Raw genomic sequence first — 144179 nt, 5'->3', positions numbered from 1 at the left:
CTTTCCCCAAAAAATCCTGGAATCTGTAGTTTACCCCTCTCACAGAGCTACAATTCTCAGCACCCTTAACAAACTACAGCTCCCAAGATTCTTTGGAGGAAGTCAAGTGCTTTAAATGTATGGTGTGTATGCACCCTTAGTGTAGGCTCGTGATTATTCTTTGGGATGTATGTTTAAACATAATGCACCCACTGTGGCTAAAGTTTGAAACAGAAGACAACTGCCAAAGGGAGGAGCTTCCTAAACTTGTATTATTTTTACACACACACATGCACGCACACACACATACACACACAGTCCTCCTGAACTGCTTTCCTCCATCACCAGCACTGGGGAAGAAGATACTAACTCTTTCAGTTGCAGTGAAATGTGTCCAAGTTAGATGCACAGCAAAGAAAGAGTTAACTTTCTCTAGAGGGTATTACACACCCTAGGGGGAGCTAGACTGATTTAGTTACTGGAATTAGTCAGTCAGTGTTGTGTGTGCTGGATGAGGCCTAGCACAGAACAAGATCAGATATTTTACTGTTTAAGAATGATTAAATAAAGAAGCTCTATTTTATCATCGGTCTCATCCTGATCAATATAACATGGTGTCAGAAATTAAGAAATCCCCATAGTGTCTCCAGAGTAGCAGAGCTCCTTGGACAACTGAAATCAGTCCCACAGCATGGCCAGATTGGAAGCAGAGGTTTTTCAGATACCGCATTGCTACAAAACTGAAGGAAGAAATTCAGGTATGCTCCTTGATTTATGCCATGGGCCATCAAGCAGAGCAGATATTTAAATCATTTGAGTTTGCTGCTACAGAGGACCAGGATGACTATCTCCTAGTCCTGGGGAAATTTGATGAATATTTTGTGCCAAAGAAAAATCTCATTCATGAGAGGCCATACTTTCACCAGAGACATCAGAAACCAGGGGAATCTGCAGATGCCTACATAAGATGGCTGCATGAGAAAACTGATGAATGTGCTTTTGGAGACACCAGGACTGAAATGCTCAGAGACCGATTGGTAGTGGGAATTTTGGATAAAGACCTGTCCCAGAAGCTGCAGCTGGAATCCAGTCTCACTTTGGAGAGGGCTGTGGAGATGATAAGAAACTCAGACCTTATAAAAGACCAGGTCCAAGACCAGGGTGATTTAAAAGGGCTGCAAGAAATAGCCAAGAAATCCCTGCAGAAATGGATACCCCAAACTCTAAAATACCAGAAACAAATATACACCCAAACATTTAATGCTCAAATAAAAGCCCCTCGATACACAAGATGTGGGAAAGGGCATACTCAAAGAGCAGTTTGTCCTGCAAAGTCTGCAGAATGCCACAAGTGTAAGAAGATAGGTCATTTTGCAGCTGTATGCTGCACTAGTGAAACTGTGGTGAGTGAAACTGTGGAGCAGCAGAAAAGTCAAGAACAATTTTTTCTGGGTCCAGTCACACGGGTGGAAAATTCCACAGATCCTTGGGAAGTATCACTACAAATCAGTGGGCTCTCAATAAAGTTTAAAATAGACACTGGCGCAGATGTCAGCATAATTTCTGAGTCTGTTTACAAGTCTTTTTCTAACCTGCCTAAACTCCAGCAAACAACAGCAGTTTTAGCTGGTTCTGGAGGACAGAATCTAAATTGCACAGGATACTTCATAGCAAGAACCTGCTATACAGACAGTGACTATGACTTTAAGGTTTATGTGATCTGTGAAAAGACTAATAACCTCCTAACCCAAGATGTTGCAACTATGATGGGGTTGGAGCAACATTTAGATGAGCTTTCCTCAGAAATTCCTGATACAGTTGGAACTTTGAAGACACCACCAGTACAGATAAGGCTCAAAGAAGGGGCCGTACCTTATGCTATTCACACTGCCAGAACAATATCAGTTCCACTGCTACCCAAAATAAAGGCAGAACTGGAGAGAATGGTTCGCTGTGGAGTCATAGGAGCTATCACAGAACCTTCTGATTGGTGTGCGCCAATGGTTCCAGTACCAGAAAGGAAGGAACAGTACGGGTATATGTGGATCTAAAACAACTAAATAAAGCTGTAAAATGGGGAAAGTACATTCTTCCTACTATAGATGATATCCTGCCACAGTTAGCTGGTGCCTGCATATTTTCATTGCTTGATGCTGCAAGTGGATTCTAGCAGATCTGCCCAGGTGCCGACACTGCTAAATTGACTACATTCATCACTCAGTTTGGGAGATACTTCTTCAAGAGATTGCCATTTGGAATTTCAAATGCACCTGAGCTGTTTCAGAGAGAAATGTCGGAGCTGTTACAACACCTGGAAGGTGTTTCAGTGTTCATGGACGATGTGTTGGTTTATGGTGCCACAATGGCAGAACATGATGAAAGATTGGCCAAAGTCTTAGCAACAGTAAAGGCTAAGACTCAACAACAGCAAATGCATCTTACACCAGAAAGACCTTACATATCGTGATCACTGCATAAATAAGCATGGTGCAAGTCCAGATCCTAAGAAAGTAGAAGCCATTTCCGCAATTAAACCTCCAGACACCATCACAGGACTGAAAAGATTTTTGGGCATGGTGCATTATTTAGGACGCTTTTTGCCAAATTTGGCAGAGAAACTACACCCATTAAATAAACTTTTGAAAGCAGACAGCCCATGGTGCTGGTGTCCAAGCCAAGAAAAGGCCTTCTCAACAGTGAAAAAACTCTTAACAAAGGCTCCAGTACTCGCTTACGATGAAGTTAACTGGCAGACCGTAGTGAGTGCTGATGCCAGCAGTTATGGCCTGGGAGAAGTACTACTCCAAAATCATGATGGAGAGTTGAAACCAGTGGCCTATTGCTCAAGAATGCTAATAGAAGCTGAGAGCCGATAAGCTAAGATAGAAAAGGAATGTCTAGCTGCTGTTTGGGCTTATGAAAAATTCGCAAAATATCTCTATGGGCTAAAACCATTTGCACTCTGTACAGGCCATAAACCCTTGGTACCACTGATCAACTGCAAAGACCTGGATCGAGTACCAATATGATGTCAGCGACTCCTTTTACACATGATGAGGTACAATCCTCAAGCAGAATACAGACAAGGCAAGACTCTTGTTGTAGCAGACACACTGTCAAGAAATCCACAGGAAACTCCAGACCCTGAAACAACCTAGTTAGTTGAGGAAATCAAAGTCTATGTAAATCTTCTACAAGCTTCTAAACCAATATCTACCACACTCCTTCAACACATTCAAGCAGTTACCAGCACTGACCCAGACCTTTCAAGGGTGCTAAAATTTGTCAGAACTGGTTGGTCATTGTACATATCTGAATTGACAACTAACCTTAAACCTTTCTTTGCAGAAAAGGGAAGTCTTACAGAGTTGGAAGGAACAGTCCTATTTGGTGATAGAATTGTCATTCCTGCTACAATGCGACAGGAAAACTCCATGAAGCTCATCAAGGAATCACTAAGTGCAGAGAATGTGCAAGAATGGCTATTGGATGGCCACAAAAAGGGCAAGACCTCAAGGCAATAATAGCAAACTGTGATATTTTGCCAGACAAATAAACCTTCACAACGGAAGGAACCACTCATTACCACTCCATTGCCAGATGAACCATGGAAGAGAGTGGAAGCAGACATCTGTGAGTTACAAGGACAAAATACTTAGTCGCAACAGACTATTTCTCCAGGTACATAGAGATTGCATACATGCCTGATTCAACAGGCTCTACTGTTATCAGTTGTCTGAAGAGTATCTTTGCCAGATGAGGATGCCCAAATGCGCTAGTAACAGATAATGGATTGCAATTTGCAGGGAAAGAGTTTACTTTGTTCGCAAATAAATATGACTTTTGTCACATTACAGCCAGTCCCCATTACCCACAAGCTAATGGGGAAGCAGAGAGAGCAGTACAAACAGCAAAGTGAATCTGATATCAGGAAGATCCCTTCCTAGCACTGCTAAGCAGTGCTTAGCAACACCTATCAATGCAACGAAGTGCAGTCCTGCACAACTGATAATGGGGAGACAATTAAGAACACCAATTCCAACCTTAGAAGCAAATTTGTATCCTAAGTGGCTTGATTTGGGAAAAGTCTGTGTCACAGACAACATGGCTAAAAGAAACGATAAATATTACTACGACAAACGTTATGGAGTGAAGACACTACCAAAATTACAACCTGGTTCACAAGTAAGACTGAAAGTGAGTGACCAGAAATGATGGTCTGAATGAGCAATGGTCCAGAGCCAAAGTCAAACTCCAAGATCTTATGTTGTAACTACCAACAACAGAAAATTCTGAAGGAACAGGAGACATCTACAGTTGGTTTCCAAAGCACAACCAATTTCACAACAAAGTGAAAATTCAGAGGCAGGAATACCAGAAGAGCAGAAATTATTGCCAGAACAATCTCAAAAGACTGAGAACAAAGAACTGACAAATTCTTGTGAGCAAGCATCACCTGCCAAAGACAGCCTATCTCCTGAGAGTCCAAAGAGAGTGACATCCAGAGGAAGAGTAATTTGAAAATCAGAACATTATAGAGACTAAATGTTATTCTACACAATGTTTGCTGATAGAAAAAAACACAAAATAAGTTAGAACTCAAAGGGAAATGTAGTGAAATGTGTCTTTAAGTTAGATGCACAACAAAGAAAGTTAACTTTCTCTAGAGGGTATTACACACCCTAGGGGGAGCTAGACTGATTAAGTTACTGCAGTTAGTTAGACAGTGTTGTGGTGCTGGGTGAGGCCTAACACAGAACAAGTTCAGATGTTTTACTATTTAAGAATTATTAAATAAAGATGCTCTATTTTATCCTCGGTCTCATCCTGATTAATATAACACCAGTGGTGGTAAAAACAGCTGAGGGAAGGCAGAGTGATTTTCAGTGGGAAAGTGGCACACGGGGAATGTATTAAGAGGCCCTTTCCCCCTGCACTTGACTTCTGCTTCAAATTTCAGCCTCAGTGTTTGCAGTGTGTGTGAGTGTAGACAGATAACTGGGTGGAAATTATTGAATAATACATAAAATATAGCTCTGCCCTGAATCCAGATATGATTTGTAAAAAACCCCTCAAGTTTATAATACTGACACAAAACACACATGCACCAAATATGTAGTTTCCTGGCTAAATTCATGCTGACACAAAGGGGGGGGGCATGTTTTGTTATGTGGTTTTCCTTTTGCTAAATGAAACAAAGACCTCCTTTTTCCTGTGGCTCTGCAGGCAAATGAAAACCTGTAACTGAAGTCAACCACTTAACTTGTTCCATCTCAGATGTGATTGCATGATCAAGGGGTTAATCAAAGGCCTGAAGCAAACTGAAAGGAACGAAAAGGAACTCCTGAATAATTAGGGAGCCCTCCTGAGTCACCATGCTTTTATCTGAGTTGTTGCAAATGTGGTGATAAACAGGGAAGAGGTGGGGTAGGAAGTGCAGTGGGCTTGAACTTCTCTGGACAGTGATCTTTCAGATCTATCCCTGTTGGGAGACGCATCAGCTCAAGAAGTGAAGTGGGGATGCCTTGCAATGGATGCATTCCATTCTGGGCAACCTCCCACAGGCCACATGTCAGTGGTGGGCAGAGTCAGAGGTACAAGTGGGTAGAGCAACAAATGAAAATGTTACCTTTATACATTAGGTTAGTTTTACACATACACACCCATCTCTTTCCTCCTTCCAGACAAGCAAGAGACATTATGAGAGTTCAAGGACACGTTCTAGCCAGGAAAAAACAATCAAGGAGGGTGCCAAATAAGGCCAGTGAGGGGTGTGGTCTTGGAAGAGGAGGTGTGGCTGAGGAGGAGGCATAGCCTGGGGAAAGTCCTGGGGCCAGATGGAGCATTTTGACCCCAAGCCTAAGGTTGCCCATTCCTGCACTGCACAGAAACAGGCTGCCTTTACGAATGTATAAATGTTTGTATGAAAACATTTGAGGCCCAAAATCTCCCAAGTCCCTGTTTTTTATGCCTTAGATGACTTCCTCTTACAGAGCCCAGCCTCTAACTGCCAATTCAGCCTCCCAGAAACTCATAAATCAGCATTATGAAACCCAGCACTTCCATGAGGAAATGGATCAGTGGAAGAGTCTTCTTGGCGGTGGCACCCTGGTTTTCTAATACCTTCTCGTAGGAGGGAAGCTGGCCCCTACATTGTACTCTTTTGTGCACCAGGTTATTTTTAATTGCCCAGGCTTTTAAAATTTACTGCATTGTTTTAGGTGGTTGAATAGTTATTGATTCATTACTTATCAGATTTGATTATATTGATTTGAGTTCTATTGTTCGCTTTAGTATTGCATTGATATTTGTGATTTTTTATCTGCACTGTCTTGGAATCCATGTTTGGATAAAGGTGTGGTTTAGAAAAATTCAAACTAAATCAACAGATAGACAGATAAAAAATAAAAAAACTGGACACATTTGATTTGTACAGTTCGACTATTGTGTTCACAGGTACACAGACTGTACATTCAGTGACTATTACATGTGAATAAATGTATGAGTGTACAGCTTAACTATTTGTGTACACGAGTATACAGATTGTACACCCATTGAATGTAATGTATGTACACCCCTTCTGTCTTTGGACATAACAGAAGTGTAGGGAACAGCCTATTGATGTTACCTAGTGATTTCTAGAGCTCAGCTGCCCCCTCGATATCACTGTGAAGACAATGAAAAATCTTTGCTTCCAGTACTCAGCTAAATGGGTGGAGTAGGGATCATTTTGTTAGCCATATTAAGCACCAGTTATCCCATGCCCTTAGTGTGACCTGTCTGCTAATTTGGTCTACTATAGTAAACTATTTTATGTACACCGCCCAGAGAGCCTTCGGGCTTAGGGCGGTATATAAATTAAATTAAATAAATAAAATAATAAATAATAAACCCAACAAAAGGGAAATTGGGGTAGACATTTCTTCCAAGAGCAAAGAGAAGAACATAGGATGCTGCCTTATGCCGAGTCAAACCTCGGTTCATCTAGCTCAGTATTGTCTACACTGACTGGTAGTGGCTCTCCAGGATTTCAGGGAGCAGGGCTCTCCCAGCCCTACCTGGAGATGTCAAGGATTGAAGCTGGGTCCTTCTACATGCAAAGCAGCATGCTCTGCCACTGAGCTACAGCCCTACTCAAAAGGTCAAAGGCCCAAACAAGGGTTATTCAGAAGTTTCATGATCAGGGTCCCATCCGCACCATGCATTTAAAGCATTCTTATTCCACTTTAAACTGCCGTGACTTCTCCCACAGAATCCTGGGAAGTGTAGTTTGTTGAGGGTGCTGAGAGTTGTTAGGAGACCCCTGGAGATGTGTTTTGCACCCCCGCTTCCAATTTTTTAAGAAAGAATTCCTTAATTTGTGGCATGATAGTCAGTGACAACCTCCATTTAAAGTATGACAGTTTGTTTTAAGAACAGGGGCAATTTAGGAATTGGACCTTCTGAAAAATTCAGTGAATAAGGCATGGCGAATGCACAGTTAAAGCCTCATCTGAAAGAGCCCCCAATATCTGCTACCCTGATTGAGTGTGGATTTTTTATGATCACAATCACCCTATTATCACCTATAATTACTTAAGTAATCCTGGAAAAAAACAGCCTGTATAGTAACATGACCCTAGAGATAATATTTGAACTTTGTATTATGGGCTATAGTATGGACTCTATTCCTTGGGCTTTTCCTTTGCTCTGCTTCTCAGATTCAGATTCAGTTGTGTTCTCTACCCAGCCAGAAGTAAAGAAGCATGTTTGTTTGCCTGTAGTAAGAAATAAGAGTTTGTTTATTCTGCAGTTATTATGATGAGAACAGATTTGAGTGCTTATTGCTAAAAGTTTAAATAGATAACTTAAAGTGATCTGAAAAAAATACCCTAAGTTACCCTTTACTCTTTTAAGGCACTCACTATATTCACAATCATAGTGGCTTCTTCTTCTTCTTCTTCGAGTACTTAATGGCAAAGGATAGAAGCAGCCCCAGTGGAATAGAAATACTTTTGTGCACACTAGTTAGCTGGCTAGCCGGTTAGCCACCTAAACTGTTACTCAGGCCTAATTACTGATTTTCCATTTTTCGTTTCTAACTTTGGATCGATCAGCTGCAGAAACTTTCAATGACTCACGAGCATATGTTTTGAGTAGTTATTATTCATTTGGCATTTTGTGAGCATCTTTGGACACAATTTTTTGGGAAAATGGCATACAAATAAACAGATGATGATGATGATGCATTTAGTGAATTTGTTTTTCTTGCATTTGAAAAAGAAAGGACAGCTAACCTTAATTTGATTAATGTTTATATTACTTTAATTCTAGGAAAAAATCAAAGCTTCAGCTATAAATGTTTTTTAGGTGTTACACATTTTCTCTCTGTCTCTGCAAAGGTGAATTGTGAACCTACCATTCAGGGAGTTTTCTTGCACTTCTATGAAACATTTTTATAAGTTTATGAATGGAAGTCTATAAGGCAGTAACTAGTTTACAAAGCTAAGGACTTGATCTCATTGACTTCAACAAGAAAGTGATGCATATTGTTCTCAGCACCTAAATGCTTGAGTATGATAGCTCTTACTCTGTTTCTAAACTTTTTTTTATAAATATTGGTGTTGTGATACAAGATTAAAACTGTTTTTTTGAGAAAACAAGCTCCATGCTAGTTTTTAACTTCTCAGTTATAGCATAACCTGTTTTGTTTGTTTTCCACCTTTTGGTATCCCCCTTTTCACTGTATCTTGAATGCCCTTTTTTCTGATGAAACAACATGCCAATCATTTAATTCCTAATGTTCATACTAGTTTTTCTGTTAACTTGACCTTTACATACCCTATTGTGTAAGTTAACATTCTCTCTGCATGGAGGAGGAGTGAGGGGGAAGATCACTGCCTTTCCCTTCCCCTGGCCTGGCCCTCACATCCTCTCCACCAGTGACGGGGGTGGAATTGGATGACACTATGTGCCTCCCCACCCAAAATGCCCCACCTAGAAATGTGGTTGCCTCACCTAATAGGGGAAGCTGGGTCCAGGGCTGCTCCACACAGAGGGGTTATCCACATGGAAGCAAAATGTATTAAAATGCTGCTTTTACCTCCGTTTTCTGTTTGCACAGTTCACATAGGTCCTAGGAGGATCAAACCAGCTGCGCACACTGAAGGGAAAGATCAATCACGCAGCTTCCTAAAAACCACGCCCTCTTAAGGTCAAGTTTTCACTTCCTCTGGTTACCTTACCAGCTGAGCATTTTCATTTGGTTCCAGAGTTTCATACCCCCCCTCAAAGTGTGATTATTTGTGTTTTCACTGCTACAATCCAGCTGGAATGCAAATATTTGCTTGAACAGAGTTATGCTTTTGTGCACAGATTGGGAAGAAAAATACAGCAACATTTGCAGCAGGCTTGCAGAACTGGAGCCAGCAGCCAAACAAGAAATGACATGAACAAAGGAGGAGGAGGGAGTGGGTGTGGAGAGGGGAAGCATCAGAGTAAAGCGTCTATAAGCCCCTAGAGATACGAATTGGATATGTATTTACCTTTCCTTTTTGGATTAAAACAGCATGTTTTTACTACAGATTTAAAGGGGGAAACTGCGTTTCAGCTGCTGACTGCCAGTCACATCATGTGAACCATGCAAATTAAAAGGGTCTGTGAGTAGCACCAGACCCATACTAAAACTCTGTGTGAACCAGCCCAGAGCTACAATTCCCAGCACTTTTAACAAACTACAGTTCCCAGATTCTCTGGGGGAAGCCAAGTCCTTGGAAGCGTACTTGGTGTGGATGTGACCAGAGAGAGTGTGAGTGAGAAGAAACCACAAAGCAGAGAGGGAAGAGAGGAGCCCTAGTGCTCGGGGCCCACAACAAATAGAAACCATTTCTCATTTGCTTGACCAGGAAAAGACACAGTGGGGGGTGGACTTTTCAATGCCCCTGCAAGTGGGCCTCCTCTTGAAAGTAGCAGCAGAAGGCCTTTTCTTAGGGCAAAATGTGTGTATCAATGTTCAATGCTATTAATAGCCTTCCAGATCAAGTCTGTCTGCTGTTGCAGCATTCTCTCTCTCTCTCTCTCTCTTTTTTTCTGATGCCAGATACAAACCGCTGTGCAGCATAATTGCCAAATGCTTCCATCGACACATAAATAAGACAAATAAATTTATTTACATTATTCATATTTTCTGTGCTTTGCTGCTCTTTTATTTATGCCTTAAACAACAGTTACAGTAAATATAACAATAAAAAGAGTGCCTGCAGCAGGCCAAAAGATGATCAAAAAGCTCTGATATAGAGCAATTCATGTTTCTTCTTTACAATCACTAACGAATCTTAACTTGAGCAGTGTTACGTTCCCATGTGAGTGATAAGCAATGATTTATTAGGAAGTGTCATGAAATCGGAATGCCATACAGTGAGAAATGAGTGAGTGGAAAACGCGTTCCCAGTTTCCCAGTCTCATTACTCAAAGATGCAGAGTCCCTTTTCCTAGCCTAATTTCACCAGAGATTTTCTTAAAAGGCCCTTGCTTTACAAGGGGGGGGAGGGGGAGAAAAAAACTTGGAGTGAAATCCCTGACCCTGACATAGCCTTGCTATCTGCTGGCTGTACCATTATTTTTGGAGGAGGGCTCATGAGGGGGTAACCCATGCTACTTACATAAATCATGCAATATGTGGCTCAGGTCATTACAGATCTCATCTTAGAAGAGTTGTAAACAATATATATTTATGTATTCATTTAGTATATTTTATATCCTTCCTTTCTTCCATCATGGTGGCATACATAGGAGCGTATCCAACTCAGTTCTTCTCAGAGCAGACCCGCTGAAATTAATGGACCTAAGTGAGTCATGTCCATTAATTTCAAGGGGTCTATGCTGAGTAGGATTAAAACTGGATTCAACCCAGTTGGTCTCCCATTCAGGTGCCAGCCAGACCAAGACTTGCTCAGCTTCAGCAAGGTGGCTACATCATGAGCCCTCAGACTATACCGAGATATTTTAATTTTAAAAAAATTAAAAATGAAAGAAACTAGGAAGCTGCCTTATACTTGGTCAGAGTCTTTGTCCATCTGATCCAAAACTTGTCTACTCTAACTGACCCAGAACGTATCTACCCTAATTGGCTATCCTGGGTCTCCAGCAGAAGTTGTTTCCATCATCAGTTACCTGGTCCTTCTGACTGGAGATGCCAAGGACTCGGAGCTTCTTCATGCAAACCATGTGCTCTGCCACTAAGATATGGCCCCTCCACCATTCATAGAGAACAGGTCTATCAATGACTGTTAGCTGTGATCGTCAAATCGAACCACTCTATGAAGAGGCAGAATACCACTGTCTCTCTCACACACTGCTGCTGATTGTCTGGTTCCCTGATGTGGGATTTCTCTGCCTTTAATAATTACATCAGAGGGTGGTTTTCTTTTGCAGGAGCAGCTTGTTTCATCATAGTGATAGGTGAAACCCCACACTGACATCCTGCCTTCACCTATACAAGTCTTAAAAACTACATATCTCTATTTTGTACTGAATCTGGCCAGGGTTCTAGGGATTGTCCCCAGCTATCCTCAAGCTAAAGGGAAGAGAGTCCCACAGTACTGTATGACGTTGACAGAAATACATCTTTTCCTTTCAATTACCTAATGAATATCTCTGTGCAGTTTTCATGTTGCAAAATGCAGTGATTCCCACGGCAATGCCAGCTTCTCCTTCTCCAGAGAAAGGTTGACATGATGTTTCATTTAGGAAACTTGTCAGCGATGAGCAAAGAAAATCTCACAGCAGCATGAAAAGGAAGTGAAGAATTTTTTTAAAAAAGCTTAGTGGAGACTTATTAATGTTATATACTTTGGGCCTACTTCTAACCATTTCTATAGCCCAGTAAGATAAAGCTTTGGGGAGAGAGATCTGAGTTTACGATTTAATTTATTTCAATATGATTAGCCTTAAAGATACATCTGTATCATAATGCCCTGTGGTGGCAATGATGCCCTTCACGCTGATTGGCTGAGTGTGTTCAATGTCATGGAATGTTCACAGATATTTGGCTGAGGGAATGAAACTGCTAGGGGCGGGGACAAATGTTATGCAGAGAGCAGATTGTCAGGGGTAGTAAAATATTATTATTGGGGGGGGTGCAGGGAAACCCCTTACAGAAGAAATCTGTGAGTAGGGACTAGAAAGCTAAGTAATACCATGCCCCAGGAGACAATGAAGCAAAGAGGTTAAAAGAATGGAATAGAATGGACACTAGTAGTGTGAGAAACTTGAGTATGAGGGAAAGATAAGTGAAAAGGAGGGTGCTTGAGGAACAGAACGACTGTTGAGAAAGGATGAGTCTGGGTGGCTGGATGGGGACTTTACAAGGCCTGATAATGGGAGAAGCTAATATCAGGGATGGGGAGCCTGTGACCCTCCAGATGCTGGATTACATCTCCCAGCATGCCTGCCCATTGGCCATGCTGGCTGGGGCTGATGGAAGTTGCAGTCCAATAGCATCGCAAGGGCCATAGAACCTCCAACCGTGTTATATACTGCTGGCAGTTGGAGAGCAAGTTAAAAGTCCGGGGAGGGCAGGGCAGGGAAAGACTTGCTGAAAGGCAAGTGAGATGGAATAGGGAGAAGACTAAAAAGCGGTGGCCAGAAGAAATGATGAGTGATGGAGGAGTCACGCTGCAGAAGGAAGAAAGGGTCAAGAGATTGTAGGACTGGGGAACAATTTACAGTCTGGGTGTTGCTTGCAGTGCCAGAATCCCTGATGGCTGCCCAAGAGGACGCACGGCTGAAGCCTGCTCTGGGCAGCTGCCTGGTGTAGACTGGAGTGTTAGTGACATCACTGTCACCACTTAACAGGTTAGCCCCCCACCAGCGTACGAGAGGAGAGCCATCAGATGGCATTTTACCAAGGGTCTCTTCAAAGCTGGAGCCTGTCTTACTTTAGAGGCATGGTGGTGACTATGGCCCAGTGAGTCATGTGGGCAGAGGCTTGTTGGGTTCAGACATGGAGAGTGCCCCTGAAACCTTTAAAATTTTGCATGGAATGGGAAAGCTCCCACAACTGTAGCATTGTGATTTGGAAGCCGATAGATGAAAACATGGATTGCGAGGTTAAAATGAATATTTTCACATGTTGATTTGAACTAGCTACCCACGTTTGTGTGTGTGTGTGTGTGTGATGTTACCAAGCTCATAACAAAAAGAAAAATATGTTGTGAGTAATCTAGGAGAGCTGGATGCAAGCTGTTGAGGTTGTTTTCATATGAAAGCAGATTTAATTAGAGTCTCATTCTCTGAATGAAAACCAAAAAACATTGAACTCAGATTGAAGTCCCACCATTCAAAATGATACAGAATGCATTCCCCATCTTCTTCTATAGTCCAGTTGCTACTTATTAGCTAATTTGCATGATATGTTGAGATAGTAGTTCTTAAGTGCCAAGCTCATTACTTAATTGTTACTACTGACAGGTACTGTGATCACCTGATAAGGAAGTTCTGTCCTGCCTGAACCCACTGAAGTCAGACACGAAGCCTTTTCTCTAGTGTGCTTTTCTTTAGTCGATTTAATAGAAAGTTTCAGTTCAGAGCACTTCGTGAATCAGCTTGCAGGTTACCCAGAATTCAGCATCTATTCTGAATTCTCAGTGTAGAGACGGCTGACACAACTATTCTGTGCGACTATACTGCACAAAGACTTTGTCACAGCAACTAGTGATGCCCCACCATGCTTAAGTAAGGATAGGCGGGCACCCTACTTGCGTGAACTGAGTGTCACTGTTGAGAATGCGCGCACACATGAGCACTCCTCCTGAGAGGGGCCATGGGTGTGTGTTGAATTTATCAGTGCAACAGCCTCCATGTACAAGGCCAGGGCAGTTGCTCTGCCTTAGCAAGATCCTCCCCATCAGAGGGAGGGGGGCTGTGCTGTGGCAGTGGGGAAGTGGGTATTGGAAGGGCTGAGCCTCCTCACGGGTAACCAGAGCTATAGGGGCAGAGTGGTCATTGTCCGTGGCATGAGAGCTTTCAGAATCCAGTGCACCTGTAGGCCCATCACTGGAACCGTCCCCACTTTCAAAGTCCTCCTCCTCCTCACTCTTGCCGCTCCACTCCCTCTCTGCGTGGCTCACAACCAGTTCCACAAAAGAGCTGGTCTAGAGTCAATATTTCACCCAACCAAGCTATAATGTGATCGCCGCAATTACCATACAATACACAGCATCATGCAAATAAGTTCTTAGCATTCTCAGTATGTGAAGCAGGAGCTAAGGGTAGGGTTCAGCTGTTCCATGGAAAGTATTTTCAGGATCATTCAACAGGTGGCCTTGAAATGCCAGCATCAGCCTCAGCACCCTTCCCTGGTGGGGCCCACTAATGATGTCTACTGTGTGGCCCCCAGCACTAAGCAGCTGGGTCTAGGAGCTCTCCCCCAGTGTAGACTGCCCCATGGGGTCCCCATCATGCAGGGTGTTTGTGGGTGTGTGTTCATGTGCGTGTGTTTAATGGAAACATTCACTTCCTACAGCCATGTTCAACACTTGGAATTCTTCTCCTGCTTCAGTCACTATGCATCCCTCACCACTGTTCAGAAGTTAGCATTATGTCACCGCAACATACTGCATCACCTGGTGCAAGAGAAGACACACACACACACACTTGCTTACAGCAGAAGCTGGTTCATAGGGTGCTGCGTGGTTCGATGTGGATGCAGTCATCATGTAACCCCACCTTTCTGTGTTGCCTGCCCTGTTCCCAAGTGCGTACAACTCTGAAAAGGGAGGAGGAAAGTCATGTGGAAGACTGAAAATGCAGGTTAGAAGAGGGAGGTTCACATGACACTGCACACACACATACACGCACAAACACTCTCACTCATGCTATTGAAACAATGGGCATGGAGGGGTTGCATCACCCCACAGGCTAATAGAAATGCTTCCTGGCAATCTATACCGGGGCAAGCCTGGCGAAGGTCTCTCCACATGCACTAATGTATGCAGGTTGAGGTCCTCTGTGCAGGGAGGAGACCTGGTAGGGACGGAGTCTCTCCTCCTATGACACATAGGAACACAGGAAGCTGCCTTATACTGAGTCAGACCTTTGGTCCATCTAGTTTGGTATTTTCTACACTGGCAGTGATTCTTCAGGGCTTCAGGCAAGATATCCTCCCAGTCCTATCTGGAGATGGTGGGGATTGAACTTGGGGCCTTCTGCATGCAAGGCAGATGCTCTCCCATTGAGCTACAGCCCTTCCTCATGCACATGAAGAGCCCTTTCCCAGGCTGTCTGAAATATGCAGACCACAAGGCAGCATTTCAGCCAAAGGTAGTGAGAAGTGTAAATTGGGGCAGGTCTGGCCCATTTTACCCCCATATCCCCCCTCACTTCTTGCTTCAACACTTTGGGGTGGAGGGTCATATGAACCTCAACACTTCTGTTTACAGTTGACAAAAAAATGGCAGGATGGTTGAGGTTGTGAAATCCACCTTCCTGCCATTAGCTGGTTTTTAATCCTGCCACGTTAATACTTTAAGTGGTATGAAGTGAAATTGGTTCAACATGGCACATATTTGGGAGGAATTTAGATTTCAGAGGACGCAGCTAGAGGAGGGATGTGTGATCGAGCCTCAGGGAGTCATGAAAGCAGCTTCACATCTGCACCATACATTTAAAGCACATGGTATTCCCCAAAGAATCCTGGGAGAAATAGTTTGTAAAGGGTGGTGGGATCTATAGCTCTGTGAAGAATAAACTACAGTTCCCAGGATTCTTTGTGGAAAGCCATGTGTTTTAAATGTGTGATCTGGAGTTGCATTAGAATCTGAGCCACTTGCCATCCAAGGATGCTGATGTCTGTTCCTTATCCAAGCATGTATCTCTCACAAAAGGGCCCTATTCGTGAAGTAGAAAGGATCAGATTGTGAGCTGCACAGTGCAAATCAGGGGTGTAGTTGTCCAGGGTCTCAGGGGGTCTTAAACCCCTCACTTTTTTGGAAACAGGGTCCCATGCTGATTGGCTCCTAGGGACGTCTGTGTTTGTGAGCAAAGGCATGCACAAGAAGGACTGAGGAGTGTGGAGATGACGACGGAGAGCAAGCGAGTGAGCGGGCATGGCTATGAGGGGGCATAGTATGACTATCATGAAGGGACCCTACACTTCTGAATTTGCCACTTCACTGCTGGTGCAAATCCTTGGTGGCCACGCATTTTAATGCATGAGTCTATTTCCTTACTTACCGTCTAACTTGCTGTTAAACGATAAAATGCCCAGAAATGTTTTCACCTGGTGCTGAAAAGTTGTTAGCTGTAGGAGCCAGATGTATCAAAGCAGAAAGGGTATTTCCTAAATGGGGTGCCACAACAGAAAAGGCCTGTTCTATGGAGATCAGTTGCTTAACTCCAGCAGCTGCTGGAACCCAGACAAGAGCCTCCAGAAAAGTTCTAAGACACAAGCAGGCGCATTGAAGAAGCAGTCCTTGGTCTTAAATCATAAAGAGCAGCCTTCCTCAACCTGGTGTCCTCCAGAAATTTTGGACTCTTGTTCCTATCAGGCCCATCCAGCATGCCACATTGGCTGGGGCTGATGTGAGTTAGAGGGCACCAGGTTGGGGAAGGCTGGTATAGAGGCTTGTTGATATTTGTCTGTCTGCACTTTTGTTTTGTTATCTTCCTGAATCCCTCTGGAACTGTTATACCTGAAGACGTGTCAGCTCCAAAAATGGCATGTTGTTTTATGTATTTAAACGTCATTATCATGTTGTTGTTTGCATTGTTGTTTTTATTTATTTCTGATTGCAGGACAAATGCCTTAACGCCCCTCCGCCAGCGCTCCCACCGTGACTGCCCGCCCTGAGCCCTCCTCCACACATTGCACCACTGCTGACATTGAACTTCCAACAACCTGGACTGAGAAGACTGCCAAAAGAATAGTAAAAATCTCCAGCTATTCTTCTTCATCCTCACTAACAATTTGGTAATGAAGTATTGATTTCCACTCCCCTGCTTATGGACGATATTAGATTTTCATTGATAAACTGCACCAAGGCTGTCTGGTCTCCACTGTCCCCTTTCTGCTGTCACTAAAACGAAGTACCACTGAAGTAGGATAATGACTGAAAACATTGATGTACTTATTTTGTCAATTTGTAACACTCGACAGGAAAGGGGGAAAAAGTATAATTCTTCATCGTTTAACGTCCAAGCGTGTTCCACAAGATGCAGTCACACTGGAAGTTTTGCTTTTCATGGTAATCTCTGTTTCCTATTTATAACCCCTTTGGGATAGTTTGTCTAAAGGAAATGTTTCAACTCAGTGCAGCTATTACGGGTGCACCTGGGTTGCCCAATCCAGTCATGGCACTTGGGATCAATACATCACTGTAAGTAGAAGAATTATTAAGTTAAAACAGATTCCGAGCCAAAAAAACTCGGAACAGCGTTACTCTTCCCAGCAAGTTGTTCCACTAGTTACGGTTAACCATGTTGTTGCCAAAGATTTGTTGAAAATGGATTGTTTTTCAGCTCTGTTACTTCTCTTGTCTTTTCTTTTAAGTTAAACATCGTCATGGTTCTGTATTTCCAGGTGTATGCAATGAAACTTTTTTCCCAAACAACAACAGAAACAAATGTATTTTTGACATGTGTATTGAGAGCTAAAACCTTTTCCAGTTTGTATCAGTGCAAGAACAAACAGCTCACTTATTGTCAAGACTCTTCTAGATGCTTAGTAATGTAAAGACCCCTAGTATCATTGTCTCTTGCTACCTATTTCTTAAATTCCAGCTTATTTTCCAAAGGAGCTTAATTGTCTTGAAAAAGAGGCAGAAGGAAGCATTCTGTTTAAAAACGGTTCTTTTAACTTTTTTTTCCATTAAAACTTTTGAGGTCCCAATTTTAATTTGTGGAATATTCACGTTAATAATGAGATCTAATTAAGACATCCATTAAAAGCCCGTTAAAGTTAATTTAACGTAAAAATTCCAATAGAACTGTATTAGATTTTCTCCATTAAATTAACGTTATGGATTTTTAACGGATGTCTTAATTATATGTTATTATTAACAGGAATACTGTATTACACAGATTAAAATCGGGTTCTAAGTCAACTCACGAAAAGCTTCTAAGACATTTTAATGGTGAACATTTCCCGTCACCCAGTACATTGTTTGTAGGGGTTAAATGCATGCACAACCTTTTTTCTCTCCAGCTAAGCATTTTCTATAGAAAGCCAGTCTTTAAAAGACAATCTGTTGGTGCATTTAAAGAATGGGTTTTCATATCCTTAAAGGAGAAATAAGACTGTATCAAATCATAAATTGCTACTCCAAATATAGAGTGAGGCATACACTAGGCATAGAACTGAAAACATTTCAGCAGAATTCTTAGAGGAATAAATATAGAACAAGGTAAGGATAAAATGAAATGGAATCCTGGACAAACAAACGAAATCTGTTTAGTATTTCCTCCAGTTTCCAAGAACAGAACAATCTGACATCAGAATTGTCTGAGAAATTTTGACACGATCCCTAAACTCAATATGGAAGAAGCCGGGGAGGGGGAGGAAAAAAATCCCCTTCTTATTTACCTCCTAGGGAAAGTGTTGCCCTTATGCCACATATAATAGCAAATTGCTTTTTTTATGGCATGCATAACCTAGATGGGAAAAAATATGGCGCTTGAGGGAAGGAGGGGAAAAGTAAATGAAGTTCCAGGAATGTCATTCTGAAGTAATGAGGCATGGACAGAAAATATACCCCTCACATCATCGGATTGAGATGGCAGTCGAAATAGCTTCATTGAAGTGTCAGCACTCATCCATCAATCAATCATCCACAAGGAAAAATAGCGACAGTACAACGGGGCAGCTTTTATGGGATTTACTCATGGGCATAGGGAATAGCAGCTCAAATGTAGTTCTGACATGAAAAACAAGGTGCTGATATTATTTTTTATGATGGGAGGATCATAAAGTGAATTGAGAACAGTGAGGTCTGTCTTTGCTTAACCTATTCAACTGGAAACAAACGGAGCTCAACTGGAAACGAACAGAGCCTTCGGATGGGTTAAGATTGAAGCATGCATGCACAGCAGCGGGCCACTGGCCATTGACAACAAAATTCTATTAAAGCCAAATCGATGCATTAGCACTGGGCTCCTCTGAAGCTGTTAAATTGTACCAAGCCCAGCCTGGGATTATTAAATGAACTTATGTAACATGTGGCTTTGCAGCACCGTGAGTCTAGGGGGGTGGGGGGAATGGGACTGGGAAGCAGCTCATTTCACTTTGGGGAGACATAGTGCCCATTTTCAATGCAAAAGACCTCTCTCTGACTTTTTAATAGGAGCTAATTTTAGAGCCATAAATAGATTTTGCAAGGACTGTGGGTCTGCTTTTGAATGGCACAGTGAAATTGATCCAGTTTTATTTGTTGCTTAAAATTTTTTGAACAGCTTATGGTGCTGCAGAATGAGGGTTCAATTCAGTGGAAAGATCTTATGAGCAAGCGCCATTGAAACTAATGGGATTTGCACGACAGCACTTGTACAGTACCCTAGCAGAGTGTAATGGCTGAGAGAATGAGCTACAAATGAGGATTCCCTGGATCAGATCTTAACTTTCCCATGAGATAATTAGGCGGCCCTAAGCTGGTCTCTCTTGGCCTCAGTTCCTACATCAACAAAATGGGAATAATGAGGCTGACTTGCTCTACAGATTTGTTGTAAGGATGACAGCAAGGTATTGTATGTTATGTGCTTTCAACACTCTAAAGCACTATATAAATGCTAGACACTATTATTTATTGCTAGTGTTCTCATGTGCACCTCCTGTTCATTTACATAGGCTGCGTGTTGGATTATATCCTAAATATGCATATTGTAGATGTGCGTTAAGGTTTGATTGGATAAATTAAATTCTGTTGAGCATCAGTAGCAATTTTTAACCATTCAGACACCAAATTCTGCCATTAGCAGCATGACCATCGATGCAGAAAACCATTGACCCTGGGGGATTGCTTTTAGTGAGTGTGAACCTGTCCAAGCTAAGACAGATGCAAAATTCTCTGAAATCATGGGGGATCTTTTAAAACTTCTGCAAGCATTGGGTGCAACCTACATTTATAGATTTCAGAAAGAGAAGAGCCCTAGAAGCAGATCTTCTGTAAGGAATTAGGGACCTCAGTTTTGCTAGCGCTGGTAAACCATGGGCAGACATTTTCAAATATTATTTACACCTTTTGTGCTGTATGCCAATACAGTATGATATTCTGTGATTATAACTACTAGATAGAGTCTCTATGTGTGGGGCACCATTTGGCGGCTGAAGAATGTCAACTTTTATTTTTAAATAAACTCTTACCTTTCTAGTCCTGGAGGCTGCAGAAAATGTGGGAGCAGGGTCTACTAATTGCTGAGAAATAATTTAAACCCCATTTGTACATGCCCTTTTTATGAGACTGGTATAGGAACTACTTCAGTGCCACTCCTTCTCACACTTCAGGGGTAAGGGACCATGGTTTAGTGGTTTTGGAACTGGGAAGACCTCAGTTCGAATCCCCGCTAGCCAATAAAGCTTATTGGGATCTGATAATTCTCATGCAACCTACTTATCTCGTAGGATTTTTGTGAGGATATAAAGGAGAGGAACTTGGCATCCGGCCCTGAGCTTAAAAATGGAAATGGACTGCCTTCAAGTCGATCCTGACTTATGGCGACCCTATGAATAGGGTTTTCATGGTAAGCCGTATTCAGAGGGGGTTTACCATTGCCTTCCTCTGAGGCTGAGAGGCAGTGAGTGGCCCAAGGTCACACAGTCAGTTTCATGGCTGTGTGGGGATTCAAACCCTGGTCTCCCAGATCATAGTCCAACACTGACCCAGGGAAGGGGGAGGGAGGGGAAGGGGAGGAGATTGGGTGGGTGAGCACTAGGCAAAAGGGAAGCCCCTTTCCTTTCCAAAAGGAAAACATTGTGAACAGTATCATTGCTTTTCAGCATTTCCCCTACCTTTTTATTCTACAGCAGGCACTTGTAGCCTCCCACCCAAATTTAAACCAAAGCTGTCCCTGGCCACATCCATACCAGGCCTTTATTTCACTTTGGACAGTCATGGCTTCTCTCAAAGAATCCTGGGAAGTGTAGTTAGTGAAGGGTGCTGAGAGTCGTATTCAGTGGGGGTTTACCATTGCCTCCCTCTGAGGCTAGTCCTCCCCAGCTAGCTAGGGCCTGCTCGGCTTGCTACAGCTGCACAGGCCAGCCCCTTCCTTGTCCACAACTGCCATCTGGGGGGCAGCTGGGCTTCTTGGGACTATGCAGCTTGCCCACAGCTGCACAGGTAGCAGAGCATGTAACCCCTGAGCCACTCACTGTGGGGGTGATCTTTAGCTGGCCCTTGACACCCAGGAGACACGAGCAGGGATTTGAACTCACAGACTCTGGACTCCCAGCCAGGCTCTCCTCCCCACTGTGTGATACCATCTTCAAAAGGCAGTAATATATATTATTATTATAATTTAAGAAACCCTAGGCTAAGAGCATAAGAAGAGACTGCTGGATCAGGCCAGTGGCCCATCTAGTCCAGTATCCTGATCTCACAGTGGCCAACCAGTTGCCCATGGGAAACCTGCAAAGAGCACTCTGTCCTCCTACAGTTTCCAGCAATGGGTATAACTGGCAACTAGCTGTACAGGATGAGGAGATGCTGTGATTGCTCCCTGTGCCTGCATTCTCCAAGTGGTTGCTGTTGCTGTTGCTGTTATCATTATCATTAATGTTCCCCTTAATGACAAGAATAAAAAGCTGAATACACAAGCATTAAAATATAAACATCCATAATGAAAATACATAATACAAATCCTATTAAAACATGAAAATATAAACATCCAAAATTAAAATGTGCAACTCAGGTCGAGATATCAATGGAATGCCTGTTCAAGCAGCTGCATCATCAAGAGTCAGCAGAATGCCAGTACAGATGGAGCCTGTTATATTTCAGCAGGGAGTGCATTCGGTAGCCTTCGTGCCACCAGTGAAAAACCCCACCTCCACGTCAATGTGAGCCAATAATCATTAGGCCATGACAAGACTAACGGGGTTCCATTTGTTGATCTTAATGCCCTTACCAAGCAGGTTTTGGAGGATTGATACTGCCTTGGGAAGGAGCTGCAGTGTGGATGCTCCCTCATGGCCCTGGGCTGCTGAATTTACCCAGGGCCACCTCAGCAATTCCCAAGCTGCCAGCATAATGTATGAAGAAGTTCTAAGCGCCAAACTAGGTGTGTGGTTTTTGTATTTTATTAAATTGATATCCGACCCTTCCCCCAAAGGATCCCGGGGTGGCAAACACATCTGGGATATAAACAAAATTAAAAACATGTAAAACATGTAAAAACTGTGGAAAAAAACTAAACATAATGAAACACAATGAAACATGTAACCAATCATGTGTCTGAATAGGCCCCCTGAAACAGAAACATTTAGGTGCCTAAAACTACAATGATGTCAATAGGCTGGGATTTCCAAAGTATAGGTACTACCACCTTAAAAGCAGGACTCCTTACAAACACAGAACGGACATTGCGTGGTACTTGTGAAACTGCAAGTTCTCCAGATAAAAGTGATTGAGTTGGCATGTATGGGGTAAAGCGATCACTTAAGTAAAAGTGATCCCAAGGTATTAAGGGCTTTATATATCAACAGTAACACCACGAATTCAGCCGGGTGGCAAATTGGCAGCCAATGCAGATATGATGTTTGTCATGTAGTTCGCCCTTGCACAGCTGATACTTCTTATAAGAATAGTAGCCAGAAAAGGAGAGGGGGACAATTAGGCCTGATCAGGACCATGCTGTGGGGAAGGGGGCTTTATCCCTGTGCCCTGCCCAGTTGGAATTGGTGCCTTCCACACCCACCATTTGCAATGGGAAGAAAGCTCCCATGGCTGCCCATGGAAGCATTCGTTCAATTGCAAATAGCAGGCAGGGAGAAAAATTGGGCCCATAGCAGGAGGCCAGGGTTAAAGCCCCCCTCCCTATTCTGTGGTTGTGATCCAGCTCACTGCCTCCCTCACCCGTACCAGCTATTCATATCTTAAAAGCAAATGACACAAGGCCAAACTGGCCCTACAAGTATTTATTGCTAAGGCTTGGATTAAGTCAGGGTTTGAAAATCCCTTTCAGATCTGGCAGTGAGGGCCTCTTGTACATGGGACAGGCCAAAGCACTCACCTGAACAAGTCACCATGCCAATTAATTCCCTCCCCCCGATGGCTTTATAGCCTTGACTGTTTTGATGCAGCCTCAGCAAAAGGACAAAGAACTATGGAGTTCTTTGTCTGTTCCTTAAAACAAAACGCACAGGTAGAATCAAATTCTCAGAGAGAACTCCTTAAAAAGCTGTTTACAAATCACAATGCTGCACTATTAAACCCTGATAATTTTGCTCTCCTTTGGGAACATTTTAGGTACTATATATCCCTCTTTCAGACTTCCTTTGTTTCTTGGTATACAAACCAGGATGGGCCGACAGTTTATCCGTCATATAAATCAGGCAACACAGAAAAATCATTGCATCTTTTCTGTGTTGCCTCAGCTCAATGGTATCATCCTGACTTTTATTCTTATTGGAGATCATCAGAACGTTAATTAAAAAACTGGTGATCAAACAGCCGAATAGTTATGATTTGCATCCCTGCTTATTAACAAGTGCCATATTGATACACTGTATATCCAAGCTGTTTACTCTCTCACACTGCAATAAAGCAGAAGGAATTGTCATCATCACCTACAGCTTGGAAAGATTTACTTGAGAACATGAGCTTTTCTTTTTTCTTTCTTTCTTTTTTACTGCAGTGTACAGAATTAAAAGGTGGGAAAGGGAAGATTTCAGTTATGCCTTTCCTCTTCATTACATGTCTTTTATTGGTGAGATGGGCTCAACCAGACTGCTGCGGACAGGATCCTGTTGTAGTTACATTAGGGCAAGTGGCTCAGTGCGCATCCCAACTATGTCTGGTTCATAGCACTTCAGCCAGATGATCTACATAACCAGTACTTACTAGCCAGTGCAATCTTATGTGCACATCTGCATGGGGGGAAAAGTTCCAGAATAACGTGAGACAAAAACAGCTGTAATATAGTATATCTGCAAATGCCTTCACTGCATAGAATCCAAATATAGATCTTCCCACTATAGGGCCAATCTCTAAAAAAGAAACACACACTAGTTCGCAAGTTTGCAGCAAAAGCCAGATGTGGATAGACCTGGTTGGCTAGTACCAATCAAGACACCTGTTCTCCCAATCACATTTTTGCAACTGTTTAAAGGAAGGATGGCACATTTAAATGGGTAAACATGCATATGACACTTTTTTCTAAAACTGAGGGAGAATGTCCTACCTGAAGCATGAGGTCAAACTTTAAGCTGCCCAGCATTTGATTAGCTAGCAGCCTTTCCCAACCAGTGTGCCTCCAGATGTTGTTGGACCACAACTCCCATCAGCCTCAGCCAGCATCGCCAATGGTCAGGAAAGATGGGAATTGTGGCCCAACAACATCTGGAGGCACACTGGTTGGGAAAGGCTGAGCTAGAGCATAGGCATATTACGCCTGTCTTTGTCCTCTTGCTCTGTGCCAGAGGAAAGCCATGGTTGGCGACATAAATTATTTGACAAAGTAGGCTCAAGTCCATGAAAGCTTATACCATAATAAATGTGTTAGTCTTTTAAGATGCCACAAAACGTTCATTGTTTTTACTGCAAGAGATAAACACGACCACTCTTCTGGAAATCTATAGAAATTAAGTAATTACGAATTTTTCATGTGCTTGAAATATTTCTATCTCCCTTTTCTGTCAGAATGACACACAAAGCATTTCACGATAGTATAAATGCTATATATATAAAAAATTGTGAACTGCCCAATAGACTTGAGTGATTGGTAGTATACAAATGTCAGAAATAAGCAAACCACAGACTATTAGAAGTAGAAAAATTAGAACACCAGCAGATAAAGAAATATCAGCTGTAAAATGATGATGATGGTGATGAGGATGATGTGACGATGGTAACAATAATAGATAAATCAGCTTGCCCATGCTCCAAAAGACCCATTGCCCTGACTGTTAAAAGGCAGGAAACAGGACTCCTTCAGGAGAGTTCTCTAGGTCCAGATTTGCAGGAGGCCTCAACACTGGGGCTCCTCTTACACCAGTGCCCCCCCCAGTGGACTTACCTGGAGGTAATTCACCCCGATTAGATCCAGCTGCCTTTTTAATTATTCTATCATGCCCTTGACACAGCATCACTTTCAGAAGTGGCTGGTGCCCATTGGGACTGATAGGGCAGAAGTCAGGGAGGCCAACAGTAGGTGGAGCCAGAGCCAATGACAGGTGAGTCAACTGGTTCTAGTTGTGTCCCCATCCTCCCCCCTGTTGAGTTTTACAAGGGCCATACTGAGACTGAAGGGGAAGAAGGTGACAGCCAGTGCCACCCCCTGAATCGGTTGTAAGGAGGCAGGCAAGTGGTGGCCGGCTGAGGGCAGACAGAGCACCATGGGGTGGTACCCCATTCATCTCCACTGGTCACTTTGATGCATTGAAGAAAATTAATGTGCCCAGGAAAACAAGAGGGAGGAGGCCTAGGAGCCACCGCTGCAAAAGGTCACATCCTTTGTGCTTAGCCGCTACCCTTTGAAGGGCAGGCCCTTTTAAAATTCTCAGAGGTGGGAGGCTGAATGTTTATTTGAGGCCCACTCTGTCATGACATAGATGCACCTCCCTCTACCCAATCATCAAAGTGCTCCCTGATGTGTCCGTGTGATGTTAGTATGTGCATGTGCATTCCAGTGTCCATGTGTGGGTGGGTGGGATATTGTACATGCCAGCTGTGGGGTGGTCACACCACTTTTTGGCCACATCCACCACTGGCATGCAGCCCCAGGAGGGGCTAAGAAACAAGCAGGTGGTCCAAAGAAAATGAAATAATAATAATAAGATATCTAGTAGTTTGCATGATTCATTCTGCTTTCGCAAATCATAGTGAAAAGCACTAATGCCCCATCCTACCTTCCCTGGGTACATAGAGGAGCATAGACGGCTGTCTTATACAGAGTCAGACCACTGGTCTTGGTCTATCGAGTTCAGTATTGTCTACACTGACTGGCAGTGTTACAAACAAAACGCCCCAGTCCCTTTTAGGGGTCCTGGTGGCTTGAGTTCGCTCCCAATACTCACCCCAATAGAGTTCAGAAACGACGAAACAAGATGGAGAAGGAGTATATATTTATTACTAACACGTGCACGTGGAGAAGCAGCCAGGCTAGTTCTGACTTAAGCTGAGCACAGCCAGCCTTCTTATTAACTTTGATATGTTAATTACATCAGCATCATCAAGCATCATTCTAATACATGCCCCTTACAAGGAATCATGTGCTTTACAAGAAATTAGTACGTGCAGTTTCTATCTTTCTTAATGTTGCTTCCCTATAACATTCCATTGCCCTTTTATGGTGTTATTTTTCACTTCAGCATAGTTGTTTTCCACATTCTTATCAAAACATGGTCTATGAGGCCAGCATCATTTTTATCTCAAAGCAGGCACAGTACCCATTTACTTTCAGTAAACAAGGCCACAGTAAGCAAAATACATTTTTAACTAAGCAAATAAAGTCCAGTGTCACAATTCCCCCCTTAGAAGCTTTTTGATATTTAATATCATATAGCTTCTTCATTCTGAATCACTTGTTGATACATAATTTTGCCATACATTTGCATACTACTTTTAGCTGCTGCATTATCTGCTATACTGCGAATACCATTCATGATTATAGGTAATAAGCAAGGTAAAAGCATACATTCCAATAAAATCAGAATAACCAATACAATCATTGTTTTCATTCCTCCAAACCAATTAAACCAACTTCCCCAACTTCCAAGATCTATTCCTTTCCAAGTTTGTACTGGGACATGGGCAAGCTTTTTGATTTTGTTAGCAATGTCTTTTACTATCTCACCATTATTATTAATTTTTAAACAACATTCTGTTAGGTTGAGAAGTCCGCAGACCCCACCTTCTTTTGCTAATATATAATCTAAGGCTAACCGATTTTGGAGTATTCCCTCTCTCATTTGAGTTGACTGATCAGCAAGCAATGTTAAAGCTTTAGCTGTTTGATTGGTTATTATTTCCAATACCGCCTGAAGTCTAATAAGGCGATTCAAAATATATATTGGGCCACGGTATCCCGCTGAGCCATCATGTGCCCATGAGGCCGGGTCATAAGTTGCGATGATACATTCTGAAGGCCAAGTATCTCCCCAATTATTTCCTTGGCCTTTGGTCAAAGAGGTATCAATTGCCCGTTTCCTCCTCACAGAATGTTCTTCATCAAATACTGGAATTAAGGGATTTAAGCTTCCACCTTTTATTGCATATTGGGGTTGTATAATCCCAAGATAACATGTGCCTGTCCAATTGACTGGTAAAACTGAGTAGGCCATAGATCCACAAATCCAATAATGGCCTTTTAGTGCTGGAAGTGCCTCTTTGTTAAACGTGGACCCAGTAATTTGGTATGGGATGTAATATGATTCATTTCCAAGAGGACTTAAACTAGCCCCTCCCCGAGTTATCGTACGTCTCCATAACCCTGTTTCATTTTTCCATTTGCAGGCACATCCAGATTCTGTATGGTTAGTAATTGCCCAATAATTCTGGAATCCATTCACTATTGTCCCGTTCAGATGATGCCAGGCCCATTCTTTCCTATTGAGAGACTGATTTTTATTGCTTTGAAACCAGGCACATAACTGTCCCTCCTGAGTTAAATTACTCCAATGGGTACGACATGAATATGTGTCATTTGTCCCATTCTTTTCCATCCAAATACATGGTGCCCAGGTACCATTCTTTAATGCCACATGTGTTCCATTACTCCACAGGGCACAAGGAGTGATGGTCTCTCCGGGTCCTGGATATTGTCGAGTAGCATATTGGAGAGTCCAATTACACCTACTATTTCCGAGCCAATGCACTGTCTTGGTAGAGTTCTGTGAAACACAATACTGGCCAGTAGGAACCCAATTTAGATACCACCAGTGACTCGTTCCCCAAGCTCCTGTTCCATTATGTACCTCACTAAGGTTACTTAATAACCACTTGGGGTTGAGAGGTATTGCCATCCATGGCCACTGTGGAAACCCTCTTGGATTGCCACAGACCCAACAATTTGTAAGATTGAACCCTTTGACTACCTCCTGGGCGAGTTCAACAAACACATTTTCCCTTTTCTCCTGGAATGAGCACCTTTGACGACTGCATACTCTCGTTTCTTGCGCGGGAAAAGAAGCTGAGAAGTAGACATATACCATAAATAGAGAAGCAAGACACAAGATAGTACCAAGCATAGGCTTAAAGCCAAAGGAGTTGGTACTTGTGTGGGTTCGACCCATTTTGACATAAAGTATAATCAGAACTTTTGCCACCTGCCCGTAGCTATCCACTCCAGAGTAAATACTGGCCTTTTGAATCGTAAGTCGGCTTGAGTAACGAATTTCCACTTTCTCCTTCTGACGGATTTGTTATTTACCATCCGTCCCACTGTTACTGTTACTACAGAGCGAGTATCCTGGGGGATTTCATACACCTTAACAGTTAACGGCCTTGGTAAGGGAGGTACCGACCCGCCCATACACGTCGTCGGTGTGTAAGGTTGGTTTTAAAATACCCCAGTAAGTAATCCTGTCTAGGGTCTTTGGCAATTAGTGGAACCCGGGGCAATCTAACAGTTACTGTAATGCGCCCCCAAGATTCCCCTCTCCAATCGCCAGGAAACACTTCTGCTGGCAACGTTGGAGGGGAACCTCCCATCTAAGTTTATTGTTTCTTCAATTTAAGCTTCAGGCCCAAACCCAGAACAGTTTGTGATAGCCACTTTTCTTTAGGTGTCTGATCCTTCACCTCTCCAGAAGGGGAGTCCTTGGCTACTCCCTGCTCAGGTTCCTGGATAGTTACAGGCTTGGCTCTTTTTATATGACTAGCATGGACCCATCGCTTGTGGCCTACAAGCTTTACTGCCGATTCCGTAATTAAAATAATCTGCTCCGGCGGTCCCCAGGTGGGCTGCAAAGGCTCTTGCTTCCACTTCCGAACTCGTACCCAATCACCAGGTTGGTATTGATGGATCGCCACATCCAGGGGTAACCTCTGAAACTCACGATTGTGCCTGTGAATAGAGGACAAAACACCCTGCAAGGCAGTAACATACTCCAATAACTGTCTGTTCCCTAATTCCCCATTAATCTCTGTCTGGGGCCCAGGCTCAATGGGAGGTCTGCCAAACAGTGACTCAAAAGGAGTCAATTTTGTTTTTCCCCTTGGAGTGTTTCTCATAATGGTCAAAGCCAATGGCAGTGCTGTCACCCAATTCAACTTGGTTTCTTGGCACAATTTGGTCAACAAAGTCTTAACCGTCCGGTTGGCGCGTTCAACTTGACCGGATGATTGTGGTCTCCAAGGAGTATGAAGGTTCCATTTGAACCCCAAGGCCGCACTTACAGTGCAAATTATCTTACTCACAAAGTGCAGACCTTGGTCTGACTCAAATGTCTCTGGCATGGAGTATCTTGGAAAGATTTCCTTCAACAGTATCTTTCTACTGTAATTGCTGTCGCCGTTCGCGTGGGGAAGGCCTCTATCCATCCTGTCAACTGATCTATTATGACAAGTAAATACTTGTACCTCACACATCTTGGTAATTCTGCAAAGTCTATCTGTAGTCTCTGGAAAGGGTAATAGGCCCATGGTCTTCCTCCCATGGCCGGTGGTGGCTTTGGAGCAGGGTTAGTTGCTGCACATATAGTACATCCATATACCGCTCGCTTTGTTTCTTCATATAATCCTGGTGCAACTACTTGTCTGATCAAGAGATCCCCTAAAGCATTGCCTCCGAGATGAGTCTGTCTATGAGTCTCCATTACAAGGGCTCGAAGCACTGCCCTTGGGACAAAGATTAGTCCTGTAGGTAACTGCCACCAACCACTAGGTAATTTCTGAGCTCCATACTGTACTGCGGCATCTTCCTCTTTCTTAGAATATTGAGGGACCAACTCCTTCCATGGAATCATAATATTCATTAAATTCCTCTCCAATGGTCATCCACTCAGCGCTGCTTCCTTTGCTGCCTCATCTGCTTGATGATTTCCCTTTCGCTGAACTGGATCCATTTCTCTTCCATGGGCCTTCACATGGATAATAGCTACTTTCTTTGGTAGTTGAACACATTCCAGGAATTCCATTATCATTTGTTGATGCTCAATTCTGTGTCCATCACTTTTAATAAAACCTCTTTCCTTCTACAGCATAGCAAAAGCATGTGCAGTTTGGAATACATACTTGGAATCAGTGTATATATTCCCCTCTTGCTGGTCCAGTTCTCGCAGGGCATCTATGGCTGCAGCCAATTCTGCCATCTGAGCTGAATAAGTAGTTGGCAACTTAACACTCTTTATAGCCTTCAGGTCCTCACACACGGCGTAGCCTGCATACCGCTGTCCATCTATCACCTTCGAGCTTCCATCCACATATAAATGTCGCCCTGCTATTGGCTGATCGGTCAAGTCTACTCGGGGTTTCAATGAACATTCCAATGTCTGGATGCAATCATGCACCAACTCTCCTGGTTGAGGCAATAATGTCGCTGGATTCAAAGTATTACAAGCTCTTAGGCGTAAATCTTGCTGCCCCAGCAGCTGTTGCTCATACTGGGTAAGCCGGCTCGGACTGAGAACCTTAGCTGCCTTCTCTCCCAGGATCCTTTTCAAATCATGTGGTCCCAATGCTTCCACAGGGGCTCCCATCATGATTTTCTCTGCTTTCTTCAGAAGGATTCCTGTGGCTGCCAGAATTCGTAGGCAAGCTGGCCATCCTCTTGCCACAGGATCCAATTGGGAGGAATAATAACCTACAGGTAGGTAATCAGGACCCCACTGTTGTGTCAAGACTCCACTAGCAGTTCCCTTGTTTTCTGAAACATACAATCTGTATGGTTTAAGTCCATCTGGCAGGGCCAACGCTGGTGCCTTTTGTAAAGCTCGTTTGATATCTTCAAACACTTGATGACATTCTTTAGTCCATTTCCAATCAGTTTCCTTCTTCAACAATTCATACAAGGGAGTAGCATAACTACTATAATTTGGTATCCATTGCTGACAGAAGCCGGCCAGACCCAAGAATGACCGCAGCTCCCTAACATTTGTTGGTGATGGTAGGCCACAGATCGCCGTCCGTCTTTCAGTTGACAACATGCGTCCTTCTCGTGACAGTTGGTATCCAAGGTATGTCACTTTCTCCTGGTTCCATTGTACCTTATCCTTGGACACTCGATATCCACAGGCATGCAAATGGTTCAGAAGGCTCACGGCGTCTTGTTCATTACTCTTTTCATCTGGGCTACAGATCAAAAGTTCATCCACGTAGACCAGTAATGCCGACGTTGGTTGTTGTTGATACCAAGGTCCCAGATCTTTCTGCAATGCCTTGGTAAATTCAGATGGGGAGCTGATGAACCCTTGGGGCAACACGGACCAGGTCAGCTGACACTGTCGAAGGTCGACCGGATCCTCCCATTGGAATGCAAAATGATCTCTACTATCTTTATGAAGAGGTATTGAGAAAAATGCGTCTTTTAAATCTATGACGGTAAACCGAATCGTCTTGCCAGGAACATGGGCCAACAAAGTATGCGGGTTTGGTACCACTGGAACATTTTCCAGAACTTTTTCATTAATAATTCTTAAATCTTGCACCAACCTATACTGTCCTGGGCAGCCTTCCTTGGGAACTCCAAATATGGGGGTATTATGTGGACTAGTAGTTTGATGTAACCATTGGTATTGGATGAAGTCTGTCACTAATTCCTTTAAGCTTAGGCGTACTTCTGGCTTCAAAGGGAATTGGCGTACTGGAGTCGGGCCTACCCCAGGCTTCAATCTAACCTTCACTGGTTCAGCATTGACCGCACGAGCAGGATTATTCTTTCTGGCCCAAACATCGGGGTGAATTCCTTCCGGAGGTTCCCACTGTTGTTTCTCTTTAACTTCCGGCTCCCCCCTTAAGATCATTTGGAAAGCGCATTCTTGCCGCTTTGGTATCACCACTTCCAAGGTGTTTTCTCTAAAAGTAATTTGGGCCTGGAGCTTTGCTAGAAGATCCCTTCCAAATATTGCAATGGGGCAACCATCCGAAACCAAAAACTGATGTGTAAAATATTGTTGTTTATCTTCTCTTCCTGGAAGGTGTACCTGTATGGGTTGGGACAAAGGGATTCGACGGCGCTGTCCTTCTATTCCCATTACATCTTTAGTTTCTTTGCTGAGGGTCAAGGGTAGACGGGACATTGCTCGTGGGATCATAGAGAAGGCCGCTCCTGTGTCCACTAGTCCTTGGAGTGTCGAATTATTCAGGGTAAGGGACACATATGGTTCTTCCCACGAGCCGCCCTCATATCCCGTCCACCTTCATTCTGACTCCTCGTCCTGCTCTCTAGCGGCCGCAATCCGAACATAGGGTGGATTCGGGTCAGAACCTGAAACTGTCCTGGGTTCCTTATACCAGTCCCGAGAAGCAGGGACCTCTCTTCCATCCCGACGTCCATCTTGACGGGCCCTAAGAACCCTCTCACTTCTACAGTCCTTTGCCCAATGGCCTTTCTTCAAACATTTTGCACACTGGTCCTTCTCTAGTCGCCTCCTTGGTCCTCTTTCTATATTCCTTTGCTTCACTCCAACCGCCGCTGCAATCATATCACATTGTCTTTCAAGCACACTACATTGTTTCTTCATCAGTCTTCCCTCTTCCTTCTTACTTGCTTCATCCCTATTTACGTAGACCTTGAACACAATGTCTATTATTTGTCCAAGTCCCATACCCATCACTCCTTCCACCTTCTGCAATTTCTTTCGAATGTCTGTAGAACTTTGGCCAATAAACAAGGAAATCAGGAGCCTTTGGTTTTCAGCAGCCTCGGGATTCAGGGTAGTAAATCTCTGCATAGCTGTAGTGAGGCGGTTAAGGAAAGCAGAGGGAGTTTCCTCTTTTTCCTGATGAATTTCATATAATTTTCCCACATTCATTGGTTTAGGGATGGCATGCCTAAGTCCATATAAAATCAGCCGTTTATACGTGGTGATTTCAGAGGCCGCTGCTCCTGGGGTTTGGATCCACCTACAAGGTTCTACTGTTGGTAAAACACGTGCTGGGGCCAAACCGGGCGCGTTGCCACCTTGTCTCTGCTCTTCTAATGCGAGAGCAGTGGCTTGGGAAAGTACCAATGACTTTTCCTCCGGACTGAGGAGGGTATTCATTAATGTCTGTATATCTGTCCAAGTGGGGTGGTGGCTGGCAAAAATAGTCTCCCACAATTGGCAGTGCTTATCTTGGTCTTCTCTCAAACCTGGCATCTGATTTTTCCAATTAAACAGATCAGATGTAGTAAAAGGCACATGCACATAAGCAATCTGTCCATGGCCATCAAGCATTTGTCGCATCGGTCCCATAAAGGTACCGCCAGCCAAAACATCTTCCGATTCGGGGTTGCCTCTATCTGTGCCTTTTAAAGTGGAGGTTAACTGTGTGCCACTTCGTAGGGTCATTCCCTCATTCTCTTTCCTAACTTCCTCAATTATGCGAAGGCGTGGTTGTATTGTTTGAGGCAAGGCTCCTAAATCCTGGCTTTGTAGTACAGAATGGGTATAACGGTCTAAAATATCATATTCTTGTCTTAGCCGCCCTAAAGATTGACTTAAATCCTGGAACGTTACTGCAGTTCCGGACGGAGTTCCAAAACTAGTAGACTGAGTTTGCGGGGCAGTCGACTGTTGATATGTTGCGGGCTGGGTTTGAGGTGGCGGAGTCTGAACTGGTGGCAGAGTCTGAACTGGTGGCGGTTGAACCGCCTGTAGTGGCACTGGTAATGCTGGTGCTGGTAGGGGAATCGCCAGAGCCTGAGGCGGCGGTAAAGGAATCACGGGTGGGGCCGTAGGTGAAACTAAACATTCCTCTTCTTCTGCCTGGAGGACTGGGGGCTTAGTTTTCAACTTCTTCCCCTCATTAATTTTACATTGAGCCAGCGCCATTGTCAGCGCACATTCTAGTGGTGGGTCTAGGCAGATGGCTCTCCAACCCCGTGCATACCACCACGAGGTTGCCTTATCTGGCAGCAACTCGTAAAGGGTGGCTTCCAGCTGTCGAGCCTTAGTGAGGTTAAATGTCCCACCCGGTGGCCAACCAATGCCCAGCTCCACCCACTCTTCATCACAAAACATTGACAATTGTTCTTCGTTTGGGACTGGCCCTCCGGAAGAAATAACACTTGTTTTAAATCTAAGAAAATTTTGCAAAACACATTCAAGGGGGGTCATTTTCCAATCGCCCTTTTTCTTTTGACTCTTTGCGGGCTTCATCGCAACCTTCTTCCCCTCTGCCCCCTCCTGTTTCGATGCACCCTTCTCCATCCTTCCCGTGTCCAGTCCCCTCTGCCCTCTGCAGATGACGTACGACACTCGGGTAGCCTACCTGCCTTCTACCAGGGGAGATGTCTGAGATGAAACGACGGACAGATGACGTACAACACTCGCTTCCCTGTTTTTGTGGCCCAGCCTCTCGCGAGGTATGGGAAACGCACTACTGCAGGTCCTCACTCACTTCAGGGTAGTCCACCTGGGGATACGCCCTGTCTCATACACACACTTTCACACGTCACTCTCTTCACATTTAAGCCCACTGGGCTCCTTACCACTGTCGACCAGAGACGGTGGAACGTTCAATCCCCCGCTCCACTCCAACCTTGTTTCGATTTTAAAAGGGAGTCATTGTGGCGCCACCTCAGCGCCTCGGATCGCTCTCACAGGCTCAGGCGGGCTCAATGCGGCCCGGAGCGCTCTTTCCCAACCTCCTGTGGACCACACCCGAGACACACAGAGGAACGTGAAAAATGAGTCCCGGCGGAGTCGCCAGTTTGTTACAAACAAAACACCCCAGTCCCTTTTAGGGGTCCTGGTGGCTTGAGTTCACTCCCAATACTCACCCCAATAGAGTTCAGAAACGACGAAACAAGATGGAGAAGGAGTATATATTTATTACTAACACGTGCATGTGGAGAAGCAGCCAGGCTAGTTCTGACTTAAGCTGAGCACAGCCAGCCTTCTTATTAACTTTGATATGTTAATTACATCAGCATCATCAAGCATCATTCTAATACATGCCCCTTACAAGAAATCATGTGCTTTTAACCGCTGGAGGAAGGTGATTTTATAATCTATTAAGAGATAGGTTTGTTATATATTATAGATTTATAGCTGAACTATGACAAATCGGAAGTCAATATTTTTATATATATGTATTTTTTTTGTATTGTATTAGTTATTGATTTGTGTTGTTTTCTTTTTGTATTATTTTGGTTTTGAAAATTAGAATAAAAAAATTAATTGAAAGAAAAAAACAAGAAATCATGTGCTTTACAAGAAATTAGTACGTGCAGTTTCTTAATGTTGCTTCCCTATAACATTTCATTGCCCTTTTATGGTGTTATTTTTCACTTCAGCACAGTTGTTTTCCACATTCTTATCAAAACATGGTCTATGAGGCCAGCATCATTTTTATCTCAAAGCAGGCACAGTACCCATTTACTTTCAGTAAACAAGGCCACAGTAAGCAAAATACATTTTTAACTAAGCAAATAAAGTCCAGTGTCACAGCAGCAGCTATTCAGAGATTCAGGCAGGAACCTCTCACCGTCCTACCTGGAGATGCCTGGGATTGAACCTGGGACCTTCTGCATGCAAAGCAGATGTTCTACCACTGAACTACAGCCCTTCCCCTACCTCCCTTTGTTCCTTTTTATCTGGAACAGGCTTCTTTTTTTATAGAACCTAAAAAAAATATTTTCCTTATTTTACCACAGGGCCGGCGCCAGAGGGCAGCCAGATTGGGCCCTTGCTGAGGGTCCTGAGGCCCAGAGGGGGCCCTGAAGGGCCCCTCTTTAGGGTGGGAGGGTGGTGCTCCCATTCTGTGATCTGTGGCAGCATCAGATCCTGCAACCCGACCCTACCACGGATCATGGAGAGGGAGCTCCCAGGCACTCCCCCAATACAGACAGCACAGACTTTATAAAGCCCGCACACACGCCCCACCTACCTCTCTCATCACCCAAAATGCCTGCCATCACCCAAACCTGACTGCCCCCACTGCCTTCTTGGTAAATGACATGCATGCATGCTACGGGCACACCTCATTCACATGATACAAGAGGTAGGTGGGGTGTGTGGGCAAGTTTATTAGCCCTGCACCATCTGTATCGGGAGGCTACAGTGTTGGGCTACAGTGCTGTGGGCCCAGGACAGGCTGGTGCCCAAGAGTCCAGTCATGCCTGGTACCTGCCCTGTTTAGGGCTGAGCTTTCTTAACATTTAATTCGCACTCATTTCCCTTCTATTTGTCTAAGTAAGCAGTTCCTAAAAAAGTAACTCTTAACATTGATACAACAACACATCCTGCTTCTTCAGAAACCGATGCACTCATCAGGAAACAACATAGTTCTACTTTTAACAGCCCTGTAATGCCACCAAGAATCTCTTAGTCACCCTTTCACCAACATCACCATTCCAACCTGTTGGAAGCTCATCTCTGCTTGCCATACCTAGAAGTCCAGCTTTTCAGCCAGCGTTTGCTGCCGTGCTTGAGAATGGCAGCAAGATAAAAGTTGCCACCAGTTCATACTTGTGTCAGCTCAATTTGATTCGGTTTGCATTTAAATCAAATTCACACTTTCCAAAACAATGAGAATTGAAACACAGCTATCCTTCAAAATTTGCAGTTATCCAAATTTTGTGATCCAGTTCTCCAGCCAATGCTTACAAAAATGCATATATTAGGGTGAAATGTGCATAAAATGAATATATTAGTGAAAATAACATACAAAAATGCATTACAGTAGGAGAAATTGCTTGCAGAAATGTGTACATTAGTCTAAATTCCATACAAAATGTGTTTATTTGGAGAAATTCACACTAAAATGCTGAAGAATTTTCATGAGGATTTTTTTTAAAGCAAATTGTTGCTGAAATGTGTAGGACTCAATATACAACTGGAAAAAATGAGAAACTGAAAGAACTGAAATGTATAGATCCTTCCATCCCTACTATGGGTTTTCATTTGCTTCTTTCTAGATAGGAGCACTGGTTTCTGAAGAAGCAGGGTGTGATTAAATTAATTTTAAGAGTTTCCTTTTTAGGAATCGTCAGGTAAGTACAAGAGAGTATATCTGCTTTCATTGTAAAATATTGTTAGGAATGTAGATATTCTGTATCAACATCCAGCTTCCCTTCAACAGCTTTAAAGAGATTCCAAATCCCACTCCATACCCTCAGGATGTTAAAATCTGTATCCAGGACCTGTTCCAACACTAACTGCTAGTTCAGAATATACGATGCCGTCCTTATGTGACAATGTATTTGTTATTTTAAAAGTGTGTTCAAGATTAACTCATTTTGTTTCTTTTGAAATCTAAAAGGACATTAAAAGACATTCTGAAAATCAATAAGTTACATATTAATGCCTCCCCAAAAGCATTTTCAGAGGAACACTGTAAGTCAAAGATATTTCCAGCAGTATAAATGAAAGAGAGCTATCTTTTTTCTTTATTACTTAACAATAAATAAAGCACCATATGTACTAAGATATTACTTAACAATAAATAAAGCACCATATGCACTAGGATATAAATACACTAAGCGAAATTAGACTTTAACAGCAAATGTTAATTTCACCTTCCCACACAAATGATAAAAAAATCCAACAACAAGAAAAACGTATATATAAGTAAAGTCATTTTAAAAACTGCTGTAAAACTTATTTCCCTTTAGAGCATAAGAATAAAAAGACATGTGATTCATTGATGTAAGGATATTTGCATATTCTGACACATGATGTTGACACTTTGCATTTTAGCATACAAATGATCCTTTTACCTTTTTGAATTCCAACTTCTATTGCCATTAAATAATTTTTGTCTGACCTCTTCGTTCCCCAGACTTCTCAAAGTTTCAGTAGATAACAAGACTGGAGGAGAAAACTTAAAAGCTGTAATTGTCTGACAACAGGAGAACTGACATTAATAAAAATGATAAGCAACAAACATTATTTATGGATTTAAAAAGCAAAATTTTTCCAAGCTTACAATAAATCAGAAAAAACAATAAATTTATAAAAACAGAGTGAAATCTAGTAAGCCAATTGCAGGTGAGGGCCTTCTGCAGATACCATCTTATCAGGAAGTCCGTTCTGGACAACACAGGAAGCGGACCTTTAGTGTAGTGCCACCTACCCTTTGGAATTCCCTCACCTTAAATATTAGACAGGCGCCATCTCTGTTATCTTTTTGGTGCCTACTGACAACCTTCCTCTTTCAACAAGCTGTTTAAGTAGAGACCTTATTGCAGTCTGCATCTGTGCTGGAATTGCTTTTTAATATGTTTTTAAGTTGTTTTTTAAAGATGTTTTTAAGATGTTTTGTTTTCATATGTTTTTAAAGATGTTATGTTTTAATACGTTTTAAAGTTTTTTGTTTTTAAGATGTTTTAAAGTGCTTTTAGTGTTTTTGTTTGCCACCCTGGGCTCCTTCTGGAAGGGCGGGCGGGCGGGCGGGCTAGATAGATAGATAGATAGATAGATAGATAGATAGATAGATAGATAGATAGATAGATAGATAGATAGATAGATTACAGTCACAACCAGGAGCATCCAAAGAATCTTGGGAACTGTAGTTTGTTAAAGGCTCCTTCTGGGAGGAAGGGTGGGATATAAATTTAAAAAATGAATAAAGGTGCAATGAGTTGTTAGGAGACCCCCTCAGAGAACTACAATTCCCAACATGCTTAACAAACTACAGTTCCCAGGACTTTTTGGGGGGAAGTCATGACTTACCCGGCAGAGGAGATACCATGATCATGAAGGTGGTTTTCCCAGGGTGAGGCTCATCCATTGCACTCTGGGTGTGCTGACCCATGTGATTTCCCCAAATGCGGGAAACTCAACTGCAATCAGCCAGCCAATCAGCATGAAAGCAGAGTGTGGCCACTAAGAAGAGTCTTTTAACACATTTTCTTGTCCTTTCCTACTTATTGGAGTAAATCAGAATGAAAGGAAGTGAGAAGACTCATCATAGTAGCTAACATACTCCCCTTTCACACTGATTGGCTCCTAGGGACGTAAAGGAGTGCTTTAAATGTATGGTGTGGATGTGACCTAGAGACTCAAGGTGTAAGGTTCTAAACTGCAAAACAGGATTCATTGTTGTTGTTACTACTACTACTACTACTACTACTACTACTAGTACTACTCATTAAGTTAAGGAGTAGGACTAGAATGGAGGAACCAGAACTCAATTGGTATAGCGCATGCTTTGAATGCAGAAGGTCCCAAATTCAATTAGGAGCATGTCCACTTAAAGAATCACGTGCTGGATGACAGGAACGATTCTTGCATTAGAGATACGGGGGATAGCTGCTGCCAATTTACAAGGCAAGGCTAGATGGTCAGAAAAAAAACACCTCATACATTCAGATGTGGCCACCACTATAATAAAGACTGAAAGCAACTACATTAGAGTATGCACCATTATCAAGGTTGTAAAGCAGGACAATGGACCTATGGAACTGGTTAATTCTGGTTACTATATCAAGGCTCTGGTATCTGAGACTCACTGGGAATGCTGTCGAATTGCTTGCCCATTGTCCTCAGTACTGGTAAACCCAATGTATGCATTCTTATTGACACTGCTTATTGATGCATCAGAAAGTCTTGGAGTCATGCTGTTAGAGTTGCATTCAGCATACCCAAAAGACCTGTTAGAAGTGAAAACCCAATTTTAAGCACACACACAAAAATCATTTTGATTCTAGTGGATTATTTGGAGCCTGTGCTTTAACCTTGACAATTAAAAATATTTTTTTAATAGTGCAACCCTATACACACTTACTTGGGAGTAAGTCCCATTGAACTCAATAGTATGTACTTCTGAATAAATATATATAGGACTGCACTGTTAGAAATGTTTAAATCCCTGAGAACATGATGCTGTTGGGGCAGGACACCAGAATTTTGAAAATGAAATTATCAAATGCTTTGAGGCTGTTTTTTTAAAAAAGAAATTGATTTTGATCCTTTTTTCTTGCATCCCAGAGAACAAAGACAGACTAGCAAAATTACTAAAGCATGTGAGAGCTGTGCACCGTTGTTTCTGGTTCCTGTAGTGCAAGGGTGGGGAACCAATGGTCTGCCAGGCATAGTTTGACTACAACTCCCATCATCCTTAATCATTGGTGATGCTGGCTGAGGCTGATGGGAGCTGAAGTCCAACCACATCGGGAGGATCACAGGCTCCCTACTCCGTATTACTGTAGATGTCAACTGTGGTGGCCAGTGAAATGGTTTGTTTGCAAGTACACCCTAAAGTTGAGGGACCATTGAGGGCATGGAGAGGAATTTGTAGGGGTATTCACACATTCCATTCAATGAGTGTACAATCTGTGTACCTGTGCACACAAATAGTTTAGCTGTACATTCATGCAGTAATTCACATGCACTATCCAATGAATGTTCAGCCTGTGTGCCTGTGTACATAATAGCTGATCTGTACAAATGAACAAGTGTACAGTCTTTCAAACAAACACTTACACATGTGTAGATTCAGGTTGTACCTGTGTCCAATGTAATGTGTGTGCAATATTACAGGCATCCATTTGATAATAGTGGCAGTGACAGGAGGTAACAGAGGTCGCTTCCAAATGATCTGTTTATTGAATGCTTATCCTGATTTATTTATACAAAGTTTGTGGATAGTTTAAACAACGTTGGCTGTTTAATGTTCATTCATTCTGATTTGTTTGCAGGGAGGTTATGCAGTGTCACATCAAGCATTTGTTATCCCACACTTTCTAGTGCATTTCCCCATCACTTTCCTTATTGCAAAGAAGTCCTGTTTTTTGGAGGGAGGCGAATGGGTTTGTTGCCCAACAGCACCAAATCCATTTTTATTGTGCAAACTGAATTTTACTCTTATGGCACTGAATCCCACCTGCAAAACAGTTGACAGTCTGGAAGTGCCCTCAGTCAGTATTGCACAAGCACAACCAGCCCGTGCTCATGTCCACAGCCCATGCTGAGAAGTGCCATCCAATCAGTTCCTGCATGCAGGCATGGTGCTTACCACTCCCTCCCTCCCCTGCCTCTTCCCAATGTTGGCTGGTTGGGACTATTTCCCCCTTTCCCACTGATCACCCTCTGCAGTGGCAAGGTAAATTCTACAGCACACCACCTCACTGCCAGCACTAGATCTCAATGTAGCCTGCACCCCGTTGCTTGCATGGAGTTGTTGAGATGAAAGCAGAAGCCAGTGCGATCAGGAGGCCCATGTGCTGGCTGGTGCCTCTGTGGGGATGTGAACTAGGACAACTGTCTCGAATGCTGTCACTCCATAATACTGCATAGTGGATGTACTTTATCTCAACATATTCTCCCCCCCACCATTTCACACTTTTTCTCAATGCAGCACGCTGTCTCTCTCTTTAAATGTGGCCAGTCTGTCAATCAAACCATTGATATTCTGAGATGTTTTGAGGGGTCTTTTTTACATAAGAAGTTATACTATCTCCAGGACAGATGTGATGATATGGAAGTATCATGCTTTTCACACCATGCTCCTGTCCAGTCTGCTCTCGCTAAAGTACTTTCTCTTGGCAAAGTTGCATTTCAACCGGTCTTAACTGCAGAATAATAAACTTAAGTCACTGGCTCATCTTGAGTTAGGAAATGCCAACCAGCATTTTAAAGGCTACTCTGCCTTGAGGAACAGATGAATTGCTACTCCTTGGTTCTGCTTCTTCTTGAGTCCTTAATTGTGCAAACTATTTCTTGTTAAGGGAAAAAATGCTTCTAGAAAATCCCAATACAAAAAAAATCCCCATCCTTTATAAGATCCTTTCTTCTGTCATGGAGGGCCATGTTCTTTCAAGAGTGAGCTTGAATGACATGCCAGAAGTGGGAGGGAGGCAAAATCATAAGTGAGAAGAACCACCCCTTCTCTGTCCCCTCCCCCCTTTACTTCTTCCCCACCTACCCACCCACCTGCCGTGGAAGGGACAGATTACTCTTGCCAGAGACCTGAATTGATCTCTTGAAGAGAGCTTTTGAAATTAGGCCAAAGTCCAGCCCACCCACCCACTTTTATAACACATTGACTTAATTAACTAGAGGTGGGAAGCAAATTCAAGAGCAGAGTCTTAGCCGAGAAACTGCCACTTTGTTATGTCTCGGCTGTAAAAGGCCGATGCAGAAATGTTTTCACTAGCTAAATTATCCATTTTATAGGCTGGGAGTGACATACACATTGATAGACTCCTACAGTATCTACAGATGAATCCATGTAAAATGGTAGAGGAAGTATAAATGCTTTGACACACAGCAAAGATGCCCAGCTGTTGGTCCACGGGCTGAATTCAACCCACAAAGATCTTTTTAGTTTTCTGCTGGGGACACAGACAAATTTTAACTGAGGTGTGATTTTTTAAAAACATTTTTTTAACAATTTTACTTGTAAGGAACAGATCCGCCCCTTCTCTACAACTGAGAGGTTCCACATTTCTCTTTGGGTCTACTGCCATGGGACAGAGGTAGTCAGCATGGCACACTCCAGATGTTGTTGGTTCCAACTCCCATGCTCCCTGACCATTGGCTATGCTGACTGGGACTGATGAGAATTGTAGCCCAACAACATCTGGAGGGCACCACATTGGCTACCTTTGCCCTAGTCTGAGCTTGAACACATGTACACCATAACTCTCTGGCTTTTACCATGAGGGGCCACCAACTGTATTGTTATAGAGCCATTAAAAGGGGCCCAGTTAAGGAGAGGGGGAATTTGATTAATTTCACATTAAGGAGAATTAAGAAAGTAATTTGCGTTTTCTAAAACAATATGCGAACCAAAACACAGTCATCCTTCAAAATCTGCACTTCTCTGATTTTGCAACGCAATTCTCCAACCAAACAATGTTTACAAACATGCACATATTAGGGCAAAGTGTGCATAAAAATGCATATATTTGTGAAAATAACAAACAAAAATGCACTATATTAGGGGAAATATAAATATTAGGGGAAATATGCTTTGCAAAAATGTGTATATTAGACAAAATTGCCTACAAAAATGTATATATTAGGAGAAAATTTCACTAAAATGCTGATGACTTTTTCTGAAGACTTTTTTAAAAATTGCAAACTGATGTGGAAATGTAGAGAAGTGAACTTAAGACCGGAAAAATGAGAAACTGAGAGAAACTGAAATTGACAGATGCACCCATTCCGAGGTCAGCTGTGAGGCAGAATGCCCTTCCAGCATCTGGAGAACCGCAAGGCGTCTGAGAACACAGAAGGTGGCCATCCTTATTCAACGGTAAACAAAGCTCCTTGTTCCCTTTTAGGTTTTAAGGATTTGGATTGATACTGCAATATAGACATAAAACAGTGACAAGCTGGACCATTTTCATTCTACCCAGAGTTCTCAACCCTCACATAAGAACCTCTGGTACAATATTGTATTTTTATTAAGCACATAGGTACCGCACATGCATTGTTAAACAATCTTTTCTTCTTCCCTCACTCTTCTTCATTGCCTTGAATATTTCACAGTATGAATAATAATAATTTAAAAATCCTTCCCTGTTCTAAAATAACAGTTTTGCTGGAGAAAGCCCAGGAAAAATAGTCAGTTCTTCCTTAGCATGGGACAAAATGCCTGCAGCAGTCTCAGCCAGCATGTTCCTAGAAACATCTTCAGGATGCTTTTCTGTGACTTCTTGTGCAGTGGTTGTAGATTGCCTACGAAGAGCGAGTTCTCAGAAGCATACTCCGCTTTGATCAAGTGTACAGCCTCAGACTCTCTCTCTCTCTCTCTCTCTCACACACACACACACACAAACACACCAGACCTCTTTTTAAAAAACATAATTGTACAAATGACCCATCCAAGTCTTCTCCCCACCCCCTATCCCCTGGTTGACAAATTACAGCAACTGTATCTGTAAGGTTTAAGTGCATCTGCACTACTGTTAAAAACTGCATGCTGTATAGATTATACTGCCTGTGTATTTGGGGCAAAGGGTTCAGGGTGCATTGGGGGGGCAAAGTGGGGGCAAATGATTAGGAACAAGGAAAAGCATACTGCTTTCCTGTGTGCATTGCAGCTTGGTGGGACAGGAAACTTAAGCCTTTGATGCATTTTTATAGTGTACATATTTGTATATAATTAACTACAATGCATTGCCCTGTTAATGAACACAGAATTCCCCCCCTTATAGTTGCTTGTTTCCATTTCCTACAAAACAAAAACAAAACAAAGGGAAAAAAACCCACCCAACAAACCCTGGGCCATTATGCTTGCTGTTTCCGTTCTCACTGTTGCCAATGTTGTTTTCTTTCTTCATCATCTCTTAATTCTGCTATGAGGAATAGAAATGGAGTTTACAGAGGAACGATGGAGAAAACAAGTCTGTATTTGCATGAGACCTGCCCAGTTCTGGGGACTGGGGAAAATAATGATTTTTTAAAAAATGACATTCAAGGTTTGCTTTGAAGGCATGTTAAACCCCCATGAGAAAACATGTACATGTACAATGACCCTCTTTGTATTTAATCTAGGAGTGTCTGAATTTATTTATTTATTTCCTTTGAAGAAAAAACGAGGGGGGGGTCTTCTCTGAAGACAATTCATAATTGTCAAAATTTGAAACATTAGCTTAATTTTGTTTTCATGACCTCACAGTCCTCCCCCTTATATATTTTGTTGCTGTTCTAATAGGCCCCAAGGCCGTAGCTGACATTGTAGTACTGTTCCTCCACATTAAGGATGTTTTTAAAATTACTAAGATTATTGAGCCAACAGGCTGCTTTAATCAAAACCATGTTTCACTTGGTTTTGATGATTATGAATGGTCCTTACAGTTAAAATAAAAAATAAAAAGAAATTAAAAAGAAAATGAAACCATAGGGCTCTCACATTTAGGAATACAGCACCACCTAGTGCTCCAAAATAAATTCATTGTGGATTTGAATCTTCCAAATATATGATGCTTTTTCCGTTCAGAATCAAGGGGATCCTAAATCAACCTATTCATCTGTTGTAGGTAGCAATCTTACACACCGTTGCACCAGGGTAAGCTTGACGAGGATTCATGGTACCCAACTGAGTATGCAAAAAGAAGTTCAACAACGGTTAGAAAATACGTCACCAACTTTATTTTTGGATTGATTGCTAGACATATTCCTTAAATATATATATATATATATTGCTTCAATTGCCTCTCTTCCCCTCCCAAAATTTTTTTTATTTGCAATGCCAATCAGTCAAACCCAAACTTGTATAGGCTACCTATTTGCAGGAAAACCTTTTTATTATTATTAAAAACAAAGCTGTAGTTATTAATGGAAGAAAAGCATTTCGGTATATGATTTTAGCAGACTGGTATATAGAGAGAATAATATGCAATAACTTTGCAACCTCAAATATATAGGAGGTGGATAAAGTTCTGTAGCCGTATCACTGAAAACAATATTTTTCGCACACTGGGGTTCCCTTCCCCACGCATTTTGAAAATAAAATTGTTCAAGTTTTATCGTAGCAATTAAAGTCCAAAGTAATCTGCAGATCACACATCTTTACCCGTTGTGTTCAGAAGGAGGAGCAGCAATTCTCATACTATGCATATAATCCTGACTGCCTCATTTCCATTAGAAAAGGTTTCTATACATATATTATTTACATTAAAAAAATAGAAACATGGCAATTCTTTGCTCTGTTGCGGGAGGGGGGAGAACTCACATCTCTTTCTTGCTGCAGTTATTGGAAAGCAACCATTCCCATCTGAAATGTTATCATAATTTGCATCAGGAAACCCAACTGCAGACATTAAGGGCTTGGGTGTGTTCAATTATGATTTTGCTGGAGGCTGTCCCTCATTTTAATGCCTTCCTCATTGAACTACCTTTCTGAAATCTAGCTGATATGGTTTGCCATAGACATGCTTCACAACATCATTAGCTTTGCAAATAGCTTCATTTCAGTCAAGGCAGATGCCCGTTTTGGCCAATTGTAAAATGGAAATTTGAAGAGGGAATAATAATTAAAAAAACCACACAGATGCACTTAAAAACATGAAAAGAATTATTTATATGATAAAAATATATTTAGATTTTCAAAGCACAAGACTGAACAGAAGTGCTCTTTTTATGCTTTCTGAAGATGTTAAAAAGTCTTTCTACATCAGGCTTAATAAATCTGTAATGACATTTGATGGATTGATTTCTCCCTCTGTGTGTGTGTGTGTGTGTGTGTGTGTGTGTGTGTGTGTGTGTTTTCCATTAGAGACAGGGGGCGGGAGTGGGAGAAAAAGGGAGAGAATCATCTGACCTCAAGAGGAAATAAGTCTTGAGACTGTAGCTATTTCTACAAGAGACGAACAGGGCAATTCAACTCAGGGGAAGCAGGAGGAAGGGATGCTGGCAGAGGAGGAGCAGGCGGAAGCTCCACAACATGGACTCCTGCTGGGAGGAAGGGCGGAATATAAATCAAATAAATAAATAATAAACATCCATTTGCTGTTCAGGGGGCACCGGCCTGGCAGAACGCTGGCTCAGCCAGGAGCTGCATACTCATGGGGGGGGGAGCCAGCTCTCATGAATACCCCTACTGGCGAATAAGTGCTCCCCTTTGACTTCCATTATAATTATTTTCGTAGACCAACCTTTTTCTCAGTGTGACTTTGGCCCAGATTGAGACCCACATGAGGATTCCGAACAGGAGTTGGATGTTGCATAAGTCCCCCCCTTGGCCTCTCCACTGACACCCCCCCAAAATGCCCCTTTATTGGGCCTTATGCTGGCTTCCACCAGCACCCCTTCTGCCGGGCTGGGCTTCCTCAGAGGACCTGCAGCTGAGCCGGCAGGGTCCTGGTTCCATTGTGGCAGAGCCATAGCTAGTGGCTTCTGCCGGTGAGGCCCAGTGGAGCCTGAGTGTGCACCTAAGTGTGCAGGTAAATGAAAGATACACGCGCCCACATTTAACTTCTAGAAAACCAGGGAAGGGAGCTGAATTTTGAAGAATGACAACTCTTGCAACTTAAGAAGGTATCACAGAAAAAGGAGGAAATAGCAAAAAAAAAAAAATCCTGAATAAAGCAAATATACTACTATGCTTTGCCCAACTTCCCTGGGCAGTGAGCAGCTCCAAGGGTGTAGGGCCTGCTCAAGTTGAGTTTTCTTGGGAAGAAGAACACTGGAGGTTTGCGGAGTTTGGTAACATTTGAGTTTATTTACAGTTATATAGGTTGAGCATAGATGGAGAGGCACAGCTTAAACACTCCAACCAACAGCCAAAATCCCATCCCAACATCAGATCTTCAGAGAGAAAGAGAGGGACAGCCGGCACCCCCAAAATGCTGTTAATTACAGAGCCCAACATTCAGCTTTCTCTTCCTGTTTGTGTGTGTGTCTCAGTCTGTTTTACTCCCTAACTCAGACTGCAGGGTTTTATGGTTCTAGTTTTTCACACGCACAAACCTAAATTACATTATCCTTAGCTGGAATAGGGGGAAGAAAGCATGCTTCTTTTTTTCAGGACCCTCCAGGTATTTCCTAGTCCATTAGAGAGCATTCACTGGTCATTTAGCCAGTAATCTCCCTAGCAAAAGATGTGCCTGGCAATTTTGCCAATGACTGTTAAGGTACACTAGATATCATTCTGGCCCCATTAACCCTCTCCTATCCAGATCTTTCCCCAATCTTTCAACAACAGGAATTGAAATTTATCAGGAACACGTCCCAGAAAATCAGGATTACTGTCCTAAGTAAATAGTGTGGCAATGTGCCCTACTTTACAGAGGACAGTTTCCTATTAGAAGGGCTATAACAAGACAATTCTCTATCTGAAGGACACCTCTATTTGAAGCGCTGTCCAGACCAAGTCCAGTTTAAAGATGAAGAACCCCAAGACAGGAGAGAAGAGGCCGTGAAGTTGCCCATCAACAGTTAGCACCTGGACAGTGGATTTAGCAGGCACACATCTGGTTTCAGTCTTCCCCACTATGGTGAGGAGGACTGTGTTTCTGTTTAAATTATAGCAATTATTTCTAAATTTACATATAAAGTAGCATATACAAATTTTATGCAGATCAGTGTCCTCTTCTTTGGAGATGGCCAAAAGTGGCCAGCCAAATGGGAAACAGGGACAGCTGGTGCACATTAAAAAGTCACATAGAACTTCATCTGATGGATTTCTCCCCCCTCCCCATTACCTTCAGCATGCACAATAGTCACCAACATTTAAAAAATAATGAAATAAAACTGTGTTAAAAGGCACTAGTTAGAGCCATTTGTAAAAGTGACCCTGTGTTTGACTAAAACCATTCCCAGCTCTTCCTTCTTTATCTTTAGAGCTGATCCCCCCCCCAAAAAAACCACTCAAGATAATTCCCTGCTGTGCTCCTCACTCTTTGTTTCTACATTTCTTTCCTTTCTCTCATTTAGATTCTCTGACCACTGCGGACTTTGGTTATTTATGATGCAATCTATGTAAGGCACTGGATTACTGTCACACAAATTCAAGGAGGCAAATTCAAGGCCATAAACCAGCTATGATTGAGACATCAAGTACTCTCTTCTCCCCTGCTCTGCCCCAGATGGATGGCCCTGTTTAACACTTAGTTTCCCTAAGCACTCCCTCGCTTCCTTTAATGTTCTCAGGGAATTGGGTGATGCTTCACATCCCAGAGTTCTGAAGCAGAATCCAATACTCTGAAAGGAATAAGTTGCCACCACCACTTCTCCTCACCACAGATGAACTGGAGCAATTGAGGGGACAGAGATTTCCAAAGCCCTCTGTTCAATAAACAGTAATGATAATGATTGACGGTGATGATGATCTTCTTCTTCCATTATATACCTCACCTTTCTTCCCTTAGGGAACCAAGGGATGCCACAGCATCATTGGGATTTTTTAATTATTTATATACCAATTTTTTATTTAAGTAATTTATAAAAGTATTTCTATACCACCATATCATAAAATGTCTGGTCGGTGTAGAACAATAAAACATAAAATACCATTAAAGCAATGCAAACAAACATTAAAGTGACCGGCTAATCTTGACAAAGAATTACACAGCTGCAAAGGCCTGTCAGCATAAAAAGGCCTTCAAGTCAAAAGCAAGGATGTCTGCCGAGTCTCTGCTGGAAGAGCATTCCACAGCATGGGACTGGAGACACTAAATGCCTGACTTCTAGTTGAGGCCAGTTGGACCTCTGTAACACAGGGGATAATTAACAGCGCTCCTTTAAATGATCTCAGTGACTGAGCTGGGATATAAGTGCTTAGGTGGTCCTTAAGATATATGTCCTTTGGCTCTAAATGCCTCAACAAAAGATATAGTAACACTATAATAAAGCAATCAAAGCAACTATATAAGGCAGCAAAATCATCATCATGTTTCCCAAGCTAAAGTTTTGAAGATCCCTGAATCCCATTCACCAACCCTGAATCCCATACACTTAGGGACTGGAAACCTGAACACGCAATGAAAGATACTATATAAGTATATCTCCAACTCGAAGAATTAAGGGATGCTCACATCTTCACCCTATTCTAGCTATTCAGAGCAAAAAAGGAATTAAGTGTAAAAAACAAAACCAGAATGCATCCTGTCTGTTTTTTAAACTGCCCTGCCTCCAAGGAGTACACAGGACTATCAGATAATAACCTGTGATTCATAAAGCTATGTGCATCAACCAGCCACATATGGCAAGGCACCTGGCTGGCCGGTGCATATAGCTTGACAGATCACAGATTGTTATCTGATACGGCTGTGTTTTAGTGTAAAGTTTTGCTGCCTGCCTACGGCTACAAAATCAGGTTAAGGTACCACTTGGTTATCAAGTGCTTGGCTGGCCCAACACATGGCTGGTGGGCTACATTAAATTTGATAGCTTATATTTCCCAGGCTGTAGTCTGTGGACCACCAGTGGTCCATAAGCTTCATGCTGGTGGCTGTGGCATGTCCACATTAAATATGCATATCAATTTTTTAAATCGTATTTTTATTGCTTCTTTTATTTCTTATTTTGTATTTTGTTGTATTACAACAGACTTAGTAGCAGACAAGCAGACTTGTCCTCTGTGAATGTGCTTAATCCTCTTTTGATGTTGGCAAAGAAAGAGTGCCTGAATGTATTTTTCCACAGCAGAGTTACAAGGCCAAGAAGCACAGAGTCCGTGCAGATCTCAAGGACAAGTATCCAAGGCAACCAGCTGGTCTTATCTATAAGACTTAGCAGATCTGGCCAGTCGGTGTGGGGGTCGAGGAGTTTGTACAGAGAGAGAGCTTGTGATATATTCTATTGTCAGTAAAGTGACTCTTAAAACTTATTACTTGTCTGGCTCATTGCTTCAACTGGCATCTAGCCTGTCACTATACTGTTCTGCATCCTGGGCATCTGCTTGCGCCAGATACAACATCCAACAAGTGGTAGCAGAGGATGGTTACCTGGTGCTGATGGTTACCTGGTGCTGAGGATTGCAGAAAAGCGGCAGAGAAAAGCCAGAACTGCAGACCAGCGAGTAAAACAGCAGAGAGACGGAGAAACTGAAAGCTGAGCTGAAAGCTGTGAGAGAGCCGTGGGACTGAAGGACAGAGGTGAGAAGCTCTAATTACAAAGGCGGTGAACTGTGAAAAGTGAAAGTATGTCTATTACGTTATCGGCCGGGATTCCCTTGGAAAGGCTGACAGGGAAAAATTATGGCACTTGGAAACAGAGAATGCAGGCTTTTCTAGTGAAAGAAGACCTGTGGAAAGCTATCGCAGAAGACCCACCCGCCGGGGTGCCTATTCCAGCAGATTGGAGAAGGCTGGATGAGAGGGCAAAGGCGTTAATTGTTCTTGCTATTGATGATTCTCAATTACTGCACGTGTGTGATGCAACAACAGCTAAGGAAACCTGGGAAACTTTAAGAAATATTCATGTGAAAAAGACTGCCAGTTCTAAAATATATCTTGCCAGAAGATTGTATCAGATGCGCTTATCTGGAGATACAACCATGTCAGAGCATTTGTTGGAAATAAACAGACTGTTTACTGAGTTGTCAGAACGTGAAATTGAACATTCTCAAACGCAAAAAGTGTATATCACATTATCTTCACTAGATTCATGTTATGATAGTCTGGTGAGCTCTTTGGAAGCAATGGACGATGCAAATCTCAATATGGATTACATAGAAGGAAAACTTTTACAAGAATTTCAAAGAAGGCAAGAAATGGCAAAGCAAGAAAGGACTGAGTCTAAACACGTGGAAAAGCAGAACAACAAAGAAGCGCAAGAGAGACTGTATGGACAAAAGGCATGTTATTTTTGTGGTTCCAAGCAACATCTTCAAAGGAATTGTGAAGCAAGAAGAAGAGAAAGAGGAAGAAAACCATGTGTACAGGTGATCTATGCTAGTAAGAATAAGCAATGTATTAACAATGAGCAGGGAAATAACTGTAAAGATTTATGGGCAATTGACAGTGGGGCAACAAATAGTATAATCAAAGATAAATCCATGTTTCATACATTTTGTGACGTAGAGGATCATGTAATAATGGCTGATGGATCTAAGAAACAGATCAAAAGTAGGGGAACAGTGAAATTAGCAGGTTTCAATACCATTATGACTGATGTGCTGTTTGTTCCTGATATTGAGTGCAACATTATGGCTGTGTCGAAACTCAATGAAATGGGGTTCAATGTAATGTTCAAAAGGGGTTCAGTGCATGTAATGAGAGGAGGAAAAATATTCATGAAAGGAATAGTGAGGAACTCATTGTTCTTCTTACACGTGAAACAAACAAATCATGTACTCATGTGTGCTAATAAGAAACCCCATAATAATTGTGTTCATTTATGGCACAGAAAACTAGGCCACATAGGATATGAAAATGTGGTGAAAACAACAGAGAACAGTAATGATGTGACATTGAGAAACTGTGAAAAATATGTAGACTGCCACGTGTGTAAACAAACTAGGGCAGTTGTGGCTGCAAAGAACAAAGAAGCCATGCCCAGTACAAATGCACCTTATCAATTAATACACGTGGACTTAGTGGGGCCATTTCAACCTACTCAGGGGGGTGCAAGATATTTCCTGACAATAGTTGATGATTTTTCAAAATTCTGCACTGTTTATTTACTAAAAGCTAAAAGTGAAGCTGCAGAGAAACTGAAAAGATTTATTACAAAAATTGAAGTGCAGTTTGGTGACAAAATACAGAGAATAAGATCAGATCAAGGAAGAGAGTTCTTAGGACACTCTTTTACTGAATACTTGGATAAAAGAGGAATAAAACAGGAGTTAACAGCCCCTTATAGTCCTCATCAGAACGGGTTAGCTGAACGCTGGAACAGGTTGCTTCAGGACTCAATAAGATCAATGCTATGTGACTCCTCTTTAACACAAGGTTTCTGGGGAGAGTGTGTTCTGTATTCAGCTTACATTCAAAACAGAATATTCCATAAGGCCACTGGAATGTCTCCTTATCAGAAATTGTATGACAGAAAACCCAGATTAAAACATTTGATTAGGTTTGGAGCAGAATGCTGGGTACATGTTCTCAAAAATAAAAGGACAGGGAAGCTGCAAAGGAGAGCAGACAAAGGGTACATGCTGGGATTTGAAAACACGTATTACAGAATTTGGATGCCTAAACAAAGGTCTGTGGTGTTAAGCAGAAGCGTGCAAACAATAGAGCAGGATTGGGAAGAGAAAACATATGTGGAGTTGGGAAACACTGAAGTTAGTAATGAACAAGAACAGGCAGATACAGTACCAATAAAACAAGAAGAAACAGACAGCAGTAGTGAATCAAGTTCTAGCTCTGAGAGAGAAACTGAGGAATCGCCTGACACAGACACAGACACTAGGGCAGAAATACAACCACGCAGATCAGAGAGAACAACCAAAGGTATTCCACCTGTTAGATTTAAAATAAATTCCATTAAGCATATAGACTTCAGTAACTGGAAAAAGTGGGATGATGGGAATCATGAAAAATAATTGCTGAAAGAAATATAATGAAAATGATGCTGAGATTGCAATGGAGTAACTGTATTACAAATGATGCTGATGTAAACTGAAGAAAAGAAATGTATCATGTGGAGAAATGTAATTTAAGTGACTGCAAGAAATGTAACTGTAATTGTGATAACAAAAGTTAGAAGAAACATGAAAGATGTAATGTAAATGATAAAGGTTTATGCTATGGAAAAATAGGTGGGGGGTGTTGGCAAAGAAAGAGTGCCTGAATGTATTTTTCCACAGCAGAGTTACAAGGCCAAGAAGCACAGAGTCCGTGCAGATCTCAAGGACAAGTATCCAAGGCAACCAGCTGGCCTTATCTATAAGACTTAGCAGATCTGGCCAGTCGGTGTGGGGGTCGAGGAGTTTGTACAGAGAGAGAGCTTGTGATATATTCTATTGTCAGTAAAGTGACTCTTAAAACTTATTACTTGTCTGGCTCATTGCTTCAACTGGCATCTAGCCTGTCACTATACTGTTCTGCATCCTGGGCATCTGCTTGCGCCAGATACAACATCCGACATTTGATACCACCCAAATTGATGCCCATCATGACATCGTGTGGTAGCTTAAATATGCTGCTGCATGACCAACAATCTCAATCTGTGCTACAGGCAAAGGCAATTATGCTGCACCCTATTGAGCTGGGAAGGCTGACCCTGAGCTGTGCCACTGAACGGGCCTCACCGGTGTCTTCCTCTGGGGTTCACGAGCTCTCTGGATGCTTATTAGCTGAGCCAATTTTGCCAGCATAGCCAGGGAATGCTAGTCCCAGAATTTTATTTTAAAACTTTTACAAGACATATTGGGGTGGATTTGGGGTTGGAATGTCAGCAGCGCTGATTCCCCAGGGGGTGGATCCTGGAACTCATTTGCTGTGCCAGGCTGGGGATAAACAGCCAAAAAAAACCACACACTCCACCCCTCCCCGGTTTACTTTCCACCCAAGCTGATCAGAGCGTCAGGGCTTTATCTGAGGCAATGACTCCAGCCAGGGCTTAGCACTGCACTGTAAACAAATGTATTTATGTTATCATTTTGTGTTCCCTTGATCTGTGAGCCAACCAGAGACCCTTCTTGGCTGAAGAGCCGGGTATAAATGCTTGAGGCAAGAAGGTAAATAAGTAAGTAAGTAATTAGTAAGACACACACCACGTAGGGCAAACAAAGGAAAAGCGACCCTAGAAATATATGCTTTGCTCCATCACATCAGAGAGGCTTCGCGCACAGAAAATGCAGCCCCAGCCAGCATGGTCAATAGTCAGGGAGGATGGGTGTTATAGCCCAACAGCATCTGGAGGCCACCACATTGATTAGCCCTGCGCTATACGATTCAGCAGTTCATATGACTAAGTACCAGAAATCTGAGTCTTGAGTCTCCTGTGCCATCACATAAGAAAGCTGTGTCAGGGTACCTCCAAAGTACTGTTGGGGGTGGGGACTAAGCCAAAGGTACCAAAGTCCATGCCCCACCGAAGGGAGAGAATGACATCTTAAAGGTAGGGTGCCCTATCTGAAGGTTGTCACACTGAGGAGGGCTGGGATCTCTTCTCGATCGTCCCAGAGTGCAGGACATGGAATAACGGGCTCAAGTTGCAGGAAGCCAGATTTCGACTGGACATCAGGAAAAACTTCCTAACTGTTAGAGCCATACAACAATGGAACTATTACTTAGAGAGGTAGTGGACTCTCCAACACTGGAGACATTCAAGAGGCAGCTGGACAGACATCTGTCGGGAATGCTTTGATTTGGATTCCTGCATTGAGCAGGGGGTTGGACTCGATGGCCTTATAGGGCCCTTCCAACTCTACTATTCTATAATTCTATAACCACCTACACCTATATAGGTGTCCTGCTCACAGGCCTGCTACTAAGATCAGTACTGTGTGTTTTTAAACCATTCTCCTTCAATTAATGATAAAAGGAATTGCACCTGAGAATTAGCAACGGGGAGAGAAAATTTCTGTGAAACTCCTGTGGGCGGGATGCAATGTTTTTGTTCTGCTCTCTTCACTTTCAAGATGGCCAAGGATTTTGGGGAGTGTCCTTTCTTTTGCTCTACGAATCATCTCTCTGGTGGTTTGTATTCTGCACTTTTCCAGCTTCCTGACGACCCTATGATGTCCTTAGCGGGGCTTTCCTGTAAGTGCCTGGGCTGTCTGCCATGCTTGTGAAAATGGTTAATTGCTTTTTTTTAAAAAGTGAAATCTTTTAAAGAAATCAGTGCAAAAAAGGGTCAAAGAGGTCAAAATGAGATAAGGAAAAAGGGTTGCGTAAAGTCCAGGTAGGTGTTTTCTGCCAGGCAGCAATTATTCCACATGGGGTTTCCTGGCTTGTCAGCACACCTGTAATGGGCTGTTATCGTTCTATCTGTTCTCCATTTGCATTTTTATGGGGTTTCTAGTTGGTGAGGAGAGTGTGGCTCTGGTGTCTGATGCAGGGGCCTTTAGGTTCCAAAACGTGTGCCTGGTGACCTTTCATTTGCCAATTACTTGGCCCATTGTCATTATCGCAATCCAGCATTCCTAGTGATTTAATCAATGGAGTCCCCCTATGACTTTGTTGGCAGACTTTGCTGCCTGGGTTAGGCATTGATCAAGTAAACAAGATAGGAAATATGGTGAAAGCAGGGGATCTTACGCAGGGCCCCTTGTTGTAGTTGAGGCCAGCTTTGGTTCACTTCTGGACACAAAATGGAGGCTAATAGTGAAAGCCCCGTAACAGGTGAATGCAGTGCTTGGGCCAGAAAAGTTTGGTGCTGGAGTGCTAGATCAGGTCCACTGGTGCACCCATGCAGCACTGACATCCCCACTGCTTCGCCCTTCTCCTTCCTGGTAAGCAGCAGCGACTCCCCTGTCAAGAAGTCGGGTGCATGGCACCTCCCCTCCTCGCCAGCCGCTACTGCAGAGGACAAGTGGGGGCTTCTGATCGCTGAGGCTGGTGGAGCAAAGGGAGGGCAGAGGGCAGGGCAGCTGACAGGTGGAGCTAGGGGTAGGCAGAAAAACAGAAGTCTCCTTTTCAGGGAAAGAAAACTTTTAAGAAATTGGAAGACAGGTTTTGGCAGAGCACTAACACGCACACACGTACGCGCACACACACACAAGTTTTATCCTCTAACACTATGCCGTCAGGCAGATGAAATGTTTTTCGGAAGAGCTGGATGATTAAGAGGAACAAAAGGGGAAAGACTCTTTAAACTCACTTTAGAGCCCTGGAACCCACTTCACGTACACTAAAATATTCAATTTATGGTCCATTTTGAATCTGTTGGTGATTTACTGCCCTAAGTGCAGAGGAGATTTTAATACAAACCAATTTTTCCTGCCTTTTACTAGCTCTCTCCCTTTGTTGCTCTCCACTCTGTGGAGAAGGTGAACAAACAAATATTGCAAGTAAGAATCCAAGGCCCTGTTTTTGTGTTACAGTTTTTCGGTCTCCTGCAGCAAAATGGACATTCCCGCTCTCCTTCTTTCCCGTTAAGTATTTATCTTCTGCAGAGGCCTCAGCATTGATTGTTAGATTGCTAGTCCAGAAGTTTAAAAACCAAATTATCCCAATCTGCATGAATTTCCTAGCATTTTCCTTGGGATCCTTCATATTTTTGAGACTGAACAGTGCATACAATTAAGCCCCAGTTTTGGGGCCTTCAGCAAGATATTATTGGTTGGGGCCCTGTCCAGGCTTGCTATCCCCACCTGTGGTGGCTTCTTCTCATGAGCCAGAGAGAGGGAGAGATCACTAGAGATCTGCAGCAGCTGCTAGGATCAGGAGTCTTTGCATGCTTTCCTGTCCGTTCCCTCTGGGCAGTGAGTATCCCTAACAGCCATTGTCACTGGACAGGCGAGCCAATGGCCACGAGACAGTGGTTGTCACCTTCTTCTGCCCACCTGCCCTCTGCTTCTGTTTGGTGATGGGGAAAGAGGAAGGGATGAAGCTGCTGGCAATGAAGTAATACAAAGCACCAAGGTGGGCAGGGGGTCCAATCCACCAAGGGAAGCTGAATCCTGCACCATTCAGAAAAAGGGCCGGCAGCAACGGCTGCTGCTGCTGCTACTAAGAACACAAGAAGAGCCTACTGGATCAGGCCCATGGCCCATCTAGCCCAGCATCCTGTTCTCACAGTGGCCTGAGCGCAAGCGCACGCTCTACTCTGACGGTTTCCAGCAACTGCTATTCAGAATCATAGTGCCTCCAATGGAGGAGGCAGAGCACAGCCATCATGGCGAGTAGCCATTGACAGCCTTACCCTCCATGAATTTGTTGAATCCTCTTTGAAAGCCATCCAAGTTGGTGGTCATCACTGCCTCCAGTGTAAGTAAATTCCATAGTTTAAGTATGCACTGTACAGGGATGGGATCCACTTGTTAGTCCCAGCTCGGTCACATTCTGTCTAACTGGCAGGCGATTCCACTCCATGTTTGCTTGTTTTCTACTGTCTTATGCTCTTATTCAATTAAATAAAGAATTAAAACTTGTTCCCCCCCCCATTACTCCCTCTGTGCCTATTTCTGGAAGAGAAAACATATTTCACCATTTGTCTTCTGCTCATCCTTACAGAGAAACATGATATAGTTCAAACTCAACCAGATCATTCTTCATCCCAATATAATAGATATTCAATACAGTAATTTTCATTGTAAAATTATTTTAAATGATACAACAACAACAATAATAATGGTATTTCTCAGGCCCGGCACTAGCGGGCAGCCAGGCTTGGTACTGCCCAAGGGTCCCAGTGGCTGGAGCTGGGAGGGTGAAGCTCCTGCTCCACAATCCCCACCAGCACCAGATCATGGGGCATGATAGCAGGACATGACTGGACAGTGATGCGGATTGCGAAATGGGAGTTCCACTCTCCCAGGCCACACTGCCTGCGTGTGCTCAAATATCCCCGGTTGCACCACCTCTTGCATTGCTACATCAACACACTGCATGCACATGCCTACCATCACCCAAGATGGTGGTGGGGGCAATCCCCCCCTATTCCATGTTGGGTGATGGCAGGCATGCTCGCTGATGCAGCGTTTGATCAGGTGTATTTAAGTGCACGCGCCGGGAGGGGGGCAGGGGCCCGCTGCAGTCTGGTGCCGGCCCTGGTATTTGTGTTCATCAAATCCTTCGTGATAAGCTAAAACAATATACTAAAATGTTCAGATGTGGGGGCTACCCGGTTCATGCTGACTTGTAACAGGGCATTCTCAGTGGTGGTTCCCCCCATGTGGAATGCTCTCCTCCAGATGAGGTGCATCTGTTTCTCTCATTGACTTTCAGGAGAAATGTTAAAACATTCTTGTTTACACAGGTATTTGATGGCTGAAAGATACTGATCCTGGCGACTCTGAAATCATTGGCTGACAGAATGTGATTGCTTTTAGAATTTTAATGATATTGTTTTAATGATGTGTTCGCCCCCCTGGATTCCTTTGGGAGCAAGGCAAGATATAAACTGAATAAATAATAATAATTAAAAATACATCAGTCAGTATAGATTACAGCAAAGAGTAATGTAACCGATACAGATTACAGCAAACATCACTGTCGCTCAGATCTTCCATTGTTCCTTTTACTGGTTAATCTATGAATAGATGAAACTACCTTATACCCAATTAGACCACAGTCCAATTTGAGTGAGCTCATGTTTGCACCTGAAATGCACATGAAACAAGGAAGGGAAGGGAAGGACAAAAATATAACTGATGGTTGGACCCATAGCTTGAGAGAAAGAAGCCTTTACTGCGCTCTTTCTGCTGTTAGGCTTCGGTAACTTTGAAGCTGATATCTTAAGAGGAGGGAAAGTACAAAAGGGGCATCTCTCTCTGAAGTCATTTGCCCAACGCTCCATGATATCCCCCCCTTCTCTTCCCTTCTTTATTTTATGTGTATTTCAGGTGCTAACATGGGCTCACACTGTCACCTTGTGGTCACAAGACTCATAACACCTTTGGAAATACTTTCCTAGTGGTTTTAAAAGGAATATCTAATCCATCTAACTCTTCACAGAACAGCAGTTGCCTATATTAACTTGTTTAAAATCACTTTTCTGACTCTCTCTCAACGAGAAAGGAAAGGGAGCTCCCTTATTATTGCCCAAAGATCATACACTTTCCACATGATATATATAAAGGGTAAAAAAATGTAAATGTACTGCCTTCAAGTCGATTCTGACTTATGGAGACCCTACGAATAGGGTTTTCATGAGGCTGAGAGGCAGTGACTGGCCCAAGGTCACCCAGTGAGCTTCATGGCTATGTGGGGATTCGAACCCTGGTCTTGTAGTCCAACACCTTAACCACTACACCACACTGGCTCTATAAAGGGTAGAGGTAAAAGTGGTATTTTGATCTCTTGTTTCATTAGATACATTTCACAGGGCTCTAGTTCCATCTTAAAATAAGCTTGACTATCAGTCATCTAAGGACAGAACTACAGATTATGTGACAAAAACAAGGCTCTGGAACCCCAGGTTTGACTCATTTTATTTAACAAAATGTGTATACCATTTACTCAATACAAACCTCTAAGTCACCAAACTATGGCCTGTGGACCATCAGTGGTCCATGGCGTGCCTGTGGATTTGTGGTTGAAGCTGGGAGCAAATGTTCATATTGATCTTTAATGGTATTTTTATTGCTTCTTTTATTTCTTATATTGTTGTGGTTTTTTTGTATTACAATTTGAATTATATGGAACTAAAATTGCTACAGCAGGCAGAAAAAGACCCTCAGCAATTTTCTAGTGGTCTGTGGGGGGAAAGCTTTGAGAACCACTGTTCTATGTGGTTAACAAAGGAATCTAAAATATTAAAAATACCAATAAAATATTTATTTGTATTTATTTGTCGCTTTTCTTCATAAGAATGAACCCAAAGCAACATACAATAAAAAGATTGAAACCAATATAAAACTAACACAAATAAAAAGAAAAACACACACACAATACATGGATAAGATGATGGAACAACCGAGAGGCTAAAAAAGCCCTCCAAAATATTAAGAGCTGAATGCCTGAGAGAAGAGGAATGTTTTCGCCTAGCGCCTAATGATAGATCTTGATTATGCCCGGCGTGAAAATATGAAATGTAGCAAAAGCACTTAAGGAGACATGTGACAATATTATTAATAAAAGAAATTAAAAAATCACCTTCTAGAGTTGCATAATCAGCTGGTATAGCACAGTGGGGAGAGCCTGGCTGGGAGTCCAGAGTCTGTGAGTTCAAATCCCTGCTCGTGTCTCCTGGGTGTCAAGAGCCAGCTAAAGATCACAGGGAGTGGCTCAGGGGTTACGTGCCGTGCCACCTGTACAGCCATGGGCAAGCTGCATAGTCCCAAGGAGCCCAGTTGCCCCCCACCTGGCAGTTGTGGACAAGGAAGGGGCTGGCTTGTGCAGCTGTGGCAAGCTGAGCAGGCCCTAGCCAGCTGGGGAGGACTAGCCTCAGAGGGAGGCAATGGTAAACCCCCTCTGAATACCTCTTACCATGAAATCTCTTGAAGGCAGTCCATTTTTTCCATCTGTGATGTAAACAATATTAAGCTAGTTGAAGCAATGGTGTTGATGGCTTTCCATGCTCCTGTGTGCTTGATTCTTCCTTTGGCATGCTAATTCAGCCCTCCAGATGTCTTTAACCCTTCTCTCTCCCACAGAACCTTGCTAATAAATCAGATAAAACTATTACGTGGAGCCTGAATCTATAGTCGTGACTCAACAGGGCAAACAACACACACCTGAGACTGGCAGATAGATATACTGTGGTGTAGTGGTGTAGTGGTTTCAACTCATTTGAAATGTGGTGTTGGAGAATTTTGCGGATACCATGGGCTGCAAAAAAGACAAATAATTGGGTTAGGACAAATTAAACCAGAACTCACCAAAGACTTCTGAGGAAGCTTAGCAGTCATGGAATAAGAGGAGAGGTCCTCTTGTGGATAAGGAATTGGTTAAGAAGCAGAAAGCAGAGAGTAGGAATAAATGGACAGTTCTCCCAATGGAGGGCTGTAGAAAGTGGAGTCCCTCAAGGATCAGTATTGGGACCTGTACTTTTCAACTTGTTCATTAATGACACAGAATTAGGAGTGAGCAGTGAAGTGGCCAAGTTTGCTGATGACACTAAATTGTTCAGGGTTGTTAAAATAAAAAGGGATTGCGAAGAGCTCCAAAAAGACCTCTCCAAACTGAGTGAATGGGCGGGAAAATGGCAAATGCAATTCAATATAAACAAGTGTAAAATTATGCATATTGGAGCAAAAATTTTTAATTTCACATATATGCTCATGGGGTCTGAACTGGCAGTGACCGACCAGGAGAGAGACCTCGGGGTTGTAGTGGACAGCATGATGAAAATGTCGACCCAGTGCGTGGCAGCTGTGAAAAAGGCAAATTCCATGCTAGGGATAATTAGGAAAGGTATTGAAAATAAAACAGCCAATATCATAATGCCGTTGTATAAATCTATGGTGCGGCCGCATTTGGAATAATGTGTACAACTCTGGTCGCCTCATCTCAAAAAGGATATTATAGAGTTGGAAAAGGTTCAGAAGAGGGCAACCAGAATGATCAAGGGGATGGAGCAACTCCCTTACGAGGAAAGGTTGCAGCATTTGGGGCTTTTTAGTTTAGAGAAAAGGCAGGTCAGAGGAGACATGATAGAAGTGTATAAAATTATGCATGGCATTGAGAAAGTGGATAGAGAAAAGTTCTTCTCCCTCTCTCATAATACTAGAACTCGTGGACATTCAAAGAAGCAGAATGTTGGAAGATTCAGGACAGACAAAAGGAAGTACTTCTTTACTCAGCGCATACTTAAACTATGGAATTTGCTCCCACAAGACGCAGTAATGGCCACCAGCTTGGATGGCTTTAAAAGAAGATTAGACAAATTAATGGAGGACAGGGCTATCAATGGCTACTAGCCAGGATGGCTGTGCTGTGCCACCCTAGTCAGAGGCAGCATGCTTCTGTAAACCAGTTGCCGGAAGCTTCAGGAGGGGAGAGTGTTCTTGCACTCGGGTCCTGCTTGCGGGCTTCCCTCACGCACCTGGTTGGCCACTGTGCTTTTAACCATCCCATCTGTCTTGAGGTCACAACTAGCGGCTGCCATATTTAACTATCACTAGAAGCTAAAATGATGAAACTGAGATTAGTATACTTTGGACACATCATGAGAAGACATGAATTGCCAGAAAAGACAATGATGATGGGAAAAACAGAAGGGAGCAGAAAAAGAGGAAGACCAAACAAGAGATAGATTGATTCCATAAAGGAAGCCACAGACCTGAACTTACAAGATCTGAACAGGATGGTTTACAACAGATGCTATTGGGGGTCACCAATTCATAGGGTTGCCGTAAGTTCCTCTTCTCCCAGGCATTTTAGCATGTGTTTTATACTGTTTAAATTTTTAAATTGTGTTTTAAATTGTTTTTATAATATCTGTTTTAAATTGTATTTAATGTTTTTAGTTACTGTAAACCACCCAGAGAGCTTCGGCTATGGGGCAGTATACAAATATAATAAAATAAATAAATAAGTTGTAATCGAATTGAAGGCACGTAACACACAGTGGTTAGTTGCAGACTAGGACCAAGGAGACCTGGCTTCAAATCCCCACTCTATCATGAACCTCCCTGGGTGACCTTGGGCCAGTTGCTATCTCTCAGCCTAACCTAGCTCACAGGGTTGCTGTGAGGATGAAACGGAGGAGGAACGCATAGGCTACCTTTGAGCTCTTTTCAGAAAGGTGAAGTGTAAATACAAATGACCAGAAAATTTCTGTTTCTGAAATTCTGGCTTTCTGTTTTGGAGGCAGTTGCCAGAAAAGCACAGGGCAGTCATTCCTTGCCATCGTCAGCTATTGCTTTAAGCTGTCCAACAGGATAGGGAACCTGCAGCTCACCAATGTTCTTGGCCTCCAGTTCCAACCAGCTGCAGCCAACATCTGGGGTGGGAGTGGGCAGTACAGGTTTCATTGTAAAACTGCTATGGCAATATACAGTCAGGCAATCAATGGAAACATTGGACCTGTAGCCTGATTTGGCATGAGATAGTTTCATCTATTCAGTGTGAGTGTTAATCAGTTGGTCAGTGTTCACAGTGGCAACACCTGCTTTTAAAAAAAAGCTGGTATGTACACCTGTAATGTGTGTAAACCTACTTGTATGAAATATCTCTTGGATACTGGGATAACATTAGTCCTCAGGGTTTCTTTTTGGCAGCAATCCAAACAGCTGCAATGAGACTTCTTCACCTGAGAAATAGGCATAACCAGCTCCAGTGGAAGCAGCAGCCACTAAAAAGAATTTGCTTCCCAAATTGCTACTTGCTATAATAGTCCACCTACCTGTTAGGGTGCCTGGCAGGTATAAAAAGTGAGTTTCACGTTTTTGCATGTAAGAGACCTATTCTGGTTTGGTTTCATTTAAAAGCTACTTTTCTGTATAACACTTTTTGGGGGGGTGAGTCTTTTTTTGCTGGTCACACTCGGGGTAATTTCAGTGGAAGGTTCAAATTGCCTGTGTGTGGTACTAATGGATTCATGGCCATGATGTCACGATCCCATCTTTCCCGAGCCCTAGATCAGTTTTTCTTTTTGCAATTATGCTTTTAAAAAATGTGCCAAATGAGCTTTTGAAAATTGTGTAGATGTACAAGCTAGTGCTCAATTTTTATTTTTAAAACAGGTTGCCTACATGACACATGGCAGAGAACAAGAACCAAATCAGCACTGGAATTGCTGCTTATGTCAACATAAAACATAGCAAAAAGTGGAAGGAAATCAGACTCAAAAGGGGGGGAAAATGGAGCCTGCTCATTTTATGTATGCTTGCACCCACTAGTAGCCCCAGGAGACATTTTCATTTTACAAATGTATATAACTGCTTGACCTCTGCATCCATTTTCTTGGGGGAAGAATAAAGATAGTTTATGTTGTAATGCTGTATCTGCCTTGAAGATTAATATTGTAGCGTTGGTGTGCACAGTCAAGATGCAATTCTATAATTTCAAGTTCTAAACACCACTGGGATGTCAGGTACAATAGAAGTGGCCATTTCTCCCATTTGAGAGTTAAAGCAAAATTTAGTGTGTACTTTTAACAAGTAGTTCTGAAGTGAGCCTTTTCAACTGATCTTTGTTTGCCACTCTGGGCACCTTCCAGGAGGAAGGCAGGATAGAAGTTTAGTTAATAATAATCATTTACTTCACTACCGTGTCTGCAACTGCACACCTCCTTGCCACTTTCTTTTCAGTTCCCTCATCCAAATTCCAAGGAACTGAGCACCAATTTGCTGAAGCACAGCAAACTCTTCCCACAACAGTCTTTTAAAAGTAGTATCTTTTAAAGTAGTACTACTTTAAAAGTAGTATTGACCCCAAAGAACAGCTGATTTGCCCTCTACTCCAGGCATGTTCTAAAAACACACCTTAGGAATTTCGTTTCTCTAACCCACTTGCAGGATGGTAGTTTAGTCCTTGAAATTTTGTATGCAACTTGCGTTTAGACAAAAATTACTCAACCCACCTTCAACTCATAGCTACTAAGCAAAATTTTGCCCGTCTACTACAAGTGTGTTCAGAGGATGAAACAAGGACAACAGGAGTATTTGCAAAAACACCAAGTCTATATTTACATTCGCATGTAATAACAGTCCACTAAATTGAAAACACATCATAAATTAAATGACCTGTATGGTGTCTAGTTTGACAACTTAAGGGTTTCACAATTAAAATAAATCAAGATGGAAAGAAATAAATACAACAAATCAACAACTTGTACCAGTATACTCATTGCTATTGACAACAAAAAGAAAACACAGTAGTATCCCATAGTTAATACTGATGGGCAAAACCTACTTTGGAGACCAGGGCTGCAGTCTACAAAGCACTGCTGCTGCAAATCCTCCACTGTATGACACTCTCACTGAAAGTGCTTGATGGACTGCACGCCCCAGGGTTACAGGTTAGGGCCTCTCTTGTGTTACCTTGACAGTGTGGGAGCTGCTTTGTCCTATGCTGCAAAGGTACTATCAGAAACCCCAGGCCACGTGGAAGCAGCCCCCACTGCGACTCCTGCCCCCACCAGTGTCTCTCCTCCTAGAAACCAACCCAACGCTAATATAGGTAGAAGCAAGTGAATGGGCAGGGCTTTTGATACTACCTTTGCAGGGAAGAAAAAAGCTTGTGCTGTAGCAGATCCCATGCCCCCCAAAAATATAAAATGAGGTGTCCCGAGTCAGATTCGGAAGCTGTGGGCTGCACTCTTCTTTGTTCTTTTCCAAGCTGAGGTGACAGCCCATGAGTTTTAGAAAAACTGCACCAACACAAAGAGGGAGGCTCTTCTAAAAACTATAGTTAAACATAGCCCTGGTCTTTTATATTTAAGATCTGTTACTTTTTTTAAAAAAAGGAGACAGACAAGTTATATTACACATTCTATAAGACTCATTGAAGGGCAAGGCAAAAATAGATTAATCATCTTCCACACAAATTTATCTTCAAAAAATAGGCTATAAAAGTGCAAAACTAGGGAAACAAATCTAGATTTTATGTACATATGGCTCAGCTTATGAACAGGAAAAGGGTAAATTGTGTACAATTTCCTGATACACAGCACTTCATTACATTGCCAGTTTTACAGAGACATCAAAATTATATATCCTTTAATACACAGGAAGTAAGAAATTAATTTAAAATGTCTCCAAGTTGCATATGGGGTTGTGGGGAAATCTCCAAGAAAGTCTATGTTCTGTTGTTTTACATCTGATAAGAAACACACATTCAACAGTGCAAAAAATATTTTTTTAAAACCATCTGTGTACTGGAAATGTTTGACATCCAAACTCAAAGAAAAGAGTAAGTTGGTCATTAAAGTCTTCACAAGCTGTTATATCCATCAGCAATATGCACATCACGGCTGGTACCAGACTGCTTTCCTATTCATTATCATCATGTGCAATGGAAAAATTCTTAAGTTCACAAAAACAGTTCCTTCACAAATAAATCAAACCAAGTTGGGGCTGTAATACTCACATAGTATGTAGTCCCATACGTGAAGGAGGGGGACCCTAGGTTAAGCCCCCACCCCTAGATGCTCTTGACTTTGGTGAACATAGCACTTGATACAGAAATGTGCAGGCCGATACCTTCCAAATGGGAATACCGACATCTGCCCCATACTTGTATAGACCTGTGACCACTATCTCCCTATGCAAGATGGCTACAGGTCTTCCACTGAAAGCAATGACATTGCACATGATATTATATCCTGGCCCAAGACAGGAGAAGTGTGGAGAGGAAGTAGAAGAGGACTTCATAGTACCCTGTGGGAATCTTTTCCCATGCATACTGCTACATGAGTGGGTGGATCGTGCCCTTGCTTTGATTGCTGGACAAACAAGGACTGCCATATTTGCAAATATAAAGATGTATACTTATGATGAGTTGCAACAGTGTTCAATAGGAATGTTATTTTCAGCTTCAGGCATTTGTACAAAGTATTTTTAAATCTATACATTTATGGAATCAAAATCCACATATTTAGAAGGAAGAGGAGGAAACTGAAATTCTCTGTGAGCATAATTCCCACTCCAATAATAGCTGGAGGCAGGAAAACATTTAACCAGGAACCTTCTACGTGCATTGTAAAGCAAAGACTTGTGACTGTATGCCAAGAGTTACGAGAAGTATTTCTCCCTATTAACAGAAAATACAGCCGATGAATATAATTCTCTCAGAGGATGTTCAGGAATTTACATCAATTTGAGGAAGTACATGGTTTCTTACAACAGATTATGGTCTATCTTTGTGTTAATATTCTCGAGTTATTCTGTCAGGTATTTACACTGTGCATAAGTTGAAAATAAAAGTACATAGTACATTTGGAATCTTTTTAAAATGTACATAGTTTAAAGCACAAAACAAAATGTGACAGACCTCTACCCTTATACAAAAATCCTCCACGTATTTAAACCAGATGAACAATGCACAGATTTACCTGAGGTGCAAGGTTTACACACAACTTCTAAATTGGATCTCTTGTCAGCAGCACTCAAGTATGCAAAAATATACTTTATGTTGAATATTTGGTCTATGATAATTCTAAGAAAAAATATTATTCAAGATCAGGAACAGATACACGCATTTGCCAGTTCTTTGCAACCAAGTCTTGGGACAACAATGTTTAGGTCCATGTTGTACAAATGGGATCAGGCCTTCCATTACAGAACTGTAGTGTTTCTTTCTATTCATAGAACAATCACAGCTTAGTTTGGTAGCTTTCATCATTCATTATTCTCAAGAGATGAACTGCAAGGGAAATCAAATTTGTATCCTCATACCTGGAACACACAAACAAAAAGGTTCTTTAGCTCAAAACAGATGCATAGAAAAACAGCACAGCTGGACTGGAAACCTTTAAGTGTTATTTGTCTTCTATTGCAAAATGTAAGAAAGACTGTGTTGACTCTTAGGATAAAAATTATGCTATTTGTTGCCAGACAACATTCAAATTCTCCCCAATAACAAAAAAATGATTGCTCAGCAACACAACATCTTTATGTTGCACATTTTCCCAAGTCATGCCTAACAAGTTTTAATGCACTGTATCAGGACCGTGCTCTAGGTAAATAGCCTCAACTACAGTAAACAAGTGATTAATACATGGTCAAACAATGTAAATGAAGGACATACATTTGGAAAACTAAATAAGGAAATATTTCCTGGAGGGAGGGGAATCTTCAAGTACACAGTGACCCATACCAATACCTTAACATTACACACTATTATTATTATTATTATTATTAGTCGCCCATCTGACTGGTTATCCAGCCACTCTGGGCGACGAACACAATAAGATACATTCAACATTAATATATTAAAATATAAAAACCCCAACAGTAAAAGCTTAACCCAACCCAAAGGCTTGCCTGAAAAACCAGGTCTTTAAAGTCCGGCAGAAGCTCATCATCGAAGGGGCATGGCGGAGATCATTTGGGAGAGAATTCCACAGGGTGGGGGCCACTATTGAAAAGGCCCTCCCTCTGGTCCTCACCAGTCTAGCTGTTTTAACTGGTGGGATCGAGAGAAGGTCTTCTGAGGCTGATCTTGTTGAGCGGCATCCCTGACGATGCTGGAGGCGCTCCTTCAGATAGACTGGTCCGAAACCGTATAGGGATTTAAAGGTCAGAACCAACACCTTGAATTGGGCTCGGTAAGCAACCGGTAGCCAGTGCAACTCCTTTAGCACTGGGGTGATGTGATCCTGCTGGCGGCTGCCTTTAATCAGATGAGCCGCTGCATTCTGTACCAGTTGCAACTTCCGGACCGTTTTCAAGGGTAACCCCACGTAGAGCGCATTACAGTAGTCTAGGCGAGAGGTGACCAGGGCATGTACTACTGGTGGGAGCAGATGGTTGGGAAGGTAGGGGCGCAGCCTCCGTATCAGATGGAGTTGATACAGCGCCGCCCGGCTCACAGCTGAAACCTGAGCCTCCATGGACAGCTGGGAATCAAGAATGACTCCAGGCTGCGGACCTGGTCTTTCAGGGGCAAACGTACCCCATTGAGCACCAGGTCTATATCCCCTAACCCTCCCTTGTCTCCCACAAACAGTACTTCGGTTTTGTCTGGATTCAGCTTCAGCTTGTTCCTTCCCATCCAGCCACTCACCGACCTCAGGCACTTGGACAGGGTTTCTACAGCCAACCTCGGTGAAGATTTAAATGAGAGATAGAGCTGCGTGTCATCTGCATATTGATGACACCACAGCCCAAAACTCCTGATGATTGCCCCCAGCGGCTTTATATAGATGTTAAACAGCATCGGAGAGAGGATGGAACCCTGCGGCACCCCACAAGTGAGAGGCCAAGGATCCGACGCCTCCTCCTCCAATGCTACTCTTTGGTACCTACCAGAGAGGAAGGAGCGGAACCACTGCAATACAGTGCCCCCTACGCCTAACCTCTCCAGGTGGTCCAAGAGGATAGCGTGGTCAACGGTATCAAAAGCCGCCGAGAGATCAAGGAGGACAAGGAAGGTGCCTTTGCCCCTATCCCACGCCCTCCTCATATCATCCACCAAGGCGACCAAGGCTGTTTCAGTTCCATGTCCAGGCCTGAAGCCCGACTGATATGGATCCAGATAATCTGCTTCCTCCAAGTGCGCTTGCAATTGCTTTGCCACCACCCGCTCAATCGCCTTGCCTAAGAATGGTAAATTTGAAACTGGGTGGAAGTTGTTCAAATTTCGAGGGTCCAAGGAGGGCTTCTTTAAAACTGGTTTTATTATTGCCTCCTTGAGCGCTGATGGCATTACTCCCTCTTCGAGTGAAGCATTTACCACTAGCTTAATCCCCTCACCCAGTCTCTCTTTGCAGCTCATAACGAGCCACGATGGGCAAGGATCGAGTAAGCAGGTGGTTGGCTTTAAGGTTGAAAGCACCTTGTCCACTTCATCGGATGGAAGAAGCTGGAACCGATCCCACAGCACCGGAGCTTTACTAGTCACCTCTGGCTCACTCACTGTCTTCACAGTGTACGGAATAGCACTCTTAATACAATCGATTTTCTCCGCAAAGTGCTTTGCAAATTTGTCACAGGAGACCTTATCATGTTCCCTCGGTTCAGGAGCAACTGGACCGACCAGTCTCCGGACCACTTGGAACAGTCTCCTGGGACGGCACTCTGCAGATGCAATAGAGGCAGCATAAAAATCTCTTTTTGCTGTCCTTATTGCCACATGATAGGCTGCCGCCTTAGCTCTGACATGTGTTCGATCGTCGTCAGAGCGAGATTTCCGCCACCGGCGTTCTAGTCGTCTCACCTCCCGCCTCAGAATTCGCAACTGTGGGGTAAACCACGGTGAGGTCTGAGCTCTATTCAGGGGGAGAGGACGTTTCAGAGCCACCCGGTCTAATGCCCCAGTGATTGCGGTATTCCAACCCTCTACCAGGGCCTCAGCCGAGTGGCTGTGTGCCTGCTCCAGTAAATCCCCAAGTGTGTTCAGGAATCCATTAGGATCCATCAAACGCCTGGGGCGGACCATCTTAATAGGTCCTCCACCCCCACGGAGGGTTTGTGGCATTGAACAGTCTAACTTCACCAAATAGTGATCTGACCATGACAAGGGGGTGATGGATTTACCCCCAATTTTCAGACCACTTCCCTCCTCTCCCGAGACAAACACAAGGGCGAGTGCATGACCGGCTACATGGGTGGGCCCCACAGAAATGAGGTGCAGCTCCCAGGAAGCCATGGTTTCCAGGAAGTCCCGAGGTGCCCCAGTGAGAGTGGCCTCCGAATGCACACTGAAGTCCCCCAATACCAAAAGGTTTGGGGACTGCACCCGTACATCCGAGACCACCTCTAGCAACTCGGCCAGGAAGTCCGTCGTGCAGCGGGGTGGGCGGTACACGAGCAGAATCCCTAGACTGCCCTTTGGGCCCAACCTCCAGTACATGCAATCTGCCACCTTGGTCTCACAGAGAGGAGGTCTGGTGAAAACCAAGGACTTTCGATAAATAACCGCCACTCCCCCTCCCTGACTACCGACCCTCGGCTGCTGTGCATATGTCAACACACAATTGTCATCAATATTTCAAGAGGTGTGCAAAAGGCAAACTGAGGCAGCAATCCAGGACAAACCTAATCAATATTAAGGCCATCAGGCTAAAGCCATTTAGTCTCACGGATCCCACTGAGAGTACTTGGTAACTCAGACTGATACTTGCACAATAGAGTTAATCTTCTCACGTAGCATCTGTTTCTCCTTAAAGTAGAGAAATCACATAGTTTAGGACTACAGCCTAGTTTCTCAAGCAGATAAACAAAATGAGAATTCCTATGGGTAACTGGCAGCAGGTCTGCACCCACAGAACAGAAGGGATTTAAGCTGAAGGCCCCAGGACAGCCATTTCAGTGATGAAAGATAGGCATCAACAGTGCTGTTAAATAAAGGTTCTGTGCTTAGCATAAAGAAACAAGGTACTTAAACTCATAGAACGTAAACTGCAAAAGGTTAACACAATATATAATTAGTTGCATCTTGCTAACAGGGTGAACAAGAGCTCCTTTTTACTTATATCTCATCCCATTTTTATATTTTTTGACCACTGATATATAATGCACACTTCTCTTCCCAGGATAAGAGGAGCTGGAATTATCAATTGTCGTGAGTTTTCTGTGTGTTCCTCTTGACAATGAGGGAATAAAAAAATCATTTCAAAAGGTTTACCATTCATTGCAGCAGAATCATGTTCTCTTGTCATTCAGTCGATTATGTGCATTGCCAATAAGCCTCTCGTAATTCCTTTTCTGCAGCATGGTGCTAGACAAGTGTTGATATGACACTGGCCTTTTTCCTAATGCAAAAAAACCCAAAAAATTAGGAGACATTACCACTAAGGCCAGAAATAGTTACAAAACTGATTTCAGGAAGTTGGTGGGAGATACAGTACAGCATTTTCCCTCTGCCCTTGCACAAATGCATAACACATGTTTTTTTGCAACTTTTTTTGCAACTACATTTTGATTATTATGACAGGTACCATCACTGTGTCTTAAATGCAAAAAGCTGGAAGAACTACTTCGGACTATGACTCGTAAGTATAATGTACGCATATCCCAAGGAAACAATGACCAAAGGGCTACCTGTACAGTTGCTTTTCCTTCAAAACAGCAGCTCCTCTCTCACACAGCCAACTGCTTTTGAAACCAAGGAAAGTTTCAAAAGCAGTTTGTGGTGTAGCATGAGGCCAGTCATATGAAGGGCAGAGGACGCAGGTAGGTCAAAATCCCCATGGGACTAGCACAAGTTCCTTGCACAAACCAAGTAGCTATTAAATCCCCATTCCAGGCTGCACCCGGTTCTCAACGTTTTCACAGTAAATGGATTTGCAAGTTTTATGTCCAAATTTCTCCATTACAAAGAAAACTGCAAATGAAAAAAAAAAAAGGACTTATGTTGGAGAAGGTAATAATGGGAATTACTTCAAACCAAGGAAGTACATTTATAGAACTGTACTTTCAAATTAGACTGAGTAATCATCTAGGCTAAGCCCTGGTCTGAGGCAGCAACATGCCTTTAAGCAGCTGTTTGCCCAACTTTTAACATACATAATTTCCTGAAATATTCAAAAGCAAGCCACCACATTCCATGCATGTAATAATGAGATCTAAATCACTCTGATACATGGGAATACAGAAGTTACACAAGAGGGATCTGAACACATTGGGGAAACTTCATCAACATTACAGGCCATACTGTGAGATGAGTGTGTGGGTGTGTGTAGGGCTTCCCACACAATCCTGTCCTGTCCTCCTGATTTTTGTATGCTTAATTAGCTGGGGCCATGGAGAGCCAGCATGGTGTAGAGAACCAGCGTGGTGTAGTGGTTAAGGTGTTGGACTAGGACCTGGGAGACCAGGGTTCGAATCCCCACACAGCCATGAAGCTCACTGGGTGACCTTGGGCCAGTCACTGCCTCTCAGCCTCAGAAGAAGGCAATGGTAAACCCCCTCTGAATACTGCTTAACATGAAAACCCTATTCATAGGGTCACCATAAGTCAGGATCGACTTGAAGGCAGTCCATTCATTTTTTCATGGAGAGCAACTAATGTCACATAAGAATTGGCCCCATGGCATATATCCAATGAGCCTATACTACCGCAGAGAGAAAAAGCTACATGAGAAGCTACCATAATACTGCTCTATATAAATTTCACGTGAAGCATTGCTCACACGATTCAGGCAGGCCTGGCATTAGCACCCAGGATGGCTGAGCAAACACTAGAACACTGGAGAAAAGTGCTAGGCCAGGCCGTGCTAGGCCAGGCCACTCTAGTGCCACCATCTTCAATAGCCCCAACGCCTCTACGCCTTGCCCCCAATGTAAAATATCTCTGTGGTGGCAGCTTGTGGCTCACAGACATTTTGGTGAAAATGAAGGCTTTGTAGCCACCCAATGTGACCCAGGGCTTCCCAGCTTTGAGCTGAGGAAAAAGCAGAAGCTCTGCTACTTTCAGCGCTGCTCAAGCCCACACTGCTGCTCATTCCCAGCTGTCCCTGCATCTGCAAAGCTGTTTCAGGGGGCATCAAGACGGCATTTTGGGGAGGGCTCAGAGGACCCCGGTACTGGGTCCTGGCCCTGGATTTAGGTCCAGGCTTGCACACCTCGTGCTGATGCTCTTTTCTCTGAGTGGACATGACACACACAGAGAACACAGGGCCAGCAGGTGTGATCACCAGCTACATGTGAACTTGGAATGCCTGCACAGGGCAGCAGCTTTCCCTAACCTGGCATAAGGCATTCCTATTCTCCTTTCTAGCTTTAAAGAGCTACCAACAAAGTTCAGAAAGAGCCAGTGCGCCGCACACCTAGCCCCCACAGCCTAGTGCTGTGTAACATAGGGCAAGACCTAGGGCTGCCTTCGCCCTCCCCGTACTCTACTACACATTTATTTTATTAATCGTTTTATCCTGCCCTTGCTTCAGAAAGAGAGCCCTGAGCAGCCAACAAAATATACACGCACAGCTTCCACCTTTGGATATGCTAGACATCCAGCAGGCTACACCGAACAGAAACTATGTGGCTTGAAGGCAGCTGCTCTTAGCAACATGCTGTGTGAAAACAAAGTGCTGTGCCAAACCTTCTGGTAACGGAGGCCCTCAGGGAAGTGAAGGAGGTAGTAACTGATCCCTCTTAATTTTTTTAAAAAAATATTACTGACAACTGGTCAGAGGAAAAAAAGAATGATCCATCATACTATCTGGATGGGAAATATCTGGGTTTGCCCTGAAAACCATTTTTAGATTTTCTCTGGGGCAGAAGCCAAAACAGCCCATACAAAATCAATAGACAAATCCACATTTTTGCCAAGGTTGTGATTGGGCAACACCAGATAAGTTTATGCTGTAACTCAGGTCTTGTGCGCTTTTTAAAAAGTGTTTAAATAAATAGCCATGCCAATACAAACACAGTTCACTACACTCATATTGCAGGGAGTGATTTTCAGTCAAAATTCTACCACACAAGCCACCCTCCAGCTTTCAAAGGTCAATCTGTTAACACTGGCTCCTAAGACTCAGTCCCAGCTGAGATTCCATTGACTTGCAATAAGACATGCTGCACATTAATGTTTAAACATTTTAAAAATGAATTTTTGAAGACCCAATTTATAAATAGGAATTCCTGCTTCTACTTTTTTTTTTTTTTGAGGGGGGAAAATACTTCCTGCCCAGTTAGAGCAACAGTAAAAATCCTGCCTTTTCCCCATTTTTTCTGATGGGCAGCTCTCACTTCGGCTTTTTTCAGTGGTGAAAGAGGAGGGGAGGGAGCAGACAGACAGACAGGGTCAGGGAAGGTCTACCAAAACCTAGAAGCTCAAGTTGTCTGGCCCTCTAGTTGTTTCCCTTCTCTACGAAGAACTCCTGATACTAAGTACTGTTGAAACTAAGCAGGTGTGGACCTTATCAATGCCTGGATGGGCGAGAAGATAAAATTCTAAACTTAGCAGCACCTGGGCTGCCTGTAGGGGAAGTCACTGAGCTTTCTAAAAGCCACAGTAAAATAGACCTTTTACACCCAAAGGTGCATCAGATGCTATACTACAACCCCAAAAGTCTGAGCTAGAATGCTAATACTTGGACAAGTGTGATCTGCAACAAACTGCTGTAGTTTATCCTCACCAAGGCATGCTTTCTCCATTATATCATTAGGGGCTCAAACAGTCCAATTCGTTCCATCTCCCCTCATTTTCTGTTTCCAACACACACAGGGGTGTTTTTTTGTCTTTTCCTTGGGCTTTTGGAGGGGGGACGGGCGGGGGGGGACATGTGAATCCCTTGCTGTTCTCTCACCCTCCCTCTCATTTCTCAGTGGCACTGTTGTGGTTCCAATTCCATCAGCACTCAACCACCCAAGTTGGCTATCAAAAGGATGGTAGGGGGAGACAGAATTTGGAAACACTAGTAGTATTTGGGAGCTGAACTTGAGAAAAACTCATGCTTTTGAGTGCGAGATCTGAATATAAGATGCACAGTTATTCTAAGTGGTAGCAAAATTCTAATCTTAAAACAATTTCTTTAATATTCTTTAGTATGTAATGGGGGGATTTAGACCGAGAAACTATTAACTGATACAATTATTTTTTAAAAATTGTACCCATATGTAACTGGAAAATATTTGTCTGCTATCCTATTTCTTCTAGACACATGTAATAAGCCCAGGACAGGGTTAATGAGTCAAAGCAATCACATGCGAGTTCTTAAATACACATCGAGGATCAGATGAATGCCTAGTAAAATTCTAGTTCTGTGACCAGTGTAGTCACTTAAAACATTATAATTTGACTCAGTAAGCAGAGAGCATTAGTTTGCTTTAAATAATTTTCCCCCCTATAATTATTCAGTACTAAGACATTGTGTGTATACCTTCTTTTGAAGAGCTGGGGACTTGACTGCTACTTGATCCACAGGAACTGTAAAATGGCCCAGGACCATATGTTTCGTATGGCTTTAGAGTAGTCACTGGATTTATAGCATCTGTTTCAGAGCTCATGAGCCCTTGTTTGACTGGGAGGAAAGAGGTGGCTGGTTTGGTGTGTGAACATTCCTGAGGCAGCAGACCTGTATATCTGCCTGCAATATGTAATCTGCCTGCATCATTCCCTCTCCGATACAGGGCAGAGTCAGTATGTTCTGGAGCTAAAAGATTAGGCCTCACTCTTTTAGAAGGCAATCCATCAAATTCCAAGTTTATATTCCCTGTAGGTCTGTTACTGAGAAACTCTATTCCTCGATTGCTTGACCAAGCAGATTCATTCAACGGAGTCTCAAGAGAGCCATTGATGTTGTTACTTGCTATGCCTAATTGAGAAGCCAAAACTCTTGCTTTAAGATCCAGCCTTTTCCCTCTCTCCTGTACTGGAGTGCTACTAGGACAGTGGTGTATTTCATGCTGTTGTCTAGAGCTATTCACTTGACCTCCAATCATTTGCAGTTTGCATGATTTCAAGTTACTTGGTGTTGAGCTGCTGGAGTTTAACCCTGAAAGAATGGATGCTTTGCTCCGTAGAGTGGGTGCCTGTTTAACCTTCTCCACATGCAGGGATTTTGACTGGGTAGGCAAGGAAGACTTGATTTTCCCAGGGTTAAGAGGCAGAGGGTGCACATCCTTGCCCAAAAGATAAGGTGGGCATCCAGTACGTCTGACTTTAATAGCTGCCCTATTTCTGATACTATTTTTATTAGCAGTATTGGGGGGTTTATGCATCAACCGCCGGTGCATTGTTAGAACCTCTGGATATAGTGTCCGGTAAGTACAAAAGGGGCAGGTACTGGCTGCTATGGATCCTTGAGAAGAAGCAATTACTGAAGCATCACGAGAAGAGCTGGTGGATAAATTTAAAGGCTTTTCTTGAGCTATTAGTCTGCATTTAGTTGAGTTTTCTGCGATGCCGCTTGGAAGATCCATTTTGCCTTTCAAAGCACCAGTATAAAGTATACTTTCTGGTAACACACAATTCCTTTTCTCAGTCCTATCAACATGATTGCTTGCCTGAAGTTCCATTTCAATTTTTTCCAATTTTAAATTTTCAAGACAGGGAACTGATGTACCCTCATTTGAGCCACCAAAGTTTGTACCTTTGTTTGTGTCCTGAGTTATACTTTTTAGTGCGGTCTCAAAGGAGGAAAGCATTTCTTTCTGCTGTTTTACAGGTGGGCCTCCTTTAACATCTTTGGCATCTTCCAGCAGCCTTTTCAGATTTTTGGTTTCCGAAGCACAACCGCTGACTGGCAAGAAGCCCATCTCCTGAGAAGGTAACAAACCGTTACTGTTAATTTTCACATCTACTGCAGCTTCTGCTTGTTTGTCCTTGTGGTGTCTCTCCAAGTGATATCGCAAAGATGTTTTCTGGGCTGCTGCATACTCACAAAATTCACATTTGTATGGTTTTTCACCTGAAAGAGTTGTAAACAAAAAGTCAGAAATGTTATTTCCCTTTCTGCAAGAACATAACAGTTATATTTATAATCTCCTTCCCCATTTCCACTAAACATGCAAGGGGGAGCAATATTTTGCAAAAAAACCCCAACATTGACTTCTCTAACTGCCATGATATCTTTGATAAAGAGTATGTTTCAGTTGCAAAAATGTAAAAGATGGCAATTTTTCTAAACAGAAAAAATAAGTAATGGCAACCAATAAAGCACATAGTGCCAGGAGCTGCCCCAAGGTTCTAATCTTCCCTCTAAGCTACCACTGCTTTGCATGTGTGAGGTTCATGGCTAGCTTGGGATGTGTTCCAAGATTGAAGCATGCAACAGAAAGAAAAAAATGCCAAATGCTAAGGAGTTTCAACACATCCTTCTGGAATAATATAACATCAGAGACCTTCAGTCCCCATCCAATAAACACAGCAAGTGGCAATGCAACTTGAGTATTCCCCTGTCCTTCCACAAGCTAAGAGTTTTGGGTGGCTTTGTACCAGGGCTGGGAAGGAATGGTAATGGAGATGTCCACATCTCTGAAGTCAAAATGAATATGCGACAGCCTCTCCTTCCAACATACATACAACTTTTAGTAGTGAACATCACAGTTCTACATAATCTGAAAAGAGACTCGAGTCTTAAAAGGCAAGCAGCACTGCCTGTAAGTCTCTCTTATTCATAAATCCCTCAATTTCCAAGATCCTTTCCAGCCGGCTCATGATTCTGAACATTTGGAGTTAATAATGATTCTGAACATTTGGAGCAGTGTGCTATTAAATTAAACATACATGTAAATGGCCAATTGCCAAGAAAATCCAACACGGTCACATTTGACTTCAAAAGAGGAAACATCACAAAAATGAGGGGATTGGTAAAAAGAAAGCTGAAAAACGAAGTCCAGAGGGTCACATTCAAAACTGCTTGGAAGTTGTTTAAAAACACTATATTAGAAGCTCAACTGGAGTGCATACCGCAGATCAGAAAAGGTACCACCAGGGCCAAGAAGATGCCAGCATGGTTAATGAGCAAAGTCAAGGAAGCTCTTAGAGGCAAAAAGTCTTCCTTCAAAAAATCGAAGTCTTGTCCGAATGAAGAAAATAAAAAAGAACACAAACTCTGGCAAAAGAAATGCAAGAAGACAATAAGGGATGCTAAAAAAGAATTTGAGGAGCACATTGCTAAGAACATAAAAACCAACAACAAAAAATTCTATAACTACATTCAAAGCAGGAGACCATCTAGGGAGGCGATTGGACCCTTGGATGATAAGGGAGTCAAAGGTGTACTAAAGAACGATAAGGAGATTGCAGAGAAGCTAAATGAATTCTTTGCATCTGTCTTCACAGTGGAAGACATAGGGCAGATCCCTGAACCTGAACTAACATTTGCAGGAAGGGATTCTGAAGAACTGAGATAAATAGTGGTAACGAGAGAGGAAGTTCTAGGCTTAATGGACAATATAAAAACTGACAAAACACCGGGCCCGGATGGCATCCACCTGAGTTCTCAAAGAACTCAAAGGTGAAATTGCTGATCTGCTAACTAAAATATGTAACTTGTCCCTCAGGTCCTCCTCCGTGCCTGAGGACTGGAAAGTGGCAAATGTAACACCAATCTTCAAAAATGGATCCAGGGGTAATCCCGGAAATTACAAGCCAGTTAGCTTAACTTCTGTCCCTGGAAGACTGGTAGAAAGTGTTATTAAAGCTAGATTAACTAAGCACATAGAAGAACAAGCCTTGCTGAAGCAGAGCCAGCATGGCTTCTGCAAGGGAAAGTCCTGTCTCAGTAACCTATTAGAATTCTTTAAGAGTGTCAACAAGCATATAGATAGAGGTGATCCAGTGGACATAGTGTACTTAGACTTTCAAAAAGCGTTTGACAAGGTACCTCACCAAAGACTTCTGAGGAAGCTTAGCAGTCATGGAATAAGAGGAGAGGTCCTCTTGTGGATAAGGAATTGGTTAAGAAGCAGAAAGCAGAGAGTGAATGAAGTCGTGGGTGTGCTCTCGGTGCAATGAGCTCCTGGCTCTCCGGGAACGACTTCATTTCCTTGAGGCCAAGGTGGCGGACCTGGAAAAGCTGAGAGAGGCAGAGAGGTGTGTGGAGGAGGCCTTCAGGGACGTTATAGCTGTGTCCCACTCCAACGATGATAGCTCTCCTGCTATCATGGAGAACGATGGTCTCGGGGAAGGAGAGCATCCAGCTGAGGAAGAGGGAAACGATCCCTTAGAAGGGACCCATTCCTTGGGGGATGAGCAGCTATCCTCTCGTGCCGAGGATATATCTCCAGGGGGTGGAGGGATCCTTGTAGTGGGTGATTCGATCATTAGGAACATAGACAGTGGGGTGTGTGATGGGCGTGTAGACCGCAAGGTGTTTTGCCTGCCTGGGGCGAAGGTTGCGGATATCGCCCGTCGTTTAGATAGTTTGGTAGACAGTGCTGGGAAGGAGTCAGTGGTCGTGGTGCACGTTGGCACCAACGACATGGGGAAATGCAGCCGTGAGGTCCTGGAAGCAAAATTTAGGTTGCTAGGTAGGATGCTGAAAGCCAGGACCTCCAAGGTGGCTTTCTCTGAAATGCTACCAGTTCCACGCGCAGGACCAGCCAGACAGGCCCAGCTTCGCAGTCTCAATGTGTGGATGAGACGATGGTGTCGGGTGGAAGGGTTCGAATTTGTTAGGCACTGGGGAACATTTTGGGACAAGCCGGGCCTGTACAAAAGGGACGGGCTCCACTTGAACCAGAATGGAACCAGACTGCTGGCACTTAAAATTAAAAAGGTAGCAGAGCAGCTTTTAAACTGACTGAGGGGGGAAACCCGACAGGAGCTGAGAAAGGTCCGGTTCGGAATAAACCTCCCCCCTGGGATAAAAACCAAAGAAATGATGAAATTTTAAAAGGGGTAGGCCTAGAAGTAGGCATTGTGAGAGCAGGGGCACAGGATATAAATTCAGAAGAGCAAAATTACCACAGGCCTAACCACAAGTGCCAAAGAAACTTGAAGAGAGACACTGCTTACAAGTGCCTGTACGCTAATGCTAGGAGCCTCCGAACCAAGATGGGAGAACTGGAATGCTTGGTCTTAGAGAAGAGCATTGATATAGTGAGCATAACCGAGACCTGGTGGAATGGAGAAAACCAGTAGGATACGGTTATCCCTGGATATAAACTATATCGGAAGGACAGGGAAGGACGTATTGGTGGCGGAGTCGCTCTATACGTGAAAGAAGGCATTGAATCCAGCAAGCTCGAAACCCCAAAAGAGGCAGACTCCTCCACAGAATCGTTGTGGGTGGTGATACCGTGCCCCAGGAGGGACTTAATACTGGGAACGATCTATCGTCCCCCTGATCAAAATGCTCAGGGAGACCTTGAGATGAGATATGAAATTGAGGAAGCATCCAAACTAGGAAATGTGGTAGTAATGGGTGACTTCAACTACCCAGACATAGACTGGCTGCATATGTGTTCCAGTCATGACAAAGAAGCAAAGTTTCTAGATATTCTAAATGACTATTCCCTAGATCAGTTGGTCATGGAACCGACCAGAGGGACGGCAACCCTGGACTTAATCCTCAGTGGGGACCGGGACCTGGTGCGAGATGTAAGTGTTGTTGAACCGATTGGGAGCAGTGACCACAGTGCTATTAAATTAAACATACATGTAACTGGCCAATTGCCAAGAAAATCCAACACGGTCACATTTGACTTCAAAAGAGGAAACTTCACAAAAATGAGGGGATTGGTAAAAAGAAAGCTGAAAAAAAAGTCCAGAGGGTCACATCACTCAAAAATGCTTGGAAGTTGTTTAAAAACACTATATTAGAAGCTCGACTGGAGTGCATACTGCAGATCAGAAAAGGTACCGCCAGGGCCAAGAAGATGCCAGCATGGTTAACGAGCAAAGTCAAGGAAGCTCTTAGAGGCAAAAAGTCTTCCTTCAGAAAATGGAAGTCTTGTCCGAATGAAGAAAATAAAAAAGAACACAAACTCTGGCAAAAGAAATGCAAGAAGACAATAAGGGATGCTAAAAAAGAATTTGAGGAGCACATTGCTAAGAACATAAAAACCAACAACAAAAAATTCTATAAATACATTCAAAGCAGGAGACCATCTAGGGAGACGATTGGACCCTTGGATGATAAGGGAGTCAAAGGTGTACTAAAGAACGATAAGGAGATTGCAGAGAAGCTAAATGAATTCTTTGCATCTGTCTTTACAGTGGAAGATATAGGGCAGATCCCTGAACCTGAACTAACATTTGCAGGAAGGGATTCTGAGGAACTAAGACAAATAGCGGTAATGAGAGAGGAAGTTCTAAGCTTAATGGACAATATAAAAACTGACAAATCACCGGGCCCGGATGGCATCCACCCGAGAGTTCTCAAAGAACTCAAAGGTGAAATTGCTGATCTGCTAACTAAAATATGTAACTTGTCCCTCGGGTCCTCCTCCGTGCCTGAGGACTGGAAAGTGGCAAATGTAACGCCAATCTTCAAAAAGGGATCCAGAGGGGATCCCGGAAATTACAGGCCAGTTAGCTTAACTTCTGTCCCTGGAAAACTGGTAGAAAGTATTATTAAAGCTAGATTAACTAAGCACATAGAAGAACAAGCCTTGCTGAAGCAGAGCCAGCATGGCTTCTGCAAGGGAAAGTCCTGTCTCAGTAACCTATTAGAATTCTTTGAGCGTGTCAACAAGCATATAGATAGAGGCGACCCAGTGGACATAGTGTACTTAGACTTTCAAAAAGCGTTTGACAAGGTACCTCACCAAAGGCTTCTGAGGAAGCTTAGCAGTCATGGAATAAGAGGAGAGGTCCTCTTGTGGATAAGGAATTGGTTAAGAAGCAGAAAGCAGAGAGTAGGAATAAACGGACAGTTCTCCCAATGGACGGCTGTAGAAAGTGGAGTCCCTCAAGGATCGGTATTGGGACCTGTACTTTTCAACTTGTTCATTAATGACCTAGAATTAGGAGTGAGCAGTGAAGTGGCCAAGTTTGCTGACGACACTAAATTGTTCAGGGTTGTTAAAACAAAAAGGGATTGCGAAGAGCTCCAAAAAGACCTCTCCAAACTGAGTGAATGGGCGGAAAAATGGCAAATGCAATTCAATATAAACAAGTGTAAAATTATGCATATTGGAGCAAAAAATCTTAATTTCACATATACGCTCATGGGGTCTGAACTGGCGGTGACCGACCAGAGAGAGACCTCGGGGTTGTAGTGGACAGCACGATGAAAATGTCGACCCAGTGTGCGGCAGCTGTGAAAAAGGCAAATTCCATGCTAGCAATAATTAGGAAAGGTATTGAAAATAAAACAGCCGATATCATAATGCCGTTGTATAAATCTATGGTGCGGCCGCATTTGGAATACTGTGTACAGTTCTGGTCGCCTCATCTCAAAAAGGATATTATAGAGTTGGAAAAGGTTCAGAAGAGGGCAACCAGAATGATCAAGGGGATGGAGCGACTCCCTTACGAGGAAAGGTTGCAGCATTTGGGGCTTTTTAGTTTAGAGAAAAGGCGGGTCAGAGGAGACATGACAGAAGTGTATAAAATTATGCATGGCATTGAGATAGTGGATAGAGAAAAGTTCTTCTCCCTCTCTCATAATACTAGAACTCGTGGACATTCAAAGAAGCTGAATGTTGGAAGATTCAGGACAGACAAAAGGAAGTACTTCTTTACTCAGCGCATAGTTAAACTATGGAATTTGCTCCCACAAGATGCAGTAATGGCCACCAGCTTGGATGGCTTTAAAAGACGATTAGACAAATTCATGGAGGACAGGGCTATCAATGGCTACTAGCCATGATGGCTGTGCTGTGCCACCCTAGTCAGAGGCAGCATGCTTCTGAAAACCAGTTGCCGGAAGCCTCAGGAGGGGAGAGTGTTCTTGCACTCGGGTCCTGCTTGCGGGCTTCCCCCAGGCACCTGGTTGGCCACTGTGAGAACAGGATGCTGGACTAGATGGGCCACTGGCCTGATCCAGCAGGCTCTTCTTATGTTCTTATGAGTAGGAATAAATGGACAGTTCTCCCAACGGAGGGCTGTAGAAAGTGGAGTCCCTCAAAGATCGGTATTGGGACCTGTACTTTTCAACTTGTTCATTAATAACCTAGAGTTAAGGAGTGAGCAGTGAAGTGGCCAAGTTTGCTGATGACACTAAATTGTTCAGGGTTAAAAGAAAAAGGGATTGCGAAGAGCTCCAAAAAGACCTCTTCAAAGTGAGTGAATGGGCAGAAAAATGGCAAATGCAATTCAATATAAACAAATGTAAAATTATGCATATTGGAGCAAAAAATCTGAATTTCACATATACGCTCATGGGGTCTGAACTGGCGGTGACCGACCAGGAGAGAGACCTTGGGGTTGTAGTGGACAGCACGATGAAAATGTCGACCCAGTGTGTGGCAGCTGTGAAAAAGGCAAATTCCATGCTAGCGATAATTAGGAAAGGAATTGAAAATAAAACAGCCGATATCATAATGCCGTTGTATAAATCTATGGTGTGGCCGCATTTGGAATACTATGTACAGTTCTGGTCGCCTCATCTCAAAAAGGATATTATAGAGTTGGAAAAGGTTCAGAAGAGGGCAACCAGAATGATCAAGGGGATGGAGCGACTCCCTTATGGTTGCAGGATTTGGGGCTTTTTAGTTTAGAGAAAAGGCGGGTCAGAGGAGACATGATAGAAGTGTATAAAATTATGCATGGCATTGAGAAAGTGGATAGAGAAAAGTTCTTCTCCCTCTCTCATAATACTAGAACTCGTGGGCATTCAAAGAAGCTGAATGTTGGAAGATTCAGGACAGACAAAAGGAAGTACTTCTTTGCTCAGCGCATAGTTAAACTATGGAATTTGCTCCCACAAGACACAGTAATGGCCACCAGCTTGGATGGCTTTAAAAGATTAGACAAATTCATGGAGGACAGGGCCATTAATGGCTACTAGCCAGGATAGCTGTGCTCTGCCACCCTAGTCAGAGGCAGCATGCTTCTGAAAACCAGTTGCCGGAAGCCTCAGGAGGGGAGAGTGTTCTTGCACTTGGGTCCTGCTTGCGGGCTTCCCCCAAGCACCTGGTTGGCCACTGTGAGAACAGGATGCTGGACTAGATGGACCACTGGCCTGATCCAGCAGGCTCTTCTTATAGCATAGCTTTTAACCATCCCATCTGTCTTGAGGTCAGAACTAGGGGCTGCCATATTTCTTCAGCATATGAGTTAATTCATGGAAAGGGAATAAGCACCAAAGCCAGACTTATTCTTATCATGAAATTCTCTCCACTTCTGACTCTAACCTTCACACAGAAAATCCAGTTTCCTTTACCTGTGTGAGTTCTGAGATGAATATTGAGGTAATAGTTTGAGCGGAAATACTTCCCACAGTAGCTACATTCTCTGGAGGCTCCAAGGTTTTTAAGTTTTGCTCTTTCCACACCATCTTCATTTTTATCTTTGGAAAGAGGGAGAAAAGCATACACATAAAAGCCATGTTATAAAAGTGTAAAATGTGAATCCTGGATCAATGCATGTTTGGCACATACAATGACAACAGTATGCATTATTGTGACTACTAGACAAATATATGCACCATGCATCTCTTATTCACACAGCTCCTTCCCTCCATTCCTTCACTACCATTCAACACAATGTTAAAACACTGTCAACTGTATTGCCCTATGCACCATATTACAATTGCAAAAACGTATGAGTTAATTTTGAATTTGTAAACCATAAAAGGATGTGGGGAGACTTTCCACATGGCTGTCCTATAAGAACACAAGTTCTTTTCCCTTCAGGTTTTCTAAATTTCACATAACTTCTACAGGTTTCTATCTGGGCACCTGACAGCCAAGGACTACATGAGTAAAGTGCCTATTATAATGGGGGGAAGGGAGCTGCTGTTTTGAGTTTTTTAGTTTTGGGGTTCTCTTTTATTTTACACCTGCTTTTGATAGGTGGCCTGACTACTTTTCTTAATCCCCAAATGATCTGGTGCTACATTGTTCCAGGGAATATTGGAGAAAAAAAATGATAGTAATGACCAGAGGGGCTGAATTTTTTTTAATTTGTGGCCATTTCACACTCTCTCACACACTTCAGCTGTGCCACTGAGCAAGTGACAGCAATATATATGGTTGCCACCCCCTCCCATGTACTAGAAAATTGTAAGTGGTATGGTGTATGTGGGTGTAATGAGTTTGTTAAACTATCATTTCTAGTTGCAACTGTGACAATAGAACTACTGGAAAACACAAGAGTAACAAACCCAATACCATATGCTGGACAAGTTGAAACAAGTCTATTCCCTCCCCTTGAATATTAGGCAGGCGCCATCTCTGCTATCTTTTCGGCGCCTTTTGAAGACTTTCCTCTTTCAACAAGCATTTTAAGTTGAGACCTATCCCAGTCTGTGTCTGTGTTAGAATTGCTTGTTAATATGCTTTTTAAAAATAATGTTTTTAACCCTTTTTTAAAAGATATTTTTAAAGCTTTTTATAAATATTTTTAATGTTTTGTTTTAATATATTTTCAGGTCCGTTTTTATGATGTTTTAAAGTGTTTTTAGCACTTCTGTTTGCTGCCCTGGGCTCCTGCTGGGAGGAAGGGCGGGATATAAATCAAATAATAAATAAATAAATATTGAGATAGATAATCATTTTTAAAACCATCCCTATGGGAATTTTTTTTAGAGAAAACAGGATTTTATTTATTAGTTTAAATTTTGTAATGCTAGTGTCAAATGCCTTTATGTTGCATTTCCTTGCACAGGCCCTTCATAGTTTTGGAACAGAAGAATTCCACTTTCAAAAAAGTGAATTGTGTTTTGAATAAGAAAAAGCCCACCCTGACAAGTGCATGGTTTCCTATCAAACATTTAGAGGGAGAAAATCTTTGTTCATCTCTACGAGCTCCAATTCTTCATTAGATAGTCATATGAATGAAGTCACCCCCTCACTCTAGGTCCTACATGCAATTCCCAAGATTTAACACTAGAGGGTAGCAAGCACAGTACTATAATCACAAGGGTGTTTTAGGTGCTTATCAGTGACATTGTTTAGAGATGTAATTTCAGTTACCAAGAGTGACTGCAGAATGGTGGAGAGCACAGAAGACACAGGAAGGAATTGATGAACTTGATCATCTCAAAATTTTCCTATTTTAAAAATTAATTTACTAGCAATCAGGCACTGCTGACACAGCATCCTATATGATTACAACCCTATACATAGATACTTGTCCCTAAAATGTTTACAGCTCAACACCACTAACAAAGAATTGAGAAACAACTAAGTTTCTCTAGCTTTTATGGAAAAGAAACAAAAGTCATTCAACATCAACAAATTGCCTAGTGCTCCATTACACTATCCTGAACTACAGGTCTGTACACTGCTAAAATGAGTGAGATGCAATCATCTGTACAGGGAACATGCTGTACAATGTGCCTGTACAGAGGATTATGCAAGCATCCTTCCCTTAAGTGCATTTACAAGAAATAAATTATGCTGTGGCTTTTAAACAGCAAAATGCCAAGATCATGCACCTAAGAAGAAAAATCTCGCTCCGACAGTTAACTTTCATTTTAAAAAAGACATTATGTTTATTTAAATTATAAGTGAACTAACAAAATAAGTGAGCTAAAAAGGAATCAATCCTCTTGAAAATTGTCTTAGTATCTCTTACCTAAGGTCTCTATTAGTCCATCCTCTGATCCATCTTCAGAGCCTCCCTCCACTCGTTCTCCTGCTCCATTCTCATCCAAAGTCACAACATCTGGAAGGCATGCTCTTGGCTGCTTTCCTTCAACAGAACTGGTTTCTAAGTCATTCTTTCGGTCTCTCTTATGTACTCTTGAGTGAAGAACGAGCTGGTGGTACGTTCGAAAGGCTTTACCACACTCTGAACAATGTGTGGGCTTATCTTTGTTCTGCGACAATTTAGAATCTATCTCCATAGAAGGCACTTCACGACCAGGATATTTGAATTTGTCCTGTGGCATATTACCAATCCTTGCAAAACCTCCACTTTTGCTTGCCTTAATCTTCCCCGTGCTTTCAGTTTGGCTCACTTTGTTTGCATTCCAAATTTCCCCAAGCTCTTCTTTATCAGAAGAGGAGTCATCATTGTCTGTACTTCCCTCTTGCCCTGGTTCTTTTACTTGTCCATGGCCAATAGCAATTTTACCTTTGGTTGCCAGTTGCCACGCCTGGTATGTACTGAAAGGATCTAACTCTGCTATCCATTTCACAGACTTTTCTTGTTTGCTATTGCTAGGAGGCATACATGGTTTTAAGTTTAAAAACTGCAAAAATTCTTCCCTGGGTGATCTATTTCCTTTGCCACCTCTCTCAGCTTGTGGGCCATCACCACTGGCTGCTGAATCTTTGGTATGTACTTTGCTGTGCTCAATTAAACTTTCCTTATTTTGAAATAGGAAGCCACACACCATGCAGATTTTGTAAGGCGATGTAATGGTTTCAGTTACTTGGTCCTGTACAACCTCATTTATTGTTACAGGACTCTCAGATCCTTGTGGCGTCTTGCTTCTAGACCCGGGCTTACCAGTGTGTGTTCTCATGTGATTTTTGAGGAACCAAGGCTCTTTAAATCTCCTTCCACACACACTGCACCAGTAAGTGAAAGAGTCCTTATGCTTCCTCATATGGGCCTCAACATCAAAAGCCTCATCAAATGTTCGCCCGCAAACCACACAGCTGAAATCTTGGCTATCCTTTTCATTAACATCTGACAGTGGCAAGTCAGTTTTCACTTGTCCTTTATCAAAATGGCTAAGGTATTCCGCTTCTACACGCAGAACTGCTGGTTCACAAAGCGTTGGCCTATGCTGTGTTAAAACATGCTTACCAAGATCTTCTGGGTGCTTGAAAGTCTGATCGCAAAACATGCAATCCAAAGGCATGCATCCTTCTCCTTGCATTAAGAACTTGTCTTGCAAGTTCTTGTATGAGATTGTGTTGGCTCCTTTTATCGGCATAGAGGCATCATTGTTCTCCATACGTGAACCAACAGTACTGGCTATACTATCTGGCCCATCCATATATGCTAAAAGAGGTTGAGTTGGCATATTTCCTTTGTAGATGTTAACATGGATTGTGGACGTTTTGTATATTGGAAATAAGGCCACTTCAATAGTTTCCCACCTGTTTATTTGCAAATGTCCAAGTCCAGAGGACCATCAAGAGAGGCTTGTGCAATGTTTTTGCTCATCTGTAGGTGTAGCTTTACATATGCAAGACAAAGTATTTATAGAAGTGTTCCATTAGTTCTCCCAGTGAATGTATTGAATTGCTGATGCTCTCCTTCAATCCTTTTCTGCTCCTTGAAACTTCAGAAAAGCTAGCCTGCTTATACATCCACATGTAAAAACTTCAAATCATCTTCTTCTTAAGCCCGAGGAAAGGCAGAAACGGATTAGCAGCGTCAAGAAATTCACCACCTGAGGGGAGAAGGTTCAACACACACACACACACACACATTAAGGACAAAAAAGGTTTGAATAAAATATTTCTGTTTAAAAACAAGCTATTTTATATTATTATATTTTATTGTACATTTTACATTTTAAGAATTTTATTTGTTTTAAAAAACAGGATGCCTCCAATATTCAGATGAAGTAAGAATGGCACTGTATTAAACTACTCACTTAAGTCACCAGACAACCAGGAATGGCATGCAGGCGAACGTATGACATTCCATAAAGGCAAGTGAGTGGGCTAGTGGAAGAGATAAAGATTTTGCTAGGTTTCTGTGCTGGCCATGGAGAACGTGAAAGTCCTTTCTTCTCCCCAACCAGTATGGAAATGCAGCAACGCTTGTGGAAAAAGTAAAGAATGAACCATTTCTCTTGGGCAGTTGACTGCATGTATGAGCTGAACACAGAGGAGGAAAAGCTCCTTCATCTGCACCTAGCATAACAAGCAAGCAGGCTGGCAGAGGAGCAGGAAGCACTCCAACAGGCATTCTGCGTATTTCCAGTCTGCAAAGTGTTGTTTTGTTGTTGTTACACTAGCCTGCTTTCTATGCATAAGAGGGGCTGGCCATCCATCCTCCTACCAACCTCTTTCATGGAGTCAAAAGCAGGCAACTCCCCCCCCCATTTCTAGGGTTAATTTACAAGGCTGACTTATAAAAAGTGTCTTCTCTTTTAATTCTTCCAACACACATATTTACACACGTACAGTGTAATCAATATTACTCTTCCTAGATATCCATGAAGATTTTATAAAAACCTACTAATAGCTTGTCCTGGTGTTTTTTTAAAATAGTTCTGTGTAATCCATGATTAAGGAAGCATAACACAGCTACTGAATTCAGATTTCACTACATATTTATCTTTAAAATGATGCAACTATCAAAGGAAGTTACTAATTTCTGTGAGGAAACTGCCCCAGGGAGTTACTGCAACGCTCACATTATCTTTTATACTCGTATGGAGGAAACTGCCTTAGTGAAAAAATCTAGTAAGTTATAATTAAGGTTCTTTCACCTCCAAAATCCTATCACTCTACATTTTCATTCTGGTGAAACAGAATTCCACTCTGTTACAGAGACTGTTGTCTCACACACAAACCTACAATTTGGCTCATTTTATGCAAGCCCTCGTCTCACAAAAGTGAATGAACTTTCAATGTTAATTTTAAGTGCGAGTAAAGCTCTTATTCATGACAATATGCAACATCTGCTGTGGATAGTGCCCATCTGGCAGCCATTTTGAAGCCACACTTTCTGCTACTTCATCAGCCAGCCAACTCAGCAAATGGAGTTTCTGTCCTTTGGATTACTTAACAGCACATCTACAGCACCACTATCAGATAAGAGACAAACTAGAAGACTAATGTTAGTCCTAATATAAGATTGTGTGGGCAGCTGCATTTGTGTAATCCATTATAAAAAATTAACATCCTTGTATCTCAAGTATATGAAAGAGATAAGCAAGCAAAAGCAAAATTATTCTAATTGTATTGGTCCAGCTGAACTGGTAAACCAGCTTTGAAGGCACACATTTATTCCTGATAAAAAAATGGAAATTGAAAGCTGAACCAGTTGTACAAGGCCACATTTTAGCATAATTAAAATGGCATTTATATAGTGCTTCAGCTGAATTCTTGTACAACCCTGTAAGGTTGGGTCAGTATCACCACCACCTTATAATAACGTGGAGGAGGAAGCAGGGACCAAGGCTGGAAATAATGCTTTGAAGTCCACCTGATGAATTCACAGTGACTGAATTCAAACAGAGGACTATGTGCTTGTAGCTAAATCTCAGCCAATACACCAGCACATACAGTTCAAGAGGGACCAACTTCACCCCAGTTTGTGGGTCTTACTTGTATTTTTACCAAGTTCAGCTTTCTTTTCCTGTTCCGGGGTGGTGGTGGGTGAGACTTGAAAACCACCTTTAGATTAATAGATTTGGTCTAAATGGGATCACATGGAATGTTCTCTTTTTAATCTACACATTATATGGCACATTGATTCAACTTTTTCAGCAGTTTATTATTTATTTATTTATTTATTGTACTTATATACCGCCCCATAGCCAAAGCTCTCTGGGCGGTTTACAGTAACTAAACAGTAACAGTTGTTCTTAGTCCTACTTGCAACATTTCAGGAAGGTTGTTTACTGGCAATGCAAAGTCTGCTGTGCTGCTTAACTGCAGCAGAAGCATAGTATTGGATTACTGCAATGCGCTCTACGCAGGGCTGCCTTTGAAGACAGTTCGGAAGCTACAGCTAGTGCAAAATGCGGTGGCCAGATTGATAATGAGGACCAAGCGGTCTGACCACATAACACCTGTTCTGGCTCGCTTGCACTGGCTACCAATATGCTTCAAAGTGTTGGTTTTAACCTATAAAGCCTTATACGGCGCGGGACCACAATACCTGCTGGAACGCCTCTCCCGATATGAACCTGCCCATACACTGCGTTCTACATCAAAGGCCCTCCTCTGAGTTCCGACTCATAGAGAAGCTCGGAGGGTGGTAACAAGAACTAGGGCCTTCTCAGTGGTGGCCCCCGAACTGTGGAATAGTCTTCCCGATGAGGTGCGCTTGGCGCCGACATTGCTATATTTTCGGCGCCAAGTTAAGACCTTCCTCTTTTCTAAGGCGTTTTAATCTAATTTTAACTCAGTTTTAAAATTTGCTGTAATTGATTTTAGATTTCTTATTCTTTTATTTAATAATGTCATTTGTTATTTAATTTTGAGAATTGCATTATTTTATTGATGTATGTATTGCTATATTCGTGTTTTTGTAAGCCGCCTAGAGGACCTTTTGGCCATAAGGCGGGGTATAAATTTAATAAATAATAATAATAAAATAAATAGTAAAGAGCTAGCATGGCAAAATGGCTTCAGTCTGAGTGCAAGCGAACTAGGTACACACTTTTGCTCATAAAATTGCTCCCTCTTGCTTGATCTCTACTACTTGATGCAGTAGTTGTGAAAAGAGCTGACTTGAGTCATTACAGAAGTGAACATATAACAGTGATTCACACATGTTATATTCGCAGTAAGCCACAGATATTTTATTTAGAGTTAAAATGGCATACAAACGTTGTTGCATTAAAAAACATCAACACAGGACTGGTGTAGACACTAAGCACCAGATTGCTTAACCAAGGGAGAATACCATAGATTCCTGCATCACCTCCAGTTCCCATTCCCTTCTGGAGCACAAACTCTTCTTAGTCGGCCCAACATCGTCACTTAGTTTGTGCTCCAAATGGGAAGGAGAACTGGAGGAAATGCATGGATCCATGGTACACTTCCTTGGTTAACCAGGTTTACATCTTAATCCAGGATCCAAAACATATTATTAATAAGAACTGCTACATTTGTATCACATCTTTCCCACAAGAAGCTCAAGGTATATGGTTCTTCCACCCCTATTTTATCGTCACAACAATCCTATGAGGTACGTTAGGGATATGAGAGTTTGACCCAAGGTCATCAAGTGAGCCTCAAGACCGAGTAGCAATTTGGACATGGGTCTCTCAAGCCCTAGCCCAGCATTCCAAGCATACCACCACACTGGCTCTCTTGACTAAACCAAGAGAGTTCAGTCATCAATAGCATTATGCCCAGCAAACTTCAGATCAGGGATGGAGAACCTGTGGCTCTCCAGGTGTTGTTGGGACTCCATCTCCCCTGATCATTGGCCATGGGGGCTGGGCGGGATGGATGAAGACACTTGTAGTTCCAGCAACTTCTTGTGGGTCACAGGTTCCCCATCCCTGCATTACATGTTTGATACCTATTCTAGACAACATTTCTTTGCTTTTAGTCCCGTACACAGAATACAGCTTGAATATATATATCAGAAATGTGCAGTGTTCCCATGCACAACTGGTTCCAAATCTAAAATGATCTTGCCAAATATGCAGGTAGACCACAAATTCCTTGTGGTTTGAAATCCAGTGGTTTGAAATCCAGATGTTTTAGTTACTACAGAAGTAACACCCAAAACACCTGGAGGTTCGCCACTCATTTCAGTGTCATCCAAACCCACAATTCCACTCAGATCCTTTGTAATCCTTGATGAGATTTTTCTAAATGGGGTATATGTTAAGTTCAGGTTCAGAAGCTCCATTCTTGCACACAAAGAAATAAGCATGACAAATTAAAAACTCCTTAAAACCAAATTGCCACTCCAAAATTGGCATGTGTACCCACACACCTTTAGTGGCTCATACTCTAACATCTTAATTTTAACACAGAGTAGATGACAAGTCTTACAAGGGGGAAGATGTGACGACAGAAATGATCAGACAGTGACCCCAGTCTCTCTCCCACATCTCCCAAACAGGAAGCTTTTAGGAGCAGGAACTGAGCTTTTTATGTGGAAATGACACAAAGTACATCATGGACTGTATTGAAAACTGAGACTAGAAAATAAATGAACATGAGGATTTCTTGTATCCAATGCTCACTTCAAGCAGACAGTAACAGTTACTTTCCCCTTTAATACTTTTATTTATTCGGAAGTGGAACAGCCTACAATGAAGACTGAATATGAAAGAAGGCGCAAGGGTATGCCAAGTGTTGTGTGCTCTCATGCCATTTTTAAAAAAATGTACACCCAGAAAAATACCATTAAGACAAATTGGGATTATCTTTCCTCATTTTGTTGATAATTACTTTGTTTCTCTCGGGTCCACTGTGCCAAACCACTATCACCATGCAGTGCAATCAAATTCTTGCTTGTTTTAACCACAGAATTTGGGTTATGGCTTAAACCTCAAGTTCCTTATGCATCTAAAAGTGTAAGGGACAATGAATCAGAGTTGTGTGTCCACTTTCAAGCCAGAGAAGAGTTTGCTAAGAATTGGGGATCAAGGCCCACAAAATCCTCTCAATAGAGCAACTGTGCTAGGCATTAAGAGTGTGGAGTCAAGATACACAAGTACTCAGAAGGGTGAAGTTCATGTCACATCATGATGGGAAGTGGCAGAAACAGCAAGAGACACTGACACTGCTTCTTCCTCTCTCTAAACTGAATTCCAGTACTGAACAAAGCCAAGCCCCCTTCCACAGGCCTTTGGCATGTGGAGTAGATCCAAGGGAAGGGAAGGATCTTTCCTATCGCTTTACAGCAAACTTTGGAGAAGAACAGAAATTAAAGAGTTCTAAAAAACACACAATAATAGAGACAGAGTGAGGAGATTAAAGGGAATCTTTGTTCAGGATACACTTGAAATACCTGCATGAACTTTTTCCACATTACAGTGTCAGTCATGGGATTACCTTAGGATCAAAGCCAGAACTAAAAAGTAATGAGGCCTAACTTTCACTGTACGATGCCCATTAACTCAAATTTTTAAGAGGTGCTATTCAACTAGCTAGCATGGGTATAAATAGTTCAGCTGAATTTTTGAAAATAGTTTCACTACCCTATTCCTAAAATCTGGCAATCCGTTTGTGTGTACACACAAGGCATGGCATCATGCCCACTCCTGACAATGACACACATTTGTTGCCTACATGTGTTGCATCTGTGTGCGCATACATAAATGTAGGATGTCATCCAGCTTTTTTTTTTAAAGCAGTTTGAATTGCTTCCTGTTTTTCCTCAAAGGGAACCAATCATTCCTAGTGGTTTTCAGACAGGTGTATTCTGTCAAATGGCTAATTCTTGTTTTGTCTGCATTTCCTTAAATACTTACTATTCCCTTGGCTTCATATGTAACAAAAACACTTTTCCAAATTGAATTTAAGTCCATCCTATGATAATTGCACATTAAACTCATCATTTAGGAAAAAGCTACCAACATATCCTAGTAATGAAAAACATCAATGTTTCCTTAATTACTTCATCCAACAAGGACAATTGATTCCTCCCCCCCCCCCGTTACTTAAGTGTTTAACTATAAAGTACTAACAGCTTAGAGGATGAAATCATTTGCAGCCCTCACTGTCTGTCAGATGCGTGCTATATTTTCCCTCTGTAGACCTACTTAACTGACTTTTTCTTCCTGGACAATACTATTGTGTTTACAGACATTACCTTAGAAACTATTCATGTCAGCAGGACCTTAAATCTTAAACTAGATGTAAAGCTGTATTGCTTGTGTTGTTGTTCCAATACACAGAGTTCGGTCTGGTATCTTTTTGTTGAATAGTATGGGTTTGGAAGTTCTCTGCATAATCCAATGTCACCATTTGTACGGCAGAAGAAGAAAAAGTGGGGGGAATAATAATAATAATTAATAATAATAATAATACTACTATTACTATTATTATTATCGTTATTTATACCCCGCCCTTTTTCCAAACTGGAACTCAAGGCGGCTTCCAGCTTACAAACTGCAATGCTGTTTGATATTAAAATATCACTTTTTTCTCCGCAATCAGTTCTTGAAAGTTATGCATATATGAAGATACATTTTCTAATTTTGATGAGAAGTTACATTTATACTTTTAATAAACATAAACAGTCCAGTTTCTAGACAGCTTCAGATGTAAGATGTAATGCAATGCTACCTGGTTCAGATATGATTTCATTTTGTGTTAATGTGAAAACAGCACTAATTCCAGAATGTGGCACCTTCACAGAACATAATGCAGAACACTGCTGTTTCAGAAAGTTCTACAGAACAAACTGTGTTTCTAGAGTGTAGCTTAAGTTTGACATGGCATCCCTCTCTCATTTTTGAACTGGCATTGCAGCATTTAAAATCTCCCTGCTTAAACTTAAGGAACATTGAAGTAATTGCTTTAGGCTGCCACCACACTGCATCCTGCAAGAATGACATGATTTAATGAAACAACAGCAGTTTTACATGATCCATCCAAGTGTCAACAATGTTCCTTCAGTCTAAAGAGGAAATATTATGTTTTGCCTCACTATACTTGGTTCACATGGCAGTCTTTAAGACTAACACTATGTTACAGATGCCTTCCAGAGCTTGCAATTGGTGCCAATTCTGAATCAGTACAAGTAGTAGTCTGCAGCTAACAAGCCACCTTCCAGCCCTCTGCTTGTTGTACTCTAGTTGAGAAGAGCAGCCCTGCTGGATCAGACCAAAGGCCATTCAGTCCAGCATCCTGTTCTTACAGTGCCAATCAGATGCCTTTGGAAAGCCTGCAAGCCGGACCAGAGTGCAACAGTGCTCTCCCCATTTGCAGTTCCCAGCTACTGGCACTCAGAGGCATACAGGCTCTGACAGTGAAGGTATAACACTGACCTTATTGTAGGGCCTCACTTTTTCACACAGAAGAACAAGGACATTGCTTCCTAGCTATTTCCTTCCCTGTTCTCTTCTGATTCTAACAGCAAGCAAAATAGTTGACTTCAGAAAGGAAAATCGCTTGGAAGCAACTTCCTTGTGCCTCTCAGCAAGAAAGGGCATGGCTACTCTAGGGTGGGTAGGCAGCAGCAGCCACTCCAACTTCTGGGAGGCTTCTGTACAGGTGCTGCCTTATTAAAGACACAATGTGAGAGCCTATATTCACTAATAGGCAAAAACCCTTGCGGTTTAAGAATGTACCTATAGCCCACAGCTATTTCTATCAAACTTTAAAAAGCAGGGAAATTGGGCAGCTATAGTGAATGCACCAGTGGAGCAGGAGACCTGACCTCCTCTCTGAGATATTGTACTGCCCTACAAATTTGTCAAAATGCAAACACAATTTGGGTTGGTCTTTCACAGTCCAATCCACTTCCTGTGTAGCTTGGAAGAATTTGGTAACATGTGCCTCTGAGCATATGGTGAGTGGTGGCAACACTTGCCATCTCCAAAGATAGAGAATTATATTTTTGTATGTTTGTTGGTGTTCTTCTTACTTTGCTTCTTTCCTATGTTACTAATGTTTCTACAGAGAATCTAAACTAGAAAAGTTTATTTCCCTCATTATTCATCCTAGAAATCTGTGTCAAATTTATTTTTATTAATTTCAAAGCCTTTTTATTGGTCATTGTCATATGATGGTGAAGACAGCCTTTTTTCTGTTTCAGATTGGAGGTTATGTTCTATTTCTATTTTGGGTGCATTTCAGCGGAATCTGAAACTGCAGTTTGATGTAAAATCAGACTGATTACAATATGTTGCTACTTCAGCAATGACTCTAGCTGTTGGAAAAAAGACAATGCATATTTTCAGCCTGCTATGTTTAAACCACTTCATTTAAGGCAAGGTGGGTGCAGTCAATTAAAAACATAGATCACACCTAGAAGACGAGGGAGGGGAGGAAGATGAGGGAGGGGAGGAACTGCAGAGAGGGAGGACTGGAATGGGAGCAGGCAGGAGGGGGAAGGGAGGAGAAGGACAGGTTTGATCATTTGCATGTTTATTGAATACAGTGCGATTTACTCCCGTGCAATCATGCTTAGGATAGGTAAAAGTGACCGGGGGGGGAGGGAGGGAGGGAGGGCTGGAGTGGGCAGGGGAAGAGAAAGAAGGAAGAGGGGAGGAGGAAGGAAGAGGGGAGGGGAAGGAAGGGAAAAGCAGGTCTGATCATTTGCATGCCTATTGAGTTCAATGGGATTTACTCCTATGCAATCTTGGTTAGGATAGAAAAAACTGACCATGGGGGAGGAGGAGTGGAAAGGGGAAGGAGAGTATTGGTGGGGGGCAAAGGAAGGGGGAGGGTAGGGCAGGTTTGATTATTTGCATGCTTATGGAGTTCAATGGTATTTACTTCCATGCAATCATGCTTAAACAGGTAAAACTGACCATGGGGAGGAGGAAGAGGAGGGGGAAGGAGGGAATTGGAAGGGGATGGGGAGGGAGGCACAAAGGAAGGGGGAGAGAAGGGGCAAGAGGGAGGGGATAGGAGGGAGTAGAAGGGAGGGAGGGGATAGGAGGGAGTAGAAGGGAGGGAGGGTTTGATCATTTGCATACTTTTTGAGTTCAATGGGATTTATTTCTATGTAATCATGTTTGAAAATGGAAATGGACTGCCTTCAAGTCGATCCCCACCTATGGCAACCCTTTGAATAGGGTTTTCATGGTTAACGGTATTCAGAGGTGGCTTCACCCTTGCCTTCCTCTGAGGCTGAGAGGCAGTGAGTGGCCCAAGGTCACACAGTCAGTTTCATGGCTGTGTGGGGATTCAAACCGTGGTCTCCCAGGTCATAGTCCAACACTGACCCAGGGAAGGGGGTAGGGAGGGGAGGAGGAGGAGATTGGGTGGGTGAGCACTGGGCAAAAGGGAAGCCCCTTTCCTTTCCAAAAGGAAAACATTGTGAACAATATCATTGCTTTTCAGCATTTCCCCTACCTTTTTATTCTACAGCAGGCACATGTAGCCTCCCACCCAAATTTAAACCAAAGCTGTCCCTGGCCACATCCATACCAGGCCTTTATTTCACTTTGGACAGTCATGGCTTCTCTCAAAGAATCCTGGGAAGTGTAGTTAGTGAAGGGTGCTGAGAGTTGCTAGGAGACGCCCTGTTTCTCTCACAGACCTTCAGTCAGAGCGGCTGGCTGTTAAACCATTCTCTCAGGGGAATAGGAGTCTCCTCTCAGCACCCTTCACAAACTACACTTCCCAGGAGTCTTTGAGGAAAGCCATGACTGTCTCAAGTGAAATCAAAATCTGTTGTGGGTGTGGCCCCCTGATTAGCCAAGCCCAGCAGCTGTGAGGCTTTTAGAACACTGACAGTTGGTTCTTACTGAGCATGCCCCGTGTTATCATAGGCTGCCAGCCAAAATTTATTAAATTAATTAAAAATCAGCCAGGCATTTTTTTTAGCTTTTAAACTGCAGAAGATAAAGGTCAGAGTATGGGGCAAGGTCAGTATTAGGATTACAGGTACTCTGTGAATATGGCTGATTTTTAATTAATTTCAACAGATTATGAGAACTCTCAGAGAAAAAAGTCCAAAACAGCTCTGGGTTTTTTCTCTCTCTTTGAACTCTCTATTCTCTCTGACTGTTTTGTGTATTGGCATGAAAATTGAGAGGGTTGTTAAGCAAGTGTTTCTGAGTTCAGAACTATAAGTTTTGTAAGGTTTTGTTTTGAAATGAGTTTATGGGAAGCATCAGAATGGCATGGGGGTATTTTCAATTTAACATTGTGGAATGTGAAAAACCCACGCTGGCTATAGTATACAGCCACTCCTGTGGCTGTATAATCTGTTTGTATTCAGACATTTAGTTAGAAGTTCAACTGTGTAGATAAAGAATGTCAATTGGGAAAACACAACATTTTAGTCCAACACTGTTGTGTATTAAGCCTCTGCCTTATTAAACAAATTCCAAGAGCAATTAAGAGGCATTTCTGAAAAGTTAGCCAAATCACAATAGGTTCATACATCTCATTCAAAATTTCTAGTATTCCACAGTAAAACTGAGTAACAAATGCAAACTGATTATCTATTCTGCACTCAGCATTTAACATTTCATTAAAATTTGAGACATTACCATTTTAAAAGACCGGATTAGTAATCAGATTGAGTTTCCTACAGAAGATAAACTAAAAATCTTCATATAATTTTGTAATAATATCTATTTCTGTGTAATGCTAACAGTGAACATTTAAAAAAAATGAAGCAGAAGTTCATAAACCAACTGAACGTTTAACTTTTTAATTTTTCCTTCCATTTACTCAAACTAGTATTTACATAATGACATACCTAGATTCTAGGTAGTATCTATGATTCAGAGGCCAATATCTTTAAACACAAAAACAAAACGGGGAAAACATTTAAATGGGGCTTTGTGTATTGTACCTACACTTTATTTAGCGAATATATGCTGCCTAATTTTGGAACTTAAAGCATACTTGATTCAAAGGATTGAAATCTACTCAATGGGACTCAAAAACATCACTGTTTTGAGAGGAAAATAAGTTCCTACACATTGCTTCAGCTTCAGAAGAGATCAAAATAAAATTATTTCAGAGTGTGGGCATTTTACCACCTAACCCTCACGTAAATATTTCCAACAGCTGCATATTTTAACTTCAGAATTGTTTTAATATAAATTGGTCTAACAACTAAGCCATGACAGGCAAGTATCACTACAAGCACAAACTGTAAAGCCATAGGAAGTTATAGCCAACTTTGAGTGTTACACATTTTGGTTTCAATCGTTCACTGTCTCCATTAGGAAATGCTGTTCCTTTTCTTTCCTAGTCCAAACGTGGAACCAATTTGATTGTTTTTAGGTTTTGCTACTAAAGTATTTTATGTCATTGGGTTGCCAATGGGTGTCTCCATACACAAGTCCCAGAAGGGCAGAAAGTGGCATCTTCTTTGCTGTAACATATTTCATTCATTCATTCATTCATTGGTGATCACTCGTGGTAGAGTAAGATTGTCTTCCAAGATAAGGTCTTTGCTTGAAAAACGCCTGTGCGTGAATTTGTTTTATGTGGGGAGATCGGCGCACAACGATCAACACACAATCTTGATAGAAAAAGGCTTTGATCCAATGGCATGGATACCACGATGATTGGAAGTCTTTTATCTGCTGCAGCCTTCATCTGCCTTCACAGCCGTTGTAACGTACACATTGTTATCCTCCACCTGTTCTGCCGTCCAGGACTTTCTTGGATCGTTCTTTGTCTGGTTCCTCTCCCTTGACCTTACTGTCATGGATGACCCTGCTGGGAGTACATGACTCCTGACGACATCGCTCACAGGGTTCATTTGAACTCTCCCTCTCCCCAGGCAGAGAAGACAGTCCACCCTTAGAAGCCCCCTCCCAGCCACCATTGAAAGGAGTGCTGTTGTTGCTCTTCTGCCAGCGGTCCTAGTTGGGCCCACTGCATCCAAAGTCCTCCCACTCCCTCTGCATACCCCTGAAAATGAAATGGACTGCCTTCAAGTCGATTCCAACTTATGGTGACCCTATGAATAGGGTTTTCATGGTAAGGGGAATTCAGAGGGGGTTTACCATTGCCTCCCTCTGAGGCTGAGAGGCAGTGACTGGCCCAAGGTCACCCAGTGAGCTTCATGGCTGTGTGGGGATCTGAACCCTGGTCTCCCAGGTTGTAGTCCAACACCTTAATTGCTACACCACACTGGCTCTAGGATGAGAGAAAAAGCCCGCTGCAGAGCTGCCCACCCCTTCAGTCCTGGTCAGAGGAAGACTGACAGAGTCTGGGATTCAGCAATCTGCTGACACAGATTATCCCTCCCTGACCTCAGTAGAATGCTTTGTGCAAGATTTATTGTGGCCAAAGTTTCATGGGCTAGAGGCTCACTTTGTCAGATTCATGAAACATTGTCCTCTGTTGGCATATTTTTTTAATATAATCTTATTCATTGAGCGATATCTGTACTTTTTTAAAAAATGCTGGATAGCAGTCAACAATTGTCATTTTTCCTTTATTTCATTCTGTCAGTCATTTTGAGTGTACTTATTTAGAAAAGTGTGATAAATATTTCTACATAACTCCCAAGTGTATGCATAAGAACAGAAAAACCTCATTCACAACAATAATCACTCTGATTACACCAGCTATGCTAATTTAGCCCCTTTAATCAAGAAGAACCTTTCCTTTCCTCTCATTTCCAATTAAGTCCAAATCATATTTGCGGTAAAAGAGCTAGCAAAGCCTTAACCAAAACTGGAATCACCCCCTCACCTTGCAGAGCTAAATCAGCATAGCTAGACATATCATAATCATAACTGCTATTGTGAATTGTCACTTATCTTATTGTTTGTTATACATGGCTTGTTTGATTATCTGAACCATGCCCAGCAGTTTAACTATGGTTTGATTACTGCCAGCAAACCAGTCTGAAGCCATGGTTTGTTTTTTACTTACAAACCTTTGTTTGTTGTTATTATTATTATCAACTTTATTTATACCCCGCCGTTTTTCCAAATTGGAACTCACGGCGGCTTCCAGATAAAAAACAGATACAATTAAAACCTACCAAAGTTAAAAGCATATAATACATAAATAAATATAGACAGATATAATTAAAAAATGAACTCTAATTTAAAATAGCATTAAGCTGTTTCTGATAATTAAAAACTATACTCATAAAATCAGAATAATTAAAAAATAAAGAAGCAAGAACAATATAACCTTCTTTTGGGCCTATCCTTAGCCGCCTTCGGAATCAAAGTCTTGCTGAAATAAGAAAGATTTTACCTGTCGACGAAAGGACTGCAGGGAACAGGCCATTCTTATCTCCTTAGGGAGGGAATTCCAAAGCCTAGGGGCAGCCACTGAGAAGGCCCTATCTCGTATCATCACTAGTTGTACTTGTGCGGATCAAGGTATTGAAAGAAGGGCCTCTCCTGAGGATCTCAGGGCCCGGGCAGGCACATAGTTATAACTATTGCTTGGCATTATGTATGAACCCAGCACCTTTCTTTAACCACAGCTACTCCATTCCAGATGCTTTCCAAGTTACAAACACAAAAGGCAAGAGCAGCTGGAAAACAAACTGAGCTCTGGAGAAACAAGACATAATTTGATCTGTCAGACTAACTCATGGTTAACCACAGCTTTTTATGTGCAAAGGTGGTCACTGTATAAATTTAGGAATTATGTAAGACTGTCACAGACCTACTGCTACCCCTGGAATTTCATGTCCTTCTGGCCCTTCCTTTTGCACTTTCTTCCCCTTGCTACCTGTAGATATGTATGTATACTTATTTAACATTAATATCCCACCTTTCCTCCAAGGAACTCAAGGTGGCATCCATGGTACTCCTCCTCCATATTTTATCTCCACAACTAGCCTGTGAGGTAAGTTAGAGCCAGACACTTATCTCTTAGCTTAAGTCACCCAGTGAGCTTCATGGCTGTTTGGAGATTTGAACTCTGGCCTCCCAGGTCCTAGTCCAACATTCTAATCACTAGATTACGCTAACTTTAACGCCCTAAGCATCTAGCAAAGCATGCTCTAGCCCATGAAAGCTTATACCATAAATATCCTTGCTCTTTTTTAAAAAAAGTGTCACATGACTACACACCACACAAAGTAGGGTCACAAGTTTGCTGAATGATGTGGGCAAGAAAAATCAAGTATTCTATCACACACAGTCTTCCACCGATTTCCTATATAGACACTATCTGGCTAAATGCGAACACCTTAAATGAATTATTTCTACAAGCACTCCCACCATTTCAGCCAATTCAATCTGCACAGTATCAGAGCTGCCTCTCGGGTACATTTATGTGCCAGAATGTAGTGTCCAGAATTCAAAGTCACACAAGTAGTTCCGCATACCCAAGGGGTTTTTGGATAGGGGTCTCTGCCAAGCAACATAGAGGCTGGTCTTCTAAATGCTTTTGTATCCGATGCAGAATTACAAAAAGCAATTTGAGATATATCTTGAGGGTTTGTTAGTTGAGGTAGGGGGGGTCAAAATTCCACTACGATTTGGACTATTGGACTAGCCCAGTGAAAAGAAAGAGGCTGCGATCCAAAGAAGTATCCGGTCATTTCAATAGATTGGTCACATACAGTGACCACCACTTGATACCAGAAAAATATTAATGGCATGTAATGTGCCTTAGGATTGCCAACAAGGGACTTTGAATCTTAAAATTGTATCATCTCTTCCTTTTCTTTGATTAAGAAGATTTGATATCTATGTTCTCATTTAAAGTTTGAGAGAGAAGAACACTGTCACACTGGGAAATCTTTAGGATGGAGAGTTTACCTGTACTCAGCTTTGAACAAGGCACTAAACACATTCTAATTAGTAATGGAAATTCCAGCACACACAGAGTAGGAACCAATTAGTTCAGGTCAGCCTGACTCAGGGTAGGAGCAAACCACCCCTTTTGTCTTTTTGGATCTGCCTCTTGTATGGTGCATATGGATTATCTTCCCAATGTTTGGCCTGCATTTGATGGAATCAAGACAACACATTTCTGGATTTGGAAAAGATACACTGTGGGTGTGAAAAAGTTGTTGTTATGTGCCTTCAAGTCGATTATGACTTACAACGACCCTATGAATCAGTGACCTCCAAGAGCATCTGTCATGAACGACCCTGTACAGATCTTGCAAGTTCAGGTCTGTGGCTTCCTTTATGGAATCAATCCATCTCTTGTTTGGCCTTCCTCTTTTTCTACTCCCTTCTGTTTTCCCCACTATTATGGTCTTTTCTACTAAATCATGTCTTCTCATTATGTGTCCAAAGTATGATAATCTCAGTTTCATCATATTAGCTTCTGGTGACAGTTCTGGTTTAATTTGTTCTAACTCCAATTATTTATCTTTTCTGCAGTCTGTGGTATCTGCAAAGCTCTCCTCCAACATTTCAAATGAGTTGATTTTTCACTTATCCGCTTTTTTCACTGTCCAACTTTCACATCCATACATAGAGATCGGGAATACCATGGTCTGAATGATCCTGACTTTAGTGTTCAGTGATACATCTTTGCATTTGAGGACCTTTTCTAGTTCTCTCACAGCTGCCCTCCCCAGGCCTAGCCTTCTTCTGATTTCTTGACTATTGTCTCCATTTTTGTTAATGACTGTGCCAAGGTACTGATCATCCTTGACAAGTTCAATGTCCTCGTTGTCAGCTTTAAGGTTACATAGGACGTTCAGCTATAGTCCTGCTTTTCTTCATTCCTCTTAACTTTCATCAGCATTTGTTTCAAATCATTACTGGTTTCTGTTAGTAGTATGGTATTGTCTGCATATCTTAAATTATTGATATTTCTCCCTCCAATTTTCATACTTCCATCATCTTGTTCCAATCCCACTTTCCGTATGATATGTTCTACGTATAGATTAAACAAATAGGGTAATAAAGTACACCCCTGCCTCACACCCTTCCTGATGGGGAACCAATAGGTTTCCCCATATTCTGTCCTTACACTAGCCTCTTGTCCAGAGTATAGGTTGCACATCGGGACAATTAGATGCTGTTGCACCCCCATTTCTTTTAAAGCATTCCATAGTTGTTTGTGATCTACACAATCAAAGGCTTTGCTGTAAGCTATGAAGCACAGGGGGATTTCCTTCTGAAATTCCTTGGTCCATTCCATTATCCAACATATATTTGAGACAGAGCTTGGAAAAGTTACTTTTTTGAACTACAACTCCCATCAGCCCCTGCCAGCATGGCCACTGGATTGGGCTGATGGGAGTTGTAGTTCAAAAAAGTAACTTTTCCAAGCTCTGATTTGAGATATGATCTCGGGTGCCTCTTCCCTTTGTAAATCCAGCTTGGATGTCTGGCATTTCTTGCTCCATATATGGTAAGAGTCTTTGTCGTAGAATCTTAATTTAGTTGCATGGGATATTAAGGCAATAGTTTGATAATTACTGCATTCCCTGGGTTCCCATTCTTTGGAATTGGGATGTATATTGAACGCTTCCAGTCTGTGGGCCATTCTTTAGTTTTCTATATTTGTTGACAAATTTTTGTCAAACTTTGGACAGATTCAGTCTCAGTAGCTTGTAGCAACTCTATTGGTATGCCATCTGTTCCTGGTGATTTGTTTCTTCCAAGTATTTTAAGAGCAGCTTTCACCTCACATTCTAAAATTTCTGTTTCTTCCTCATACGGTTCCTCCATGAATGAATCTGTCATGCTGGCATCTCTTTGATAGAGTTCTTCAGTGTATTGCTTCCATCTTCCTTTTATTTCATCTCAGTGAGTCAGTGTGTTCTACTGTTGATTATTCAACATCCCTACTCTTGGTTTAAATTTCCTTTTAATCTCTCTAATCTTTTGGAATGGTCTCTTGTTCTACCCTTTTTGTTGTCCTCTTCTATTTCTGTAGAATAACTATTGTAATAGTTCTTTGTCTCTACATACTAGTCGCTGTATTATTGCATTTAAGATTCTAACCGTGCTTCTGTCTCCTTTTGCTTTCTTTCTCTCTTTAACCATTTTAAGAGTTTCTTCAGTCATCCATTGTGGTCTTTCTCTCTTTTTAACTAGCGGTATTGTCTTTCTGCACTCTTCCCTGATCATGTCTCTGACTTCACTCCATAGTTCTTCTGGTTCTCTGTCAACTAAGTTTAAAGCCTCAAACCTGTTTCTTATTTGATCTTTATATTCTTCTGGGATATTATTTAAATTGTATTTTGGCATCATGATTACTTTGTTGTTCTTCTTTAGCTTTACTCTGATTTTTGATACGACCAGTTCATGATCTGTACCGCAGTCTGCTCCTGGTCTTGTTTTTGCAGGAAGTATGGAACTTCTCCATCTTCTGCTACCAATTATATAATCAATTTGATTCCTATATTGACCATTTGGTGATGTCCACGTGTACAGTCGTCTTTTTGGTTGCTCAAAAAAATGTGTTTACAAGAAACAAATATTTTGCCTTTAGCGGGAAGCTTTTTTTAAGTGCATTAGTTCAAGGAAAACAATATCCATTGAAGTGATCCCTGGACAATATTTATTATTTGGTAATACTTCATATGTAAATGGTGTAGGGTGGCAGTAGGGAGAGAGAGAAGAAAGGGGATGTAGGTTTGCTCTCTGTGTGCCATCGTGTTCTCATTTAAAGAAGTGCTACCCCTTACAAGCATGCAACCTACACTAGCAAGTGCTCAAGATAGCAAGATAGTTTTAAGTAAAGCAATACTCTTTACAGTTTCCATCTTGGGAGTTCTCTTTCTTATGAGACTGAGCAGCACCTAGAAATTTCTATATCCTCTCTGAACAGGAGCTACCAAAACTGTTTTCTCAGATTAGCCTTTTAAGAGGAAGATTTTAATTCTTACATCCCACATATAAAACTCATGTCATTTTAATAATAAGATCAAGCTTTCTTAAAGCCCATCAAGCATAATTCTGTGATCAAATATCTCAATGCCAATATACCACATCTATCCCTCGGCTGAGAACAGTCAGATTAACTACTGAAAATTATTTGTATCAGTTTATTTCAAGGCATCAACTTTTTAATATAATACAACCCAGGCTTTAAGGCTCTCAGCTGTTTTAAAGAAACCCAAGACTGGCACATAGTATCGAGTTTCTTTCTAACGCTGTGTGTAAATTGCAGCAAGGAATCCTACTAATACCATTACTATTTAAGTCCAACAATGAACAAAATGCCACAATCTTTCCTCAGAGAAAAACAGGTAGGAATACCAGTTTTTAATACTCCTACTGCCCTACACCACTTAAGGTAAAAAAGAAACAGTATGTTTGGTCCAATTTGAGTTTTTCCAAACCAATTTACTCTTCCAAATAAGCCATGTAATACAGTTATACTTGGACTCTACCATTTAAAACTGCAACTTTATTGCATGTCTGAGTGTACCTCAACGTAAGAGCCTGCTGGATCAGGCCAACTGCCCATCAAGTCCAGCTCCAGTTCCCAAAGTGGTCAACCAGATGCCCATGGGAAGCCTGCATAGCAGAACCTGAGCACAACAGCACTCGCCCCTCCTGTTGTTTCCAGCAACCTGAAATGAAAAGGAATGAAGCAACAAAACCTTGCTGCTTTCCATATGCAGGGTTGTTATTAAAAAAACATGGGGGAGGCACATAAACACATGATCCACCATCTGTACAATGAAATTGTTAATTCCCAGAGTTCTGCACCACTTTGTTCAACTAAATATATGAATTGTCTGAGTCAAAGGTAAAACAGACTTGATAGGCAATAGCCAATAGATTGGTTTTAATTAAGAGCCAAATAATTAGAAAGCCCTCAGAATGAATTTTCTGCTAGATATACCACATCACATTGCAGATGGGGAAATCAAATGTTTGAATACTTTAAAAAAAAATAATACAGGTGAAGAATGAATAAACAGCAGCTTCCTGCAAGTATAAAAACTAGCAAACATTTTGTATGGAGAAAGCATTCCGCTGTTTGATTCTCCCACCTGCACTCTGAAGTGGTATACTCCAGCAACATATTCATAATGTGGGCCTATTACTGATAAGAGTGCTTCTTTGAGTGTGCCACTTTAAAGTTCATACAATATATGTATATGACAGACAACTGGGAATGTCTACCATTGGATGTTGACTTCAGAATGCAGAAGAAAAGTTGTAGCTATGTAGTCTTGTCGAGGAATGACCAACATGCAACCCAAGTCAATAACTTCTATAGAAATTCTATATTAATAGAGAACAACTTTTATTATTAGCTACAGCTTCAAAGGATTATCACTATTTTGATTTGCTGTCAACTATTCCAATAAAACCTAAATCTATTGCCAAGGTTTCCCTGAAAAAGGCCACAGGAAGCAATTCCCAGGTTTTTACAATTAATCACCCCACAAAGCATTGCAGTACAACTAATATTTAGCAATATGGTTAGTTTGTTCTTTATAAAGACTGCTATGACCAACCCAGCAATACATCAAACATAAGGCCCTAGATAAGAGGGCAATAGTTGGTATTTGTGTTGTTGTTTTTACCAAACAACCTATGCTCTTTAAAATGGTCACTTTCACCCTCAGTTACCTAGCATACACTACAAGCAATTTACCGAACTGCTTACTTTCAAGCCATATAGTTACAGTCGCTCAACCTTAACAAGTACAAAAAGTATATTTCATTAAACAACCAAGAACATGATCTTCAAGGCATCCGTGTCGTTCAAGAGCCCAATCATCCTTGAAAACAAGGGCCAAAGAAGATTTCCTAGTGGGTAAAATGATTTACTGCACTATTTTGAGTGTTGCATGAAAGTATGTTGCAACATGTTTGGTTCTATTCCAAGTTTCTTCTCTAGAGTTTCCTTGTGAGACCTACAAGCAAAATGTATTCACTAGAAGGCAAAAAACATTTTGTAGATGTTTACATGACACAACAATATAAGGTAACTACCTTGTCTTCTCTCATATCTCAGGTTGGGGAGAAAACACAAGCTACTGCCTGCCACCTAGTCCCTACTCTAGATTCTGTGTAGGCTACAGCCTCTAGAGAGGATCTCCACTTCCTTTTAGGAAGCCAGTTCTACATTTAATTTTTAGAAGTTTCTATGCCTCAGGATTTACAGAGCACCAAGGTACTATATCTGAAGCAAAACCAGAAGACAAGTACTCTAAAAGCACGATCCCATGCATGTTTGCTCAAACAGCCCACTCTGTTCAATGGAATTTAGACCTATATAAGTGTGCATAGGACTGCAACCTAAAAACATCGGTTGCAAGCTCTATATTTCTAAACCAGAACTGTTATTTTGAATATTTAGAGGTTGATAATATGATCTCCTTTTGATCACCCCAACTGGTTAACAGACTCATCTGACAAAAAAGTGATTTGTCACATTATCTGAAGTGCCAGGAATTGTTCCCTGTAAAATGGAATGTCCCTTACCATCAGGAACAAACTGAAGCAAGCAAGTACTAGAAAAGTTAACCTGGCTTTTCCAACACACACAAACTGGCAACACAAAGTGCTATTTGCTGACCTCTTTTGCCATGTCATCCAAGGATGCTAACTAAAGCTGCTATGGCTGATGTGAACAGTTCAGGAGGTTGAAAAAGGAGAAAATTTCTATTCTTGGAATTCCTCCAATTCTTGGACAGACCAAAGGATTACTTGCTTAGAGCAAAACATTCTTTAACTTTATTATGAACCAACTGTAAAAAGTGTAAACCAAGAATTCAACTAACTGCTGATCAATTACAAAACAGATTTTTAAGAACACCCACATGTGGCCCCAGACTGAGAACAGGAACAAAAACAGAAATGCTCCCAGCTCACTTTTGGTCTAGTAAACCTTAATTTACAATTGTTAAGCCACATTTACACACACAAGCTGTACAGACTGCTCACCCCATCCTTAAGGTCCAAAAACTTGATTACACAGACATTTATACAAACATGTTTTTCACCAATTTAAATCAGCATTTAAAACCTCTGAAGATAGGATCTATGCTTTATGCTTTTTATTCCTTTTCTGTATTATTTCTCTGCTATTTTTTATTTGCTGGAGCCTTACACAGATGTGAATGTCATTAAAAATGTTCAAAAAGTGTTCATAATGAATAAATATCTTTTATGCCAAAGGCACAGCAAATGTAATTATGTGAAGGGGGGCCATTGTATTGGACTCCTGATGTTCTAATCAAGAGAATGAGAATAAAGGAGAGCTTGTAAGCTTAGTAATGGCAGCCCTGCTGTGGCAGAAATTTTGCTGATTTTCTACATTTAAATAGTAGGCTGAATTGGAAAGGATGACATGAGATAAATAAGTAAATGACAGTCCAATAGCCGTACTTATTCAATCATCTGAATCTCAGTGGAAGCAAGTAAACTCGAAGGACAAGCTTCTCTTTCAAATTTGCCTAAGTTAGGAAAGCTTAGTCATTTTAACTATAGGTAAAGGGCGGAGAGAAGTCATTCTCCAATAGGGGTTTTTGTGGGCATGGCATGCATAACATTTCTCCATACCTGGCATAAAACTAGTGAGGATTTTCTCTTTTAAATATTTGTTTTTAAAAATTAGGCCATACTTGTTACTACTTCCTTGACTTTTAAAAGGAATTACAAAGTTCCATTTTTACACAACTGCTACCACACTGAAAACCAAATGAGATCTGTAATCCCATTTAACTATTTTTTCTAGACAACATATAATTTGCACCTTGATCCTGAACACACTACTTGGAATTATTTATTTATTATTTATTTATTTTATTAAATTTATATACCGCCCCATAGCCGAAGCTCTCTGGGCGGTTCACAACAGTCATACATCAAATACAATAAACCACATATTTAGACAATTTAAATTATGCCATACTAAGGGCAGTGGGACTTACTTTCAAGTAACATGATTAGGAACAGGGATGTGATTTTCATTTTGATGGTGTATGTGTGTGTAAATATATATAAGGAGGCAAAAAAAACTTCAACCATGTAATTCTATGGATGCAAATATAGCAAGAGGTGCAGATAAACATTTGAGAGGCTGAGACTTTTATAAAAAATCCTAAAATGTAACCAACAAATGTAGAAGAATAATGAAGAATATCTTTTTCCATCCATATCCCCAGTCCCCACCAAAACAAAGAAGATATCCCAAGTTATCCAATAGCTCTCCATCTGGAATCTAACACAATTCTTGTTGAAGGAGTCAGTAGCAATTCTCTTAAAACCCCTATAAATGCTGACTCCCATTACAATTCTACATTTTAGGAACCACAAGTTTATAAATAACAGTCCTTAATTAAAACAAATCCAGGAAATGGCTCCCCATCCACTCTAAAATGGGCTACCATTATAAGAAAAGCTGTGGTTAAAAAACAAAACAAACCCAGAAAACCCCAACATCTATAGGTCATGAGAAAGTTACTTATATTGAACCTTTGTAGAAAAGACACCTATATTTTAAAATATGCATGCAGTATACATAAGCTGGGGAAATGTATTCAGCATTGGTCTTTATTTCCTTTAAGACAGCATGGATGAATGTCAGGAAATGAGCTCCTCAGTGGTCAATTTAAAGTCAACCTTTTCTTTAAAGGGGACATTCAATGTTGCAATTTTGTTTCACACAGAATTTCCAGAGAGAAAAGTACCAAAAATAAGACTTGTTTCTCAGCAAGAATCATCAGCTGCCATTAAAGCCACACCTTAAAAAGTTCTTACCACACAGCAGCCAAGCAAGTACAAACTAGTGGTGGCTCTTTTCAGAGCCAAAACAGAAGCAGAGTTAAAAGTTAGGATGATTCGATATTTTAACATCAGAACTTAAAAGAGCTGTGGTAAAGGCAGAAATATATGCCATCATGTTTTTCAAAGATTCTAAATGCATGGTTTGTGGGTGCTTCTTTTCTTTTCTTTTTTTACACAAGTGTAGTCTAACAACCTTTCACAGGAATATAAATATTTAACATTTAAACCTGACAACACAGCACTAAAAGATAAAATGCCTTCCTGCTATGAGCAATAGTGCCTCAGAACTGGAAGGCAGCTGTTGTTCCCCTGCTTTCTCTTTTGTTGCACCTAATCTCATGTCAAGTCATTCAACCAGCTCCAAAGCGATGAAGACATAATTGAATCAACCTTATACAATTATTTTTTTAAAAAAATCAGATCTGTCCTTAAATAGCAATATGCATATCTTAATTTTTTCCAAACAGGCCTACACTCTTCTCCCTCTCCAAAAACCAAAGACAAAAAAACTCCTATGCATGTATGCATGCACACACAAAATCACAATGAAACTGAAGTCAACAACTCTTAGGCTTTACAGAAGAGAATATGACTTGATACATCAGATCAATCAATAGTCCACTGTAACATATTCTCGGCTACAGCTGTTTCTTCTGCATGATCATTATTTGAATAAAGCCTCAAGAGTCACATCACTTCAAGAAAACTAAGGGAATTCTCCCCCCTCTCTCCCCTCCCTTGAGGTTTTTTATGCAACATATACATTTCAGAATTCTTTCAAGTGGGAGTTCTTCATACTAAAAGGTAGGAACTGATGATCCATCACAAGCTGGAATACTGAGTCATCAATTCACATAAAACTGTGTGTGGGGGGGAGAGGAACAAACTCCACCCACTTTCCCTCCCCCACCTCCAAAGACAGCAGTTTAACCTACTTATTTGAGGCAATCCTTTCATGTTGACCAAGAAAACATCTAACCATGAACAGTCATCACATGTTTTTAAAAGGGTGATCTCCAATCCCAAATCTACAGAAGAACCCTGAAGTGTAACAAAACATGGCGAGAAAACATTTGCAAGCCATTGTTATAAGCACTGGGCTCAGATACCTTTGCAGACACAAAAAACAGCCCCAAGCCGCCAACAAAAGTGGTCAGCAAGTCAATGCCTGCTATTCAATTTGTAGTTAGGCATTTTATTTCTCTGCCTTCCTGAACATATCAAGCAAGCTTTTCAAGGCCTAATACATTGTGAAGAATGATATGACTCTCCTCCCCCCATTTTTGTGTGTTATTTCCTTCTGTTTCTTCACATACAGAAACTTCCCTTTTCATTCTTCTGTAAAAGATTTCACTTCATCTACACGCTTAAGGTTCTATTTCTGCTTTTCACTATATATTAGAAGTGGTATATATTTTAGCTTTCAAGGTCATTTTAGAAAGGACAAAAATTTTAAACACACACAACAGTAAACTCTTTTTGCTTTTCTTTGTAAACAATCTAAACAATAGTATACTGGGGTTATTTACTTTTCAAATCCAAATGCCTTTCAGCTAGAAAACCAACACAGAAATTTTGCTGGCCACTACTTCAAAAACTCTTACACTTCAATTCAGATACTCACAAGGGGATTCATACACAGCACATTATAAAGGGGGAGGGGTGAGCTCAGGAGAATGCATGTGGAAAGACTGCTTTTGGCGAATGGAATTTGTTTATTTCAACTACAGGAAATCAAACATACCCCAAGTGAAGCCAATAATTAATGTTTCCCCATATCTAGGTAAGGTATCAGAATACGGAAGTCAATTCACATCACCAAACACTCTTTATGAATTTGTATTCTCCTCCTCTTCTAGCAAAGTCTATTGTTGTTGCAAGAGCCAAGTAGGTAGCTTAATTTTTTTCAAGAGCTCTTTTCTTCCCCCCTTTTAAAAAATCAACATGTATGCATGTGTGTGTATGTACATACACACACACATATATTAAGAAAAATAATTAACTCGGCAAACGCTCGGGGGCAGATTAGGTTCCGCATAAGAAGCATTCAAAATGAAACTAACAAAAAAAGAATCAATAAACTTTTCATTAGCAAATCTGACCCTCAAGCCTCCCAGCCCCCCACCCCCCCCCCAGCCATGAGCAAGACACATTACAAACCTTTCCTCCAGGAACATCCCTGACTCACAAAGAAGATCCTCCCTCTCCCCCCGCCCCTTCCCCCTTAAGATCGACATATCGAGTATTGAAAACAAATACCTATGTCTATAATGGAAGTTTCAAACATCTCCTTGGATAGCAGGGAAAGGAGGCGGCACACGGAGTGGTGGGGGTAGGGGTAGAGAGAGGGGCTGCAGCCGGCAAAGACGAGGCAGCAATCACACACAGCAAGAAGTTTAGAGGAAGCGGGGAGGCTAATCTTCTTCTTCTTCATGCATTTATCTTCCTCCCTTTTGGTGGCGGATGGGGTGAAAGAAAAAGAAATCTAACATAACGAAGAGACCTTTAAAAGAGGTGGCGTTTTGGAAAAGGTTTTACTATACCTGCTGCTGATCTCCTCTGCCTAGTGGTGGGTAGTGGCGGTGGAAGAAGATAAAACTGACACAACAGGAGTTGCTGTGTTTGAATGAGAAAGAAGAGAGGGAGGAGGGATTCTTGAGGGAGGGGGAGGAGGAAGAGGAGGAAGAAGGGCTATTGGGAGTTTTTGAAGCTTGTTGCGTGAGCTACTGCCACACATACACACCTGATCCTTTCAGATTCTCTCTTCCTGACACCATTTGGGGAAAAGAAAGATTTGGAAAACGGCAGGGCAAGAGGAGAAAGAGGCTTCGAGATGCTGTAATAAGGACACTGCTAGAAACCCAATTTTGAAAAGGATGGGTGGGGGAGAGAAGTAGAAGGTATATTCCCCCTCTGTGCAGGCAAACGCACACCTGTTCATTTTGATTGTGTGTGAGTGTTTACAGCAGTTAATTCAACATGGGAGGAATTATATACTGCCTTTTAAATCCAGAAATGTCCAAGGAAGCCTACAAAAGTAATTTTTATTTATTTTTATATGTTAAACGTGTATCTTGCTTTACTTTCAAAAGAAATCAAACAGTAAAATGAAAACACAAACAAGCACACAGTAAGATATCAATTAAAGTACACAAAGGTGTTCAACCCATCGCCAAAGGTGGTTCTCTCCACAATCCCTACATGGTTTCAGGATGGGATTATGATCCCCTCGTGATATATTTTTTATGTGTGGCATCAAGTGTATCTGCATTTGTCTACATGGCCCTCTCTATTTAAAACTGTAAACACCTTGGGGTGTGGACTTTTTATTATTTAAAGTTATATGCCACTTTCCCATTAAAATATGCTCAAATTGGCTCACAACAGAATATGCAAATCACTACATTGTTACAGTAACAATCAACTATTAAATTATTTCAAAACGTATCTATGATATTCTGTTAAGTGTCATACTCCTTGAACATGCCACTAGATTCTTTGTTGATATCCACTGAGCCACTGCTTAAACAGTCCTACTATGTTTGTCTACTCAGAAGTAAAAGCCCTACCGGATTCAACGGGATTTGTGTCCAAGTGGTTCAGCCCAAACATCTAGTCCAGACTTTGGGCCCCCAGATGGCCAGCGTGTCTAATGGTCAAGAATTATGGGAATTGTAATCCAGGAATATCTGGAGACGGAAAGGATGATGGATTCAATACCAAGGGCCGATCTATTCAACAACTCCCCGCCCCCTCTCAGAGAGCCATCATCATACTTCTTTAATACACCCTTGAACAACAACAAACGTTTGCAATTATAAATCCCTATCACGGAATGCCAGTTTTGAATGCAATAATCCCCCTGGAAGAAAACCTTACAATGCAATCCTATACCTGTCTACTCAAGAAAGACCCACTGAGTTCAATGGCAGTTACTCCCAGGCAAGTGGGCCCAGAAGTACGGACACAATGTCTTTTAAAAAAAATAGAATATCGGTTTACTCATACACACACCGTCTGGAAAACAAGGTAGGAAATTCGTCTCCCCCCTTTCACGGGACAATGACCCTTCTCCAAAAAGAGGTAGCCTAATTCCATTCTGGAAGATGGGAAGCTCATTCGTCGCCCTTCACGACCCCACCCCCCGAATGGACGTAGGCATTTTCCCGTACTTATCACCTCACGATGAGATTATATCATGTACCCCCGAGTGACTCATCGTTGATCGCTTGTCGCCAAGATGGCCCTCTCGACTACGCTTGGCCTTGTTTACCCCACAATGGGCAGGGCGGCTCCGTCTTCTCATAGCTCTTTTCGCGGGGCCTTAACAGTCATCGGTTCTACCCTCCCTCGGACTCTTGCCTTTCCCCTGCCCGCCCAGCAGTCCTAGCTGGGAGGCGGGAACCAAAAGTTGAGGCCTGAAATCAAAACACATGCACGCGCAGACACACAAATCATGGTGGTGGGCCTGTTGATGCCTTCCACAGTGGGCGTGAGGGGTAAAAGAGAGGCGAAGGAAGGGTGAAGGGGCTGGTTTGTTGCGTGTCCGGTAGTAAGAGGGCTTGACCGGGAGGAGGACGAGGGGCGAGGGCCTGCTTGGTAAAATGGAGCCGCGATTTAGTCTTTGGAGAAGGCCGTTGAAGAAAGAAAACAAGTTTCCAGAGGGGTAGCTGCCCTTAGTCTGTGGCAGCAAAAACAGCCAAAAGAGTCTTGGGGCACTTTCAAAGATTAACATTTATTATGGCATACGGTTTCATAGACCACGCTCCACTTCATCAGATACTTTAAGTCATGGGAAATGTGTTAAGGACCGCAAGACACGTTGTTATAAAGAAAACACTGTCTCCAGGGGAAAGTCCTTAACTTGAGAGAGTCCTAAATTTAAGGAAATCCTATTCCTGTTCCTCCGTCCCTCCACCCCATCCCCCGCGCCTCCAACTGCTGATAAATTTGTGGAGAGTTGGAGACAAGGGTTCGGAAAAGGAGGCGAAATATTTTCAGGCCTAGAATGAGGAACAGGGAAGTGAAAAGGTGAGGGGGACAAGAAACAGACTTTCTGTATGAACAAGAGAGGCAAGCAGAGTTTTTATATATTTATTTATTGTTCCTCCCCCCTTATTAGAATCTGGCTTTTCTGCCAAAGAGCACATCCATGAAACTGCCCCCTTACAGCAGGCTTGTGTGTGGATCTTTGGCCCTCTGCAGCCATTGCTGAACTGTAACTCCCATTGACTATGCTTGCAGGGGTTGATGGGAGATGTAATTCAGCCACATCTGGAGGACCAAAGGTTCCCCAGACTTGCCTTACAGCCTCATAACTAATCTTGTGAGATATTAGGCCAAGAGCTAGCAACTTATTGGACTAAGGCTTGGTATGTACCATACACACCAAAGAATCCTGGGAACTGTAGTTTATCCCTCACAGAACTGCAATTTCTAGCACCCTTAACAAACTACATTTTGCAGGATGGGGGGGGTCATGTGGTTTAAACGTTTGATTTGTACACAGTCTAAGGTTACCAATCCAGCTGAGGGGAAATTTGAACTCGGATCTCCCCTATGTTATCTACTGCCCTCCAGCTCTCTGATATAGTTATAAAATCCTTTTTGAGTGTTTGAAATGCTTCACATTGTCTCAGCATCATTATTCCCAAATTACAGGTGAGGTCCTGATGCTGAGTAATAGGGACTTGCCTATTAGGTTGAGGAGAGATATGAAGTCTGGACAGCCCCAGAAAGTGTGGCAAAGAAAACACTATCAGCAGCTGTGTTTTCCCCACAGGTGGTGGGGCATTATGGGGTCAGAGCAGAGCTAACCATAGGTCTGCTGAATCTTAGGCTGCTCTGTTCTCCAGGCTCTCTGCTGCCCAGCCTAGAAAAAAAAGGAGAGTATGTTTCTCCCTTCCGCAGGAGCCAACAGGGCTGTGGATGCAGCAGAGAATCTGCTGCTCTGCACTTCTCTACCCCTTCTCAGGATTGCTCTGCCCATGTACCAGTGTATATGCCTTATGCAAGAATGTAGTCATCCAGGGTCTTGGGTGGGGGTCTTAGACTCTTTACTTTTTTGGGAGCTAGGTCCCAGCAGGGTCCCTGTGTCTCTAGCATCCTACAAGCCAATCAGAATAAAAGGGAAGTCTGTTAGCCACTGAGAAGAGTCATTTGACTTGCTTCCTTCTCCTTTCCTGCTGATTGGAACCAATCAGAGCGAAGGAGTTCCTGTAACTACTTCAAACAGCCAAGTTGTGGAGAGTGAGAATTCTGTAATTGCAGAGGAGACAGTGAATCCTGATGATAGCATCCTGTCTACATCATCAAGCAGTTTGGTAGCAGCAGGAGATAAACATGTAGACACTGAATTCAGTAATTTGAACAATGTTTCTCACAGCGACAAAGGACAGTCAAATGGTGACAGTGATAGAGAAGCAGAAAGCGGTACAGGAATACCCTGCATTAACGTATGCAAGTACGTAAACCGAAAATGTACTTAAAGTGAAGCACTACCTTTTTTCACTTATTGATGCATATACTGCACTGCAATCGTCATATACGGGCATAACTGATGTAAATAACGCATTTATAACTAAAATAAACACAGTAAGCCTTATTTTAAGAAAAAGTTTGTAGTTGGAAACTGATCGGGCGGTGGCGTCATGCCGTTAAGTGTCTGTTCTTGCAAAGCGAGTGTACGTAAATGGGAATGGTGCTACTGTAATATGTCCGTACTCGTGAGTTTCCATAAAGTGAAAGTCCATATAGCAGGGTATTCCTGTATTCAAGCCTGGCCAGGTTGTCCTATAATCTTAGATTGTTGTATACTCTTAGAAGGGGGTGTGGCTGTGAGAGGGTGTGACTGTGACTACAGTAGGGCCCCGCTTCCCGGCGCTTCGCTTCCCGGCGTTCCGCTAATGCGGCGGCTTTTGTTTTCTATTTTAAAGCCGATTTTTGCTCTTTTGCAATGTTCTGCGATGTTTTCACATCATTTTCGCGCTACAGCCCCATTATAGTCTATGGGTTCCGCTTTACGGCAATTTCCGCTTTACGGCGGGGGCCTGGTCCCTAACCCGCCATATAAGCGGGGCCCTACTGTATTATGAAGGGACCCTGCACTTCTGAATGTGTCACTACGCTACTGGCTGTATGGGTGTGTGTGTCCTCCGTATCTTCATATTGGGGTGTGTGTCTCTCACTGCCCCAAATAACTTTTTAAAATTAGTGTATGTGAAAGAAATAAGTGAATATTAGTACTTCTTTAAATAAGCGTCCATTAATTCAGTGCACTTTTAATACTGTAAAAATGAATTTAAAAACAATTTTATTACTACTGTGGCATTTTTTTAAAGTGCATCCCCATCAATTCACTGCATTTTCAGTATTGTAAACTTTTTAAAAAATTGTTTATCATCGTTTGACTTTGGTCCTGTCCACCTTTGCAACAAGCCTAGGGGCCCTCGGGCCCCAGAAGGTTAGCTATCCCTGGTGTTACATATAGTTTGGAAATGAGGAGAAGATGGGTGGAGAGAGGGAAAAAAGCACAAGGTTAACAATGGATGTTGGAAAGTAAACTGGAGCCAAGAGCAATGCTGGAGTTACAGGTACAAGGGGATGCTAGCAAGTGAACTGGCAGTTGGATTAGCAAGCATCAGAGAAGGAACACAAAAGGCTGTGCAGAATAGAAGGGTTAGTCTAGGATTGATGGTGTGTGGAGGATGGACTAAATGGGGGCCTGATGGGGGTAGGAAGGTTTTCTAAAAAGGCAGTGGAGGATAGATGAGAATAAAGGGACTGAGGAAAGAACAAGAGATATAATGCTCACATCTGTGGTGGTGAGGGTGGAGATGTGCAATTGATTCTCTGCTCTGATAATTTGGGCAGATATTGCTTATCACATCTGTCCTTGCTATCAAATCTGAGCTGCATAGGGCCTGAGCTACTGTACCTCCTCAACATCTCTGAGAATCAAAATAATAGCTTTCACTATTGTTTTGCGATAGGGGCTATTAACAACACTTGAGTTGTTCCTTTATAAGTACAAGTGCATTTTGAAAGAACTCGTGTGTGTGTGTGTGTGTGTGTTTAAATTTATTCTTTAAACAATAAAGAGGACAGTAATGCTAAATGATACTTTGTTTCTTCTGTCTGACTTCCTTTGTCATTGTTCAGGTAAATACATACCACCAAATGCCACAGCATTCTGTAAATTTGAAAAAATAGGAATTGCTTTGTTTTTACAGTACCTGCTATCCAAGGCAAGTATTTATTTATTTATTACATTTATATACCACCCCATAGTTGAAGCTCTCTTGGTGGTTTACAGCAATTAAAAACGTTAAAAACAAATATACAAATTTTAAAACACAAAAACAATTTAACACACAATTTAAAAAATTTAGAAACACATGCTAAAATGCTTGGGAGAAGAGGAAAGTCTTGACCTGGTGCCGAAAAGATAACAGTGTTGGTGCCAGGCGCACCTCGTCAGGGAGATCATTCCATAATTTGGGGGCCACCACTGAGAAGGCCCTCTCCCTTATTGCCACCCTCCGAGCTTCCCTCCGAGTAGGTACCCAGAGGAGGGCCTTAGATGTTGAGCGTAGGCAGGGCTGGTTCCAAGGGGCAGCCAGGCGGGGCACTGGCCTGAGGGCCCCTGAGGCTACAGGAGCCCCTGAGGGCCCCCTCTGCTCCCCTTCCACAAGTCATGGAAGGGGAACGCTGGGGCCTGGGGCAGGCTTTTGCCTAAGGGCTCCAGCATGTCTGGAGCTGGCCCTAGGCGCGCGCACACATGCGTGCCAGGGCCCAGGGCAAGGCCCCCAGCATGTCTGGGGCCGGCCCTGAGCATAGTGTACAGGTGGGTTCATGTCAGGAGAGGCGTTCCATCAGGTATTGTGGTCCTAAGCCATGTAAGGCTTTATAGGTTAAAACCAGCACATTGAATTGAGCTCAGAAACATACAGGCAGCCAATGCAAGCGGGCCAGAATCGGTTTTATATGTTTGAACCGTCTGGTCCCTGTTACCAATCTGCCCGCTGCATTTTGCACAAGCTGCAGTTTCCAAACCGTCTTCAAAGGCAGCCCCACGTAAAGCGCATTGCAGTAATCTAACTTGGAGATTACCAGAGCATGGACCACTGAAGCCATGTTATCCCTGTCCAGATAGGGGTGTAGCTGGGCCACCAACCGAAGTTGGTAGAAGGCGCTCTGTGCCACCGAGGCTATCTGAGCCTCCAATGACAGAGATGGTTCTAGGAGAACCCCCAAGCCACGAACCTGCTCCTTCAGGGGGAGTGCAACCCCATCCAGGACAGGTTGGACATCCAACATCCGATCAGAAGAACCACCCACTAGCAGCATCTTAGTCTTGTCTGGATTGAGCCTCAGTTTATTAGCCCTCATCCAGTCCATTGTCGCAGCCAGGCACTGGTTCAGCACATTGACAGCCTCACCTGAAGAAGATGAAAAGGAAAAATAGAGCTGCGTGTCATCAGCATACCGATGGCAACACACTCCAAAGCTCCGGATGACCGCACCCAGTGGTTTCATGTAGATGTTGAACAGCATGGGGGACAGAACTGACCCCTGTGGAACCCCGTACTGGAGAGTCCAGGATACCAAGCAATGTTCCTCAAGCACCACCTTCTGGAGCCGACCCACCAAGTAGGAGCAGAACCACCGCCATGCAGTCCCTCCGACTCTCAACTCAGCCAGTCTTCCCAGAAGAATAGCATGGTCAGTGGTATCGAAAGCCACTGAGGCATCAAGGAGAATCAACAGAGTCACACTCCTCCTGTCTCTCTCCCAACAGAGGTCATCATACAGGGCGACCAAGGGTGTTTCCGTGCCAAAACCAGGCCTGAAACCTGACTGAAATGGATCCAAATAATCGGTCTCATCCAAGAGTGTCTGGAGCTGGCCTGCCACCACTCGTTCAAGGACCTTGCCCAGGAATGGTACATAAGGCAACAGAACAAATAGCAGCTGAGCAATTTTGAAGAGCTATGTTTTACATAATGTTGAACCCAACAGAGTAACTGTCTTTGCCATACTTCCAAGATTCCAGTAGCTATTAAGGCTCCGTTTATTTAGAACAGATTAACATGTGTTGCCGCCCTGGGCTCCTGCTGGGAGGAAGGGTGGGATATAAATAAAATAATAAATAAATAAAATGTGTTAAGAGATGAAACAAAATAGCAAAGGTAGGTATTTTCCTGATGACTGGATAGCTTTAGGCCCACAAACTATATGTGATGGGGCAGATCTACACCTTTAAATTCAAGTCTACCCACTCACATGTAAGGAGATGGTGCACTTTAAAGGGACAAACTGGGCATTTGCTTTGAACTCCCCTTTTTTCTCCAGCAGCCCATCCCCAGATGCTTTTCCCAGCCAGGCTTATTTCTGGTATCACAAACCACAAGGCTGGAGTCAGCATTGATGATGTTTCAATACATACAGAAAACGTATCTATCCTACCAGGGCTTTGCTACTGTTTAATTCCAGCAGGTGGTTTTGTTTTAATTCCTCCCTGGATTTTAATTTGAATTGATTTAACTGTGGATGCTCTGTTGCCTCAAGACTGATGTGGCAGGTGGTATAGAAATTTTTTAATAATAAATAAGGCATTTTGCTGCCTGAAACAAAGGGCAAGATGGTGTGATGCCTCCCAGTTCCACATAGAGAAGCCCATTGGACTGGCAGCTGAACTTTAGTTCAACACTAGCTACAGGTCAGTGCTTTCTACTGCATCAGAGGGCACCAGGCTGGCTTAGGGGCTATAGGGCAGTGTGTATGTGTGCCTTACTCTGCTTAATGACAGGGCCACTAAGGGGACCAGCTGGGAGAAAAGCTCCCAGCCAGGCAGACTGCAAAAGGAAGAGATGAGGGTAGAAAGATTTGCAACAGCTCTGTCTGTGTCCTGTACATAAATATGCATTACCCTCGTTGGGGTCCTTCTCACTTCAACCAGGCCACTGGCACTGGTTGGGTGGGCTTGTTTTGCTCCAGTTGGAATGTTGTCCTTAAGTGGGACTTCCGGGAAGGGTGACTTAGCCTGTGCCTGCTTTTGAGACGGGCTCCTGCCTCAAAAGAAGCTTATTCAGATATATCAGTCAGTTTTTTCTTTTTTTTTTGACTGATTAAACTTCTCCCGGGTAGGGAGAAACGAAGAGATTAACCTCAAAGCCTATTTTTGTTGGGACGACCAGATCTCATTAATTTATGGGACGAGGTCCAGCCGACGAAGGTGGGACGGATTTTCAACAGCAAGCTCTATCTGTTAAAGCGAACGTTCATCTTATCTTCTAAGAGAGAACGCACTAACAGGCAAGCACCCTTCTTTCTATATTTTTCTTTTACTTGACTTAAATTGTTGCTGTTTAAAAGAGATTTGCCAGATTGATCGGTTTTTGACATCTCACTGGGGAGCCGTAACTTCTCTCTGCTACGCACTAATTAATAGCTTATCTCTGTTTTTGTTGCAAAAAGCTGTCCTGGATTTGCATTCTAAAGATACACACAGAAGAGGGATTTCTATTCCAGATTTTTATTTTGAAAAATATTATACTGTTTTGAGACTACTCTCTTTTTGGTCTATTTTATTTTGACGAATCTGTTTCTTGACGATTGCCATTAATTGTTTCGATCCTGGGAACTGCATTTTGTTTACTTAACTATTGGAGAGATAAGGCTGTCTGCTCTGTTTATACTGTGATGTCACCAAGTTTGGAGTATTAACCCAATTGTTGCTGAAATAAGAAGTGGTTTTCCTATATTTTTCTTTTAAAATGGCAATTAAGAAAGTGGCTGAGAATCTGGAAATAACTATGTTTCAGAAAATAATGGATGAGATTGAGATAACGAAAATTGAATTGAGTAAAATGAAGCAGGAGATTAAAGATATAAGGGTCCCTGTGAGAGAGGTGACCCTGGAAGGGGTCCCTGTGAGAGAGGAGACCCCGGAGATTGGAACAGGGGTCCCTGTGAGAGAGGAGACCCTGGAGACTGGAATAGGGGTCCCTGTGAGAGAGGAGATCCCGGAGATTGGAACAAACGTGGAACAGGAACAAGATTTGGAGTCTATGGACTTTAGAAATAAAATCTATTGTTTGGAACTCAATGTTATCTCTGAAGAAATTAATGAAGATTCTAGAGATAAAGTTATCAATGGCATGGATTATCTTCTGGACTGGAATGATGTGATGGAGCCCAATATAGAGAAAATCTATGGAATTAACTGCAGCCATGTGACAATGGAAAAACTTTTAAGAGATGACCCAGTGTATTTTGAAAAAAAGAACAGAGACATGATTTTACAGCAGTATTTCAGCAACCTATTCAGAATGGATGGCAAGAAAATATTTGGGATAGAGGTAATTCCCATCAGACTCTTACTATATGACTATGGCTTTGACAGCAAGATTATTATGGAATACTGATAATGGAAGATTGGATATTGAAATTACTGGACTTAACAAGACTACTGAAGATGGAAGATGGAAAATGGAACTAATAGAGATAATAGAACAATGGCTACTGAAATTACTGAACCTAACAGATTCTGATGTGATGGATTAATTGAAATGTTTATTTTGACTATGGTTATGACAATAAGATTATCATAATTAGTAATGAGATGGATTAATCGATATGCTTATCTGGAAAAAAAAATTGATAGATATATTTCTTAAAGAATTGAAACCTCTCTTTGACTTTTTGTGGAAAGAATAAAGTAATGTTTATGAGATTTGATGATTAAGTAAGATAACTACTGGAGGAAAGTGATTTTATAATATGACTTAAGAGACAGGATTGCTATATATTATAGACTTATAACTGATTTGATCTTTGACAAATGGGAAGTCAATATTTTACTCTTTATTTTTTATTTTTGTTTTTTTTTCTTTTTTTCTTTTTGTTTAACTATTTTTGATTTTGTTTTTTGTCTTTGAATGTTTTATGATTTTGTCTTGTATGTTTTATGAAAATCTGAATAAAAATTATTGAAAAAAAAAAAAGGAATGTTGTCCTTAAGTGCATTGTGATGCGTCCTTCCCTGGCTCTCCCTGTCAGGTTCCTACCTGCTCGTGGTTACTGCCTGTCTCTAGGCACCACCAGGGACTCCACCAGTCCGGACCGCTCTCTCTTATGATTTCTCTCCCCGCTCTAGCACAGATCTCAACAGATCCCCCTGCTAGGCAACCACCAGTAACGTCCCAATACTAGTATTCCCAGAGACTCTGAATACTGGTATTGTTATTCTCTTCACCGCTGCCACCATTTGTTACAGTTCCCCTTCAGCCTTGGTCATTACCTTACCCTCCCTTCTGGTCTGTGAAACCCCAGCCAAGGATCAGGCCTTTGGTAAACCAAATTAAGTATTTATTACAGATAACAAAGCTAACAAGATTAACAAGATTTCTTCTTAAGGCACATAAGCATATGGTTTTACTCAATACTAATCCGAACTCCACCTCCCTCCTGGTAAACAACTCTCTAAACCCCACCAAGCAATCCACTCTTTCTCTTCTCCCCCCAGATTCCACAATTCACCACCTCACATTCACCTATCAACATCCACCTCTTTCTCTTCTCCCCCCAGATTCCACAATTCACCACCTCACATTCACCCAGATTTAACTGTCATCCTTCCATTTATACTCTCAGCCATTCTAAACACTCAGCCAATCATCCAGCATTCTACTGCCCATTTACTCCCCCCTCCTCTTTCATTCCACTTACCATGTATCTCCTATACAAACAGCACTTACCATATATACATTAATACAGGAACATCACATTTCCCCCCCCTTAAAATAACGGCAGAGTATTATTCCTGTTCCAGGATTCATACGCCGCGTTAACAAATAAAACAAGTCTCTCTGGGGAAAATGTCTTTCTTTGTTCCTCCGTCTGGTCACGTCACTGCAGTCCCAGCCACCTGCCTTGACAGTCCATCGGCCAATACATTGTCCTTGCCTTTGATGAACTGGAAGTCCACTTGATAGTCTTGTAGGGCCCAGGACCACCTCTGCAGCATAGTATTATGGTTTTTCATAGTCTGTAACCATAACAAGGCCCGATGATCCGTTGTTACCGTGAATCTTCGTCCCCACACGTATGGGCGCAACTTATTCAGTCCCCACACGACCGCTAGGCACTCCTTTTGGACCGACGAATAGTTTTTCTCTCTCGGCGTCAGCTTGCGACTCAGATATGCCACTGGATGTCTGGTGCCTTCTCTCTCCTGCAGCAAGACGACTCCCAGCGCGAGGTCTGACGCATCCGTAGCCACGATGAATGGTTGCTCATAGTCTGGTGCTATTAATATAGGTCCTTGGCACAAGGCTTGCTTCAGCAGATCAAAAGCCTTCTGACATTCATCCGTCCATACCACACGCTCAGAACACTTTTTCTTTGTCAATTCATGCAAGGGGATTGCAATTTCCCCAAATTTTTTCACAAACTTCCTATAAAAACCAGCCACACCTAGAAATGCCCTAACTTGTTTTTTGGTTAAGGGGATCGGCCACGCTTGTATTGCCTCCACCTTGCTCCATAAGGGGGTGATTTTCCCACTCCCCACCTTATGTCCTAAATAGATTACTTCCTTTAGCCCAAACTGGCATTTCTTAGCTTTTATTGTGAGGCCTGCCTTTTTTAATGCCTCTAATACTGTGGTCAGGTGTTGGACATGCTCAGGCACCGACTTGCTAAAAATGGCCACGTCATCGATATAGGCCACTGCAAAATCTGACATGCCTCGCAACACAGTATTGATTAGCCTCTGAAACGAACTTGGTGAGTTCCTTAGTCCCATGGGTAAGGTCACAAACTCATATAACCCATCTGGTGTACTGAAGGCAGTTTTGGCTCTGGATTGCTCGTCTAGTTCCATTTGCCAAAATCCCTTACAGAGATCTATTGTAGAGATAATGGTTGCTGCCCCCAACAACTCTAACATTGCGTCTATCCTAGGCATAGGATACGCATCTGGGACAGTAATTTTATTGATTAGCCGATAATCAATGCAAAATCTTGTCGTTCCATCTTTTTTCGGAACCAGGACAATACTTGAGGCCCAGGGACTGATAGATTCCCTGATCACTCCTAGTTCCAGCATATCTTCGACCTCCTTTTGATCTCACTCAAAACTTTCCCATTCACACAGTACGGAACAGATCTGATTGGGGCATGATTTCCAGTATCAATGGAATGTCTGGCTATACTGGTTCGGCCAGGTTTATTGCTAAAGAGATCCCCATCGTTTTTCAAAACTCTCAGAATCTCTTCTCTTACTTCCTCCTGCACCTCCTCTGACCATTCCACTTGATCTACCCCTCCTTTGTCTTTGCTTTCCTGTACCAAATCTGGAAGTTCAGGCCCACTTCCCTCAGGAAATAAGGTAACTTGCAACACCTGTGCATCCCTGGTATGGTAAGGCTTCAACATATTTACATGAACCACTTTGCTTTTGTTTAATTGGTCTGTGGTGATTACATATGTCACTGTGTCAAGCCTTTCTCTGATGGTATATGGTCCTTCCCAGTTAGCCTGTAATTTGTCATGTTTCCTGGGTATGAACGCCATAACCATATCTCCCACATCATACACACGTTCTCTGGCTGTTCTGTCATACCAGTAACTTTGCTTCTCCTGTGCATGACTCAAATTCTCTTTCACTACTTCCATCATTGATGTTAATTTATTGTGGAATTCCAATACAAAATCTACTACAGAAGTTTTGTACTCTCCCAGAGCCTTCCCATGAATTTTTTAGCAGTTCCAAAGGTCCCCTCACTTTTCTAGTAAACATTAGTTCAAAGGGTGAGAAGCCTGTTGACTCCTGAGGGACTTCTCTGTATGCAAATAAGAAGCACCCCAAACGTTCATCCCAGTCTTGTGGGTGATCTTGAACATAGCTTCTTATCATGCCCTTCAAAACTCCATTGAATCAGTTAGCCCATTAGTGGCGGGATGGTAAGTAGTGGTCTTTAGATGTTTTAGACCACAACATTTCCACATACATTGCATCACTTCTCCCATGAATACACTGCCTTGATCTGTCAGCACTTCATGAGGGAAACCCAGCCTCATAAAGATTTTTAATAAAGCCTCTGGCACTACAGGGGCTTCTACAGATCTCAGTGCTTCTGCGTCTGGGTACCTGGTGGCAAAATCCACCACCACCACTAGATATTTGTTGCCATGCCTTGTGGGTTTGGGAAAAGGGCCCATCAAATCTATTCCCACTCTATAAAAGGGTTGTCCAATTATAGGAAGGGGCTTTAAGGGTGCCTTGGTCTTTACTCCACTCTTTCCCACCTTTTGGCATATTCCACAAGATAGACAATGTTGTTTTACATCCTTGGAGATATTTGGCCAATAATAATGTGCAGCCAATCTCCTCTTGGTCTTTTTTATTCCCAGATGTCCTGCACATGGGACATCGTGGGCTACCTCTAGCAATCTGGTTCTGTATTTGCTAGGTACTATCAATTGCTTCACTGGTTCACATTCATCCTTTCTTTCAGCAGGCATCCACAGTCTATATAAAATCCCATTCTCACACACAACTTGATTCCTCAGTTTGTCAGTGAAAGGAATCTGTTGGGTCAGGGCTTGCTCCTTTACCTGCTTCAAACTGATATCTTTATGCAGCTCTTCCCTGAATTGCTCTGCTTCTTCCCCAGAGACCACTTGATACAGTTTGTCTTCTTCAGCAGGCCTGCTAGTGGTTGCTATGGTGACCTGAGGCTGGTTAACAGATTCCACCCTGTTTGTTTCAGCCCCCCTTAATATGGCTTCTTTTTCTCTGCCAATTTGCTGTCTGGTCACTACATAGATCTTTCCTTGGGCGCCCATTACATCCCTTCCCAGTATTACTGGTTCTTGTTGCTGGGCATTAATGCCTACTTTATATCGGCCCTCTCGGCCTCTCCAAGTCATTTCCACCAGGGCCACGGGCAAACTTTCTGGTTGACCCCTCACTCCTTGGATAGTCACAGTTTCCTGAGGTAATATTACCTCAGATTTTATTAAATCTGGCCTCAGTAATGTCTGAGCGGCACCAGTATCAAGCAATGCCCAATAATTTGCCCCTTGTACTCTCACTTCCTCTCTCAGACTTGAATCAAGGTCTGTTACTTCTGTCCAGTTTATCTGGCAAAACTGAACCTTTTTCGCTGTTTCTAAAGCCTTGGGCTCTGTTTTCACTGCCCTTGTCTGAGCAGGATTACTAATGGGGTTGGCAACCTCACATTGAAAACGTAGGTGCCCTGGTCTACCACATTTGTAGCATAATTTCTCCTCACTTTTAGGGTACACAGATCCACTCTGGGGTGTCCTGTGCCGTTCAGATTTTAATGGAGGACTCACTCGCTGTGGTACCACATCCCTTCTGCCAGCACTATATGGTCTGGGTTTAAACTCTCTTGATGTTTTCCCCACCCAGCCAGTTCTATTGGAGGCGAAGTGATCCGCCATCTCTGCGGCCTCCTGCACAGATGTAGGGGAACGGTCTTTGACCAGGAGCCTTATTTCTGGTGGTAACTGATGGTATAATTGATCCAGTATCATGAGGCTTTTCACCTCTTCCACTGACTGAGCTTTGGCACTACTCATCCACTTTCCAAATATATCCATCAACTTTGCTCCCAGTTCCACAAAACACCTCCCTGTCTGTATCTGGCAATTTCTGAAAAGCTTTCTAAAATAATCAGGCCCCAGTCTGAATCTTTTAAACACTGCTTCTTTGAATTCAGCATAGGTGACGGGCTTGTCTGAGGGGAAATATTGGTATACCTCAGCCAATTCCCCTTTAATCAGGTTTGATAAATACTGCATGTATTTATCTTCAGGTAGCCCCCACAACTGAGCTGCTTTTTCAAAGGTGCTGAGGTAAATCTGAGGATCTTGACCAGGCTCATAGACAGCAAAGTCCTTTGGAGTAATTTTTATTTTTGCTCCATCTCTCTCTTTCCTTGTCTCCTCAGAGTGAAATTTCTCTCTATCAAATTTTAACTTTTCTACTTGTAATTCAGCATCCAATGCTCGTTGCTTCTCCCTCTCCTCAAACCCCAATCTCATTCTCTCAATTTCCAACTCCCTCTGTTTTTCCTTCTCTGCACCTTCCATCCTCAATCTCTCAGCTTCCAACTCCCGCTGTTTATCTTTTTCCTCAGCCTCCATCCTCAATCTCTCAGCTTCCAACTCTCTCTGCTTGTCTTTTTCCTCAGCCTCCATCCTCAATCTCTCAGCTTCCAACTCTCTCTGTTTTTCCTTCTCTGCACCTTCCATCCTCAACTTCTCTCTCAAGTACTCTATATAAGCGGGATTGCTTAAATATCCTTCTGGGGTCTCTTCTCTGACAGGTTGTTTTTGCTGGGCAGTTGCAAATCCTATAAGTGCTACCCTCAATTCATCTACCCCTTTACCCTCATGAGGTAAATTGAATGTTATGCACTTCTCCACCAGCTCCTCTCTTTTCATTTTTATGTATTCAGCCATGGTGTTTGAGTTCACTCACTCTTTGCCACACACTCTTTGCCAGTCACTCTCACAAGAAATCTTGTTTTGTTATTTCTGTTTGCCACACAACTATTAGGGATTGTCTAGTATTCGTATCTCACTGCTACAGCCAACACCTGTGACGTAGTCTCCTTTGTCACCACGTGTTTTTGGGACTCTCTTTGGTTCGTATCTGGATTCTCTGTTGTTCGTATCCCACCGCTACTGACACCACATGTGATGCGTCCTTCCCTGGCTCTCCCTGTCAGGTTCCTACCTGCTCATGGTTACTGCCTGTCTCTAGGCACCACCAGGGACTCCACCAGTCCGGACCGCTCTCTCTTATGATTTCTCTCCCCGCTCTAGCACAGATCTCAACAGATCCCCCTGCTAGGCAACCACCAGTAACGTCCCAATACTAGTATTCCCAGAGACTCTGAATACTGGTATTGTTATTCTCTTCACCGCTGCCACCATTTGTTACAGTTCCCCTTCAGCCTTGGTCATTACCTTACCCTCCCTTCTGGTCTGTGAAACCCCAGCCAAGGATCAGGCCTTTGGTAAACCAAATTAAGTATTTATTACAGATAACAAAGCTAACAAGATTAACAAGATTTCTTCTTAAGGCACATAAGCATATGGTTTTACTCAATACTAATCCGAACTCCACCTCCTTCCTGGTAAACAACTCTCTAAACCCCACCAAGCAATCCACTCTTTCTCTTCTCCCCCCAGATTCCACAATTCACCACCTCACATTCACCTATCAACATCCACCTCTTTCTCTTCTCCCCCCAGATTCCACAATTCACCACCTCACGTTCACCCAGATTTGCCTGTCATCCTTTCATTTATACTGTCAGCCATTTTAAACATTCAGCCAATCATCAAGCATTCTATTGCCCATTCACTCCCCCTCCTCTTTCACTACTTACCATGTATACTCTAAACAACCAGCACTTACCATATATACACTAATATATAGGAACATCACATGCATCACTTAAATTTCCCCCCATAGAAATGAATGTCAGCCATCAGTTTGTATGAAAACAAGTAAAAGTGTAAAATTCAGTGGGAACCACTGAGATCTGAGCTATGTCTCTGACCGTAACTCCACCTGTCACCTGCATATCTCTGACCTGGGATCTGTTTTTTTAGCAGTACTGCCAGATGCATGATAATTCTTGTTCATATAATATTGATTAGCTGCTCTTCAGAATAACTTACAACTTGCATTTGAAAAGACACAGCACAAAAGGAAAAGAGGGTAGGGAAGAAGGAGGGAGGGAAAGACACCCATACTTAAAATCACTGTTCTTACAGGGACTACCGGGAATGGAAACAGCAGGCCAAGTAGCCTGAAGGAATGGATGCTGCCAGGTGACAGTTGAGGGAAGAGCTGAAGGCAGATGGTCTCTCAGCAAAGCTAATGGAATAGCCCTGGATCCATTTCCTCTCCCTGCTGCAGCACAACAGAACGGCTGCCACTAAGCGCTTTGGTACGAGATACAAAACCTTTTGCATTCTTGTACATACACAAGAACCCAGGGCTATTAGCACAACACTGATGTGAGCAGCACGGAAGGAAGTTCTTTTTGTGCCCAGGAAGACTTGGCAAGATCAAAGCTTTTCCTACTTTGCTGCACCAAACAGGGTCAAAGGCGAATTCTGGTCATATGTTCTCTTCCCACTCACCATCAGCAGCACCTATTTATTTATTTCACATTTAAGTGCAATTTTTGTATTCCTCTTCTCAGCTAGTAAAAAAGTCAACAAATTCACAAATAATATATTTAAAATTAACATTAAACAATTTTTTTTTAAAAAGAATACATAAAAAACAGAATTTGCCTTAAGTGAAAAAACAGTACGGAACAAATCCTTAAAGGGCTAAGCTCCCCAAAGATCCAGTGGATTTTTTAATAAAAGTCTTCACCTCTCTTTGAAAAACAGCAAGAGAAGAAGACAGGTGGGCCTCCTATGGAAGGGCCACCACTAAGAAAGTCCTGCAGGGTAGGCTGAATGTACATCAGAATCTACTGCTTGATCGCTGTGTGACTGGCAGTAATCAGAAAGGGATTTGCAGTGCATTTAGCAAGTCTGCTAAAGATGTGGAGACAGACACAGACAGACACAGACAGACAGACAAGAACACAGAAGGGGTGAATCTAAACGTAATTAGATGCAAATACAGAAGGGGTGAATCTTTAAATGTAATTAGATGCAAAGAGCAGCTTGATATGCCTGTGGTCACAAAGAGGAGGGATGCAGGAGGAAACAAATGGTGGTGTGAGTGACCTGAGTGGGCTTGCTTCTGAACTTAGGACTGCCTTGGGCTAGCGTTGACACTAATCCATGCAGCATGAGAGGCTGTACAGGGCATTGACTGGGGCTTTGGGGGAGGCACAACCATGTATCTTCAGGCACAAGCAAGAGGAGGAAGTGTTTCAATTTTTAAAAAGGGAACCATTTTATATTCTTAGTTTTGAGATCAGCATAGCAACCATGTAACTGTTACGCAGTGATTTCATAGTATTCCTGCCCTGTTCCTATAAACACACTTTATCATTGCACTAGCAGTTTATAGCTGGTGGCAACTAAGCACTGCATGGCCTTTTCTTGTTTTCTTTTGAAGGTTAAAATCTGATAGTAAACCTGAGTCCAAGCAGAACTCAGAAGCTTCAGGACTATTCTTTGTCAATGTTGTGGCTTGGGCCCACTACAAATGCCACCATGGAAACCTTGTTTATGTTTGTGTGCCTTTTACAAGGGCTCAGAACTCTGAAGACACACATAATTTTGCTCACTTGGGTAGTGTGGTGTAAATAAATGCTGCTGTTAATAGTACTATGCAAATGGAATGTTTTGTCACTGGGGGATTAAACCTGACATACCAGTTCTTGGAAACTGTCTCTAGTTCTGAAGCGCTATCCCAAGTCTATCTATGCTTCAACAGCAAACACAGAAGAGGAACTGGGAGAGATTTTACACAGAAGTACAGGAAGAAATTGATCACACACCAAAACAAGATGTGCTGATAATCCTGGGGGACTGGAATGCAAAAGTAGGGAACAAAGAAGAACTAGGAATTGTGGGGAAATGGGGCTTAGGAGACAAAAATGAAGCAGGAGAAAGACTTATTGAATTCTGTGAAGCCAATAATTTGTTTCTTACGAACACATTTTTCGAGCAACCGAAAAGACAACTGTACACGTGGATCACCAAATGGTCAATATAGGAATCAAATTGATTATATAATTGGTAGCAGAAGATGGAGAAGTTCCATACTTTCTGCGAAAAGACCAGGAGCAGACTGCAGTACAGATCATGAACTGGTCGTATCAAAAATCAGAGTAAAGCTAAAGAAGAACAACAAAGCAATCATAATGTCAAAATACAATTTAAATAACATCCCAGAAGAATATAAAGATCAAATAAGGAACAGGTTTGAGGCTTTAAACTTAGTTGACAGAGAACGAGAAGAACTATGGAGTGAAGTCAGAGACATTATCAGGGAAGAATGCAAAAAGACAATACCTCTAGTTAAAAAGAGACCTCAATGGATGACTGAAGAAACTCTTAAAATGGTTATAGAGAGAAAGAAAGAAAAAGCAAAAGGAGATAGAAACACGGGCAGAACCCTAAATGCAACAATACAGTGACTAATACGTAGGGATAAAGAGAACTATTACAATAGTTACTGTAGAAGAGGACAACAAAGTGGGTAGAACAAGAGCCCTATTCCAAACAATTAGAGAAATGAAAGGGAAATTTAAACGAAGAGTAGGGATGTTGAATAATCAGCAGGGGAACACACTGACTGACCGATACGAAATAAAAGGAAGATGGAAACAATACACTGAAGAACTCTGTAAAAGAGATCCCAGGATGACAGATTCATTCATGGAGTAACCGTATGATGAAGAACCAGAAATTTTAGAATGTGAGGTGAAAGCTGCTCTTAAAATACTTGGAAAAAACAAATCACCAGGAACAGATGGCTACCAATAGAGTTGCTACAAGCTACTGAAACTGAATCTGTCCAAATTTTGACAAAAATCTGTCAAGAAATATGGAAAACTAAACAATGGCCCACAGACTGGAAGGGTTCAATATACATCCCAATTCCAAAGAAAGGGGATCCCAGAGAATGGAGTAATTATCAAACTATTGCCTTAATATCCCATGCAAGTAAAGTAATGCTCAAGATTCTAAACAAAGGCTCTTACCATATATGGAGCAAGAAATGCCAGACATCCAAGCTGGATTTACAAAGGGAAGAGGCATCAGAGATCATATCGCAAACATACGTTGGATAATGGAACTGAGCAAGGAATTTCAGAAGAAAATCACCCTGTGCTTTATAGATTACAGCAAAGCCTTTGACTGTGTAGATCATGAAAAACTATGGAATGCTTTAAAAGAAATGGGGGTGCCACAGCATCTGATTGTCCTGATGTACAACCTATACTGTGGACAAGAGACTACTGTAAGGACAGAATATGGAGAAACCGATTGGTTCCCAATCGGAAAGGGTGTGAGGCAGGGGTGTACTTTATCACCCTATTTGTTTAATCTATACGTAGAACATATCATACGGAAAGCGGGATTGGACCAACATGAAGGAGGTGTGAAAATTGGAGGGAGAAATATCAATAATTTAAGATATGCAGACGATACCATACTACTAGCAGAAACCAGTAATGATTTGAAACGAATGCTGATGAAAGTTAAAGAGGAAAGCACAAAAGCAGGACTACTACAGCTGAATGTCAAAAAGACTAAACTAATGACAACAGATTTATGTAACTTTGCAGATGACAATGAGGACACTGAACTTGTCAAGAATTATCAATACCTTGGCACAGTCATTAACCAAAATGGAAACAATAGTCAGGAAATCAGAAGAAGGCTTGGATTGGGGAGGGCAGCTATGAGAGAACTAGAAAAGGTCCTCAAATGCAAAGATGTATCACTGAATACTAAAGCAGGATCATTCAGACCATGGTATTCCCAATCTCTATGTATGGATATGAAAGTTGGACAGTGAAAAAAGCGGATAAGAAAAAATCAGCTTGCTTGAAATGTGGTGTTGGAGCTTTGCGGATACCATTGACTGTGAAAAAGACAAATAATTGGGTGTTAGAACAAATTGAACCAGAACTACCATTAGAAGCTGAAATGATGAAACTGAGGTTATCATACTTTGGACACATCATGAGAAGACCTGATTCACTAGAAAAGACAATAATGCTGGGAAAAACAAAAGGGGTAGAAAAAGAGGAAGGCCAAACAAGAAATGGATTGATTCCATAAAGGAAGCCACAGACCTGAACTTACAATATATGAACAGGGTGGTTCATGACAGATGCTATTGGAGATAGCTGATTCATGGGGTCATCATAAGTTGTAGTCAACTTGAAGGCACATAACAACATCCAAGTGGTCAATAGGAAGTGTGACCATTATGCAAATGACACATAATTTTACTAGGAATCTTACTTATATTTTTCCCTTTGAAGCATCAGTTCATGGATTTCTGAGATACTTGGCTTTTATTGAACTTAAAGCAAAGAGTCAACATTTTAGCATTCCTGCTTGAGGAAATACATTTGAAAACATTGTTTAACATCTGGATTTGTCAACATGTATTTGAGGAGGGGATCATATTTTTCCTGGTTCTTTAATGTCAAGTAGTGACAGCCTTGGGTTGAGGGTGAATTTGTTGGTTGGGTGTTTTAGCAGGAAACAGAACCTAACTTACAAGTCATAAAATAAGGCACTGTTTTATAGTGGTTCCAATCCTATCTGAAAGGACATCTTCAGAGAATAGCATTTGGGAGATGGTCTTTCGAGCCCCAGGCAGTTGTGCTGTGCAGTGCTGCAGGGTACCATCTTGTCCCCCATGCTGTTTAACATCTATATGAAGCCCTTGGGAGTGGTCATCAGGAGATTTGGGGCGAGGTGTCAGCAGTACGCTGATGATACCCAACTCTATTTCTCTGTAACATCTGAATCGGGAGAGGCCATGCAAGCCCTGGACCATTGCCTGGACTCGGTGGTGGGCTGGATGAGGGCCAATAAATTGAGTCTGAATCCTAGCAAAACGGAGGCGCTGTGGGTTGGTGGTTCCCGAGTTCGGATAATTGGTCAGTTACAAATGGAGTTGTACTCCCTCTGAAAGAGCAGGTCCATAATCTGGGGGTGCTTCTGCATCCATCTTTGTCGCTAGAGGCCCAGGTAACCTCCGTGGCTAGGACTGCCTTTTACCAGCTTTGGCTGGTAAGACAGGTGCGGCTGTTTCTGAACTGGGATAGCCTGACCACTGTTGTCCACGTACTGGTAACCTCCAGCCTGGATTACTGTAACGAGCTCTACGTGGGGCTGCCCTTGAGGTTAGTTCGGAAGCAGCAGCTGGTACAAAATGCAGCAGTGAGACTGTTCACTGGGGCAGGGTATCACCAACATGTCACCCTGCTGCTGAAATAATTGCACTGGCTGCCCATTTGTTACCGCTATACAAAGTTTCGGTATACAAAGCCCTATACAACTTGAGAACAGGATACCTGTAAGACCATCTTATATACCCAGTGAATCACTGTGCTCTGCCAGTGAGGGCCTCCTTCAGATACCATCTTATCAGGAGGTCTGTTCTGCACAACATAGGAAACTGACCTTAAGTGCGGCGGCACCTACCCTGTGGAATTCCCTCCCCTTAAATATTAGGCAGGTGCCATCTCTGTTATCTTTTCGGTGCCTATTGAACACTTTTGTCTTTCAACAAGCCTTTTAAATTGAGACCATATGCCAGTCTTTGTCTGTGTTGGAATTGCTTTTTAATATGTTTTTAGACCTTTTTTAAAAATGTTTTAACCTTTTAAAAAAAAATGTTTTGAAAGCTTTTTTAAAAAATGTTTTGAAATATGTTTTGTTTTAATGTATTTTAAAGTTTGTTCTTATGAGGTTTTAAAGTATTTTTAGTGCCTTTGTTTGCTGCCTTGGGCTTCTGCTGGGAGGAAGGGTGGGATATAAATAAAATAATAAATAAATAAAATCAAGTTCCATTTAAATGGATGAAACTTTACAGCCACATTATGGTGACCACCGCGTCTCAGCATGCAGGTCATGTTCAACAGCTGTAGAGCGCATGCTTTGTATGCAGAAGGTCCCAGGTTCAATCCCCAGCTTCTCCAGATAGTGCTGGGAGAGAACCCTGCCTGAAATCCTGGAGAGCCATTGCCAGTCAGTGGTGACCATTCTGAGCTAGGTGGACTAAAAGTCTGACTCTGTATAAGGTAGCTTCCTATGTGCCTATGTTTTCTCCCCCATTTCATTAGCTACATTTATTTTCTTTCTCCAAGGCCAGGTAAGATCCCATGGCTAAGAGCAATTTAAGATTGAGACATGCTTACTGTTCTGTTGGTTCTAGTGCATCTCCACCTCTCTTTTCTGAAAACGGGCACACAGCACTCGTCAAACCCCATCCCTTTTTACTGTAATACCTGGTCAGATCAGCTTGAGTCATTTTTTTTAATGTGCTTCAAAAATATTTTGCAACTGATTCCCCCTGAAGGTGTGGCAAATGGGAACACTTTGCAGTAGGTAACTAGGTGGCTCACAGCCTTAGATGAAAGCAGTGATTTATTTATTTAATTTTTATCTTGCCCTTCCTCCTAGAAAGAGCCCAGAGCAGCAGATTTGACTGACATTTGTCTGGTTTGGGCAGGCATTCCATGCTTCATAAACTATTATGTATGAAGTTGAAAATTAGTATTGGGGCCAAAGGCTCCTCTCCCCACCCCCAAAATATGCTTGTTTCTGCACAAAGGTCCTAAGCCATAGTTTCTCATGATGTCTGCACTGGCAGGCTGTGGCTTAATGTTCCCTGGTTTGGACATATTACGTACCTCTGACTTAATATAAGTCAGAATCTTTGCACCAAAGACAGCACATGATGGGAGGAGAAGAGGGGTAAGGGAGCAGTGCTGAGTTCTAGTGCTTGTTTCTAGTATCATAAGCCATGTCTTATGAAGCATGGAACAATACTCAAAACCTAGCCGTTATGGTTGCAGATCTGCTCCTACCTAGAACACGAGCTAAGCTGAATAGTTATTAAAGTGGGTAGGGAAGATGATTGCAAGGGAAAGTGGCAGATTAGCAGCCCCTGCTAATCTGACTTTGGTTATAGCTCTTGATTGTGCTTGCAGTGGTTGCAGCCATAATGGCTGTTAAGGTGCATGTCACATTCAACCATAGTTTAATGGCTCCTTCTGGGAGGAAGGGTGGAACAGAATTATTGTTATTATTATCAATATCAACTCCTGGCTGCACTGGAAGCAACAAACCACAAGCCTTGGTTTGTTGTCTTGGCCAAACCTGGACCCAGGCTTGAGTTTAGGTTCAGAGTGACACAACACAATAACCCAAGGCTTGTGGTTGGTTGCTGGTTAGTGCGGCATGATCAGCAAAGGAGGACTAAAGTGGGATTATGAGCATCAAGTATCAGCATGCTACACATCACACACTGATGCATGAACCATGACAATGTCTACTTAGGGCATTATTTCCATGCAGGTCTACTCTTCGTTTTGAGGTTCTGTTCCAATCAAAAGACTGAAATCCTAAATCTACTTCCTTGCAAGTAAGTGCTATTTAAATCAACCAATCTTCTCATAGGAATTGGAGTGTAAATTGCTTTATGAAAATGAGCAGGACAACAAGCATCCAAAGGGCACATCTTACAGTAAACCGGTGCATATCTTTATGGCTTTTCCAGGATGAACAGCCCTTATCTATTCATGCTATGCTGTTTATATAAAACATGCAATTTACTTATTCAGAGGAATGGAGATTTTGTTAAAATACTCTTAAAATACATTAGAAATACCACATTGATTGCAATGAGTAATTATATTACGTTTTGCTGGCTGGCTCCATAGGTCATGGATATTTACAGGGTTTTATGGCTCTGGCCATTTTAATACATGGGAGACATCAATATGTACAAATATACTAATGTCTTCTCTCTCTTTTTTTTTTTTGCCTTCCTTGGAGGATTGTCTCTACCTTTTAAAAGTTATTGCAGCAACTTATTCAGTATAAATAAAAATTGTTTGCCTATGCACAGAAGAGATTGCTTTCTAACTTGTTCATAAATGATCTAGAGTAAGGGGTGAGCAGTGAGGTGGCCATGTTTCCTGGTGGTACTAAATTGTTCAGGGTAGTCAAAACAAAAAGGGATTGTGAAGATGTCAACCAAGTGTGCGGAGGCTGCAAAAAAGGCAAATTCCATGCTAGAGATCATTAGGAAAGGTACTGAAAACAAAACAAAACTATCGATACAATGCTATTATACAAATCTATAGTGCAGCTTCATTTTAAATATGTACAGTTCTGGTTGTCTCACCTCAAAAAGGATACTGTAGAGATTGAAAAGGTTCAGAAAAGGGCAATCAGAATTATGAAGGAAATGGAGAGGCTCCCCTATGAGGAAAGGTTGCAGCATTTGGGGCTTTTCAGGATCATTCAGACCATGGTATTTCTGATCTCTATTTATGGATGTGAAAGTTGGACAGTGAAAAAGGCAGATAAGAGAAAAAATAAACTCATTTGAAATGTGGTGCTGGAGGAGAGCTTTGCGCATACCATGGACTGCAAAAAAGACAAATAATTGGGTGTTTGAACAAATTAAACCAGAACTGTCATTAGAAGCTAAAATGATGAAACTGAGGTTATCATACTTTGGACACATCATGAGAAGACATGATTCACTAGAAAAGACAATAATGCTGAGAAAAACAGCAGGGAGTAAAAAAAGAGGAAGGCCAAACAAGAGATGGATTGATTCCATAAAGGAAGCCACAGACCTGAACTTACAAGATCTGAACAGGGTGGTTCACGACAGATGCTCTTGGTGGTCGCTGATTCATAGGGTCGCCCTAAGTCGTAATCGACTTGAAGGCACATAACAACAACAACAAAGATTAAAGAAAAGGCAAGCAACAGGTGACATGATAGAAATGTATAAAATTATGCATGGCCTGGAGAAAGTGGATAAGGAAAAGCTTTTCTCCCTCTCTCATAACACTAGAACCTGTGGACATCCAATGAACCTGTATGTTGGCAGATTCAGGACAGACAAAAGTACTTCTTCACACAGCGCATAGTTAAACTATGGGATTCACTCCCACAAGAGGCAGTGATGTCCCCAACTTGGATGGATTTAAAAGAGGATTAGACAAATTAATGGAGGATAAGGCTATCATAGCTGGAGGCAGTATAGTCCCGAATGCCAGTTGCTGGAAGCCACAGGAGGGAGAGTGCTGTTGTGCTCAGGTCTTGCATACAACTGGTTGGCCACTGTGAAAACAGGATGCTGGTCTAGATGGACCATTGGCCTGATCCAGCAGGCTCTTACGTTCTTATGAGATGGCAAAGCTTGTATTAATTGTGAGGTCAGCTCACCACTTCCAACTTAAAACAGCCTTTAGAATAGCCATAGGAAAAGCAGGAGTTCTTTCCCTTATATAAACAGGAGAGTAGAACTGTAATTTAAAGGCTCGGAGAATCCTCTTATCTGTCCTGCTTACTAATAGGCAGTTAATAATTTAAAGCAGCTTTTTCAAGTTATACATAAGTACAATAAGTGCATATGTGAACTTCAGTTTATCGTTTGGAAGGTCAAAAAAATATATAATGACTTATAATTACTAGTATTTGAAAAAGTTACTTTGAAATTATTAAATATGCAGAATGTAATGATGTACCACAGCATTTTACAATGATAAAACAAAACATGGTCCTGCGAGAAACAAACCATCTCCCCCCTCCCAAGGTTTATATGTATATTAATAAAAGTATTGTTAAATACCTGTTGATGCGTGTTCCTTAAAAAAAATAGTATTAAGATGTCGATTTGCACCAGGTAGAAAAAATGGAGACCAAATATTTGAAATAACTTGATAAATAACTTGCCTAAGGGCCCTCTAAAACTGTGAGCCTGCAGAGCATGTGATAAAACACTAAATGGAATGCATTTCTTAAGTATTAATGTGAGTTTTGAACTGGCATTGCTCCTTACTTTGCAAATCCTATGTGGATTTCTGAGAACCTTTGCTTTTATTGAGCTTAAAGCAAATATGGAGGGAGTGGGTTCAAAGTGGATGCTTCCACAGTTCTGCCAACTTGCACTGGCCAGGGAAGGAGGTGGGGGGACAGAGTCCCCCCCCCCAAAAATTTCAGCCACTGATTTCAAAGGGAGGTATATTTGCACCAGATCTAGGCTGATGTAGAGGAATAATGAACAGATCCATGGATCCAAGGCCACCTCTGTCCCACCCTGAGAACACCCCATTACAAGGGCTAATGCCAGCTACCACTGGCAGTAAACCTTAACCTGTGGGTACAGTGGGGAGTTTGATGGTGCAGGTGCCCACCCTGCTAACAGAGCTCCTCTCTACTGGTTGGGAAGCATCTCTGTGCAATCCTAACTGGCTCTAGTCATCAGATCTGGCGAGATTAAGATTGTTCTGTTAGAGACACTGAGCCCTATACCTGTGCTAATTAATCTCAAATGCCTATCACTATTATCAAAAAATGCAAAGAAAGACTTCATCCAAACAAAATCTTGTTTAACTCTTCTAGGTAGAAATGATCCTCATTTGCCAGTTCTCAAGAGGGAATTGGGACATTCTTTTTTTCTTTTTTTAATTTGACTGCTTCGCTGCTAACTCAGTGAAAAGTAAAACAAGGAAATGGAAGCACACACATCGCTTGAGTCCTGCAGATTTCTTCTTTCTTTTTGCCTGTGTTAAGGACACGTAGTAGTATGTTTACAGGAAGTGCTTGCTATGCAGACAGTTTGCCAGTCTTGATGTGGTAGCTGATTTGACTAATAGACTCACATGATTACATTTGCAAAACTGCAGACAAGAGCTCCGATGAGAAGGCTCCAAGTCACTGCATTCTTGAACCATCAGTTAATCACATGATTAACTGCATTTTTGTATTATGCTGTTATTTCTTGGTGATCATCAGTAAACATGCACCCACCCCTGGAATGTGATCCATGTTTTCATGAGTGCCGTGCTGAAATCTGTCCTACAATTACTCAAAAGTTTTATTTCTCCGGGGACAGGAGGGAGGGAAGCTTCAATTTTTCTGCCTTATTCTCAGGGTGCTTTAGAAGTGGGTGTGGTGTCTTGAGCTTACTTTATGGATGCAAAGTGACTAGGGGTAGTACATGCACACTTTTCCTTCCAGTAAATATTTGTCCAGGACTCTGCAGCATTCCCGGCTGCCCAGGCTTCCTGATCTGATAAAAGCCCCATGGGAGCAGTTACCTCATTAGGTCTTCCCAGGGGCATTTATTGATTGATTTATATTATTTATATTATTGATTTATATTATCTTCATTGTTCACACAATCCCAGGGGCAACAAACAACATTAACAATACCATAAACCAATATTTCATTACAATATAATTAATGTAAAAAAACCAAGCAAAATACTGACAAGATAAGAACATCAGTCAAGTGAGGGGCACTGCTTCAGCCATATACTTGGGTGAACACCCACGTTTTACCTGGTGCCAAAACTCCCTTATTGAACTTCATAACTGAAGTGCAGTAACCTGGGAAGGCGGTAGAGTGCAGGCCACTGGTGAGATGATGTCCAGAATGAAAGAAAGGACATGCGCAAACATTGTTTGGCCATTGACAAAGTAAGGTAAGCACATCAAAAACCATGCATTCCACCCATGAGAATTTACAAAAAAAAAATTCTCCCTTTGATCATTTTCATATAAAATTTCCTTTTTCATTAACTGATGGAGAATAACCAAGGGGGGGAAATACAGGAGAATTTTTTTACGCTGCACTAGTCCTCATGGCTCTATCACTGTTATTTATTTTGTTATACATTTATCTCCTCTAAGGGAGCACAACAGGAATCTTTTATCCTCACAACCACCCTGCAAGGTAGATTTGGCTGAGAGAGAAGCTGGCTCACCATTACCCAGTGAGCTTCATGACAGCATAGGATTTGAACTTCGGTCACACAGTTCTCAGTCAATATGCTGACCATTAGACCACACTGGATCTCTCTAAATCTATAATATATAGCAGAATGCTTATGCTTCCCCCTCCAAAGCTTCCTTGCATCACATGTGGTTTTTACAAAATGTGTAGACTGTGCTTTCACGTGAAAAAAAGATTGCATTTTGTTTTTAAAAGGCTATATGCTTTACAAGAATGTAGCTACCAAATGCTGGCATTAGCAGCACTGTCAAATGTACTCTAGGTCTAATGATTGTCACTTGCTTCATTCTTGCAGCTGATTTGGTATCATTCAGGTTCATATTCCTTGTTTGCTTTTTACAGCAGAGCCAAATGCCAAGGTGGTGGTAAATGTACTTCTAGTAAAGATATTTTCCTGCCAGTGCATTGGCTTTAAATTGAAAGCTATTTTCCTCCTGCAAGAGATTTAAACTTTGGTGATGATCCAGACTTTAGCAAGCGTGTGCTCCTGTTGATTTCTGCTTTGTGTTATACTGTTATTGTTTTAAAAATAGGGCCAGATAATCTCATTTCAGGAGTTATCCTCTCTCTTGCACCCCATGTTGATGGCTGGTGTTCAGTAGGATTCAAACACCTCTGATGAAGGGTTCCGCTCTGGCAGAAGCACAGCCTCTGCCTGAAGGGTGGAAGGCTACTGCTGTAGCAGGCATTGGGTCCCAAAATTGGATGTGTGGGGTGCAGGGGCACAACTAAGCTGGCCAAGGATCTGCGGAATCCTATACTGGCCCATTGCTAGCTTAGGGGCCCAAACAAGATTCCTTAGCCTGAAACTGGTACAGCAAAAATCTCAAGAAGCCCCTTGCCCCCCCCCAAAAAAGATACCTTCTACCCTGACCAGCAGAGCCAACAGTGCTTTGGATATAGTTGTGACTCTGATCATCCCATGGGTAGAGTCAGGATTCCTCTAATAAAGCTTTTTAAAGTAGCTATCAGTATTCGATTGGATGTTCTCCAAATTCTTGTGCTCTTGTCCAGTAATTTAAAACAATATCTGAGCAGCTTTACCTTCATGTCTTTTCTTTCCTTGATCTAGGACAAAATGTACAACATATTCTGCTAAATTTGAGATTTCATGCACATTCTTTCTACCAGATGCATTTTGCATGCTGCCCATAACTGAATAAACACTTTCCTCACAGAATTATGCAAAGGGTCTGCTGAGATTTTTTACAGAGCAGTTCAGGAGACTTTTAAGATTAGGATTTGTGTCACTTTGTACAGCACTGCCGTCTGTTATATGCTTATAAAAGACAGTGTGTGCCCCTTTTTATAATAGGCAATGGCGATTTTTCCTTTTTCCAATAATATGTATGATAAGAACAAAGAAATTAAAAGCACAAAAAAGAGAGGAAAAGAAACAGAAAATACAACATGGGCGAGTCAGTGCACAAGGTAAGTGCCTACAATAAAAGGCACACTCTAACACCTGTTATCTTCCAGATAATACAAGGGTGG

The 144179-nt window shown here is 42.1% G+C and overlaps 2 protein-coding genes and 1 pseudogene across 9 annotated transcripts in view; 2 read left to right on the top strand and 1 right to left on the bottom strand.

Annotated features, from left to right (window-relative positions):
- The window catches only part of TSHZ2 (teashirt zinc finger homeobox 2), a 475958-nt gene extending 458165 nt beyond the window's left edge, over nt 1-17793 (top strand). The window contains exon 3 of the mRNA XM_061631242.1: nt 16753-17793. The gene's annotated coding sequence lies outside the window, so the exon portion shown is untranslated. The remainder of the gene's footprint in view (nt 1-16752) is intronic.
- Nucleotides 17794-38915: 21122 nt separating this feature from the next.
- Nucleotides 38916-39041, top strand: LOC133388185 (U1 spliceosomal RNA; annotated as a pseudogene).
- Nucleotides 39042-64744: 25703 nt separating this feature from the next.
- ZNF217 (zinc finger protein 217) lies at nt 64745-115600 on the bottom strand. Of its 8 annotated transcripts, XM_061631233.1 has the most exons (7): nt 113689-113826; nt 113405-113595; nt 86827-88600; nt 84470-84595; nt 75572-77101; nt 71374-71500; nt 64745-67481 (listed from the first exon to the last, which is right to left on the bottom strand). In XM_061631233.1, the coding sequence occupies exons 3-6, from the start codon at nt 88226-88228 to the stop codon at nt 71391-71393; spliced, it is 3168 nt and encodes a 1055-aa protein (XP_061487217.1). In that variant the 5' UTR covers nt 88229-88600; nt 113405-113595; nt 113689-113826; the 3' UTR covers nt 64745-67481; nt 71374-71390. The 8 variants fall into 8 exon arrangements, with proteins under 8 accessions (XP_061487217.1, XP_061487218.1, XP_061487219.1 ...); XM_061631234.1 differs by lacking the exons at nt 113405-113595; nt 113689-113826 and adding an exon at nt 115318-115600; XM_061631235.1 differs by lacking the exons at nt 113405-113595; nt 113689-113826 and adding an exon at nt 115325-115600.
- Nucleotides 115601-144179: the final 28579 nt, after the last annotated feature.

The sequence above is a fragment of the Rhineura floridana genome, chromosome 6 (assembly GCF_030035675.1).
Source record: "Rhineura floridana isolate rRhiFlo1 chromosome 6, rRhiFlo1.hap2, whole genome shotgun sequence".
NCBI classification, from domain to species: Eukaryota; Metazoa; Chordata; class Lepidosauria; order Squamata; family Rhineuridae; genus Rhineura; species Rhineura floridana.
The sequence above is the reverse complement of the archived record's forward strand: the minus strand, read 5'-3'. Positions and strand labels throughout refer to the sequence as shown.

Coding starts and splice junctions, on each gene's coding strand:
- ZNF217 (XM_061631234.1), bottom strand. CDS start 88,228: ATGCCAACTCAACCTCTTTTAGCATATATGGATGGGCCAGATAGTATA. Junction 84,596..86,826: donor TGGACTAATAGAGACCTTAG/GTAAGAGATACT, acceptor CTCTTTCCAAAG/ATAAAAATGAAGATGGTGTG. Junction 77,102..84,469: donor TCATCTCAGAACTCACACAG/GTAAAGGAAACT, acceptor CAACTCTTTCAG/GTGAAAAACCATACAAATGT.